The 142,916-nt window shown below is 35.9% G+C and overlaps 11 protein-coding genes, 3 long non-coding RNA genes and 3 other non-coding genes across 20 annotated transcripts; 13 read left to right on the forward strand and 4 right to left on the reverse strand.

Annotated features, from left to right (window-relative positions):
- The first annotated feature begins 12,806 nt into the window (after positions 1–12,806).
- Positions 12,807–13,523, forward strand: LOC113724178 (uncharacterized). Its single transcript, XM_072076861.1, has one exon. The coding sequence runs from the start codon at positions 12,807–12,809 to the stop codon at positions 13,521–13,523; it is 717 nt and encodes a 238-aa protein (XP_071932962.1).
- A 3,192-nt stretch (positions 13,524–16,715) lies between these two features.
- LOC113727083 (F-box/LRR-repeat protein At3g59190-like) lies at positions 16,716–21,558 on the forward strand. 3 transcript variants are annotated; one of them, XM_027251061.2, is made up of 5 exons: positions 16,716–17,082; positions 17,795–18,634; positions 18,732–18,896; positions 20,978–21,007; positions 21,134–21,558. In XM_027251061.2, exons 1-5 carry the CDS (start codon positions 17,002–17,004, stop codon positions 21,446–21,448), a joined length of 1,431 nt encoding a protein of 476 aa, XP_027106862.1. In that variant the 5' UTR covers positions 16,716–17,001; the 3' UTR covers positions 21,449–21,558. The 3 variants fall into 3 exon arrangements, with proteins under 3 accessions (XP_027106862.1, XP_071931678.1, XP_071931679.1); XM_072075577.1 differs by having other exon boundaries at positions 16,737–17,142; XM_072075578.1 differs by lacking the exon at positions 16,716–17,082 and adding an exon at positions 17,187–17,738.
- Positions 21,559–27,707: 6,149 nt separating this feature from the next.
- On the reverse strand, positions 27,708–28,880 carry LOC140035887 (uncharacterized). The gene is made up of 2 exons (XR_011839792.1): positions 28,516–28,880; positions 27,708–28,423 (listed from the first exon to the last, which is right to left on the reverse strand). It is a non-coding gene; the product is annotated as an uncharacterized lncRNA (long non-coding RNA).
- A 368-nt stretch (positions 28,881–29,248) lies between these two features.
- On the forward strand, positions 29,249–34,062 carry LOC140004273 (F-box/LRR-repeat protein At3g59200-like). The gene is made up of 5 exons (XM_072075579.1): positions 29,249–29,531; positions 30,236–31,075; positions 31,173–31,337; positions 33,420–33,449; positions 33,576–34,062. Exons 1-5 carry the CDS (start codon positions 29,457–29,459, stop codon positions 33,906–33,908), a joined length of 1,443 nt encoding a protein of 480 aa, XP_071931680.1. The 5' UTR covers positions 29,249–29,456; the 3' UTR covers positions 33,909–34,062.
- Positions 34,063–37,487: 3,425 nt separating this feature from the next.
- On the forward strand, positions 37,488–38,938 carry LOC140035581 (uncharacterized). The gene is made up of 2 exons (XM_072076862.1): positions 37,488–37,633; positions 37,729–38,938. Exons 1-2 carry the CDS (start codon positions 37,488–37,490, stop codon positions 38,936–38,938), a joined length of 1,356 nt encoding a protein of 451 aa, XP_071932963.1.
- A 765-nt stretch (positions 38,939–39,703) lies between these two features.
- Positions 39,704–41,115, forward strand: LOC140035582 (uncharacterized). Its single transcript, XM_072076863.1, has 4 exons — positions 39,704–40,061; positions 40,186–40,424; positions 40,477–40,848; positions 40,930–41,115. The coding sequence occupies exons 1-4, from the start codon at positions 39,704–39,706 to the stop codon at positions 41,113–41,115; spliced, it is 1,155 nt and encodes a 384-aa protein (XP_071932964.1).
- Positions 41,116–46,648: 5,533 nt separating this feature from the next.
- Positions 46,649–58,680, forward strand: LOC140003715 (telomerase reverse transcriptase-like). 2 transcript variants are annotated; one of them, XM_072075580.1, is made up of 12 exons: positions 46,649–47,112; positions 48,222–48,299; positions 49,698–49,763; positions 49,848–50,016; positions 50,994–51,436; positions 52,039–52,159; positions 52,600–52,744; positions 53,657–53,795; positions 55,192–56,466; positions 56,962–57,608; positions 57,838–58,110; positions 58,253–58,680. In XM_072075580.1, exons 1-12 carry the CDS (start codon positions 46,801–46,803, stop codon positions 58,518–58,520), a joined length of 3,936 nt encoding a protein of 1,311 aa, XP_071931681.1. In that variant the 5' UTR covers positions 46,649–46,800; the 3' UTR covers positions 58,521–58,680. The 2 variants fall into 2 exon arrangements, with proteins under 2 accessions (XP_071931681.1, XP_071931682.1); XM_072075581.1 differs by having other exon boundaries at positions 46,650–47,112; positions 57,040–57,608.
- Positions 58,681–60,012: 1,332 nt separating this feature from the next.
- On the forward strand, positions 60,013–64,712 carry LOC140035276 (ATP synthase subunit O, mitochondrial-like). The gene is made up of 6 exons (XM_072075582.1): positions 60,013–60,233; positions 60,810–60,860; positions 60,964–61,207; positions 62,465–62,577; positions 64,190–64,276; positions 64,375–64,712. The coding sequence occupies exons 1-6, from the start codon at positions 60,129–60,131 to the stop codon at positions 64,495–64,497; spliced, it is 723 nt and encodes a 240-aa protein (XP_071931683.1). The 5' UTR covers positions 60,013–60,128; the 3' UTR covers positions 64,498–64,712.
- A 5,126-nt stretch (positions 64,713–69,838) lies between these two features.
- Positions 69,839–73,135, forward strand: LOC140035277 (transcription factor MYB83-like). Its single transcript, XM_072075583.1, has 2 exons — positions 69,839–70,199; positions 71,812–73,135. Exons 1-2 carry the CDS (start codon positions 69,913–69,915, stop codon positions 72,527–72,529), a joined length of 1,005 nt encoding a protein of 334 aa, XP_071931684.1. The 5' UTR covers positions 69,839–69,912; the 3' UTR covers positions 72,530–73,135.
- Positions 73,136–75,700: 2,565 nt separating this feature from the next.
- TRNAS-GCU (transfer RNA serine (anticodon GCU)) lies at positions 75,701–75,782 on the reverse strand. The gene has a single exon. It is a non-coding gene; the product is annotated as a tRNA-Ser (tRNA).
- A 3,742-nt stretch (positions 75,783–79,524) lies between these two features.
- On the forward strand, positions 79,525–84,998 carry LOC140035888 (uncharacterized). The gene is made up of 3 exons (XM_072077263.1): positions 79,525–80,142; positions 83,826–84,011; positions 84,618–84,998. Exons 1-3 carry the CDS (start codon positions 79,570–79,572, stop codon positions 84,906–84,908), a joined length of 1,050 nt encoding a protein of 349 aa, XP_071933364.1. The 5' UTR covers positions 79,525–79,569; the 3' UTR covers positions 84,909–84,998.
- A 7,509-nt stretch (positions 84,999–92,507) lies between these two features.
- On the forward strand, positions 92,508–102,280 carry LOC140035890 (uncharacterized). Its single transcript, XR_011839793.1, has 3 exons — positions 92,508–92,605; positions 93,170–93,304; positions 102,085–102,280. It is a non-coding gene; the product is annotated as an uncharacterized lncRNA (long non-coding RNA).
- Positions 102,281–102,464: 184 nt separating this feature from the next.
- On the reverse strand, positions 102,465–102,546 carry TRNAS-GCU (transfer RNA serine (anticodon GCU)). Its single transcript has one exon. It is a non-coding gene; the product is annotated as a tRNA-Ser (tRNA).
- A 3,742-nt stretch (positions 102,547–106,288) lies between these two features.
- LOC140035891 (uncharacterized) lies at positions 106,289–111,762 on the forward strand. Its single transcript, XM_072077264.1, has 3 exons — positions 106,289–106,906; positions 110,590–110,775; positions 111,382–111,762. Exons 1-3 carry the CDS (start codon positions 106,334–106,336, stop codon positions 111,670–111,672), a joined length of 1,050 nt encoding a protein of 349 aa, XP_071933365.1. The 5' UTR covers positions 106,289–106,333; the 3' UTR covers positions 111,673–111,762.
- Positions 111,763–119,271: 7,509 nt separating this feature from the next.
- Positions 119,272–129,044, forward strand: LOC140035892 (uncharacterized). The gene is made up of 3 exons (XR_011839794.1): positions 119,272–119,369; positions 119,934–120,068; positions 128,849–129,044. It is a non-coding gene; the product is annotated as an uncharacterized lncRNA (long non-coding RNA).
- Positions 129,045–129,228: 184 nt separating this feature from the next.
- On the reverse strand, positions 129,229–129,310 carry TRNAS-GCU (transfer RNA serine (anticodon GCU)). Its single transcript has one exon. It is a non-coding gene; the product is annotated as a tRNA-Ser (tRNA).
- A 3,742-nt stretch (positions 129,311–133,052) lies between these two features.
- On the forward strand, positions 133,053–138,526 carry LOC140035893 (uncharacterized). The gene is made up of 3 exons (XM_072077265.1): positions 133,053–133,670; positions 137,354–137,539; positions 138,146–138,526. Exons 1-3 carry the CDS (start codon positions 133,098–133,100, stop codon positions 138,434–138,436), a joined length of 1,050 nt encoding a protein of 349 aa, XP_071933366.1. The 5' UTR covers positions 133,053–133,097; the 3' UTR covers positions 138,437–138,526.
- Positions 138,527–142,916: the final 4,390 nt, after the last annotated feature.

A 142,916-nucleotide genomic window follows, 5' to 3' on the forward strand; every position in this document is an offset into this window, starting at 1 on the left:
GTTCTTTCTCATATAACAATCACTTTTCATGTGATATTTTTGACAACAAAAATTACACATAACCAAAGAGTTATTTACATAAACAATTTAATAAATCTTACTTGTCTTCTCTTATAAATAGCAAATTCATTTGCACCAAAATTCAACTTCTTCTCATGAGTGATTAAATGAGTCTTTGATTTGTTACCTTGAAAATAATCATATTTGTTTATGTTAGAGTAACTCATTTAAATTATTCATTCTTATTTTCAAATCACCTTGTTCCTTTTTGAACATTTCACAAAGTCTTGTTTTTCTATCAAGCTCAAAGTGTAAAACAGTCTCACTCTTTTTTAAGAAATTACTTTCAGTTTTCAATTTTTTGTTTTCTTGAAAAGGACGTGCATTATCCTGAAGAAGAAAGCCAATTTTATGTTTTCATTCCTTGTTTCTAGCATAAAATTCTTTCAAACTATCATGCAATTTTATAGTGAAGGATTCAAGATTATCATCAATTTCATCATCACTTTTAAATTAAGAGTTAGAAGATATTATCTCATCATCTCCAAAAGCCATAAAAGCTAATTGAGCGGATTCTTCTTCCACTTCAATTTCACCATCGGAGTTGCACTCATTCTATGTGAATTGAAAGTTATTGAATTTTGATTTTTTTCTTTCTTTCTTCTTAATCATTGGACACTCACCCACGTAGTGCCCAGGTTGGTCGCATTCAAAGCATTTATCAGTTTACTTTTTATTGTACTCTTGCTTCCATTTGTTTCTTGTGTTGCTGAACTGATTTGGGAATGAGTTGATGTTTCCTCCTTTTCTGATCTTTCGTTTGTTGAGGATTCTCTTGAAACTTTTTGCGATGAGAGCTAAATCACTATCATCAGCTTCCACATTTTCTTCATCTAGGGAGGCAGAATCATCCTTATCTTGAGATGCCTTTAGAGCAATGCTCCTTCTTACTTTCGCATCCTCTTTCTCTTGCACTTTGGACTTAAGTTTCAACTCATAAGAGGTTAGAGAATTAATAAGAGATTCAATAGGTAAGAAATTTAGATCTCTAGCTTCTTCAATGGCAGTCACTTTACTCTCCCAATCCTTTGATAAAGTTTTCAGAATTTTTCTATTTTTCTCATCTAGAAAGTAGTCTTTTTCCAGCACCTCTAAATCCTTAATGAAGTCATTGAACTTACAGTACATCTCATCAATATTTTCATGAGGTTCCATCTTGAACGATTCATATTTGGTAACCAAAATAGATTTCTTTTGTTCTCTCACATTCTCACTTGCTTCATGAATTTTTCTAAGTTTGTCCCAGATTTCTTTAGCGGACTTACAACTCTTGACTCTAATAGATTCATATGAGTCTAAAGCACAATATAACACATTCATGACTTTTACATTTAAGGTGAGATCAATTCCATCCACAGTAGTCAGTTCACTTTTTATTTTTGGTCTAGATATATGAGTATTTTCATTTATAAGAGATGCATCATATGGACCTTTACTAATAATAAATCATAATTTAATATCAATTGATTGCAAAAAAATAATCATTCTTTATTTCCAACTCACATAATTTGATCCATTAAATATAGGTGGTCTAATGACAGAATCTTCTTTAAAAAATATGGTATTATTGGTTGTCATTATTACTCCTAAGCCGATTGAGCTTAATCTCAAGGAGACCAAGTTCTGACACCAATTATAAGGATCGAAAACAACCTAAGAGGGGGTGAATTATGTTGATTAAAAACCTAATTAAGTTATGGGCATCTTTTGTTCAATATGAAATTTACATTCTTTTCTAAGTGATCACACAATGAATCAATTAATGAATGAACAAGATCACTTGAGAGAAATAGAAGAGATAAGTAATGTAAAGATCACAAACGTAACAATAAGTAAATAAAAAGGAAAGAATTGCAAACCAATTAACTACCCAACTCCTCTTGAGTTTGTAGATTAATTCAAACAAGTTTCTTCAAATTGATGAATTACAATCACTCTTGTGTACAAAGGAAGGTTCACCTCCTCCTTGCCCCGAACTCCACTCAGTCAAGTTAGGAAGTTTTACTATCCCTCAGGACAACTCTCGCAGAGCTACACTCATAAAGTATTCACTCACAAATGAAAAGGTTACAATGAATCTCACACCATTAAGACTACAAATCTTCCTTAGAGAGTATTTTCTCACTAAAATCACTCTAGATCTTTTGTATGTGCAAAAGTTGTTTGAAGATTCTGACCATACTCTATTTATAGAAGACCAACAAAGTGCATCATTAATGCTTCCAACGGATAGAAAGTAGCTGAACAGTTAACTAACCGTTGGAGTATCGGACGTCTGGTACTCCTGTTTTTTGCGTCCGACAGCAGGCAGTAAGTTTGAGAAATTTTCTTCAATTCTATCGGACGTCCGGTGCAAGATCTTTGTGCGTCCGATAGCAAACAAAGAGATTTGAGAAATTTTTTTGTTTCTATCGGATGTCCGATGGAGATATATTCAGCGTCCAATGGTTTCGTCGATTTTGAAGGATCCTATCAGACGTCCGATGCTTGCGTCCGATCGAGGTCAATGATCCAGGGGAAATGTCTTATTTCCTTCGGACGTCCGGTGGTGGAGTTCTTCATGCGTCCTAAGTTACGCAATAATTATCGGACGTCCGATCCAAGCGTCTGACAACTTTCAGTAGCCTTTGTTCCTTTCAATTGCATTTGATCTTTGAATCTAATTTGCTTCACAACTGAAAATATTTCTTGAAGAGAATTAGTATTATCCATTGTTTTGTAAACATCAAGAGTTAGGGACCAAGGTCAATACAAAATACATAAACATTTGAAAAGGAGAAAACCAAATTTAAACATAATAACAAGAAAAAAAAAGAAAACAAAGAGGGACACGTGTCGATTTTCTCCGAGCACTATTACTCACATACATTGATAGAGGCAATTTCAAAGTTTCATGAACACGTGGGTTAATTTGCTAGTTACCCGAAAATATGGGAGCCATGAAAAAAATCTAGGTACGTACGATTATCCGCAGTTAATGAATTTTTGCCATTTTTGGTTGAACAAAAGTCAAATTGAATTTGATTCCGGTAAAAAAAATTAGAGAAATTTGTCAATTCCATGGTTGGGACCATTTAAAAGGAAAACTTGTGTTCAAACTACCTATTAACCGACCTCACCTACGTGAGACTTAACTTCTATATTTATTGACCCAGAAAACGGATAAACACAACCAAGACACGGGTGCATTGGGAGCAACATACAAAATAGGAAAGGATGCTGATCAGATATTTGAGAAACGTGAATACCAGCTTGCCTTGCCTGTGTATATGATGTAACTATAGATGATAACCTGCCACCTTGAAAAGGAGCAAGAACGGTTACTAGTGCAGCACTATTTGAACAAAATGTACTTTTTTCTAAATAATTTGTATAGTGATTTAATAGAGATGTTGTGAATTCGTACTTTTTGCTATGTCAAGATTACGTGGTGTCTAAATTTTACATTTTGAATTTGTACTCTCATTAGCACAATATGAACTGTGAACAAATTAGGAAGGTTGTCACTAACAACCGTTCGTGCTCTTAATCCAGCTAGAAGCACGGCTCTTTATTCTTTTTTTCCCTTTATTGTTAATTTCTATAGATATAAATTAAGTGCCAAAAGCTAGGATCGTGATTTTTTTTTTTGCAATACTAGTTTTAGCGGTTCGGGTCTTTGGACTGCACATCATGGACCGGGTTTACACATTTACATGTTGAGAACAAGCCCAAGCCAGTTCAAATCTCAATATCTAAAGTCCAATCCAAGGGTATCATCTCTTGGCCCAATGGAACAATTATCTATCGCCTACTCTTTATTCATTTTGATGCAAAGCATTTCACAGTCTACTCTCGGTACAGAGAGAAACCCGGTTCGTACGTTGCTATCAAATCCACGCCTTCACAGCCTTCATTTTCTCCAAAATCATCAAACTTCTTAGTGGGGTGACCCTTTCTTGGTCGCTCTATAATCAACTGGAGGAATGCATGCGTGGGGATATAAAATGCGAGTAAATGACGAGAATGGTTACTAAATAATTTAAAATGTTAACTAAAAAGTCGCTCAACCTTTTAAAATAGGCTTTTTGAGTCATTCTCTACTAAATCAATTGAAAATTACCTCAATTTCATGACATTTTTGCGCTTAAAAATCAACAATAGCAAGTCAAATGTGCTTTTTTTCCGATTGGGTTATTAGTTAAATTAGATGATATGACCTAAAAGGTTCGCTTTGAAGAGTTGAGTGATCTTTCTAACAAAAAAAAAAAGGTTTGATGATTAGATCGTGCTATTTTAGATAGTTTAGTAATCATTTTTTCTATTTACTCTAAAAAATTTGTGATTTTCATATATGAGCTCACTTGGGTTCCACTTGGAAACTCGTTCCTCCGAGTCGTTTTTTTTTTTTTGAATAATATGAAATTCCTAGTTTTTTCCCAGTGGTTCAACGGTTGTGTATAATAGTGATTTTCTGAGAAAACTTGAATGTTTGGACTAATTCAATGAAAACCATGAGTTTGGGTTGTGATTTTTTGTAAAAAAAATTTATATTTTTCATGAATATATTTTGCAATTAACTTTTTATTTCATACTCATTAAATCATTACGTACATTTTTATATAAAAACTCTTAAAAATAGTAATCCAAACAAGATTTAAGCTTTATGTCAATCTAAACCATAAAGTGCTGGTCACAGTTCTTCCTTTTTTTTAATATATAACTATTAAAATATTGGGATTGGGGGTTTTTCAAAAAAAAAAAATGGGATTGGGGGTGATCATTGGAAAGAGAGTCTAGGGGACTACCGCCGAAGGAGGGCAATGTTAGAAATGTAAGCCTGAACCGTCATGACTTTCCGCTTTCTATCTCAGTAATAATTCACTTGAAAGCGGAATGAAGACACATGCGGAAGCGATTGGGAAAGAGTGAAGACTTGTCGTAATTCGGAATGGACAGCGGGGAATTGAGAGAGCCAGCATTAATATTCGTCGATTACTAATCCACACACAAAACCCAAGATATGCTTTGATCACTCAGCCCCTCTGAATGTTCATTTGCATTAACTCCTCTCTTATCATATAAATTTTCTCAATCAAAAACACCCACTCTTTCGTTTCTTTATATGACATGAACATACCATCAAAGAATTACCTAAATAACCTCTAAAGTTTAATGCCTAATTTTGGGCCTGTTTGGAACCTGAATTTTTTGGGAGTTTGTCTAAAACTTTACTGTAGTATATTGTAGAAGTTTTTGAAAAAATTTTGTAGAAGCTTTTGTAAGGTGAAAAACTTTTTTTTCTTTTTTTTTTCTCTTTCCCTTTCTTTTTCTTTTTCTTTTTCTTTTTCTTTTTCTTTCTTTCCTTTTTCTTTTCTTTCCTCTCTTTTTCTTCTTCTTCTTCTTCTTCCCCGTCACCTCCGCACCCCCAGCAGCAACTCCACCTCCCGGCTGCCCCACCTTCCCCCTCCCCCCACCACCCCCCTCTGCCCCGCCTTCCCCCTCTCCCCCGCCGCCCCCCTCTGCCCCTTCCCCCTTCCCCCTCGGCCACCCTCTGCCCCTTCCCCCTCCCCCCTTGGCCACCCTCTGCCCCTTCCGCCGCCCCCCTCTGCCCCCCTCGCCACCCCCGTATGCCCCTTCCCCCTCTGCCCCGCCTTCCCCCTTTCCCCTGCCGCCCCCCTCTGTGCCACCCCCTCTGCCCCTTCCCCCTTCTCTCGCCTTCCCTCTCTCCCCCGCCGTCCCCCTCTGCGCCGCCCCTTCTGCCCCTTCCCCCTCCCCCCGCTGCCCCCCTCTCCCCTCCTCACCGCCTCCCTCTGCGCCACCCCCCTCTGCGCCGAACGTAGAGAGAAAAAAAAAAAAGACAAGAGAGGATGATGGCAGGGGAGGAAGGGGGGAGAGGGAAAAAAAGGGGGAAAAAATTTCTTGTCCAGCACCGGCACCGGCACTGGAAATTGGTGACGGAGCCGGCAATGAAGGTGGTGGTGGGGGAGGAAGAAGAAGAAAAGGGGAAGGGAATTTTTTTTTTTTGTTGTGTTTTGGATATTTTAAGTGTGTAGGTTAACAACTTTTGAAAAGTTGTTAAAAAACTAGTTTTATACAAATTTGGTAAAAAACCAAGCTTCCAAACAGGGCCTTGTTGAAGGACTTCTAGTGGTTTTTTTTTCCCCTGTGTGACGTATACAAGAATTGTGTGTATAAACTCTAGGGATAATTTCAGAAACCTCCCTTGAGGTTTTTGACAATTTCACCTAGTACCCTTAAAGTTTTTAATATTACGCATGCCTCCCTTGATCCTACAAAATGACCATAATATCCTTAACATATTAATATTTTTTCATGCAATTAAACAATTCTCTCCTAATCTTGTTCATATGAATGCATTACATAATTAGACATTTAATGGAAACAAAAAAAAATCCGCTCATCGAATAAACTAATCATGTTCTAAACACAATAATAACATATTAAAAATTAATTTTAGCTTTGTTTGGAGAATCTAGAGATGAATAGAAAAAGATGTAAATTGGGTTTAAAAAGAATAGGATTAGTATTGATACTCCAATATTTGAGGGATAGGATGTTATATTGATGTGGTTATTAAAATTTTTTGAGTTTAACAGTGCAAATTTTTTAAATTTTGATTGAGGTTTTAGAATTTAGGAATTGATGGTAGTAATAGTCATGGTGATAATGGTATTAGTTTGAAATATGGTAATATGAAAGGTTGAAAATAATAGAGATGAGGGTTGAAAATGAGTTTGAGATTTTTTGCATGTTCCATAGTTTTTGAATCATTTTATAAAAAAGTAAAATGAATTTCATAATTGTATGAGGGCATTTTGGGTTATTCATTCAAAATTTTGACCATTAAATAGTTTTTGTTACAAAAACTATAAACTCGGGGGAGGCATATGTAATTTTTTAAAATCTTAAGAGAATTAAGTGAAATTGCTAAAGACCTTAAGGGAGGTTTCTGAAATTATCCCTAAACTCTATACCAAACAGATAGGTTTTGAAACGAAATCTTTTATGTGTAACTTTACCTTGAGCATTGATTACACTTTGTCCCCTTGAGTTAGGGCATTGTCTCATTTTATTCCCATCAACCAAAATAGATTCACTTTCCTTTAATTAGTATTATTTTTTGAATATGCATAAATTGGCTATAAAATTATAATGTATAATGCTTAAAATTATTATACTTTATTTCCAAATATTATTGACAAAAAAAATCTCATATAGTTTTTTAGAAGAAACTCTATAAGTTCACTTTGATTTCGATAGTTCTTTGAATTTAATTCTCTGATTTTTTTGAGATAAAATTAGCGGCTTCAATAAATTATTTTGCCTCATATCAAGTATAGGTAACTTCATTTGCTCTAATATCTTTTGAAATATTTATATTAACATTACAATATTTGACCCTAAAAAACTAAAAAAATGATTTATGTAAGAAATCAATAAATTTGGTATGAATAAAATGGTCATGGCAAAATTTTATTGATAAATATTTTGGAAGCACTTTGTCAAAATTTATGTAAACAAGAGATAATGATGAATGGAAGTTAAACATAAACTAACAATTATGTGGTTTTGATTATATTAAATGAACACGTTTTAATACTTAAAAATATTTGCTTCTAACTAAGAAAGGATGTATCTGTTAAAGCAAAACACTTAAACAAATTTGAAAACTTATTATGACACAAGTCACACAACTAGCAATACGAGTCCAAATATAAACTAGTACTAGTTTACCTATTATTGAAGTCAGTGATTATATTTAAAAAAAATGTATATCTTTCCTACAATGAATTATATTTTTTATTTAACCACTTTAGAGTTTTAAATTAAAATGTATTATGAGGTTAAATAATTATAGTACCTCAATACATAATGTGCTATTAAAACTGAAAAGGGGAGAAAATGTTATTTGACTCTAAAAGGGGTATTGACTAAACAACCGAAGTTTTTTTTTGCTCATTGATAGGTGCAAAATGGACAATTTACTCATTATATTAATTTTTTTTATGACACAAACTCAACCTTTAACTAGTCTTGCAGGAACAAAATGTATAATCTTTAGGATGAGAGCGCAAAGTGAGACTACCTCCAAGTCTTTGGGGGCAAAGTGTGATTAACCCTATACAAATTTGATTAACTGCAAATTAGTTAAATGACTCCAACCCGGTGTTCTTTTTTTTATCTGTCCTTTTATTATATCAAGAAAGCATTTATGAATTTTTGTTTTCAAATTTACCCTTATTTATCGTCTCAACTTTCTTGAGTTGGGATTACAAAAAATTAAATGCAGTATTTGTAGCATTAAACGCAAAAGTAGCTAATTACGAAGAATTAAATTGTGAAATATGCCTATAAATAGGACCCGAGGGAGTATTATCTGTTCTAGTCCTTGCAAATTAGTTCGAATAGTGCCTTCAAGTTAAAGATTTCTCTCCCTCTCTTTTTTTTTTTTAAAAAAAAAATCTTCCTAGCTTTGGTTTCTGCATGCTAAAGACTTGCTATTCCAAATGTCTCAAGATGTTGTTTCCTGCGTAAGTGCTAAATCTACTAGCTTTACATTATGAAAATCTTGCTCACGCCTTTTCGTCTTCCCCTGTTTTGGTAGAAAATCATGGTTAATGCCTTTTTATGATGAATGGTTTTCCAAGCGTAGTAACTTTTCTAATCCATCCAGGATAATCCAGCAAATGGTCCACTTGAACTTGCATGTATTCAACAGTTTGCAACTGCTGGGCTGATTCTAAATTTGGTAATTATTTTGTTCCACCATGAGGTTCGACAAAGTGACAACTAAGGATGCAAACAAGTCGAGTCGAATTGAATTTTGATTTAATCGAACTAAGTCTCAACTTAATTTTATGAGACTCGACTCGAACTCGAGCTCGACCTCGACGAGTTCAAAATCAAGTTTGAGCTTAAAAAAATAAAAAAAATAAATATTTTAATTTTTTAAAAATAAAATATATTTATTTTATTTTTTAAAATGAATAAAATAATAATTTTTCTTAATAAATAATAAAATATTAGGAATATATATATATATATATATATAATTTTACTATTTTAATAAAAATAATATATATAATCGAAACGAACTTAATATTTTTAAATTCGAATTCAAACTTGAGTTCAAGTTTATCTCGAGCTCGATAATAGTCGAGTTCGACTTGAGCTCATACTCGAGTCGCTCGCGATCGGTTTATGAATGATTCGATTTGTTTACAACCCTAGTGACAGTATTCTATTCGAATTAGATATCATAGATAGGTATTTTAATAAGCGACATAAACAATTACAATGGCATGCGATTGCGTTCATGTTAATATTCAATTTACTCCCATTATTGCTGGTGTCAAGTGTACTAGCTAGGCTCTGTTTGGCGCACTTATTTTTTGGGTGTTCTTTAAAGACAAATTTTATTTACAACTTCATCTATACGAACCCTCTAAAAATATCCACAAAATTTTTTTAAAAAACTCCAACACAAACAATACACTAATAAAACACCCACTGGGCACTGACCACACCATTCTTGATTCTATCACCACTACTTCCTTCTACCACCATCACCACTTTCCTACCAATCACTGTTATCATCTCCTTTCTCCTCTTCCTCTCAATTCTTCCTTACCGTTACCCTTTCCTTCCTCCTCATCTTTTTCTCATCCCTTCTCTCTTCAACTTTGCTTCCTACCTTTCTTGTGACCCCCCCATCCCCCCTGCAAAATTGGGACAAGATCCAATAAGGGATGGGGGAAGGGGTCACGGAAAAGGCGGGAGAGAATGAGGGAGAAGGGAAAGGGAAAAGGAGGAACGAGAGAAGGAAAAAAATAGGACAAAGGAAGGGGCTGACGGTTGTGGACAATAAGTAAGAGGAGTCTAGGGTGTTGGGGGAGGATGATGAGAAAGTAGGGGGTGGCTGTGTGAGTATGGCAAAGGTGGTAATGGTGGAGGTGGTGGCCAGCGGTGAAAAGGGGTAGTAATAATGGAAAGAAGGAGAGAAAGGAAAGGGATTGGTGGCGGGGAAAGGGTGGGGGAGGCTGTTGGTCAGCGTGCTAGCCCGCGTGAGTGGCGCAATAAGGGTGGCAGAATTTTTCTACTGTCCTTCAAATACACAAAAAAGTTTTATAAAGATTGGATATTAAATTACAATAAAATTTTAAACAAACTCCCAAAATACATCTCATCCGGATTCCGGACCCTAAATTTCCGTGCAACTGAACTTCTTAGCATTACTATTGTTGTTGTTCTAGTGAAACTGGGAAACCAAGTCACAAAACGCAATTAACTTGACAATTGTTTTTCATTAGGATTAATTATCCTGTGCGACTTGTGAGGGATGGTGTCCAAATCCAATTAGCAGAAGTAATGAAATGATAAAAGTGCCCTTTAAAAATTATATTTACCTCCCTTAAGATTTATTCAAATTATAAAAAGACGCTATAATTTGACTAAAAAGCAATTTATCCCTTTGAATAGCCAACTATTCATAAAAAATTTCCTAATGTGATCCAAAAAAGAATGAAACCCAAATTAAAAGAAAACAGTTGCTAACTACTAAGAAATAAAACAATAAAACAATAAAATTGATAAATCCTCTCCCTCTTCTTCCTATGACTTGTTTCAAAAACTACCACGTTCTTTGAACCTTTTTTTTCCATAAAACAAGTATCTATAACATTGAAATACACAATTTGGTACAAGAATGTATAACTTAGCTATACTTTTATGATCTTTTATGCATAATATATTAACATTTTATTTTTTTTTCATATAAGTGTCTTTGTTGAATTTTTAATTCTGATTTCCAAAAGGGGGCCTATCCAAGAAATTAAAAATTCAATGATTAGAGGTGAATTTAGAATCAATATTTTCTTTAATAAAAAAGGGGTTTAACTATTTGCACACTAAGATAGGAAAAAGTTGTCTAAAATAGCAATTGTATAACAATTAAGACTAAAGAAACTACATCTTTGATCGAAACATCAGTACTATAGTTGGTGATGCCGTATGATGAAAGTTTTGATTACACTAAGCAGTAACCTACAGAGAAAATGAAAGAATGGTTGGAAAAAGGATTAGTAATTAATGTGTTTTTTGAGAATTACATGAACAATTTGGTTGCAATTGACTAGTAAAAAGTACTTAATTAATTAAAAATGTTGGCTATTTAAAGCAATGTACCGATTTATGTATGCTACAGGGTTAGTTTTAATATAGGGATAATTTCACAAACCTCCCCTGAGGTTTCTGACACTTGCACTGAGACCCCTCTAGATTTTAAAAATTACACCTAGCTCCCCTGGCAGATTATTGAGGCCCAAATCTGACATGCAGAGCACTGAAATGACCTATTTGTCCTCAGAGAATACATTTGCATTGACATTAACTGCCTACACAAATGCATTTGGAGGTTTCTAATTATGTTTAACTAGAATAACAGAAATTTAATGTCTAATGAAGGTGATTAAAAAATGATTACTCCTAGGCACCAATAGAAGATGTAATTGGCGCCAACTTCTGATAATGAGTGATGTGACGAGGCTGATTGAACAGATGTATCTTGCATTGTAGATACAAACCTCAGATAACATGTCTTATATCTAAATGCTAAGAAACGGGATAATGAAGAAGGCAATGGAACTGGTGTGAAGCTGTCTTCATTTGGTGGAAGTTAAGCTTCTTAGAAGCAGAAATTGAGGTACCAATTTTCATTTTCAGATATGCAGTACTATAATCTCGTCTGTTGTAATGAATCAGTTTGTTAAAAAAGTGCATGTTATCTATTAAGGTACTAATCTTGATCAGTAGATGTGTCAAGAAACTAAAGATGTTTGTTGCTTCATGCAGTACTGTAACTAAAGATGTTTCTTGAAATTTCATGCACGATGGATGCATGGAAGATGTTTTCTGGAAATTTCATTAACTTCTATTAAAAATGTGCATGAATGTATTAGCAAATATTGACTGTTTTGCTTGATCAGTAGTTTCCGTTGATATGTAGTGAGATGTATGCTGATGTGTTTTTGAAAATTATATGTGTTTCTGTAAGAATGTATAGGTAGGAAGCATGCACTTTTATGTAATCACTATTTTGCATCCAAATCTGAAAATGTAGGATGGGGACTATTGCTGCTGCATATGACATTGCTGTTCACTGTAATGCAAACAAAATCAGGATTCCAAATGTTGATCCAAGTGGCTACTCATACATTAACTTGTTGTTTGATGTAACTGAAAAGGCACTGAGCAAGATAAGTGGGAATGTTAACATGATTATGCAGATGAGATGTGAAATTCCTAGAAAAAAACTGCATGATGGATGTTAATGATGATTATTCTGTTAGTGAAATGTTCAAAATACATCAATCTAAGCTAGTGATAAACTTGCATGTCTCTGATATAGAAATTATCCCTGCTAATGAAGAGAATAACTTAGTAAATCCGACTACTGTGAACATGCAAGATACTCTGGTTATTAGTTAACAGAATAAGAGGATTGTAGCTATAGATGTTGATATCTCAGATGATCAGTATGGAGATTCTAACTCTGATTCTTCATGGAGACACAATCCATATAGTGACAATGAGGATGAATTAGTTCTTAATAGGGTCTCAAATGATGATAGTGAGGAAAGTGATACTAATTTTTCTGATTTTGAAGACAATGAAATGGAAATTGTGGTGCCTGATTCTGAAAGTGAGGAAGGGGATAATTCTAGGAAACAGTTATAAGATCAAAGATGTGGATTTACAATCCTAAACATGACATTGAATTTGAGAAGGGTGAATTATTCACCAATGTGGATGCATTCAGAGCTGTCTTAAAAGATTATGTTATTCAAAAAGGTTTTCCACTTCTGAGATTGAAAAATGAGAGATCGAGAGTGACTGCTATATGCAATGCTAAGGGATGTCAGTGGAGAATACATGCATCACCAATGGCTGATAATATAACTTTTCAGATTAAAAGTTACCAACCACAGCACACTTGTGTAATGGATAAACACTGTGCTGAAGCCACTTGTGATTGGATGGCCAAGAAGCTGGTTGGTGTCATGAGAGATCATCCTATTATGACCAGTAAAGGTGTAGAGGCAAAGTTGAGAAAGTATGGTGTGAAGCCAAGTAAAATGCAGATTTTCAGAGCTAAGAACAAAGCACTTAATGAAATAGAAGGCACACATGCTGAATCTTATTCTAAACTCCCCTCATATGCTGAACTGTTAAGGAACAATAATCCCAATAGTATTTATAAAATACATTATGATAGGCCAAATCTATTAATTGAGCCTAAATTTCTGAGAATATTCATTAGCTTTAAAGCTCAAAAGCCGGGATTTCTAGAAGGTTGTAGACCTTTTGTGGGATTTGATGGATGTTTCTTGAATGGTCCATTTGGAGGTGTGCCTCTTACAGCAGTTGCTTTGGATGCAAACAACAGCATTTGCTGTAACTGAATGCGAGAACAAGGATACTTGGAGGTGGTTCTTCTACTACTTTCAAGAGTTCTTTGGACCATTAGACAACAACATCCCTTTAACTTTCATGAGTGATAGGCAGGAGGGACTGAATCTTGCTTATGAGGAGATATTTCCTGATGCAACTGGTAGGCATTGTTGTAGGCATATATGTAGCAATTTCAAGTCTCAGTTTCCAGGAATATTACTTAGAAGTTTCTTTTGGAAGACAGCAAAAAGTTATGATGTTGTTGACTATAATAAAGCAATGGCAAGTATTAAAGATATTAACATTGCTGCTTGGAGATATCTGGACAAAATTCCAAGAAGTTCCTGGTGTAGGCATGTCTTCTCATCTGAACTTAAGTGTGATCATGTAACAAATAATTTCACTGAATCCTTTAATAATTGGGTTGGTGATCTTAGAGGAAAGCCTATATTGACATTAGTTGATGGTTTGAGGAGAAAGTTCATGAAAAAGTTGCATAAGAGGTACCAAAAATGTTGCACTTTGACTGCTAATATCACTCCCAAGATTGCTGAGAAACTCACACAGATTAGCCAAGCATCAAGAAAATGTGAGATACATATGGCTAGTGAAGATACATTCGAGATTGGTGATGTTGATAGAAGCTACATAGTTAATCTCAGCAAAAGAATCTGTGATTGTGGTGCTTTTCAAATATCTGGAATTCCATGTAAACATGCGGCATTGGAAATTATTTACAGGAGGAAAAAATTGAAACATTACTGTGAAGCCTGGTTCACAAGGGACATGTATTTGAAGGCATACTCTGAAATGATTCATCCTATTCCTGATGTGAAAAGGTGGCCTGCGATGCCTAATTTACTCCCAAAAACTGTGTTGTCACCTCCTTTGCGAAGAGCTCCTGGTAGACCAAGAGTAAATCGAAGAAGGGAAGCTGATGAGAGAGCTTCCTCTTCACAACCAAAAAGGAGCAGCACTCTCAAGTGTGGCCATTGTGGAGCTTTTGATCATAATAAGAGGACCTGCAAAGGACAACCTGTGCACAGAACGACTGCAAACAAAACCATAGCTGAACTGGTAGTTTCTCATTTTATCACTGAACTGCATCATCTTACATTGATTTTTGTTATGTGCTACTCATTTGAAGTTGTTATCACAGATGACAAATAGGAGAGGTAGACCAGGCAGAGGAATGGCCAGCACAGGCTTATCAGGAGCTGTACTTTGGGTATTCTACTGCCAGTTTTATGTTTCATTCCTTATCTATTACAATTATATATGTGAAAAGGTTTCCAGGGACTCACAAGTACTTTCATTTCACAGGATTATGCAGAAGGAGCAGTACCTATAGTTCACTCCAGTCAAGGGAGCAATCCTAGTCCTACTGGTCATAATGGAGGTGTTAACGTGCAGAATAATTGTCAAACTACTGCGGCAGGCTCTAACAGAAAGGTAATAACTTGTATATTATAGCTTGTGTAAAAGAATAACAAGTTCTGTGATCTAATTTTTGCTTATTTGAACTTGACTTTCATCCTATTATGTTTATAGAGAGGAAGACCTGCTTCAAACAATCCTTCTACTTCAACAGTCAGAGGTACTGGTAGGACCAAAAGTACTAGAATATACTCCAATCCTCAGGTTCCAGTTCATTCGACTTCTGACATAGCTGAAAATGCTACACTTGTCAACATGAATGCACCACCAAATGTGAACTCTAATAGCATTAGCAGTACTAGCACTTTCAGTAACTGGTTTTGAGTTGCCAATTCAGACTAGTTAGCATGTAATGATTAGTTTAGTTTCTTTTGAATTTGGTGCTGCTATTTGGAAATGTACTAGAAGTTAGGACTGCTGAAATATTTTGTTAATGGGAGCTCACACTCTTTCACACTATTAGTGGTGCAATTCTCACCATCTATTCTAGAAACTATCCTGGTAGATGGTGTTTTGTAATTCTGGATTGCATTGATGAAAATGTTATATGTTCTGTTGGCCAGAAAAGTTGCATTTTAACATGTGTAATGTAACTATTGCTATTGTTCAGTTGCTATTGATCAAATTAGCATACTGGTGCTATTCCCTTTCACATACAATGACTGTAAACTACTGCATACATGGATTTTACATTAGTTTATGTAGCATTCTAACTGACATAGCTGGATAACTTTCATTTGGCTTTCACCACCAAAGGCATACTACAACTGCTATATTGTTGCAGCAGATTTACATGAATTCAGGAGCTGATTGATTTTACTATTTGAATGAAAATATATATAGCTAACAGTAGCATATTAGTAATGAGCAGCACGTTTCCTAAGACACTTTGAGCTGGAAATTGTCTTTGCAGTTCCACATTAGGTTCAGATTGCCTTTCTGAAATGCCAAGCACTCTAGCTCTGCTAATATCCCTTTCCCTGTTTGTGTTTTGGTTACTTCTTCTGCTATTAACTTCTTCTTCTCCTCCTCCATCATACCATTTGAAATAACTGCATTTTGAGCAGCAGAAATATAATTTGTCTGGATTCTTTTCGCTCTCTGATATCTTCACTGTGGCCTTGCAATTGCAGTAGCAATATCTATTCTTAATACTGAAAGTTGTTGGTGAATTCCAGAATTCTGTTGGTTGGCTTGAAGAGGCCATGAATCTGCTAAACGTTTTCAGCTTAGCCTTCTGTGAATGCTCCTCATAGTCTTTTGGCTCTTGAGGATAAAATGTGCTTTCCAAATTTGCATGAAAAAATTTGCCTTAAAGAGGCCACGGAATCTGCTATTGAGGATGTTTATATGCACAATCTTTTCCAAATTTTTGGCCGTTGGAAGATTGCATCAGACCGTTGCCTATTCCTGTGCATTATACCGTTGCCTACTGAAGAGTGCTTGGTGTAATAGAAGAACTTTTCCTAAATTACATTTATACCCCTTCAACTTTGATAATCATGTCTACCTTGTTATTAACTACCAATCTTGTACTAATATAGTTCCATTGAGGGCATTCATGGAATATCATTATCAACTCTGTCATGACAGGAATATTGGATTGCTAATTGGACTGAATTGTTACCAAAATGTGAAAAGTAAGGGAGTTAGGTGTAATTTTTAAAATCTGGAGGGGTCTCAATGCAAGTGTCAGAAACCTCGGGGGAGGTTTGTGAAATTATCCCTTTAATATATACACAAGCCACATGGGAGAAACATTTATCGCCAGTCAACAGGGTATAACTGTACTTTGCTCACAAACCACAACATTATATGCATAGAAATGCCGTTAAACAAAAAGTAGACGGTCCCAGATTGTATGATTCCTCGCCCATGGGCAGAGAAAATCATCCAGATCGAAATTTCTCTTGCACGTTGAAGTTCCAATTTGGTTCCGGAGTTCAGCTCAATCCAATTTGGTTCCGGAGTTCCGCTTAATATATTACTTTTTAGTGTTTTACGATATTCAGGTTTTAAATTCTTCAGCTGACTCCTTAGACCGCACAAATCATGATGACTTCTCCTCCTCCTCCTCCTCCTCTGTCTAGATGCAATGCCCTTGAGCTTTCCACCGTCACCAAAAGAGGAAAGGTTAGGAATCTATCCATCTATCTGCTGTTAAAAGTTGTTCTCCTTAGCAAAAGAGGAAAGGTTAGAAGCATGTAAAATATATATAAATTGAGCACCGAATGTGTTTTTTTCCTATTCCCCTGGTTCTTTGGTAGGGGTATTTCTGATAAATTTTGAGAAATCCGTATTCATCCAGGGTAGATTTGTTATCTTTGTTTGGTTGTTAGAAGTTTTAGTCATCGAGTATAACTAGCCCCTACACTCCATCTCTTGATTGTTTTTGAATCATCTGGATTACGATCACCGGCAATTTATACAACCTTCCATTGATCTCTTCTTCCATATTTGCTCTTTATATTTACTGTGTTTTTATTTTTTGGTAATGCGATATATCTTTTGTCATTATTTGTTCTATTTGCTATTCAAAAGGCCACCAAAATTTTTTTTTTAAAAATCCGACTGAAAATAAAAAATTTTCCGACTAAAGGCTTAGTTAAGCATTCAAAGTTAGCATTCTGAAGATAGCTTAATTGTTTTAGGATGGCTGGATTGAAGTTAGGAACTTTCTCGTCTCAGAATGAAAAACTCGGGCTGAAGTAGAGGCGTTAGCATTAGCTTATCATGTTTTTGTTTGAAATAGGGCAGAAGCGTTCTGTTTGTTGCAGTCTGAATATCAAGTAAAGTTTTGATTTTTACTCATCTGAATTTGCTGTTGTATGATTTTCATGTGAAGAAACACGGTTTGGTGGCATACGGGATGGATAGATTGCCGGATGAGATCCTGATTGTCATTCTGTCCTGTTTGAATCTCAAGGAAGCAGTGAGGACCAGCATCATTTCACGCAGGTGGAGATATTTATGGCGGTTTACTTCTTGCAGTCTCGAACTTCTTAACCAATGGAATGGAAACCCGGGTACCTGGGTAGAACCAACTGTTTTTCTAAGCTGGGTGGATCAAGTTGTCAAATTGCATCAGGGGCCATCTGTAGATAAGTTTATTGTACACTGCCATGGAATAACTGATGAGAGTCCTAACCGTATTTGTGATTGGATTCGTTTTGCAATGGAAAAGGAAGTAAAGGTTTTTGAATTGGGCATATCATGTCATGATTTTCCTGACCTCAACAAGTTTTTGTCGATTTCAAGGGAAGTGAAGCCTAGCATGGATCGAATTGGTCTCACCTCGTTGACATCCTTGAGACTGGTCCATGTGAACATCAAGGATGAGATGATTGAGTATCTTTTATCCAGTTGTCGACATCTTGAACATCTCTGTATAAAGTTTGATAATTATATGAAGAAACTGAATGTTCTTAGTCCATCTTTAAAGTCCTTGAGTATAGTCTATTGCAGAAAATTGAAAAGTTTGACAATTTCTGCTGCAAATCTCCTGTCTTTTGTGTACGGGGAAGCATCTATAACACCTGTATTGAAACTTCAACTTCAGAATGTTCCTCTCCTATCAGAGCTTCAGTTGAGGGGACCGCATTGTGGATCATTTTTATTTCAGCATTCGGAGCATTCAAAATACAGTCAGCAGTTGCAGAGGCTTGTCTTGAATGTGCCCATGCTGGTTAGGAAATGACTAGCCTTTTCCATTGTTTACTTATCTTATCTATTGCTGCTCATGATAATTGTTGTTAACTGTTCAATGTAAAACATCTTACTAGGACGTTGTTTCTGCACCGAGGTATGATCATTCTTTATTTGGACTTCCTCAATTGCGATGTCTCAAACAGCTGGATTTGATCCTTCATGCAAGGGCTGGTGAAAGCTTTCTCTTCTTTGTCTTGTTGACAACGGCATGCCCTTTCTTGTCTAGTTTGGGTGTCATGGTTAGTATTTCATTTGCAGCTTGAATCATCTCAAACATATGAGCTCTAGCTAAGATCATTTGTTCTTTCAATTTTCACATCCAGTTCTTAAACTTCTTTGCGCTTGTTTTGTAGTTATTAATTAATTTTTTGTCAGGGCAAATTAAAATTTTTAGTGGACAGGTTTCTGTTGTGTGTATGCAAAGCATGTGTTCTGTTCTTTTTTTCATTTGCTCTTATTGAAGAGAATTACTTCTCTTGGGGTGCAACAGTTGACACAAAATTTCGTACAATTATTGAGCTAAATTAGTTGATGTGATTGTTTTACATTTGTGCGCGTGTGCGTGTGCGTGTGGAATAACTAGAGGAGGGAAAGTAAAGTTCTTAGTTTTAATTAAATGCTAACACTTTCCTGCCAACCTAAAGTTGAAGGAAAAAAAGATGAACCTCAGGCAAGGGTAACGTTATTTATTGTTTTTGTAAATGCCAAACAATAGGCGTGAATATTTAAGCCATCATCTGCATAACCCCTTGGTTGGAATGTATAGGTAATGGCGTCCCTTGTAATAGTTAAAAAATTGTTATGGCCTTTGGGTTCCCAAAGCCTGACCTTGTATCAAAAAGTATTATTTGATGGGATTTATCAAAATACCAAATAGGATATGTTTACCTAACTGTTTTGCCATCTCAATGTTATTACCCAGCCTGAATTTTTTTGCAGCTTTACCTCACATACATAGGCCGGTTGTAGGGAAACTTATCTGTCTTACCACTGTTATTCTTTTAGTTGCATGTGATTTTGTACATACTTTTAAGTTGAACAGATAGTGTGAAAACTTTCCAGAACAAATGCTGAAAACATAGAGTAAGTAATTGTTTATTACAGCAGGCAATATTCTCTTGGAGATTAAAGAGAATAGCTAAGATAAGAGCTGTTTGCTTTCTCGTAGATTGGACTCTTGTTTGATGGGTGTTTGGTGGGCTATCTGTTATAGCATGGTTTCGTTTTTCTTTCTGGATAGGTTTGAGGGGCTTTGCACATATTATTCTACCTACTAGTTGCAAGTTTGCTGCCCCTACATTGTCAAGAAATGTTCAATCTTTTGAGACTATCATGTGCAGTAGTCCAAATGTCTAAAACATTTTTCTGCTTTCCGCCTGAATTGACAGAAACCTGTGAATGAGTTAAGCGGATATCTTTGAACTCGATCAATAATCCTCCAATGCTTGTTTTACAGGCTCCACTAGTTCTGTTAGATATTTTGAGCTGTGATAATGCCCCCAAGGGATCTCAGTTGCAACTTTAGAATTTGACTCCAGTATGAGCTGTTGTGTACCATACTGTTTGGAGTAAGTTTGATGCCCAAAAGAGTGGCTATCAAACTGTTGGAAGTTCTTACTTTCTCTAGATAACCTAGTTATTGATTTGAGTGACGCCTTTTACTGTAACTATAGCTAGTATGATTAATGGGGATAATCTTTGTGATTGCTGTAATTATTACCAATGTGGCTTTACATTTTTTATGTAGTTACAGATTCCAATGATGCTTAGATTTTTTGCCGCATTAGTCATATAGAGAATTGTAACCTTAAGATGACATGTATAGGAAGTTTTTTGGTCTAGGATTTCTTTTGGCTACAGTCAGTATCCAGTTTTATGCTGCTTGCTGGTGGAGATTTCATTTAATTATGACTTATTTTTGTCCATGAAACTAGTATATAGAATTCGAAATGCAGCATAAGTCTCTTGTTGACTGAAATTTGTTTAGCAATCATTTGGCATTTGCTTGATGCTTGCAAAGCATACTTGTCCCTCTTCTTCCAAATATAACAAAAGGTGGTGATAAATGTCAGATGTACCAAGGAGTTAGAGTTGGTGGTTCTGTTTATCTTTCTGATAGATTATAAACAATCCATGACTTGCCAATGTAAAATATGGTCTTGTCAGACGTAACTTCCAATTACGTTTAGCGCGAGCACAAAGTATAAAACAGATAATAAAATGATCACCTTCCTTCCTGGTTTTGCGTTTGTTATTTACTTTATTTCATTCTTATTGTTTATCTTCTCTGGTCTACTAAATGGTTCCTTGTTTGTGGCAGATGTTCTATGACTGGCTGGCTTCCAAAGAGGTACCAGAATTTGTAACATGCGCATCTTGGGGATAAAAACTACCGGAGGCAGCCTATATTAATCTCCAATTACAATTCCTTTTTTGATCAAGTCATGCTTCCTAATTATCGTTTCCCTTCTCTCAGGCGATTGCCACTGGTCTTCGTCGCTACAATCGTGCAAAGGCAGATCTTACTGCTCATGGCCATCCATGTCTTAAAGTGATCAAGTTGATTAATTTTGCTGGTTACAGGAGCGATTTTAGGTTTGCATTGGCATTACTGCAAATTGCTAAGTCACTCGAGAAGATAATTATCAAGCCTGGCCCTGGATTTCTTGGAGCTGAGAGGATTGCAACAGTAAGAGAACGGGCAAAACAGCTCGAAGCAAACTTACCACAAGGAGCTGAACTGCTGATAGTTTCAGATCTGCAAATAGGTTCAGGTCTGCGAGGACTATGAGTAGCAAACTTATAGTCGGTTGTAATTTATACGATTGCAAAAGTAGTCACTAAAATTTGGACCAGTAACCAGGAATTTCTTTTTATCATGAGAAGGGTTTGGTTTCGAAATCTTTTTCTCACACTTCTTCCTGTGCTCTTCATCAGTGCATCCAAAATCATACATCATACATCATGATGACAAGGCATGCACATGCGGACCCTGCTCCTGTTCTTTCTGGGTACACCCCAGAGAATTGTGGTCATTATTTTTCTGCACCTGCCCTGAAGAAATCGGTCTCCATCACCATTCGTAATTTTTTTTTACTTTTTATTTTTTGGAATTCATCACCATCAGTTTCTGTTTTTTTTTTTTGGTTCCCCCTCTTTTTAAAGCTACCATCACCATCAGTTAGAAACGAGGAATTATCCACCTTTGTTTAATTGCTGATCGAGTCTGGCTTTGACAAAGAGAAAATAAAGAAAAACACTTGCAGCGACAAGCACTATTCCTTTATGGAAGCAATGCAATATCATTATTCATTAGGGAACGAATGATTATTTGAGCATACCTTGCTTGATCATTGAAGCAGGCAAAATTAATTAGCTTTCTTTTACCTTTCTTTTTTATTTGAGCAAATTGCGCGAAATGTCACTAATCTATTGCAATATGCTGCTTTTGGGCAGTAAACTTTTTTATTAGTCAAAAAATGCTACTGAACTAGTAAATTTATATTGTTTAGATCACTCGGTTTATTTATGCTGTTAGGAGAAACGGCATAAATAGAATCTCCCGAGTCAACTCATAGCCTACAACCCAATTCGAAAACATGTTGGTCCCCAATTCAAAAACATGTTGGTCTTGAGTCAACTCATAGCCTACAACCCAATTCGAAAACATGTTGGTCCCCAATTCGAAAACATGTTGGTCTTGAAAGCCATCGATGCTTCCAAATCTGAATAGAATCTTCCAAGCCAATTCATAGCCTACAAGGCTACAACCCAATTCAAGAACCTTCTTTCCTTCAATGAGCTGCTGATCTTGTCTGCTCCAACATTTGGCTAAAGCTTAGTGCGCTCTAGAATAATTTGCTTGAACTTCTTTATTCTTGAAGTCCTCTCTGTTCTGTTATTTTGTGGTATTTTCTTCAAAACCAAATGTAGTTCTCTGATTCCTTTATTCAATCCTTTTTCCTTTTCTTCTCTTCAAAATAGAAATGGTTCCCTTACTAGTTCTTTATACGTCAGTAAACAGCCAATTATTGTGCACTTAAACTTTGATGCAAAACTAGCTGTGGCTTTTGCAACATTTTGAAATGCATCTATCATCGGAGTTTGCTTTCACAAAACTAGAAAAGATGGTTTTGTCCAATTTCAACTGTTAAATCTAATGAAACTTCCCAGAAGACGACATAAATTTGATGCTATTCTAGTTAGGTCAGTTAGGTGGTTTAATGCCTCGAATGCACGAAAGAGCCGTTTGAGGTGTTCACTTCTGTCGATTCATCCATTTTCCAGTGCAATTCAAAGTGCAAGGAGATCACTGAGCATATTTTAACCACAAGGAGTAGTATCACTTTTACGTAAAAAGCGTAGGGGTTTACTAGATTTTACCCTTTTCTGTACAGTTGTTCTTGTCTTATAAATGACAAGCTATGGAAAATGATGCGTGTCAAATCATAATTTGCGTGCATAATCTAAAATCCATCAAGCTTTGTATGCATATCCTAAAATCCACTAAATTCACAGTTACTAATTAATCAGTATGCTATTCCTAAAATCCACAGTAACTAATCAGTGTGCTATTATTACTTCGCCCGTTAACATGATGTGTAAATGAAATTTTTTGATGATTGCCTCCCCTGATTCAATTAGTTTGATTCCCTGATCCAATCACTCTACATCCTAACAATTTTCTTCTCATTGTCGTCTACTGTAGCCAATTTGATTCACAAGAGTTAACCTCACACCATGGTTCAATTCGACAAATACTTGCTCTCTGATTGACTATAGCAACTATCACACTCGTCAACCAAGCGAGTTTGGTCTAGTAGTGGTTCAGTTCATTTCAAATTCTTCCTTGGCCCATCTAGGCCTACCTACTACCCTTTAGTATAAGGTAAGAATAGGAATAGAATAGAAAAACTCAAACAGGTTTAAACATGAAACTTAACCCTGTACTCTATCAATCCAGGATTACATAAACATTAGGATGGAAGTTACTTTTGAGTGGATGGTAATTATTTTTTTCCACCATGAGGTTCGACCATAGTTATTAAACCCAACCCGGGAAGGAACCCGGCGAAGGGGGTGGGTCAACGGGTTACTGGTTCGACCGGTGGGTGAGTGGTTGAACCGGTGGGTCACTAAATATATTTAAATATTATATTTCATAATTTTTTATATAAGATATATGATATAAATTGTAATAAATAATGCCATAGTAAAAGCTCATTTAATTTAATTTACTATAAAATAATTAATTCATATAAGAATCAATTAAATATAAAGTTATTTAGTAATACACCAAACTTCAAGTGTAAAATTTTATCTATATTTAGTGTAATAATGTAGCTTATTTATGAATTTTAAGTGTAAAAAATTATTAAATTAATATTTATCTTTGAAATGAATTATGTAATGTGTTATTTTTGAAATTCATTTTATAAATTATAGAGTTTGGAGGGTACTAATTTTTATTAAAAGATTTCAAATAAATTTATTTTAGAGAAAGAAAGATAGAATTGAAAAAACATATATATATTATAATAAAGACCTTTTATTAACAAATTTCGGAGTAGTCTAGTGGTAAGCATGCATTATTGATTGGTGAAGGTTCAAGGTTCGAGCTTTGACAAAGGCAATAAAATTTTTTCACCAAAAACGGGCCGGGAACGGTCCGTGGACAAACCCGGCCGGGTTTCCCGGTTAGCCCGGTCCGATCGCGGGCCGTTGACTAGTCAACGGTTCCGTAGCCCAAACGATCTAATTTAAGACTCGGCCCGGCCCAATGGCCGGTTCATCGGTTTGACCGGTTCGACCGCCGGGCCGGGCCGGTTTTAATAACAATGGGTTCGACAAAGTGACAACTAAGGGTGCAAACAAGTCGAGTCGAATTGAATTTTGATTTAATCGAGCTAAGTTTCAACTTAATTTTAGGAGACTCGACTCGAGCTCGATGAGTTCAAAATCTCAAGTTTGAGCTTAAAAAATAAAAAAATAATTATTTTAATTTTTTAAAAAATAAAAAATATATTTATTTTATTTTTTAAAATAAATGAAATAATAATTTTTCTTAACAAATAATAAAATATTAGAAATATATATATATAATTTTATTATTTTAATAAAAATAATATATATAATCGATTTTTAAATTCGAATTCAAACTTGAGTTCAACTTGTTTATCTCGAACTTGATATTAGTGGAGTTCGACTCGAGTTCATACTCGAGCCGCTCGCGATCGGTTCATGAACGATTCGATTTGTTTACAACCCTAGTGACAATACTTTATTCGAATTAGATATCATAGATAGGTATTTTAATAAGCGACATAAACAATTACAATGGCATGCGATTCCGTTCATGTTAATATTCAATTTACTCCCATTGTTGCTGGTGTCAAGTGTACTAGCTAGGCTCTGTTTGGCGCACTTATTTTTTGGGTGCTCTTTAAAGACAAATTTTATTTACAACTTCATCTACACGAACCCTCTAAAAATATCCACAAATTTTTTTTAAAAAAACTCCGACACAAACCATACACTAATAAAACACCCACTGACCAAACCATTCTTGATTCTATCACCACTACTACCTTCTACCACCATCACCACTTTCCTACCAATCACTGTTATCATCTCCTTTCTCCTCTTCCTCTCAATTCTTCCTTACCGTTACCCTTTCCTTCCTCCTCATCTTTTTCTCATCCCCTCTCTCTTCAACTTTGCTTCCTACCTTTCTTGTGACCCCCACCATCCCCCCTGCAAAATTGGGACAAGATCCAATAAGGGATGGGGGAAGGGGTCACGGAAAAGACGGGAGAGAATGAGGGAGAAGGGAAAGGGAAAAGGAGGAACGAGAGAAGGAAAAAAATAGGAAAAAGGAAGGGGCTGACGGTTGTGGACAATAAGTAAGAGGAGTCTAGGGTGCTGGGGGAGGTTGATGAGAAAGTAGGGGGAGGGGTGGCTGTGTGAGTATGGCAAAGGTGGTAATGGTGGAGGTGGTGGCCAGCGGTGAAAAGGGGTAGCAATAATGGAAAGAAGGAGAGAAAGGAAAGGGATTGGTGGCGGGGAAAGGGTGGGGGAGGCTGTTGGTCAGTGTGCTAGCCCGCGTGAGTGGCGCAATGAGGGTGGCAGAATTTTTGTACCGTCCTTCAAATACACAAAAAAGTTTTATAAAGATTGGATATTAAATTACAATAAAATTTTAAACAAACTCCCGAAATACATCTCATCCGGATTCTGGACCCTAAATTTCCGTGCAACTGAACTTCTTAGCATTACTATTGTTGTTGTTCCAGTGAGACTGGGAAACCAAGTCACAAAACGTAATTAACTTGACAATTGTTTTTCATTAGGATTAATTATCCTGTGCGACTTGTGAGGGATGGTGTCCAAATCCAATTAGCAGAAGTAATGAAATGACAAAAGTGCCCTTTAAAAAATTATATTTACCTCCCTTAAGATTTATTCAAATTATAAAAAGACGCTATAATTTGACTAAAAAGCAATTTATCCCTTTGAATAGCCAACTATTCATAAAAAATTTCCTAATGTGATCCAAAAAAGAATGAAACCCAAATTAAAAGAAAACAGTTGCTAACTACTAAGAAATAAAAAAATAAAATAATAAAATTGATAAATCCTCTCTCTCTTCTTCCTATGACTTGTTTCAAAAACTACCACGTTCTTTGAACTTTTTTTTTTTCCATAAAACAAGTATCTATAACATTGAAATACACAATTTGGTACAAGAATGTATAACTTACCTATACTTTTATGATCTTTTATGCATAATATATTAACATTTTATTTTTTTTTCATATAAGTGTCTTTGTTGAATTTTTAATTCTGATTTCCAAAAGGGGGCCTATCCACGAAATTAAAAATTCAAAGATTAGAGGTGAATTTAGAATCAATATTTTTTTTAATAAAAAAGGAGTTTAACTATTTGCACACTAAGATAGGAAAAAGTTTTCTAAAATAGCAAATAGTATAACAGTTATGACTAAAGAAACTACATCTTTGATCGAAACATCAGTACTATAGTTGGTGATGCCATATGATTAAAGTTTTGATTACACTAAACAGTAACCTACAGAGAAAATGAAAGAATGGTTGGAAAAAGGATTAGTAACTAATGTGTTTTTTGAGAATTACATGAACAATTTGGTTGCAATTGACTAGTAAAAAGTACTTAATTAATTAAAAAAAGGGAAAATGCCAGTTTTCATCCCTAAACTTTGGGGTAAGGACACATTTCGTCCCTCAACTTTTGGGCTCAACACATTTGATGTCTGAATTAATAATTTTTGACCAATGTTATCCTTAAACGGCTATTTTGCCAATTTTTAAACGGACCGTTATGTATTCTTTTTTTCTTTGTCTGAACAAAAACAAAATCAGGTAAGTATCCAGCTGTCTCCACTTTCCCTTGTACGAAACCAACCTGAACTTCATTTGCTCTCTTCTAACCCTTTTCTTTCACTTCGGCAACAACCAAATCGCATTCCTCCAAGACTATAAATGTTCATAGTAGATGCCTTGCATGGATCTTTTATTTTGATGTAGATTATGGACTGAAGTTGACAGTAGGAATTGTCCTTTTTTGATGCTGTTATCTTATTTTGGTGGTGGTCACCTTTTTGTTTATGGTGGTGGTCACCTTTTTGTTTATGGTGGTGATCCTTTCTCTCGTTTAAGGATCAGATATTGCCATTTTTACTTTTTCATCAGCTGAAAAAACAATGGGAAAATGTTGAGAGTATATTTTGAGTATTTGCTCACTTTAATTATGTGTTTGGAGTATTTTGAATATTTTGAGGATCAGATATTGCCATTTTTGTCATGTTTGGTTTTGCGTATATATTGATATAAATTAATGGTCTATAACTTAATTACACATTTTCTTAATAGTAATTTTTCTCCCTTTTGAGATATGAGATTCATGTTTTCTTGCTTTCTCTTGTTCAAGGGCTTTTAATCAAGAGCCCTTGATTTAGTGATGACAAATTCTACAGGTCAAATGTATTGAACTTGAGAAACTAAGTAATATAATATGGAAGAAAAGAAAAACTCTAGTACCCCAAGTAAATGACAAAACGTTAACTCATTACATATAGTGGTTAAGTTTAAGACTAAATGTACATAATGATACACAGATAATAAATAACCTTCACATTCTAGTGTCATAATTATTGGCTGTTGAAACCAACAACATTCACTCTTGAGCTTGGATGCTTTTCTTTGGCTTTATCTCTTCGCACACACACACACAAGGAACAAGCAGTCCTACAGGATCATCTTCATCTGGTCGTGCCATCATTCTGCTCAGGATTATCTTCGTCAAGAAATCTACAAAAAAACTACAAAAGCCTCATCATAATCATCTCATTCTGTTTTATCATCCTTGTTTCTCTGATCATAAGCACCATAATCTTATTACATCCAATGCTAGTTCTACTGCTGCTAATCCAATCAAAAACAGTACAAAAACCAAAATGAACAGATTTAGCAGCTCCAATTCAATAACTCACTCCAAGCTTAGCACTAACTTTCGCTCCATTGCATGTCCAGTCTTTTTCATAATAATAGACATAATCAGCAGCATAGCCAATAGTATGATGATGCCAATCAATATTTTTTCTCTTCTACGGCTTTTTGCAATTGTTTCTTCCATCCGATTCACCCTTCTTAACAAACCCGGTATAATCATCCTTCCTCTTGTACAAATTGGTTCATCATGCCATTCAAAATATTTACACCTATCAGGTCTCTACAAATATAAACCCATTCAGAAACATCAGCAAAGCACAATTAATTTGGGCCAAAAGAGTAATAAAAATAAAAAAATAAAAATTTTCTTACAGGCCATCTTGAACAACCATAGAACCGTCTCCCAGGATTATCATCCCGCCATGATGTTGCCATTTTTACCCGCAATCCACAGCCACAAAGTCGGGTGTTGCTGTTTGATGCTGATGATGATGAAGACTCAAGACTTCTCGATCTCATTTTATGGAAATGCAGCCACAACGTTGGCTGTTGCCTTATGCTAGTTTCTTCTCGATTTGGAAGAGGGGGTTTACTCTCGGAGAAATTTGCAAACAAAGCTTAGTCTTGGAGGAATGCGATTTGGTTGTTGTCGAAGTGAAAGAAAAGGGTTAGAAGAGAGCAAATGAAGTTCAGGTTGGTTTCGTACAAGGGAAAGTGGAGACAGCTGGATACTTACCTGATTTTGTTTTTGTTCAGACAAAGAAAAAAAGAATGCATAACGGTCCGTTTAAAAATTGGCAAAATAGCCGTTTAAGGATAACATTGGTCAAAAATTATTAATTCAGACATCAAATGTGTTGAGCCCAAAAGTTGAGGGACGAAATGTGTCCTTACCCCAAAGTTTAGGGATGAAAACTGGCATTTTCCCATTAAAAAAATGTTGGCTATTTAGAGCAATGTACCGATTTATGTATGCTACAGGGTTAGTTTTAATATGTACACAAACCACATGGGAGAAACATTTATCGCCAGTCAAAAGGGTATAACTGTACTTTGGTCACAAACCACAACATTATATGCATAGAAATCCCGTTAAACAAAAAGTAGACGGTCCCAGATTGTATGATTCCTCGCCCATGGGCAGAGAAAATCATCCAGATCGAAATTTCTCTTGCACGTTGAAGTTCCAATTTGGTTCCGGAGTTCAGCTCAATCCAATTTGGTTCCGGAGTTCTGCTTAATATATTACTTTTTAGTGTTTCACGATATTCAGGTTTTAAATTCTTCAGCTGACTCCTTAGACCGCACAAATCATGATGACTTCTCCTCCTCCTCCTCTGTCTAGATGCAATGCCCTTGAGCTTTCCACCGTCACCAAAAGAGGAAAGGTTTGGAATCTATCCGTCTATCTGCTGTTAAAAGTTGTTCTCCTAAGCCTGTTAGAAGCATGTAAAATATATATAAATTGAGCACCGAATGTGTTTTTTTCCTATTCCCCTGGTTCTTTGGTAGGGGTATTTCTGATAAATTTTGAGAAATCCGTGTTCACCCAAGATAGATTTGTTATCTTTGTTTCGTTGTTAGAAGTTTTAGTCATCGAGTATAACTAGCCCCTACACTCCATCTCTTGATTATTTTTGAATCATCTGGATTACGATCACCGGCAATTTATACAACCTTCCATTGATCTCTTCTTCCATATTTGCTCTTTATATTTACTGTTTTTTTTATTTTTTGGTAATGCGATATATGTTTTTTCATTATTTGTTCTATTTGCTATTCAAAAGGCCACCAAATTTTATTTTTTTTTAAATCCGACTGAAAATGAAAAATTTTCCGACTAAAGGCTTAGTTAAGCATTCAAAATTAGCATTCTGAAGATAGCTTAATTGTTTTACGATGGCTGGATTGAAGTTAGGAACTTTCTCGTCTCAGAATGAAAAACTCGGGCTGAAGTAGAGGCCTTAGCATTAGCTTATCATGTTTTTGTTTGAAATAGGGCAGAAGCGTTCTGTTTGTTGCAGTCTGAATATCAAGTAAAGTTTTGATTTTTACTCATCTGAATTTGCTGTTGTATGATTTTCATGTGAAGAAACATGGTTTGGTGGCATACGGGATGGATAGATTGCCGGATGAGATCCTGATTGTCATTCTGTCCTGTTTGAATCTCAAGGAAGCAGTGAGGACCAGCATCATTTCACGCAGGTGGAGATATTTATGGCGGTTTACTTCTTGCAGTCTCGAATTTCTTAACCAATGGGATGGAAACCCGGGTACCTGGGTAGAACCAACTGTTTTTCTAAGCTGGGTGGATCAAGTTGTCAAATTGCATCAGGGGCCATCTGTAGATAAGTTTATTGTACACTGCCAAGGAATAACTGATGAGAGTCCTAACCGTATTTGTGATTGGATTCGTTTTGCAATGGAAAAGGAAGTAAAGGTTTTTGAATTGGACATATCATGTCATGATTTTCCTGACCTCAACAAGTTTTTGTCGATTTCAAGGGAAGTGAAGCCTAGTGTGGATCGAATTGGTCTCACCTCGTTGACATCCTTGAGACTGGTCGATGTGAACGTCAAGGATGAGATGATTGAGTATCTTTTATCCAGTTGTCGACATCTTGAACATCTCTGTATAAAGTTTGATAATTATATGAAGAAACTGAATGTTCTTAGTTCATCTTTAAAGTCCTTGAGTATATTCTATTGCACAAAATTGAAAAGTTTGACAATTTCTGCTGCAAATCTTCTGTCTTTTGTGTACGGGGAAGCATCTATGTCACCTGTATTGAAACTTCAACTTCAGAATGTTCCTCTCCTATCAGAGCTTCAGTTGAAGGGACCGCATTGTGGATCATTTTTATTTGAGCCTTCGGAGCATTCAAAATACAGTCATCAGTTGCAGAGGCTTGTCTTGAATGTGCCCATGCTGGTTAGGAAATGACTAGCCTTTTCCATTGTTTACTTATCTTGTCTATTGCTGCTCATGATAATTGTTGTTAACTGTTCAATGTAAAACATCTTACTAGGACGTTGTTTCTGCACCGAGGCATGATCATTCTTTATTTGGACTTCCTCAATTGCAATGTCTCAAACAGCTGGATTTGATCCTTCATGCAAGGGCTGGTGAAAGCTTTCTCTTCTTTGTCTTGTTGACAACAGCATGCCCTTTCTTGTCTAGTTTGGGTGTCATGGTTAGTATTTCATTTGCAGCTTGAATCATCTCAAACATATGAGCTCTAGCTAAGATCATTTGTTCTTTCAATTGTCACATCCGCTTCTTAAACTTCTTTGCGCTTGTTTTGTAGTTATTAATTAATTTTTCGTCAGGGCAAATTAAAATTTTTAGTGGACAGGTTTCTGTTGTGTGTATGCAAAGCGTGTGTTCTTTTTTTCATTTTCTCTTATTGAAGAGAATTACTTCTCTCGAGGTGCAACAGTTGACACAAAATTTGGTACAATTATTGAGCTAAATTAGTTGATGTGATTGTTTTACATTTGTGCGCGCGTGCGTGTGGAACAACAAGAGGAGGAAAAGTAAAGTTCTTAGTTTTAATTTAATGCTAACACTTTCCTGCCAACCTAAAGTTGAAGGAAAAAAAGGACGAACCTCAGGCAAGGGTAACGTAATTTATTGTTTTTATAAATGCCAAACAATAGGCGTGAATATTTAAGCCATCATCTGCATAACCCCTTGGTTGGAATATATAGGTAATGGCGTCCCTTGTAATAGTTAAAAATTGTTATGGCCTTTGGGTTCCCAAAGCCTGACCTAGTATCGAAAAGTATTATTTGATGGGATTTATCAAAATACCAAATAGGATATGTTTACCTAACTGTTTTGCCATCTCAATGTTATTACCCAGCCTGAATTTTTTTGGAGCTTTATCTCACATACATAGGCCGGTTGTAGGGAAACTGATCTGTCTTACCACTGTTATTCTTTTAGTTGCATGTGATTTTGTACATACTTTTAAGTTGAACAGATAGTGTGAAAAACTTTCCAGAACAAATGCTGAAAACATGGAGAAAGTAATTGTTTATTACAGCAGGCAATATTCTCTTGGAGATTAAAGAGAATAGCTAAGATAAGAGCTGTTTGCTTTCTTGTAGATTGGACTCTTGTTTGATGGGTGTTTGGTGGGCTATCTGTTATAGCATGGTTTCGTTTTTCTTTCTGGATAGGTTTGAGGGGCTTTGCACATATTATTCTACCTACTAGTTGCAAGTTTGCCTTTCACATGTTGCCCCTACAATGTCAAGAAATGTTCAATCTTTTGAGACTATCATGTGCAGTAGTCCAAATGTCTAAAACATATTTCTCCTTTCCACCTGAATTGACAGAAACCTGTGAATGAGTTAAGCAGATATCTTTGAACTCGATCAATAATCCCCCAATGCTTGTTTTACTGGCTCCACTAGTTCTATTAGATATTTTGAGCTGTGATAATGCCCCTAAGGGATCTCAGTTGCAACTTTAGAATTTGACTCCAGTATGAGCTGTTGCGTATCATACTGATTGGAGTAAGTTTGATGCCCAAAAGGGGGGCTATCAAACTGTTGGAAGTTCTTACTTTCTCTAGATAACCGAGTTATTGATTTGAGTGACGCTTTTTACTGTAACTATAGCTAGTATGATTGATGGGAATAATCTTTGTGATTGCTGTAACTATTACCAAGGTGGCTTTACATTTTTTATGTAGTTACGGATTCAGACGAGGCTTAGATTTTTTGCCGCATTAGTCATATAGAGCATTGTAACTTTAAGATGACATGCATAGGAAGTTTTTTGGTCTAGGATTTCTTTTGGCTACAGTCAGTATCCAGTTTTATGCTACTTGCAGGTGGAGATTTCATTTAATTATGACTTATTTTTGTCCATGAAACTAGTATATAGAATTCGAAATGCAGCATAAGTCTCTTGTTGCCAGAAATTTGTTTAGCAATCATTTGGCATTTGCTTGATGCTTGCAAAGCATACTTGTCCCTCGTCTACCAAATATAGCAAAAGGTGGTGATAAATGTCAGATGTACCAAGGAGTTAGAGTTGGTGGTTCTGTTTATCTTTCTGATAGATTATAAACAATCCATGACTTGCCAATGTAAAATATGGTCTTGTCAGACGTAACTTCCAATTACGTTTAGCGCGAGCACAAAGTATAAAACAGATAATAAAATGATCACCTTCCTTCCTGGTTTTGCGTTTGTTATTTACTTTATTTCATTCTTATTGTTTATCTTCTCTGGTCTACTAAATGGTTCCTTGTTTGTGGCAGATGTTCTATGACTCGCTGGCTTCTAAAGAGGTACCAGAGCTTCCACCATGTGCATCCTGGGGATAAAAACTACCAGAAGCAGCCTATATTACTCTCCAATTACAATTCCTTTTTTGATCAAGTCATGCTTCCTAATTATCGTTTCCCTTCTCTCAGGCGATTGCCACTGGTCTTCGTCGCTACAATCGTGCAAAGGCAGATCTTACTGCTCATGGCCATCCATGTCTTAAAGTGATCAAGTTGATTAATTTTGCTGGTTACAGGAGCGATTTTAGGTTTGCATTGGCATTACTGCAAATTGCTAAGTCACTCGAGAAGATAATTATCAAGTCTGGCCCTGGATTTCTTGGAGCTGAGAGGATTACAACAGTAAGAGAACGGGCAAAACAGCTCGAAGCAAACTTACCACGAGGAGCTGAACTGCTGATAGTTTCAGATCTGCAAATAGGTTCAGATCTGCGAACTTACCACGAGGAGCTGAACTGCTGATAGTTTCAGATCTGCAAATAGGTTCAGATCTGCGAACACTATGAGTCGCAAATTTATAGTCGGTTGTAATTTATACGATTGAGAAAGTAGTCACTAAAATTTGGACCAGTAACCAGGAATTTCTTTTTATCATGAGAAGGGTTTGGTTTCGAAATCTTTTTCTCACACTTCTTCCTGTGCTCTTCATCAGTGCATCCAAAATCATACATCATGATGAAAAAGTATGCACATGCGAACCCTGCTCCTGTTCTTTTTGGGTACACCCCAGAGAATTGTGGTCATTATTTTTCTGCACCAGCCCTGAAGAAATCGGTCTCTATCACCATTCGTAATTTTTTTTTACTTTTTATATTTTGGAATTCATCACCATCAGTTTCTGCTTTTTTTGTTCCCCCTCTTTTTAAAGCTACCATCACCATCAGTTAGAAACGAGGAATTATCCACCTTTGTTTAATTGCTGATCGAGTCTGGCTTTGACAAAGAGAAAATAAAGAAAAACACTTGCAGCGACAAGCACTAATCCTTTATGGAAGCAATGCAATATCATTATTCATTAGGAAACGAATGATTATTTGAGCATACCTTGCTTGATCATTGAAGCAGGCAAAATTAATTAGCTTTCTTTTACCTTTCTTTTTTATTTGAGCAAATTGCGCGAAATGTGACTAATCTATTGCAATATGCCGCTTTTGGTCACTAAACTTTTTTATTAGTCAAAAAATGCTACTGAACTAGTAAATTTATACCGTTTAGATCACTCCGTTTATTTATGCTGTTAGGAGAGACGGCATAAATAGAATCTTCCGAATCAACTCATAGTCTACAACCCAATTCGAAAACATGTTGGTCTTGAAAGCCATCGATCCTTTCAAATCTGAATAGAATCTCCCAAGCCAACTCATAGCCTACAACCCAATTCAAGAACCTTCTTTCCTTCAATGAGCTGCTGATCTTGTCTGCTCCAACATTTGGCCAAAGCTTAGTGCGCTCTAGAATAATTTGCTTGAACTTCTTTATTCTTGAAGTCCTTATCCCTAATTAATTAATTAATGGACGACAAAATAGAATCTCTGTTCTGTGATTTTGTGGTATTTTCTTCAAAACCAAATGTAGTTCTCTGATTCCTTTATTTAATCCTTTTTCCTTTTGTTCTCTTCAAAATAGAAATGGTTCCCTTGCTAGTTCTTTATACGTCAGTAAACAGTCAATTATTGTGCACTTACACTTTGATGCAAAACTAGCCGTGGCTTTTGCAACATTTTGAAATGGATCTATCATCGGAGTTTGCTTTCACAAAACTAGAAAAGATGGTTTTGTCCAATTTCAACTGTTAAATCTAATGAAACTTCCCTGAAGACGACATAAATTTGATGCTATTCTAGTTAGGTCAGTTAGGTTTAATGCCTCGAATGCACGAAAGAGCCGTTTGAGGTGTTCAATTCTGTCGATTCGATTCATACATTTTCCAATTCAAATCAAGGTGCAAGGAGATCACTGAACATATTTTAACCACAGGGAGTAGTATAACTTTTACGTAAAACATAGGGGTTTACAAGATTTTACCTTTTTCTATACAGTTATTCTTGCCTTACAAATGATAAGCTATGTAAAATGATGCGTTTAAATCATAATTTGCATGCATAATCTAAAATCCATCAAGTTTTGTATGTGCAGAGGCCCCGTCCCGGGCCCAGACACGTGGCAGTCCGGAAAGGCCAGAGTTGAGCTTGGACCCCAAACCCATGGGAACCATCTTGGGCCACACCGTCGCTAGGGCTTCGAAGGGCTTCAGAGAACAATCCCATAGAGGGCGGGGAGAATCCCCCTCAGCGCGGGATTGATACTATTCCGGGCAGATCCCGAAACGTACGGAGGTCGGACTCTCGGGTAGGTATAAATGGTAACGCACACCAACTGTACAAGGTACGCTCACTATTGACAAATTACTCTCGACTGTTTTACTTCTCGTGAATTCCACTCAACGGAAGACTGACTTGACCGTCGGAGTGCCCCCGGGGATAACCTAGGGGCTCCCCTGTTAGTCACCTTAGAGACATTTTCTTGTTTGTTTTGCAAGATTTGGACATGCTCTTCTCATCAGCACGCTGAGCTCAATAGGTCAGTTCGGTCCGGAAAAACTCAGCGCTTCGTCAGTTGGCGCCGTCTGTGGGAACGAAAGGTAAGTGTAGTTGTGTTGATGGCGAGAACGCGTTCCAAGCAAACCATAGAGAACACCGATCCCGGAGCCGGTGAGGGGTCCCGGCGAAGGGAGACCGAAGCGGCTCGGGACGCTGGGGGCTCAGCCCTTTCGGGGAAACGAAAACAGCAGATTCTCCAATTCGTGACGGAGAACCTCCCCATGTTGGAAGACATGATCCGCCAGGCGAAGGAGGGGGTGGAGCTGGGGGCGCACAAACCTCCAAGACGAAGGAGAAGGAGAAGGAATCACCCCTCATTCCCTCAGAGGATGAGTCACGGGACCAGCCCCCAAGAATGAAACGGCCACGGACTCCCCCTCGGCCACGAGCGTCGGTGGTCGGAGATAATTAGAGGTATTCCCGCGACCGATCCGCTGGGAGCCGACGGAGAAATCCTTCCCAGTGGAAGCCCACGCGGAACGAGCCTGAACGCTCCGCTGACCGATCTGTCAAGAGCCGACCGCGTAACCTTTCCCAGTAGAAGCCTGTCCGAGATAAACTCGAGCAGATCTTGCGGTCGCAATTGTACAAGGACAATTACACAGTCTCGCCCTTTACCCGAGAGATAGAGGACTACCCGCTACCCCGGAGATTCAAGATCCCGAACATTGAGCTGTATGACGTTTTGGCCGATCCGGAAGACCATCTCTCGATCTTCCTGATGCACATGCGTCTGCAAATAGTTGCGGATGAAATCCGTTGCAAGACCTTCCCAATGTTTCTGAAGGGGAGGGCCCGGTTTTGGTTCCAGGGCCTGGCACCAGGGTCCATCCGAAGTTTTCCCAAACTGGCTAGGCAGTTCGTCTCCCAGTTCGTCTTTTCGAGGACTTATTCGAAGAATACGGCTCACTGATGGCAATCAGGCAGAAGCCGGACGAATCACTGAGATGTTTCATGGCCCGCTTCAACACGGAGAGCCTGCAGATCAGGGACAATGATAAAAAGGTGGTAATGGCCGCCTTCATGAACGGGTTCAGGGCAGAAGAGCTCTTCTGCAAGCTGGTCGAGAAGCCTCCCAGAGACCTGGAGGAGCTCTTGACTAGGGCGCACGCAGCCGCTAACGCAGAGGAGGCGGCACGCCTGAAGAACGAGTCGGATCGGGAGTTCGGAGATCGGAGAGGACGGGGAAACCACCCCCAAAGTAAGGATGGCCCTGCCAAGAAAAACGTTTTTGACCGACTCTCAAAGGAGAAAGCTCCCGCTCAACCGCCGTTTTCGGAAAAAGGGTACACCCTCCTGACTCGCCCAGAGCCTAGATCCTGACCGTTATGGAGGCGGAGGGTCTGGGGGAACGACAGCCTAAGATGGGGATACCCCGAAACAAGAGAAATCAGGACCGGTATTGTGCCTTCCACCGTGACGTCGGGCATGACACGGAGGGATGCTAGTCCTGCTGAAAAAGATCGAGGATCTGATCCAGCGCGACTTCTTGGGACGATTTGTGCGGCAAGACCGACCAGGCCACGAGCCAGGAAGGACCTACCGCGGAGATAGGGGCGAGGGCCAGCGTCGCGACTGTCCTGAGCGGTGTGACATTCCTCGAGGCCGCTCCCCCGACCAGGACACCCGGAACTTGGCAGGGGTGATTAACACCATCGCTGGGGGTCCTACGGGGGGAACAGCAATACGGCTCAGAAGAACAGGCGACCTCCCCCCGAGGGGGATGATTCCTTGAAGTGCCTGCGCGTGGACGAAGAAATTACCTTCGGACCGAGGGATGCGGTTCCCCTGACATCAGGGAATCATGAGGCCATTGTGATAGACGTCGTAACCAATAACTATCGGGTGAAGAAAGTGTACGACGACCAAGGAAATGCAGTGGACATCCTGTTCTATCGGGTATTCAAGGAGCTTGGTTTGGAAGATGGACAGTTGATCCCGGTTCGGACACCTCTGGTGGGTTTCACCGGGCCACCTATCAACCCGGAGGGGATGATCACCCTGACGGTTATGGTAGGGCAGGCGCCCAAATGCCGGACCATCCCCGTCAACTTCGTGGTGGTCAAACAACAATCCCCGTACAATATATTCCTAGGTCGGCCCGGTTTGAACGCCCTCCGAGCTATTCCTTCTTCGCTCTACCTCAGCGTCAAATTCTCCACACCGGGAGAAATAGCTGAGGTACACGGAGATCCAAAAGTGGCCCGAGCTTGCTACTTGGCCATGCTCCGGGGGCAAGAGAAGGTGGTCGCTCAGACAACCAGCTTGGAGCCCTACATCCCGGGGGAGGAGGCCAGACAGTTGGACACCCACGAGGAGTTCCCCTTGAGAGAGGACAGGCCCGACCGGGTCCTCCGCATCGGTGTGTCGGTACCTTCCGAGGAGAAGGAGGGTTTGAAGGCCCTGCTAAGGGAGTATTTCCGGGTCTTTGCGTGGACGGTTGAGAACATGCCCGGAATTTCGACTGACCTGGCCGTTCACCACCTCAACGTAGATCCCCGTTTCAAGTCGGTGAAACAGAAGAAGAGGAGTTTCGTCCCAAAGAGGAATGGGGTGATCAAGAAGGAGGTCGGCCAGCTGCTGGAATCCAAGATCATCCTGGAGGTATATTACTCGACCTGGCTAGCCAACCCGGTCCTGGTGAAGAAGGAGGACAAATTTTGGAGGATGTGCGTGGATTTCACAGACCTCAATAAATCCTGTCCAAAGAACTGCTTTCCTTTGCCGAGAATTGACAGGTTAGTAGACTTTGTTGTGGGTTTTGACGTTTTGTATTTCCTGGATGCTTTCAAGAGATACCACCAAATAGAGATGGCTGAAAAAGATCGGGAAAAGACTCTTTCATCACTGAGAAGGGGACTTACTGCTATCGGACAATGCCGTTTGGGCTAAAAAATACTGGAGCTACCTACCAGCGCCTGGTCAACAAATTGTTCCAAAATTAGATCGGCAGGAATATGGAGGTCTATGTGGACGATATGCTCGTCAGGAGCCGAACTGACCGACAGCTCGTTCCCGACTTGAGCGAAATCTTGAACATCCTGAGGGAGAGTCGGATGCGGCTGAACCCGAAAAAATGCACATTCGGGGTTAGGTCGGGAAGGTTCTTAGGTTTCTTGGTCTTCCGAGAGGGGATCCGGACCAACCCGGATAAGCTCTAGGCCATCATGGGTATGGCCCTTTCGAGGAACATAAAGGAGGTCCAGCAGCTCACAGGAAGGATAGCCGCCCTGAATAGATTCCTCTCGCGTTCCGCGGTGAGGGGGCTACCCTTCTTTCGAATCTTGAAAGCCCTAAAAACTTTCAATGGATTGAGAAATGCCAGAAAGCCTTCACCGATCTGAAAGCATATCTGGTTGAGCTGCCCACTTTGACCGCCCTGGAGTAGGGAGAAACCATGTTCCTATACTTGTCCGCTTGCAACGAGGTCGTTAGCGCGGTTTTGGTGTGAGAAGACCGGGGGCTCAGAGACAAATATATTATGTCAGCCGTGCTTTACAAGGGCCGGAAACGCGATACACACCGGCAGAAAAATTGGTCCTTGCCCTGGTGCACGCAGCCCGAAAATTCCAACCTTACTTCCAGACCCACAGCATTGTTGTCATGATTGATCAGCCCTTACGACAGATACTCACAAAACCCGAGGTCTCGGGCAGGATGACCAAATGGGCCGTCGAACTGGCCGAGCATGACATCGGCTATCAGTCTCGCACCGCCATCAAAGCTCAGGCCCTGGCGGACTTCCTTGCTGAAGGGGCCAGTTTGTCCGTGGCCGAGTCAAGCTCTTTGCCTGAGGAGGTACGGTCGGAAGAGCCGTGGGTACTGTTTGTGGACGGGGCCTCGAACAAGGAAGGGAGCGGAGCCGGCCTGCTGCTTACCTCGCCCACCGGGGAAGAGTTGACCTACGGGCTCAAATTTGACTTCGCGGCATCCAACAATGAGGCGGAGTACGAGACCCTATTGACTGGATTGCGGATAGTCCATCAGATGAGTATAACTGCGATCAAAGTCCGGAGTGACTCCCAACTCGTAGTCCACCAAGTTCGCGGGGAGTACGAGACCAAGGAGGACATCATGAAAAAATACTTGCTAAGGCGCGAGAGGCGATAACGTTGTTTGATGTTTTTGAAATTGAGCAGGTGCCGAGATCACAGAACAAGCGCACGGACGCTCTGTCAAAACTGGCATCCTCCTCGTTTGCTCACCTGAACAAGGAGGTATTGGTGGAGGTAGTCAAGCAAAAAAGCATCGACCAGGTCCAAATCTTGGCTATAGACAGCCCGGCCTCTTGGATGACTCCCCTCGTGGATTTCCTCAACTCGGGTGTCCTCCCCGAGGACAAAATCGAGACCCGCCGACTCCAACTCAGAGCTGCCAAGTACGCCTACTATGGGGGGACCCTCTACAGGAGGTCGTATCTGTCTCCCTAGCTAAAGTGCGTAACTTTCGAGGAAGGCGACTATGTCCTTCGAGAAGTTCATGAAAGTTTATACACGACGCATGTGGGATTTCGGGTGTTGGCCAAAAAGTGCCTGTTCCTGGGCTACTATTGGCCCTCAGTGTTTCGGGATGCTGCGGCGCTAGTTCAGCAATGCCGAGCTTGTCAGGGTGCACGCCCCGCTGCGTCACCAACCAACTCAGGAGATGGTCCCCATCCACAGTTCTTGGCCTTTTCTCCAGTGGAAAATAGACCTTCTGGGGCCTTTTCTCAAGTTTTCGGGAGATACGAACATCTCGTGGTGGCCATCGACTACTTCACAAAGTGGATGGAAGCGGAACCTCTGGCCACTATCTCTGGAAAAGTAGTTCAGAAATTCTTCTGGAAAAATATAGTTTGCCGCTTCGAGATTCTGCTTGTCTTGATATCTGACAATGGGTAACAGTTCGCTGAAAACCCCTTCAAGGACTGGTGCGCGGAGCTCGGGATCAACCAACACTTCACTTCGGTCGGTCATCCCCAGGCCAACGGCCAAGTGGAGAACGTTAATCGAATCATTCTGCAAGGACTGAAGACTAGGTTGGAACTGGCCCAGTCTAACTGGCTAGAGGAACTTCCTAGTGTCCTCTGAGCTTACCGAACTACGCCGAGAACAGCCACTCATGAGACCCCTTTCTCCCTGACTTATGGGGCAGAAACGGTGGTACCAGCAGAGATCGGCCTCCCATCGCATCGGATACAGAATTTCATTGCGGCAACCAATGAAGAAGAACTGAGGTGTAACTTGGACATGTTGGAAGCCAAGCGCGAGGAAACGGCGATACGGATGGCTAAGTACAAAAGTCAACTTGCCCGCTATCATAACGCGAAGATGAGGAATACGCAGTACCAGTCGGGAGACCTCGTTTTAAGAAAGAACTCAGTCAGTCGAACTCATAGTTCCAACAAGCTTGATCCAAACTGGGAGGGGCCGTACAAAGTCCTGGAGACGAGTTGAGTTGGGTACTGCAAGTTTCCGAAATCAGATGGAGTAGAGGTACCCCGCACTTGGCACTTTTCGAACTTGCGATTGTTCATAGGTTAGATTAGTCCAAGATATCTTACTGTCTGTTCTTCGGAATCCACTTTCGAGTCAAACTAAATAAATGTTCGATTTCGAACCTTCATTACAAAGTTTATCAATACCGTTTACCTTGAACTGTCGCGCTATTTGCTTGTTAATTCTACACTAGCACACTTGGGCATGCTAAGTGTCCTAGTGGGAAGTGGGGGCAATGAATGGATGAAATGCCTTTAAAGTTTGAGAGTTTGACGTTCGACCCAGGAGGTCGGCATAGTTTAAAGCTTTAAAGTCTGATGTTCGGCCCAGGAGGTCGGCACACCGCTTCGGTTGTTAGAATTCGGTTGGTGAATTAGTTTAATAGTTTGTTAGTGCCCTAGTTTGTTGCCCTTGACAATTTGGCTGTTAGTTTAAAGTTTGATAGGTGCTCGACCCGAGAGGTCGACACGCCGCTTTGGTGGATCAGTTTGATGTTTGACCCAGGAGGTCGGCATGCCGCTTCGATTGTTAGAGTTCGGCGCAAGGAAAAATTGGAAGCCAGAATTAGATAGTTTCATTCAGTATCATTTCATATATACATTCAAAACCTACCTATTGCAAAGCCTACCGAGCTATCAAAAAAAAACAAAAAAAAGAAAAGCACAGCTTAACCCCTAAGCCATTGGCTCCTTCCCGGAAGCCCTGCCGGGAGCCTCGCCCTTTTCCAAGGGAATCTCCGTGAGCTCGGCTCCTACGTCACTTCTGCCAACCAGATCTTTTAGGGCATGCCCCTTGCAATACCCGTCGAAAAGCCAGTCTAACTTCTTCTCGGCGGTAGGATTGTAGTCCTTGAATGTGGCCAAATCGAAGCCAAACAGATTGAGTTCCTTCACCTGGTCCAGGGCTCGCGTGAAATCGACCTGAAGGATGGGTTGGTTGAGGAGGGCGACGTTTTCGGCAAACTGTTCGGAGGAGATGAACTCCCGAATAGCCTTCCTGCGCTCCCGGTTGACGGTGCCGGATAGCTCGATGGCGTGGTTCGCCCTCAACTTCTCTACGCTCGCTCTCTCCTGGTCCAACTCTGACCTGATGGAGGTGAGCTGGACTTGAACCGCTTCCAACTCCTTCTCGGCTTTACCCAACTTGGCTTTTAGGGAGTTTGTCTCCTTAAGGACGCGGGCAAGCCTTTACTCAGTCTCCCGAGTCTTTTTCTGTAATTTCTCCAAGTCGGGAGACAGTTCGGAGAAGCGGGTCGCCAGGGCAGCCCCAGTGGCATTGGCCTGAAGAACGAAAAGGGAAATTAGCGTACTACGGGATCGAACCGGAAAGCAGAGACACAATTGGCCTAAGGGGTAGGGAGCTTACTTGAACCTGGGCGATGTAGTACATGTCTTGGAGCTCGAACGGATTGGCCAGCTCCATCCACCTCTTGTCACGCGGGAGGACCGAGCCCACTACCAACCCGCGAGCCACCTCAGGAAACTGGGCTCGGTCGTTGATGGAGAGTCCCCACGACGGGCAGAAGCGCCGGGGATCGTGCATGGAGGGGGCCGGACCCGGCTTCACGGGGACCACATGGCGGAAGTGTCACAGACTGGGGGGTGGCGTCTCCCGTGCGTGCTCTTCCGCGGAGCCAACCCCCAGATAAACCGGACTTGCATGGGGGCACCCCCCGACGTTAGCAGGAGAGGAGGTTGTGCTGAAGTTGGCGCGAGCCTCTTCTCAAACTGGGGGGGCTCATCCCCTCGGCCCCTCTTCTGTCCGGTCGTTTTCTTCTTGTTAGCGACCTGCTTGGTGGGGGACGAAGAGTGGGAGGCTTCCTTCGGGGGAGCCGAGCTGCCCCCAGGAGTCAGAGATGCCTCAGAGGCCTTCTTGGCAGCCTCTGGCTGCGGAGTGGGGGCGGCCACGTCGAAGGGCATGCCCAATAGCTTGGAGAGCCTCTTCACTGCAGCAAATACCACCAGGTTAGTAAAAAAAAAAAGAGCAACAGACAACAGGAGCACAGAGGCGGCATTACAGGTGTCGTAGTTGGTGGGGGAGGGCACCACTCCTCCAGGGGACCCGGACAACGTCCCCATCAGCCCGACCACAGATATCTGCTCGGTGGAAAACCTGGCCGCGTGGAGTTTCACTGCAGAGCTCACCAGTTGACTGAGGGCCTCGATGTCCAAGTCCCCCGGATAGGGGTCGGAGTCGACCTCCCCGACCTTCCACACATTAGAAGGAAAATGTGTAAATTTAACAACGAAGTCCGCCTTCCAGTTCTTTATGGAAGAGGGGACCCCGAAGAAAAGATCTTGGGTGCTCTTCCCACCCCGAACTTTGTTAGTAGTTCGGCGGGAGAAATAGTACCACCCGGGAAGGGAGAGCTTAAGGGTGTAAGAGGCTCGGAAGAGAGAAAGAGAATAGGGGATGGGGCAGATGTGGCAGTAGATCAGGAATCCAATGATGATCCTGATAGGGTTGGGATGGACCTGGGTGATTCTGAATCCCCAATAGCTCAGGATCTCGGATAGGGCTGGAGGAATGGGGAGTCGGAACCCTGCGACCAGCTGCTCCCTGTAGATGGCTACGAAGCCGGAGAGAGGTCGGCTGGCTCGATCGTTGGGCCCGGCAGCCCTCGGCTCAAAGGCCAGAGGAATGGAAAAAGACCTTATCAGCTCGGCGACCTCCTCGGGCGAGAGGGTGGCCTCTTGCTGGTCAGGTTGGCCGTAGTCGAGTTTAGGATCATCCCCCTGTTCAGGAGCAGGGGTCCCATCGGAGGAATCCCTATCCTCACCTGCCCCTCTCTGGGTTCCGTCAGGGGAGTCATGTGGGGACTTGGGGGAAGGAACGGAAGTGGCCTGCTGCTCGATGGGAGCATTGTGCTCGGCCACCTCCTCCAGGGTACGGGTAGGAGGAGAATGGACAGATGGAGAACTCATAATGATTATGGGCTCGAGCAGGTTGGATGTGGAAGTTGGGGTTAAAAGATGAAGAAGATAAAAGAGGAGGAGGCGAGGATGAAGATGAAGATGAAGGAGAGAGAGGAGGAGGCGAGAATGAAAATGAAGATGAAGAAGAAAGAGGAGGAGGGGAAGATGAAGATGAAGACGAAGAAGAGATAAGAATCCTAAGGGATCTACGATGGGTAGGGACCCGAGATGCGGTGGAAGTGACGCCGGACTGATCCGACATAAAAGGCAAAGGGTGGCAAGGGGAAAAAGAGAGGAAAAGAGAAAAGAAAAGAACTTACTGGTGAATGGAATGGGAAAAGATGAAGGAACCGCCGGAATCTGGACACTGTGAGTCGGAAGTCTTGCCACTGGAACTTTCAGAAGTAAGAAAATACGCGAAATAAGGAAAATGGCAAATAGAGTCGGAAGAAATCTGATAACCCCTATTCATAGGGAGTAAAATGGGGGGGGGGGAGAAACGGCTGCTTGAAATTGAACCGCCTTCATGTGAACGCATTTAAAAGCAGTACGGAAACCAAAGAGACGCGACAATTGAAAGGACGCGAGCGCGACTTTTCAGGAGACAGCACTGTGCCGGAGGTGACCATGGCAGAGCAGGGTGACGCCAGTCTCCCACGTGGCAGGGGGTGTAGATTAGGTCTGTCTGGAAGCCCTACCTATTCTAGGGGATTAGTACAGAGGTCCCGTCCCGGGTCCAGACACGTGGCAGCTCGGGAAGGCCAGAGCTGGGCTTGGACCCCAAGCCCATGGGAACCATCCTGAGCCACACTGCCGCTAGGGCTCCGAAGGGCTCCAGAAAACAATCCCGCAGAGGGCAGGGAGAATCTCTCTTAGCGCGGGATTGATACTATTCCGAGCAAATCTCGAAACGTACGGAGGTCGGACTCTCGGGTAGGTATAAATGGTAACGCATACCAACTGTACAAGGTACGCTCATTATTGACAAATTACTCCCGACTGTTTTACTTCCCGTGAATTCCACTCAACGGAAGACTGACTTGACCGTCGGAGTGCCCCCGGGGACAACCTCGGGGCTCCCCTGTTAGTCACCCTAGAGACCTTTTTCTTGTTTGTTTTGCAAGGTTTGGACACGCTCTTTTCATCAGCATGCCGAGCTCAGTAGGTCAGCTCGGTCCGGGGAAACTCAGCGCTTCGTCAGTATACATATCCTAAAATCCACTAAATTCACAGTAACTAATTAATCAGTATGCTATTCCTAAAATCCACAGTAACTAATCAGTATGCTATTATTACTTCGCCCGTTAACATGATGTGTAAATGAATTTTTTGATGATTGACATAATCAAAATAAACCGAAAGGCCAAATCATGTACTTTGACATTTGCTTCAGTTCTACCATTCCACACCTAATGCAGACAACGAGGCGTTCTAGCCTCAAGCCTCCTATAGAGCTTCAAAGTTTGGATCCAGAATTTATCGATCATTGGTGAAGTGTCGTAGCAACTAAAATTGACTTTGCAGTCTTAATTCAATGATTATTATCAATCGCCTGTATGTATGACTGTTAAACAAAATAGTTGAAAATATAAAAGTTGGTTGAAAAATACATCTATGATGCAAGTTAGGATAAAAAAAAATACAAATCAAAACAAACCTATCACATTTGCACTTTATTTCAATCAAAAAAATATTTTTTTTATTAGAGGAAAAGTTTAGTTTGGGATATTTTAATCTTGAATTGTTACTGTGGATAAATTTTTATTTTATTTTATTTATTTTGAGGAAAATGTTGGACAATTTGCTTGAACGGGTCTTTACAATAAAATGTCAAGTTCACAAATGAAAACAAACTGCTAACCACTAAGATCGGCAATCACTCATAAAAGTTTATCAAATTTTCTCTTTTATTATGATTTTTCTTTTTGGGGACATACTTTACCAAGTTCCATTAAAACACGCTAAGGACACCAAATTCAGTGATTAAGGTTGAGATTTTAGAATGTAGAGTTCTTGAGTTCAAATCTCCTCCTCCGTTCTCTTTTCTTAAATCCCATAGTTTCCTGCTTAAAAAAATTTTAAAAAAAGTTCAACTAAAACAAAAATGTTATTTCTTGTTAGTATTTCAAAACCACTATTGGAAAATGAAGCTCCACAAAAGCTGATTGACTTTGACCCGAGCAAAAACTACGGCTAAAAAGCGTAAAAAATCCCAATCCCAAGGGCACGAGTAAATGAAGAAGCGTGTCATTTTAGAAACTTTTTACTTCCCGACGAACCAACATCGGCGACTTTTACCATTCTCTTCTTCTTCTATTAAATCCATTTCCCCGTTATCAGTTACTATCACTCTTCTCCATCAATGGCGAAGATGATGAAGAAGAGGAGAAGGCGGGTTCCCGAGGTCTTATGGAGACTTTTCCACAATAAGGCACGTACGCTTGCTGACACGATTTTATCTTTGCTTCCGTCACCGCCGACGCCGGTGGCCAATTGCCTGTGTAAGGGCCGGCGGTGCCTTGGCTGCATTGGTGATGAAGCAATGTCGTATCTGCTCAGACCTAAAGATCCCGCCGATTATCGGAAACTTCTTACTCAGTGCTTTGTTGTTGTGCCGGAAAATGCTCCGACTTTCTCAGGCTTCGATCCTCATAATCGCTGGTCTCAACTGGAGGTTCTTTCTACAAATATCGCTGTTTGTGCTTCCGTAAACGTTTTTAGTTGTGGATTTATGCAATTAGGGGAATTTATCAGTGTCTTGATTTTGGCGGGAAAAATTATGGTGATGCTGGTGTTTTAGAAATTTTGGCGGGAAAATCAGGAATACTGCCAGTTTGAATTTTGTTTTTGTTTTTTTGTTTTAAAATAGTAGTACGTTTTAATCATGATCTTTTTATCTTTGCACTCCAGCTTTGACGCCTCTATTTGGTTAAAGAGTGTAGTTTTTATCAGAAAAAATGGGGTAAATATGTGACGTTTCCTGCCACTGAGCTTATTGAAAACTTTTTGCATATGAAGCACCAGTGACTGCAAGGTTGTTTAAAGTAATTGAATCTTTTGAGAGGCAAATTTAGCTAAAAAAGTGAAATGGAAAGAAGGAAAGTATGTGAACGAAAATTTTTAATGTGGTCACGTTTCCTGTGCTCTTCATGGACAAAGGAAAGATGTATGCTTGAGATGTTTCTCTTGTTTGATTTGCATGTACCAGTGATGTATCAATCCAAATTATAAAAATCATAAAATGATAAAATCACTTGAACACATAGGGTCAAGGGAGATGATCCTATCAACATATTTGACTTTGAAATCTTTTCTGAAATATTTCAAGTTTTGCTACCAATTAGTCAATCTGAATGCTTGTGATTCAAACTTTTATATTTCTTTCTAAGATGTACAAACAAATTTGCTTGCACTTGTGCATGTTTGATTTAAGAAATAAGGAATCATACTTTTGACGATTCATGGGACAAAAGGCGGAGAACTGATAGTGTTTGATTAGATAATTCCCTTGTGAACCAGCAGCTTTTGGATTTGCAAATTATTAGGTCTTCATGTATTTGTTCTTCAGAAATACATTATAGGGACTTATGAATTACTGGTTAAATTTTCATGGGATGATTGTTGTATAAACACCAGTAGTTGCTGCTTCAAAAAGAACGCATGAAGTGCACTGTTGACCAGAATGTGATTTTATTTTATTCGGAAAAAGTATAGCAACTTGGTGTTAAGTAAGGGTTCATAATTTTTGTTCATATGCTTGAATGCAATCATTTCTGGTTTCAGACTGTTAGAAGAAGTATTGAAATGATTATGCGTGAGCAACCCACATTTGCTAATGTGATATGCAATGCCTACGATAAGGTCAGCAAATATGAAGAATATTATTATGCCCGTCTTTCTGCCTTTCAGTATTCATGCAACATCAGATTTCATTTCCTTGTTATGTAATCTAACTATACTTTTTCTGGACATGTTGCATGGTTTATAGCTGTTAAGCTACCAATAATGGTTTCAGCAGAAAATGGTATTCTCTTATAATTTGGAGATAAAGCTTTGCTTATCTCTTTTGTGATGATTTACCAAATGGTCCACAAAACATTTTCATAATCTCAGTTAGTGGCTAAACTTTATATGCTAATTCGCATTCTGTAGGCCTGTTTGTTCCTACAACTTAGCCTGATGACCAGATAGTTGTCTGCCACATTCACTTGACCATGTCAAAGGGGTAGGATTGCAAACAAAACATAAATAAATGATAAATAATCTTCTCTCTACTCCAGTCAAATCATTTTCTGTGCAGAATAGGAAGTATCTTTTTTGGGATTCTAAAGTTGATACGTTGGGCTAATGTCCCCCAATCCATTATCAACAAAGTGCACCTGGATGGAGGGAAAATTTCTTGCATTTCAGTCCTAACCCTCTCACTGGTCAGATACTTGATGCAGAAAGCTAAAATTTGGCCGTTGGTCATTGGAAAAATCTCAGAAAATTCTGGAATTATGGATTTTCCAGGTGTTTCCACTGACATATTTGTGTTTGTGTTGGTATTTTGGTGCTTTAGAGCTTAAGGTTTGAAAGTTGTTTTCTTTGTGATTCATTGCTGAACTAGGCCAGTACCATAGAGCATGAAGTCATTCTATGGCTCCTCTGAAAGATGAGAAAATAGGTGTTGTAAGAGTTGGGCTCTGTAAAGTCAAAATTGGTGGCTGTCTCCAGTAATGGAGTTGAATCCAACTTGGCTTCCTACCTTTATAAGACTTGTTAAGTTTCTTAGCTGCTGAGTTAGCTTAACCTTTAAAAACTATCAGCGTTAAGTATTGTGTCCTATGTAGATGTAACAGGTGTAACATCTTCAGGTTAAGCTGGAATCAAATAGAACGGAATTTTGTTTTATTGTGAGTTTTCATGGCAGCCTCACCATGTGCTCAATCCTAAGCAAATATAAGCGCAATTTGTAAAATTTGCTGTTCTCATTGCCAATCTTACACTTATCCTGAAATAACATTCTGAAACAAATATTATCTTCACGTGCTTCTTTGGTGCTTCATCAATTCTGGAGTCTGGGATGTGCCCATCAAAGAGAGTGAAAAGATCTAAATTTTTAAAAACAACAAAACCTTCATGGCCCAAAAAAGTTTAACGGCAAAGCTGAGTTATGAAAACACTTGAGGGACCATTACGACAATTTACAGTGTCCTTTTATTTTCGCGCTTCTAGACTGTTGAACTCTTTATAATTTGTTTTGTTGATATCTCACAGACCAATCGCCGGAGTTCTATAGTAGAAGCTTTAACATCCTCAGCGTGGTGCCTTCTTTTGAGAAGGGTTCGTAGACAAAACACTAGCGCAAATTACTGACATATTGTCTTATGGATGCAAAAAATTGACAACAGATTAAATGATTCATAGGTTGGTGACATTCTTATGGTGTATTTGTTAAGGACTACCTTCGTATTCTTGCCCCTCCCTCGAAGGAAACATCATCAAGTTGCAGGATTTCCAATCAGTGCTATGTGCAAAGCATTCTCGAAGCATTCATCTGTCTTCAATTATAAATATCCTTCAAATGCTCGTCAAGGTAAATTATTCTGAGACTATCCCATTTCAGTCTTCAGATTTTATGTTACATAGGTTGGTGCATTTTTAGATTTTGTTTGACAAACATTTTGGGTGGGCGCGTATAATATCTTTGTCCTATATTTTTATCCTTTATTTGAAATTACTACACGTTTTGTGAGGTTTGTATGTGGAAGTGGAAGTAGTCGTTAGTGGCACGGAAGCTTGTTAAGTTTGATTCAAAAGCTTGAGTGCTTGACTGCTGGATCTTTTTGGGTATGGAAAATTATTTACTTGCTTGCATCAACAATAAATCTTGAGTAATTCATAATTGAACGATACGTTGCTGAAGCGCAAATTCATCCACAAATATAAATTGTTTCAAATACAGGATGAAGCTTTCTGTCCGCTAATTCATGGATGAAATCCAATATTGTCCAGCAAGATTACACCTTCATGATTGAGGTGCTTTAAAATGCTAAGTTAAAGCCTTTTTTTTCTTAATTTTTCTGACTGTCCTAAAACCTAAAGGAAATTCTATGTGAGGCTAACCTTTTAAAATGTCATATTGGATCCTTTTTTTCACCTTGGCGCACATAAAGTTTTAAGTGAATCTATTGTACATGAAAACTTATGTGGCGCCACAAAGATTGTATGAGTACTATTATTTGGTGAATGTGCAATTTATCTGATGGAGAGATGCAAAAGCAGAGTGGAAGCCTTCCAGTAGACAATTGGGTGGTATCGGATGCTTACTTGTTTCAATCATTATTTTAATCATGAATCTGAATGATCTGCTGCTGAAGGTGTTGCTTTGGTGCATCTGGTCTCTCATAAGTTTTTCTCAACTGTTGGGTCCTGGTTGCTTAATGTCCTCTTCCAGTATAACTTAGTTCTCATTGATTGCATTCTATGGATATATAATGTGAAATTTTTATAGTTCTTTTTAAAAGTCTCTCAAGATCTGACAAAAAACTTACCCCCTTGTACTTTTGTTAGGATCTGGTAAAAAAAGGAAACAGGTTCATCGGGTTGATGACATCATTGTGAAACAGCAGAGCACTAGCTTTTCTGATGTTGATTTTTCTTCACGTAGCGGCAGTTGCACTGGTTGTTGTGGTAGTACTAAATCCACTCCATCTAGCAGCTGCAGCAGGCTAACAATATCTCAAAAGAGTGTGTCCAAGGAAACTGTGAAAGCAGTGAGAACTAAAGAATCTTCAACTGAAGTTTGTTCTATTCAGGAGAGCCAGGATAGCTCAATTGAGGCTTTTAGATTGCCAAGGAAGCGTGCAAGAAAGTATAATTGGCAGCGTGCCAGAAAGCGCAGGCAGTTAAGCTGTCAGGGATCCAGTTCTTTGATCCCTTGCACTAGAAGTCTCAGTGATGAAGATAACTTTTCTGGAGTGCTTCACCCAGATTCTCGTCTTTCGTCTGAAAAGGTGATCTTATGAAAATCTTGGAAGGAAAATCCATTTTGTATCACTCTGAAGCTTTAGATAATTAGGCTTTTACCTGTGGATCCTGAAACCATCTGTTCACTGATACTTTGTTTATGGTTAACGTTGAAAAATCCTGATGAAGTGATTCAAGTTTTATAGTTGTCATGATTTTTTTCTTGACTTAATGTAGTTGAGAGGTTAGAATTTATCATGGGTACTTTCTGAGCCAGTTTGAAATTAGACAGTGGATAGACAACCATAGGAGAGGATTAACTTGTTTATGAAATTTTAAACCCCAGGAGCTTTTCAGTTTAGATGGGTTACCTTCTTGTTCTGCCAGTGTTTTTTTCTAAGTGGATAAAAGTGGTTTTTCATAAACTTCAAGCACTAAAAAAATTTAATTATTTTTCACAGTTACTCGCATAATCCTTTTTATGGGAATGAAATAGAAGCCTTATAATCAAAGACAGAAATTCAACCAGCATCCCTGCGTGTGTGCATGCATGTGCATGAATGTATGTGTCTCTGTCTACATGTGCATAGAGTGTCAGGAGTTTTTGCAACTTCAATATGATGTGTACTTGGATTTTATGTATCTGCAGACATGCTGCTCTTGTTGTTTGGTGTTTCGAACTCTCCCTGAAGTCATTAAGAAAACTCAGATTGACAGGCAAAGCATATTCTATAAGTTGGAGAATTCTTCATCCATTTTCCCAAGGAAGCGTATCCTCTTTTATGAGTTAGAAAACTTCTTCCTTGTTTGCTTTCCTGGTGTACTTTGCTGGACTGTTTTCATATTCTTAAATTGTTACTTCATTTTTTAATTTATTTTATTATGTTAGGTGAACTACTAATCTTGTCTGCTATGCTTCAGGGCACAAATATTGTCCACATTATGTTGTACCATCAAATGTGTCTGCAATATTACCATATCTGTGCTGTCCAACAGCAAATTTGATTAGCTTTCATACTGGAACTTGAACACTTTTGGTGGTTAACTCCCAAGTTTCGTGCACTATTTACCTGCCCTGTATAAGGAGAACCTTTCCGTCTGTCCAACTTTTTCACCCCCAAGACCCCACCCCTCGTTAAAGAAATTGATGTTAGTTCTCATTTGTGCTTGTTTTGTGATGAGACTTTTCTTACGACCAGAGCAACATAAGATATATTGAATTCTCTGAAGCCCAATTCTTCTGGGGCAAATTTCCTATTTAGGGATATTTTTGGATTGTCTGGTGCTCATTTCACTGTCTCTCTCACCCCATGTGCTCACACCAATGATTCCTGTTTCACCAAATCTACATGCCTGTGAGTATCACTTTTACAGATTGCTACTTTGGTGTGATTTCCAGTCTATAATGGTGAAATTTTTGTCGTGAATAGCCTAAAGGTTGAAATTCTGGTTCTGAAGCTTTGAAGCAATAAGATTTACTGGGCAATACCATTTTGTAGTGTGTTGATTTGACCCAGTGTTAGCGTAAGCAATAGTGGGTGGTTCTAAATAGTACTTGCTCTTTCCAAAAGTTGTAACATCTGGTTTGCGTTATGCTTGAATTTTAGTTATGTGTGTTTTTTGTGGTTAAATAAACTTGAATAAGCTGCATGTAAGATGAAAATGAAGTGTCCAAAAGTATTTCACTGCGTTTGTGGCCCTCTCAGCTGATATTCTGCCTTATACCTATATATATATATATATATATATATATATATATATATATATATATAAGAATGTACTTACAATAACTTCTTGAAGCAGTTCTTTTTCGTTCTGGATTGAAATGGAAGAATTGTGGGTGGTTCTCAAACATCTGCATCAGGGATTTTAATCCAATATAAGACACATTTGAATAACGTATAAAATACAATTAATTTCAGTGACTGATGTTGCAATTTTGAGAGCAAGTTGATTGCCAACTGAGGAAAGTTACTAGAAAGGTGGGATGATAAAGCATGTGTTCATTTCAAAAGTGTTCATTTAATGTTTGAAGGAGTCGTCCTCTTATTATCTTCTGGGATTTTGGCAGAATGGATCAAACTCCCTCCTGAATTGTTTTATGATGAATGACTTAATCTATCTGATCATATTGTTTGTGATTTCTTGAAAATGTTATCTTGTTGATAATGCTTAATGAATAAGTGATTCTCTTGATGTTCATCTTCGTGTTTAATGGAGGCTCCTTCTGGTTTAACTGGTTTTTGATAAATTTCTTCACTATCCAGATATCACTCACTCATGAAGCAGCTCAAAATTCTTATACGCAAGGCCAGATGTTGCCAGCATTTAAGGTTGCTGGATAAACACTGTGCCGTTTTATCCTTGGATCACCATAATGACGAAACTGCTGCCTCCAAGTACCAGGTTAGAATTACTTGGAGGATAGTTTTCATTTCATTGTTGAGATGCAGCAGCATGTTCAGTACAGTGGAACCTTTTTTCTTTCAGCAGTTGTACAATGTCTTAAGTGTCAGGATAATAACAAAAGTGCTGCTTTCTGGTTTGAGGTTAAAATTAATTGGAGGAATATGTTTCGGTTTCATGCAACTTCATATGAAATAGGATAGAACCTTGTTCTCTTTAGCCATTGTAAAATGTTTAAAGCCACCAATTAATTAGGTCTCTTTTTTTTCTCAATTAACAAGAGCTGCTAATTTTTTTCTTTGACACTTTCACTTGAAAGACACCAGAAAAGTGACCAGAGTTTCTTATTTTTCATTTTGGCCATCCCTGCTTTTGTTGTTTGTGCTTAATGGTGTAGGCCTGTTTGAAAATTTATTGTTGCTATCAATAATCATGTTCTAGATGCAATTGAAACCCAATGCTAACACCTTCCTTACATATCAAATGTGCAGAGTCCTGCATTGTGAGAATGCAGCTGAATCGTGTTTGTAATACTATTGGAGTGCATGCATCATTTCTGTGGTTCTGCACTCTGCTCAGGAAAGATTTGTCAACTAGGTAGTTGAGTTGGCTAAGCGGATTACATGTGCACACGATGGGCTATGAAAACCAAACTATCAATTTAGTAGTTTATTCTAGTTTGGAGAAAGAAACTGATCCAGGACTTCCCCTCGTGTGAGCTCATGGTATGAGGTGGCAATTGGATTGACATCACCTTCCTACCTTGTTCAAGGACAAAGTACAAACCTTGAACTCTAATTTGAACCCATTTCCTTGCAATATTCACATGCTTTTCACAATAATTAACAATATAGTAGAATTTCTTTAGGCACTTTTGTCTGAAATGATGTCAAGCAGGCTGCTATTTCCAATTGGTGAGTCTTGCAGTAACAATTGGAGTACACCTTATGGATGCATAATGAGTAAAACATGCACAAAAATTTGAGAAACAAATGGAAAAAGAAGGGAAAGAATGGACAAAGCAAACATTTGAATATCTTTTTTGAGATTGAAAGTGGTCTATTAACCTTCTGTCAGCCTAAGCACTATAAAACGATATTCTGCAGTTTGGTCACTTGGGGACAAATTTGTCCAGTGGCTTCTTCAATATGAGTTGCACATCAGTTTCCTGCACGAGAATTTCCTCTCTTTACTGTTTTATCAATCTCTCCTTACTGCTTGTCGGGTTTGCTGTAAATAATAAGATAAGCAAGACTGGCCAAATATACAAGTAATCCTCTTTAATGGAACCGCAATGCCATATATGTGACTTATCCTCTGTTAAGTTTTCTATTAAGCTTGAAATAAGAGGTAATGTAATTGTCTCATTTGGATTGTGTAAAATCTGTGAAATCAGGGAAACGAATCTGAGAGAAACATACATGGAAAAGAACATTTGGAGGATCTTCTTGCTCATGGTTTTCATCCACAGAATCTTAACTCATCAGATTTCAAGAGTTGCATGAATATTTCAAAAGCTCATGAATATCAGTTTCATCCAAGCAAGGATTACTGTCTTAAAAAGCAGGTTGTTTCATTTGTATGGGCTGTCTGTAGGAGTATAGTTCCTCCAGATCTGCTAGGAAGTCCTCATAATTGGAGAATTTTGAGAAAGAATATCTCCAAGTTTGTTTGTCTTCGAAGGTTTGAGAAATTCTCTTTGAAGCAGTGCATTCACAAATTGAAGATATCCAAATTTTCTTTATTATCAAATAAGCACTCATGTTGTTGCTTGAATGGTGAAGACTTGAAGTGTGGAAAGAGGCAAGGGGCAAATAAGCATAAGGAACGTAGTAAGCTTGATGGCACTGATTTTGTGAAACATAAAATACTGGAAAGCTGGATTTTGTGGTTCTTCTCTTGGTTAGTAGTTCCCTTGTTGCAAACGCACTTTTATGTAACTGAAAGCGAACATGGAAAACAAGAGTTGTTTTACTATCGGAAATCTGTTTGGAAGAAGCTGATGGAACGAGCTTTAGATAACCTGAAAGATCGAAGCTATTGTGAGTTAACTGATGCATCTGTAAACAAAATTATAAGAAGCAGAGAATTTGGTTTCTCAAGGATAAGATTTCGTCCAAGGGAAACAGGTTTCAGGATATTGGCAAACCTTAAAGCGCCATCAAGAATTCCTGTAAAGTCCTCTTTCAAGCAATTGTCTTGTAATTCAACTAGAGGGTCCTCAAATCGCAGAAACATAAAATGCAATTATTTTAAGTCTGTGAACCATGTTCTCCGTGGTGTTCATGTTGTACTTAAAGGTATACAACTGAAAGAACCAGGGAAATTAGGTTCATCAGTTTTTGACTATACTGGTATTTATAAAAGGTTTGTTCCTTTTCTACATCTCTTGAAAAGTGGATCTTCAATCCTTCCTGGTGTTTTTATTGTCGTATGTGATGTGGCAAAGGCTTTTGATTCTATTGACCAGAATAAATTGCTTACTGTGATGGAAGATATTATATCAAATGATGAATATACTGTAAACAAGTCTCTTCAAGTTGTCTGCACAAGGAAATCTACCCTGGTTTGCGAGCAGCTGGCACTAGCACCTCAAGATATCATCTATGGATCTTCAGAAGTTGCAATTTCTGTACCCACCAGCATGCTGCATAGCATTTTTGTCAAAGAGGTAATATCCATTTATCACATTTTAAGTTATTTAGTGGTGCTTAAATGCATTTGCTGATAACTTGTTTTATACTGGTGCCACCATGATTAGTGCAATAATCCTTCCACTCTGTTTATTAGTATCTTACTGGTTCAGCAGGGTCATAAGTTTTGTTTTTGATTTGCACTAGCCTTATCTTTATGACTTGCTTTAGTTGAGGACATTTTCTTTATTAAAAGTTTAATAACAGGCATGGTTACTAAAGGAAAATTTGTCATTTGTTCTTTGTTAGTTTGAGCCTGTAAGTGAAAGAGTGGGTCACATTGTCTTTGTTTTACTTAACATCCTCTTGGGCATACATCCATAGTAAATGAAAGCATGAAGCAAGGGTCATGTCTAGAATTTTAGTGAAAACAGTATGCTGGAGGGGTAGAGATTAGGGACCATATGGAACCTCACTTGAGGTACCAGCTCGGTTCTTGTTCTGAAAGTCTGCTTCATCTTTTACCATTGCAGAAGCCAATATGTGTTTTAATGATCTTTAACAATGCTTCAAGTGGAGTATCTAGTGTTCTACCATTTTTCATGTGGCAGGAATGCAGCAGAAAGATTAAGAAAGCAGAGATTTTCTCTCATTTGAATGAGCACATTAAGCGCAATGTGCTCAAGTTAGGTGACAGATTTTACTTGCAGAGTCTTGGTATTTCGCAAGGGAGTGTTTTATCGTCTCTCCTCTGCTCATTTTACTATGGACATCTAGAAAATAATATAATTTTCCCTTTTCTTGAGAAAGTTTGTGAGCTTCCCAGACATTCATTTGGCAACCAAGATACACGTGATGCTTCATCTGCAGCAATCCACCATGAGAATGAAGCTGTCATGTACCACTGCAAATATCTGCTTTTAAGGTTTATTGATGACTTCATTTTCATGTCAACGTCGAAGAAACAGGCCTCTTTGTTCTTCTCCCGGTTGCAAAGAGGATTTCATGGATACAACTGCTATATGAATGAAGGGAAATTTGGTGTAAATTTTGATATGGATCATGTATCAGGATTCAGGTCAAATAGACTCTATGTGGGTGAAGATGGGATCTCGTTTCTTAGATGGAGTGGATTGCTTGTCAATTGCTCTACTTTAGAAATTCTGGCAGACTACACAAGGCTAGTTCTTCCTTTCTCTCTCATTAAATGTGTCGTTCTTGTTACTGCAACAATCTTGAATTAATATTTGTTCATACAAGTAAGAGTCAGACCTACAGTATTATTAGTTAGACTAGCACTGAGGCAGAACTTGCACTACTAATTACTGCACTGGACCTTGTTAAATTTCCTGCATAAATGCAATTTGTGATTTTCCAATTTAAATTCTAAAAAAAAATTTTGTGAACAGATACCTGAATACTCATCTCAGTTCATCTCTCACCATCAGCTGGCATGATCATCCAGCTCGCCTACTGAAGTCCAAGTTATGTGATTACTTGCGACCTAAATGCCATCCCATTTTCTACGACACCAACATAAATTCAGCGGCTGTTGTCAGACTAAACATATATCAGGCTTTCCTGCTATGTGCAATGAAGTTCAATTGTTATATTTGCAGTTTTTCTAGCATATCTACTTTCAGCACTGATTGCTGCATGGATGCTATTGAAGCATCTTTGAGGTACAAAACAAGATGCTAATTTGATTTTTAATACTTTAAAGCTCGGCAATCGCGTTTACCTCTCTCCTTAAAAAGTTTTCATACCGTTCTAATATGTTTCTCAAGTTGGCATCTATGACTCGTACTCTTGCTTTTTACTTAGGTACATGCATAAGCTCATTAGGAGAAGGATGAACTCTTTGCATCTCAATTGTGGTTTTCGTCCCATTTTCGAAGTGGGGAAAGAGGAAATCAAATGGCTGGGATTAACTGCTTTCGATCGAGTTCTGACAAGAAAACAAACCCGTTATAGGGAGTTGTTATTGTTATTAAGATCTAAGTTGAATATGGAGGCCAACAGCAGATCATCTCCACTGCAATATGCTGTTGATGATGCACATTCCTCTCTACTTTGGAAAATTAAGTACTGATTCTTTATTTTCGAGTTTGAAACCATGAACGAGTAAGTTGCCTCATATATTATTCAGTTTCAGTGAAAGCAACTTCGACCTTAGGCGTCTTCTTTGGTTGTACATGCATATTATGCTCTCTCTCTCAATCTATTTTGTTGTCATAAGGAGTTCTCGAGCATGCCAAGCATTAGACATGTAAATCAGATCTTTAAGTGATTGCCAGGGCTAAAATTCACTGCAAATTAGTCTGACATGTATCTTCGCTCAGATGCATTGAATCACATTCCCTTTGATGGTTTCCATTTTTGGTGGATTTATGTTTCTTCAGACCAAGCAAATGTTCTTCGTTTAGCACACATTTTTGTGGATTGGAAAATTGAGCAATGGGGTTTAATCCCTATTCTCAACTACACTACGCTTAATGGTTGCGAGACAAAAGAATTGCTCAACTTGGATCTGAAACTTTTCACTTGTTACATGACCAGATTCGTAACTCGATTATGGATGATTCACCAAGATCTAAAGAAGTAGTACAAAACAGTGCAGCAGTTAGTGAATTTTTGTTTTGGGTATACACAATATTATATAAAGCTATCCTCGTCTACGCATCATGGCTATTACATATATAATAGATTAGTTGTGAGTCTCTTTTGATAAATTTAAAATTTTTAAATTTTTTGATATATGTATTGTGAATAACTAAAATAAATATGAAATTTGATTATAGGTTGATACTATTATACTCTATAGAGTAGAATGTAATGTATAGCGAGAGATAGTGTAATGAAATAGGGAGTGATAATGTGGCATAATAAAAAAGATGATAATAAAATGATGATATGTGGTTGCCCTAACAAAAAACTTATTCTTCAAATTTTCCTCATTCCATGACATATTTTTATTGCTAATTAATGCAAGTTTTTTTTGGCTTAATAAGACCAAAGAAAAATTGCAGTTTTTAATTAAAATAAGAAACAAACAAGTTAGCTTTAAATAATTTACACTACAACTTATAATCGTCCACGAATTATGGTTAATTTCCACTATATATATGTCTACGCATGCACGCACACTTATCTCTCCCATTTTATTTTTTTTATTATAATATTTGAAAGATCGTGACTTATGTTAGTAACTAACAATTATAATCATAAGTAATTATTGAATAGCTTAGACTTATATATATATATATATATTTTTATTCCATTAAATTCTCCTCATATTTTGTGTAAAATTTAAAATTTTTTTATTATGAACATAATTATATACATGGGTAGGTGATTCGTAGAGAGCGAGTATAAATGATAAATCTCGAATTTGAATTCTTCTACTTATACTAAAAGTGTAAAAAAAAAAGAGAGAGAGAGAGTGTGTACCTTACTAAAAGAAAAAGAAAACAAAACCCAAATTCCCAAAATACAAGAGCAACAAGGGTTCTTTAGCGGACACGTGTCTCAACCAAAAGCAGTAGTACTCTAATTCCATCCCTCCACAGGTTACAGACTACACTCCCCATTTCCACAAGCTGAATAGTGAAAACCCCAACCCGAAACATTCTCAACTGAAAACAAATTTCGTCATTTACTTCCCCGCTCGAGGCTTCCGGTAACCGGCGAACAAAAAAATATGGCGGCTGGACGATTGCGATTTACCTCTCTCCTCCGTACCCTTTCTTCTCCCGCCTCCGCCTCCTCCGCTGCCCGGAGATCTAGTTCTTTCATCAGTCCCCAGGTACCAAGTCCTTTGTTCTACACACATTTTGTTTTCTATGCATCACTTATTTTTTATTGTTGTGATTTTGTTTTCATGTATCCTATTCTTGTAAAACTATTTCGTTATTAGTTGTACTTTTTGTATCTTAGATGATGAAGAAATGCTGCAAATTTAATAGATTTGAGAGTTGGCTTCTATGCGAGATTTAGTCAAGAAAACAAAACCCTAGGTTTGTTTAAGTTTTTTTTTTAAATTTAATTTCTTTAATCGTAGAAATTGAACTGTTGCCACTGGTAGTTTTCCTTTTTCTTTTTTTTTTTTTTAAAAAAAGCAAATATTTAATTTTTTGTGGCAAAGTCATTTTCTGTTTCTCTTGATGTAGAGTCGTAGATTGCTTATGCAATATTTGTTGATCTGCCTGCTGAGTCCCAAATACTAGAAAAGAATGAAATAAGTAAGAAAGTAATGTTTGATCGTATCATTCTGATTTTAGAATCTATTGGAGGGTATTTTTGAGTTGATTTCAGAAGTGAGATGTTTGTGACATGTGGATGTGGGATTCTTCTTACCCAACCATTGTCTTTGTTCTTGCAGCACTCGAGGAGTTACGCGGCTGCCGCTGCTCCAAAGGAGCAGAAAGTGAAGGTAAGCAAATTTTATTGCACTAGGCTGGTAATTTTTTTTGGTTCTTCGACATCTTGATTTAGTTTCGTCTTAATGGCTTGTTGCTCTGTCAATGATCTGTTAGGTACCTGTGACGATGTTTGGGCTTTCTGGAAATTATGCCTCAGCTTTGTACATTGCAGCTGTGAAAGCAAATGCCTTGGATAAAGTTGAATCTGAGATTTCTGACCTTATTGAGGCAACAACGAAGAGTCCGACATTTTCTCAGTTTATGAAGGATTTGTCAGTACCAGCGGACAAAAGAACAAGGGCTATACATGTTATTTGTGAGGAAGCAAAATTTTCTGATGTTACCAAGAACTTCTTATGTAAGATGCACGGCCTGTAACTCAATCTGAAAATGCTGTGGGTTTTTTTCTTTGTGTGTGTGTGTGTGTGTGTGTGTGTGTGGCTGGTAAAGGAAAGGAAGCAGTCAAGATCAGGAGAGTAAATGAATTAGAGTGTTCTGGGGAAGAATTTATGTTGTCTTCTCTAAGATTTGGTCAATTCACTATTTATCTTGTTCAAATTTGCATTGGCTTTTTCATGCAACTGTTAGAACAACTTGGATTATTCATGTCTTTCCTCTTTTTCCAATTAACAACAAAAGGCAGGCCTGTGGAGGCTGCTAATGGCACTTTCTTTACCATTCCTATTTCCTCACCAGCCAAATGAGGTATTTGAACCGTCTCTGGCCTTCTTTATTAACTTCACTGTTTCCTCTTGGTCTTCCTTTCCCAAATTCATGGCCCTTGTTGATGTTCCTGAGTCTCTGCTTGCTTAGAAGCAGGAGCCTTGATGCATAGTTTCTTGGTGAGAATTTGTAGGTTGAATAGTGCTTGAATTTTTGGATTAGGGAAATTTTCGGAGTTTTGAACTTACTGCTGGACCATGTTGATGAATGTCACTTGACATCATTAGTTGAGCCTTTCTCTGCTTTTTAGAAGATCTGTTTTGACTTTGATATCTTATTGTACTGATGCTAGTATTCATCTCTGATAGAATAGACACTGCTTTATCTCCTTGCTTTTCATCATATGGAATTTACATGCTTGGTTGTGCTTTTTTCTCCCATTTATGAGATCACCATCATATATTTTCTTGGATGAACCCACCTATCTTCTTGTGTTCTTCCTGATACTTATATGTTGATTGAACTAGTTATGTAACTTTAGGTGTTTGTGTTATAAAACTCAATTTAATGGTTTAGAAGAATAGAAGTGTTCCTCTGGAAAAAAAACTTGTCTGCTCATGTTTCTCTCCTTGATTTACTATTTTTCTGATGTTTGAATTATACCTTTAATTCATCAAAAGGGTCTATCGTGATTCTTGCTTTCTGAAAGAGCCTACAGCAATTTCGTGCTGAAAGACTTCAATTTTATGTCAACTACCTATGCAGTGGAAAATTTGTGCTTGAATACTACCATAATTGGTAGATTACAAGCCTGTTAAATAACTAAATATTTATTTTCAGTTCAAAAATTTTCTATTTTTGCAGCTGGATGCTTGATTTGTGCCTAAACTGATTCCTGCAATTGGTATAAAGCTGTTGATCTTGTACTTATCCTTGGTTTCATTTATAACAGTTGTTTTAGCTGAAAATGGGAGGCTGCAACAACTAGAAAACATAGCAAAGAGGTTTACAGAGGTGACCATGGCTCATAGGGGAGAAGTCAAAGCCATTGTAACATCAGTCATTGTAAGTTCTTTGTCATGGGAGTCTAATTCATATAACAAACATATAATCTGGCATATGCATATTTGTGGTATCTGTATAAGAAGGATGTGGTTTCCTTTTCAAACCAAAGTACTTATGTACTGACCACTAGTTAATGAAAATTCTCAGGCTAATATGTATGTTTTTGCATTTTTAACCCTTTCTTTTATGTTTTTAGTTTTGCTTCCTTTTGGGATTTGTAATCGCAAGTATTTTCCTGAAATGGGGTTTCAAACTTACAAGGCATTGCCTTCCTTGGAGGTTTAGATTATAGAATATCTAAATGTGGTCCGAGAACATTTTGCCTTTCTGCCGGAATATTGTTGTCAACTGTCTAATAAATATAGTACTCCTGGTGATGAAACTACTACAGTTTTTTCCTGATTTTACCATAGTTTTGAAGGCTATTTGCATCGGTGGTTCATATTGAATGGAACCTATGATTGCTAAAGTTTTAAATGTCTTAATTTTCTAGACATGATGAAGTGCTTTGTGACTTTGAAAAGTAGAATATTTTTCTTAGTGAAGTTGGGGCCATAACAGGGAACATATTGAGCAATAAGTTTAAGTTTTTTTTTTCCTTGTAGCATTTCTATTTTATTGAAGGAAGATCATTGTACTTCGGCTTTTTATGATTTGTTTAAGAGATTAATGTATGCTATAGAACAGTGAGAGTTGCATTGGAACACTCTAAAAGGCTATTCAGCATTTGAGTTGCATTATGTGGGTTGCATTGACCAGAGTGCATCGCCGTAAGGATATCCAGAAAGTTGTTGCATACTTGGGATAGCAATTGGTTTCTGTATATTATCTATTGAAGTTTACCCTTCTGAAATTCTTCTTTCCCACTTATGTCTTGAAGAAGCCAAGTTGGTGCTTATGTACTAATGTTCTTCAAATATCTTGTTTCCCTAATGTTGGTGCCGCAAATACGGCATGCATTGAGTGCTTGCTGCTAACAAGAGATAGATGCTACTTATCGTTGGTGTTTTGCAATCATTTTTGATATCTCTAGATAACTGATATAGTTAATATCTAATTTTGTTTTTTGCATTTGGATAAATGAGTAGATTTCTGCAGAATAAAGTTGTATGCAGCTTTTAAGGTGCAATTGCTGGTATTTCTTCATTACACAAGGAATTGTCCAGCATAATTCTACCAATTTTACCTTATGAAACTTGAGATCATACTGATAATTCACGAGCCAACATGAATTTTTCTCACAAAAATATGAATTTGTCTTTCAATTTCTGTATGTTTCTAGTGTCCTGCCAAACTTTACTCTTGATGAGCTAAAGCCAGCTAGAAATTTTCTGTCTTCAATTCTTATAAGGATTCTGAATTATTAGTTATTCTTATTCTGCGACTCCATTTAGTTTGAAATTTTCGCTGTCAAATTATGTCAATTTCTGCTTGGGTTCTTTGATCAAGCTGCCATAATAACCTTACCCGTTCGATAAAAAGAAAGCTAAAAAGAGCAAATGGATATCCTGTTTGATGTTGTCTGTTCTTCACTATGGTCAATTGGTCCAGAAATTAGTAAAAGACCATTTGATATTGCTGTTCATGTTTATAAGCTCTTGTCTTGTGCCAGCCCCTTCCACCAGAAGAGGAGAAAGAACTGAAAGAAACACTTCAGGATGTTATTGGACAGGGGAAGAAGGTGAAGCTTGAACAGAAGGCAAGTTTGTCTTTCCAAACTTTCCGATATTGTGGAACTGATGACTCCTCCTGTTCTTTCCTTGGGTAATATTTTGAATATTTTGTGGTCCATGCCAGATTGATCCCAGCATTCTTGGTGGCCTTGTGGTGGAATTTAGTCAAAAGGTTTTTGACATGTCTATAAAGACAAGGGCTCGTCAGATGGAGAGATTCCTGCGTACTCCCATCGACAGGATCTGAAGCTGCTGCAACTTCTCAGGGCCCTTAAACTCCTCATTTCTCTGCTATTTCCTTAATTGACTTGAAGAAAATTTCAAATACCTCATCCTCTTGCTTTGGCCGATGTATTTTCTTTGTTTCGGAAGTGCCTGATTGCAAATAAATGGTACCATATACGCGGAATATTTTGTATGCACCGCTTTTTGAGATTATAAATTGCAGGTTAGCAGGTCCAACTGTGTATGATTGTTCTCTTTTAAAAGGATTTGTTGCATTCTTTCTACTTCTTGTTTGGCTTTCTGAACGTTTTGCTGTATGAGACAGTTGATGAGGTTTTATCATGCTATTAGTAGCTTGCTTTTCATTGGGGGTAGCCAGATGGTACCATCTATGTTGGACAAATTGTGGTGGCAAGCTCTGTTTCTTGAAATGAATGGCCAGCGCTGCTCCTTTTATTACATTGGGAGTGAAGTTGGCACTAAGCCTGTATGTAGATCATGGCCCATGCCATCCATAGTCATGGCCTTCCACCCTAGGATCGAAATCAACCACATGAAGCAGCTTGTTATGGCCTTATTGTTGCTAGTACTACTTGGTCCTTAGTACAGAAGGGGCCAGTGTTTCTTTCATGGAAATTTACTGGATTTGGTGGTTCTGCAGTAGATAGACACTAATGGCTATTTCACCATGCAATGCAAACTCTCGTATAACAAAATGTAAATATTAGCATAGAATAGCATGCAAGAAAATAACAGTTTTTATCTCTTGTTGAAATTTGTGTCCAAAATTGAGTCCCAGTGATCCAAATTCAAAGTTATCAATAACACACGATGATGAATCTGGATCCAGTCTATTCAAATTATCTCATTCGTACAAGAACATCTTATTTGTTCTTTGCATCTCTATCGGAAGTGAGAAGAAGCAAGAAATGGAATTATATCATGATCGACGTCTGACATGCAATGTTTTCGTTGAGAATTAAGCTGCCCTGATGGCAGCAAGCACAACACAACTCGTCTGGTGGGGTACCTGAAAAGGAATGGGCTCATTATTATTATTATTATTATTCTGTTTAAGAAATGCTCATAAAATTTACTAAACCAAAGTTGCTAATTGTTTGAGGATGAAGTGTTTTGCATTTTTTATAATTTTAATTCGAAATTTTCGGCCCTTTTCTTTTTATAATTTGTCGAATAAAATAAGGTGCTTTTGTCAGTACTATTTAGTAATTGGTAAGGGCTATGTTTGTCTAATTTTAAGAAATTTGAGGGTCTATATATTAATTTTTACTTTAAACCGAGCCCGATTGCCTCTGAATCTTTTTGAACCAGATTTCCCTTTGCACTTGTTCAAACACAAACAAAGTTTTCACCAGATTTATAACAGGGCTTAATGTCAAATACCGGAAAGTCATCAAATACCTTGACATTTCCCTCGATTTGGACCCATGAAAAGCAATATTCTTTAACTATCATCCACATTATTGGTTGAGGACGTGCGTTTTTCCAAGAATTCACTGTGTATACTCTTAGATATATCACCAATAACTATTTGCTTTTCTTTTTTTTGTTGAGAGTTGTACATCAAGATCATCAAATTCACTTAATCTCGCTTCTTTAAAAAGTAATTAACTCTTGTAGTTGCTTTCCAAGTGATGAAGCCTACTTTACTAGTGACATGGCCTTTTCCACTCAATTTCTTCCAAGTAGAAAACATGTAGTGATAATTTTACTCTTCATCATGATACGAGAAAAAAAAGCTCTCTGTTTGCTTCAACTTTAACATCAAGTGCCAATAAATAATTTTGGTCCTCAGAATCCATTAGCCAGGAGGTGTTCGTGAGTTTCTTGATTTGACTCTTGAGCCCCACCCCTTTCTCTTTTCCCGTCTTCCCCCTTTTGTAGCGCTTAGAGTTTTCCTTAAATCAAAGCAAGAAAGTTATTATCTCTTTAGAGTGATTGAGAGATTGATAATTAACTTGGAAACAAGCTCTGCTGTAACCTCCCCAATACTTTTTTTGAAGGGTTCTGATGGGAGAAAATTGTATACATCCTCCTATTCATTTTCAGTTCTTACCCAAAAAAAAAAAAAATCCAAAATATACGATATCTATCTGTTTGTATTTGCAATCATTGGGTTGCACGAGACTTCTAAGCATAATTATGTTCATGGCATTTCCCATTTATCAAATTGTAAATGCCACTCATTGTCCAGGGCATAATCCAACGCATTGCTTTTTGTCTATTTTTGGGAAGTGGCATTATGTAATTTCCTCTCTTTTGGGATAGAAATTAGAAAGGCATAATCTAACTAATGATGTGCCGAATGTATATTCTCCCCCCTCTTTTACCACTTTTCATATAATGGCGGGGTTGACATGAACATCCACTCGTTTATTTGACCTAATAAATCTACTTGTTTGGAATCAAAACGTAATTATCTCTTGAACATGTGTCTCTTTCTCCTTCGTTCCCTTTTACCACTTCCTACACAAAATCAAATGCCAAATATATACTAGGTCTTGCTCGAGTCCCCGTTTTGATGGTAACTCTTATTCAAGACACCTAGAAAAATGAGAAAATATGATATTAACAATAAGACGGAGGAGGAAGTCAATGTATAAATAAGTGCACTCGCTGCATTTCAAAGGTGATGGAATATCGGGGCCGCTCGGACGGCTGGAGAATATTAAGGAGGTTGGTTGTCCAAATCAAAACGTCAATTGATTTTGAAATATTGCAGCTTTTATTAGCTGAACGCCCATGGTTTCCAACATGGCTCGATAATGGTTAGTTTCAATTGCACGTTTTAGTTGCATGTGTTTTTTTTTTACATGTATTATGCAAAATTAAATCTATTTGCGTAAAATTGTTCCAACAACCATTTCAACCCTCATTCTAGAATCTGTATACAGGCGAGTGCCGATTTCTATCAGCATGATGGATCGATCGTCAATCGCTATTTCCGATTCCATGAAGATTTTTTTCAAGAATTGACTAGATTGACAGTGAGGTAAATATCATTTGTTCAACACCATGAAAGAGAAATCCTGACGTGTTATCCCTTCCATGGCAATGCAAATCTGCATTTTCCGATGGAGGATTAGGTAAGGAATGGAAATTCAGAAAAAGAAGATCAGCCTTAACGGCCGGAGAAAGGACCGTGATGTTTGTGATTTGTGAGATATATGCAGCGTAGCAAAAATGTCCTGTCACTATCCAAGCTGAGTAGATATTCGTAAATTGCAAGTAAAACAATTTAACTGCAACCCAAAAAAAATCAGAAATTATAAGCAGGAAAGAAAATGTCACTTGTGAATAATTAAAATATCCAACGGTAGTTCTTGGAATTAGATCGAGTATTGATAAATTAAACATCATCAGTTAAATAACTACACACTTGGGATATTTCTTGTTTTTCAAATGCAAACGTGAATCACAATTAGGACCGAGGGATACAATAATCAAATAGCTAGAAGGATGAATTGTCAACTCTAATTTGAATGCATCACCTCTTTTTTTTTTTTTTTTAAATTTCAATACATCACATGAATTTGCCGAATAGTTGTTGGCTGCAACCATCATTTAAGCCCTTCAATCTTGAATATAAAAACACCATTGAAATTGTCATTCTCAAGTCTTTGTCTGCCATTTTATGTTTATTTCTGTTTTTTTTTTAAACAAAAAAAAAATTTGCTTTCGTTTGTCTCTTGTTATATTATTCTCAATCTATTCATGCACTGAACACATTTGTAACTACTGTTAATTCTAACGTAAAGTCATGATTACACATAAGGAAACACATTTGTATTCCTTCATCAGAACTCATAAGTTCGTTATGATGTCTTCTTTTTGAAGGATTAGAGTTGGTGCCAAAAGGGGTCAATATTTAACAGCTATTCAATATATGAATTAAATTCTTGCTGAAAACACTGATAAAATATCCATCTGTCGACAGGTGTTTTGCTTAAGAATTGTGTAATCTCTAACGAGAGAGAGAGACATGCCTTGAATGTTTCTTTCATTCTTCATGTAATAAACAAAGACATTTATAGTCTAGATGTTGCCCACGCGTGGCCATGCTATTTGTACTTTTACAAAAAAAAAAAAAAAAAAACCCTAGTTCTAGTAGTAGTAGTATTTTGCAATAGAAGTACTTCTTGTACTATAGCTTTCTTTCCCTCTCTTGCCAGAATCTACACTTGAGACACAAGTGTGTAAAAGGAGAGGGAAGAAGTCTTCATGAAGTGGTAATGGTGATGATGACAGTGATAGTTGTGGGGTTTGCTTAAATTATGAACGTGTGTTAAGACATGAGGGAAATGAGATTATACACTTAGCAGGCATCCCATTATGCAACACACACATTTACCATTTGTGATTGAAATTTGTCAAAAAAGATGGCAGGATAATTGATAGGGGGGGTTGAATATGTACTCAAACTTTAATTTTTTTTTTGTACCAATTAATTCTCCATTACCAAAATAAATAGCTACCTAGAAAATAAATGGAAACATGGAAGGACACGTATAGATCAAAAAAGATGGAACCTAAGCTTTCCGTTTTGTAAGTAAGTGGTGGGAAAATACAGCTAGCGGATTCATTTGAGTAGTGAATTTTCGTTAATAAAGCTTCTTGTGTATTAGGAACACATTTTTCTAATCAAAATATTTTTTTTTATCACGTCTTTGCTTTACATATATCATTTTACAAAAAGCGCTCCGGTATTATTCTAATAAAATGTTACAAATAATCCGCTCAAACGTTTAAGTCATATTTTTATCAGTTATTGTACTTCTGAATTGTTACTTTACACTAGATAAATGTCATGAACATGCCTCGATGGCAAAAGATCGATGCCTAGACATAAAATTTTGTGCTAAAGATCGCAGAGGGGCCAAATGCTCAGAATTGCCTTCGAAATAAATATTTCAATAAGAGAGCTCGGATTCAGTTGATATTATTACGAAAAAAGTAGAGTTCTAATATAGAACCTAATAATTGTACATACTTACTTTTGAAACAAAAAGAACTTGAAACAGCAAAAGAAGGATAATTAAAGAAGTATTGTTGGTAAACATACTATACACTTAGTTAACTCATAGGTGGAGTGGAAAACGGATTGGAGGGGGACCTTAGCAGAATAGAAAGGGACAGTTGGTCTTCTTGTCTTTGACTCTATCCAAGTCTTTTTCGTTTCATTTTTCTTCACTCACAAGGCAATCATCAAATGTGTATGAGAAATGAGCATATTTTGCTTCCACTTCACATAATCATCTTCATCTCTACCTCTCTCTCTTGTTCTTTCTGTATCTTTCTCATCATGTTAGCTATATAACTTCCTCCCATCTCCGTCAAGCAAGTTGGAAGAAGAAAAATATACTAACTTTTGTTTTGCATTGTTTTGGAGTTTAGCGAAAAAAAGGAGCTCTGTGGAATGAGAAAGCCAGATCCAATAATGGGGAAGGACAAAGGGAATAATAACAAAATCAAACTTAGAAAAGGGTTGTGGTCACCAGAAGAGGATGAGAAGCTCATGAATTATATGTTAACAAACGGCCAAGGATGCTGGAGTGACATTGCAAGAAATGCAGGTCTCCAGAGGTGTGGCAAGAGTTGTCGGCTTCGGTGGATCAATTACTTGAGACCAGACCTCAAACGAGGTGCATTTTCACCTCAAGAAGAAGAACTCATTGTTCATTTGCATTCCATTCTTGGAAACAGGTTTCAATCTATCTTTTTCTCTGTGTGTGTGTTTAGTTCTGCCCGATAGATTGCTGCCCCTAATTGTAGTATTGTATCAAATTATTGACTTTTAAACAAGTTAAATGTAACTTTGTTAATCTTGAATCCTAACTCATACTATTGGCAATTTTGTCCTTTCTCATGTTGTTTAAATGAACCACCATTAATTCTTTTTCTCATAGAAGTTTGATCAGCAAATAAAACTTAGCCACTTCCTCATGTACACCACAAAATTTTCTGATCAATCACTACTTGGTGGTACGTCAAATGCTGCTGCTTATCATAGTAGCCTCTACATTTGTCATTTTAGTTTCATTGAATGTTTATAATTCTGTGACCTCCACACATGAGGAAGAATGACACTGAGGGCTAAATTTGTCAGAAGTGCTTAGAACTGTTTGTTACATAAAGTGTGTTGATAGTCATAGAAAATCTTGATCCAAGAGCACTTTGCTCCTTATGTAGAAGATGAGAATTGTTAATTCATGCAGAATATGCAAGGCAATGGTGTTCCATGCATTTGCGGACTTTCTGACTGCAATGTGATCAATGAATTTTTTAGATTAAGGTTTAAAAAGCCTTGAAAAGCTAAAAATTTTTTTTGAAAGTGTTGGTAAGTTTAACGATTGTACACTAATGTAGATACTTCAAAACTTATCAACAAGAAAGCTGATTATACCTTATAAATGTTTCAGAAAGGGAGAAATTAATGGCCTAATGGACCATAAGTGCTAAGTTTTAGTATACTATCAGGATTGGAAACAATATAAACACAATCAAGGGTTCTCTTTTCTTTATACTCTCACTCCTCTCATGTGTTATTCCCACATGAAGTCTTCGACAAGAGACGGCCAAGCATCTCAAGAGAATGTACTATATGAAATTACTAATAGAAATAACTTACCATACAACCTTAAAAAACAAAATTACCATATATCTCGAAAGCACACAATATTGCAGTTAGCAAATTTATTTAGTCTTGAGCTTCTATGGTCAGACGATATTTAAGGACAGGTGGAAAGTACTTGAGTATTTCCTTTGAATATCCTTCACATAAGCTAGCTATTTACTCAAATGAACTGTATTACTCTTTCCTTTTCCTCTTTGTTTTTGTGGCTAAAGAAAACTAAAACAAGAATCTAATTAAAAAAAAAAAGAAGAAAGTTTGAAGGAAATTTTTGCTTTTCACAGGAGTATTAGAAGTTTCAATATTGTTGTATGTGGGATTTTAACTAGTCTCCCTCTCTTTTTTTTTTTTTTTCGGTGAAGGAAATTTTTGCTTTTCACAGGAGTATTAGAAGTTTCAATATTTTTGTATGTGGGATTTTAACTAGTCTCCCCCTCTTTTTTTTTTTTCGGTCGGCCATATACCCAAAATTAGCTTCACAGATTGGTACAGTTTGTCGAAGCACATTAGTGGAGTAGTACATAAGTTTTCTGTTAGTTAGGTATTCATTTTGCGTATGAATAGGCCACGCATTTAGGAGATCACATATATGACATAGTAACAAATAGAGACAATACCACCACAAAGCTGCATGATTTTGAGCATGGCAAAGATCTTAATTTCAACTCCCATGTCAATCATCAGATGGTCACAGATTGCGGCACGTCTACCAGGGAGGACAGACAATGAAATCAAGAACTTTTGGAATTCCACAATAAAAAAAAGGTTGAAGAACAACAATGCCATTACTTCTACATCATCACCTAACACCAGTGATTCCTCAGACCCCAGAGCTATCATGTTAGGAGGGCTAATGCAGCCCATGCAAGCAGAACAAGACGTATTCTCCATTTGCGTGGACTCATCTTCATCATCTCCACCATGCATGCAAGCCATGCTCAGTATAACACAAGGCAACCCTTTCAACCCCTTTCCTCCACTTCATGATAGCGCTGCTTATCTGGACATCAACGGCTCCGCGTCGGCCACTGGAGCTGCTGGCTTATATAATTTGTCAGCGGCCCATGTTGGTGGCGGAGGCGGTGGCAGTGCCGGAAGTTTAGGAGACTATGGTTTGGTAGAGCCGTTTGTGATGGGGTTGGAAAGTGACCTTTCTCTTCCTGCATTGGAGGGTAGGGCCTTTGATAATATTAATGCTGCAAATGATCAGAGTGTTCTTGACAAAAGACTGGTCCATAATAACCACCACTTCAACGGTAATGAAAGCATCAAAGTAGTAGATGATTTTGTGGGAATTGGAAATCATTGGAATGGAGAAAACTTGAGAATGGGTGAACTGGATTGGGAGGGTTTGTTGGCTAATGTCTCTTCTTTACCTTACCTTGATTTTCAAGTTGAATAACTCTTTGTTTTCCTTGGCTTTTTCAAAATCTTAAATCCTATTTTCCTGATAATATTTTTTTTGGCCCACGATATACTTCTTTTGCAATTCTTGCAACACTTTTGAATTTTCTTTCCTTTTGTTTTCTTATTTTTTGGTTGTATCAATATCACCCGTTTCCCTTTTTTTTCCTTTATACGTTATCTCTTTAATCTTTGTTTTTAAAATAACCATTTAGACCAATAGAAAATAATTTCCTAGCATGGAAGTACATTTGTAGAGGAGATCTTTGGAATTTCTGCAAAAAACTAAAGAGGAAGGCTCAATCATTTTCCGGGAGAATCAGAGTTGGCAAAGCAAGAAAATATGGTGTTGATAAAGTGTGAATATGACTGTGTGAGGAGAAAGAAAGGGTAGTAGGTGAAATGTATCTAGCCCATGTACAGCACAGAGAAAATAATGTGTGAGGATGGAAGTTGCTTTTGGGGGAACAATTAGAAGACAAGGTGAATATGGGATCAATCTTTTGATGTAAAAAGAAAAAAAAATAGAAAGCTTTAGTTGTAATTAGTTGGAAATACTTTCACACAATAATGGAATACAAGTTGCTTCTCAGTTCCTTTTTTTTTTTTTTTTTGTGGATTTGCTAATTTTTCCTCATGAGCATCAACCTTTTGATGTAAAAAGAGAACAATAAGGAAGCTTTAGTTGTATTTTAGTTGAAAATACTTTAGAAATTTTTCACAATGATAGAGTTCAAGTTCGGTACTAGTTTTCTTTTTAATTTGGACTTGCTAAATCTTCAAATGTAAGGCAAATCATCCCATGCTAATTAATTGGGCTAATTATTCATGCAAGTCATCCCATGCAAATGACACCAAAAATGGAAGTGGTTAATAATCCTAGAAACATTATAAGAATTGCCTGAGGTTGATTATGATCTTTTAAAAAAAAACTAAATAAGAATACTAAATGCAAATAGTCCAGAAGTTAGATGTAAAATGACTGAATATTAAAGGGGTTCTTAGGATGGTTTTTGTCTGGCCATTTTAAGAAGAACGTACCACAAGGTTCTTTTCTTACTTTGTTTTCTAAAATTGGGAGATGAGAATAAAATCAAGGATACATACAAAGGAGGCAATTTAAAGACTGCATGAAGCAATGAACAAGTTTGTGAGCTAAGGAATTTCCTATTATCTTGAAAATGCATCCTATACCCCCTAAAAAAAATAAATAAAATCCAATGATGCATGCCGTACAAAAAACTGTTGCCTCTTATTTAATCTGGGGACGAATGGATTGGATGGTACACGAGAAGGGAGGAGTGTAATTGAAATATTTCGGATTTGAGAAAAATATATATAATTTAACTGAATTTACCCTTAAGGCAATATACTTTGAATTCTTTTTATTACAATCGTCTTTGATTTAATTTTTAGCATAGCCAAGTATGATGGCACAAATATTATTACTATTTTTTTGGTTCAATATGACGACTCAAATCTGGATGGGTTGACTGATCTAAATTCAAATACTATTTTGCTTTTATATCTTGAAATACAAATTGAAAATTATTGCTTAATTACAAAAAGGAATCTTTTTTGGTTTAAGGGAACAAAATCCGAAGTTTAAACATTGAGCATCCAAAAAGATACGGCTATGTTGCGGAAAGATCTCTCTCTCTCTCTCTCTCTCTCTCTCTCTCTCTCTCTCTATATATATATATCCTTATACTATATAAGAATGAGATTGGATTAAAGAATGGCTTTGAATTTCAACCGCAAGAGTAGGGGTATTTTGGGATTGTGAGTGTGAGGCGGTTTTAAATGTAGTTATAGTATTGGGTACTACTTTAGATAGCATGTGCATTATTGTATTTACTAAAATGTCCGTGTATTCTAAAGAATGAGTTTGGATTAAAGAATGGCTTTGAATTTCAACCGCAAGAGTAGGGGTATTTTGGGATTGTGAGGCGGTTTTAAATGTAGTTATAGTATTGGGTACTACTTTAGATAGCATGTGCATTATTGTATTTACTAAAATGTCCTTGTATTCTAAAAGATGCAGTAATGGTTTGTTCAAAGGTTTGGGTAATTTGGGAATGTGAGATTATTTGGTCATCTTTACTACAATGGATACAACCATAATTGCTTCTTTATTGGTGTAATTACTTAAATGTCCTTGCAGAGACATTCATTTTGGTTTGAATCAATTATTACTATTACTTTGCTATTATAACTTAAAGAACTTCAAACGTCATTTTCATTTCAATTAAAGCAAGGACAATGTGATTTATTAAGGAATTTATGATTGAGCATTAGTTTCAACTTCAATTCTTCAAATGTTTGTCCCTTCACATTCTTCCGTTACGTTCCTTTCATCTTCCGATAAATACTTATTTGTATTGCTATTGTACTTTAGATTTCAATATGGTTCTCTAATGAAGTTATTCTTGGTAGTTCAACTTGAGGTGAGGTTTCATTCTTTTTTTTTAAAGGTATGATTTACTTTATAAAATCGTAATTTTTATTGTTAGCTAAATGCTTTCATTCCAAAATTGGATACTCTGTTAGCGCAATTTAATGTTGATATTATTGTTTCCCTACAAAGTTGGTTGTTATATACAATTTAAATGGTGTGGTTTTGTTGGAATAGGTTTCGATCAAAAAGAATGTTGGCTACTTTGATCAAAAAGCCTCCTCCATAGTTGGTTACTTTCATCAACAAGAATATTATGTAGATGCATCTTTAAGTAGATAATCACTTTGTTTGTTTGTCATTCTCTGAATCGTTTGGGTATCTGTTTAAAGTTCATTTAGTCTTGTTAATAAAAAAACTCATATACAAGTGTTTGTTTCAAAATATATGAACTGAGCAAGATAGCATGCATAATTTCCTTCTTCATCTCCCAGTATACATTAGATATTTTGTTACTTCATTTTGTTACTCAATGTGCGTGAGTTTTTTGATATTCGCTTGAACTACCATAAAATCTTTTTTAACCATAAGCACCAAACATCCGCGCGATGCGCCGGCATTTCCCTCCTAGTAATATATACAAATATACATATACACATGTTTGGATGGTGACATTGAGATTGATGGCAAAAAGTGTAAAAATATGCAGAGAAAACGAAAAGCCTGGAGAAGGGAAGTGTATATGCGGTCCAGGATGCAATTAACAAAACTAACCGTCGCCTGAGAGATTCGAACTCTCGCGGGGAAACCCCATGTACTTAGCAGGCACACGCCTTAACCACTCGGCCAACGCGACTGGTTCGAGGTGGGGGGAACTATTTTCTATCTTATGGAATATTCCACAAGTTGGAACAGATGATGAATGAGATTAGTATTTACTTTAGAAATTAGATGTTTCTGAATTTTTGAATCTTTTCCAAATGGTTATTGTAGATCAAGTTGAAGTTCGAATCATATAATATGCCCTGAATATCACGTTAAAGGGCTCTTGAATTTCAGGCCCAAGTCATGATGACTTTTTCCATGGATTTGTATGTGAAGGGACTTGCAGGAGTAGAAACTTTTGGTTTTAAGTGCATTACCAAATTTCTATGGAATTGTCATTTGTTGACATTGATAGCACTATTTGGGAAAACCATCTAAAAGTTGGTAGCCCAACCCATAAGAAATAGTATATTATTCAATGCAATTTTTCCATAGTTAATTGCAGGGATATTCAGTAGTTAAGTTCAGTGTGACACATGCTATTGGATATGGATGGTAATTGGAACGAGTGCCTGCGAAAGTTCAATGAGGTTGGGGGCAAATGCAGGCCCCATCCCATCATCCGCCTTAATTTAATATATATATATAATATAAAATACATAATATAATATAGTTATATATGTGTGTGTGTGTGTGTGTGTAATATGAAATGAATATTATGATATTTTCTTGTGATAATATAATAAAATTTTGAAAAATGTTATTTGTACTCCCATTTTTGTTAATTACACTTCCATTATTATTTTAATTATATGATTTTTATTTATTTATTAGACTATATGATAAAATGAATGGTAGGAGTGCAAATTCCAAAACAATGAAATGCAAATAACATTTTTCTATAATTTTTTGTGGTAAAATGATAATTTTGTTATGTTAGTTTACCTTTTTTCTTTTGCTATGTCATGTTGTTTATAAAAATAATGATAATTCATTTAGAATTCATGTAACATCAGACATAGAGAAGCGGATTCACATCACATGGTCAAAAATAATTTTTATACTTTATCTCATGTTAAATTTTTTGATGTGAAATTTGAAAAAATGATTAGTAAATCTATTATTAGTGTTATACATATATTAAAAAAAATGACATGAAAAATAAAAATAGTAGCAAGACAATTCGGGGCATCCACGGGGATAGCGGGGCAGGACGGGGGCAGGGAGTGCCCAAACCCGCCCTATTGCCAACCATACTATTGGGCGGTTTTCTTCGCATCTCTTGAATTCTGTATGGCATGCCCCATATGACATTTTCTACATATCATCAATTCATCATTTTTATTTATCTGGTTTATTAATCGTGAATTTTGTCATTCACATTCATTTTTAGAGCAGGAAGTTTAATTCCTCAACCGTTGATTAATAATTCAAAGAGCATGTCTTGTCTACCTTGGACAAAATGCATGATGCCATATAATTTGTACGGTGTAATGGAAAAACCACGTAGATATTTGTGGGGTTAAATGTTTTATTGTCAAGAGGATTTCTTCACAAAATTTTGAATTATTAATCGATAGAAATAAATTACCCAAAGTTTGCCCTCTAATTTGAAGAATATGAGTGTCTGTAGTGATGTATATGCACCCATGTAGAGAGGATGCTATACTATGCAGTGCTCCAATCGCGTTGCAGTCTGATCATGTAGAAGTTCCAATGCTTGATTTTCGACTGATTTAATTGAAGAAGAACTTAAAGATAGACTGCAAAAAACCAGAGACCACCAGAAAATACTAATTACACCCTCTTGAGGTAAATTAAAATCTTTTTTTTTAAATAAAGAAAAAAAAAAGTTAGACTATTGTGCTCAAATGTATAGACGAAATAAGAAAATTTACTTCTAGAGATGAATGTTAACACCCTCAGTTTGGGATATCAAGCCATCGCATGGGCCTTGGTCATATATATATATATATATATATAAATTTTTATGAGTGAAAAAAAACTATATTGCTAACAAATATTTTTTAAAAAAATTTTTAATTTTCTATAGGAGTAAATACATTTGTTTTCAATAGAGCATGGGGTACGTATCTCAATTTATGAAGACATTCCAAAGTATCTAAATCTATTGCGTATTATCAAGCTGCCACAAAATAAGTGAATGAGGTGAGACCTTGATTGACGATTGATTTCATTATGCACACCACCTTTTGAACCAAATAAATCTTCCATTCAATTGGCCCACGTGAGAAAACACACAGGGCAAGTTATTTTTGGGGAATCATTGATACAATTTTAATTTTGGCTTCATTTGTTCCTTTTTTGGTTTGTTTTCACCTAATAATGAAGAAAAGCATGAAAAAGAAGTGGAGTATACTATTCTTGATTCAATTCCTTTTTCTTTTTTCTTTTTTCTTTTACTGTTAAGCAAATTTATAAACATTCCATTTATAAATCATATTATATATGCAATAATACATAAGCTCTCTTGCACTATCATATAAATATGACTCGTTTATTAATAATATTGATTTCTGTTTTATATATAAAAAAAAAAATCATGTAGACGTGACTCGTGATCACTTTTCTTACATCACGTGACTATAAAATATACTACATGATTTACAAGCGACATTTTAGACAACCTCTGCATAAGCATTTAACTGGTGGAAAACAAGCCCTGTAAAAATACAGCAACATGTAAAATTAGCACATTCTTTGTCTGGGCTGTGCTCCAGATTTTGAACGTTCCTGGCTCCTAGTTGACAAAAAAAAAAAAAAAGATGAAATATTGAATTTAATTCAAAATTCATCCTACTCTCCGAAATCCCTAATACATAGATTTACCTAATGTGTTCGGTGCTAAAACATGGTACTCAACATGTTCAACAATAGGAATCTAGGTCTATAGATTGGTACTCCAAATTTGAACTCATTATGTCTTCCTATAAAAGCAAAAGCAGTGCCCCTTAAATTATTTTCAATCATGACCCCTTATGCTTTATCTTGCATATCAATCCACCGCTCTATCTCTTCAAAAGCAAGAAATATCAGCAAAATTCATAGTTGAGTAATGGGAATCATCAAGTGTATCTTCTTTCCTATGCACGCCTAAAACATGCATTATGTCTTTGCCACTTGATGATCAACGAAGTCAAAATATGTTGTAATACGAGATCTCAATCCGACCTGTTAATTTTTCTACGTTTGATTCTAACAGTTGAATTGAAACATCGACAAGGCTTCAGACCTGATGAATAGCAGCAGCTCAGTGGGATGAGCGGATTTTGGATATGGGGGAAACAGTGCAAAGAACCAATTAATTTTGCTTTGATTTTTGAGCATTATGGGTTTTGGTTGGGGAAAATCTCCAATTAATTCTAGTCCGATCAATGTGCAAATGTTATTGAAACAAATTATGCAACAATAAAATTCTAGGTACTTCATAATTAATTTATACTTACATGCACCTTTTAAAATAAAAAAGATTTAAGACGGATGCCTTGCAAATTGTGGCCGCAGAGAAGGTTTCATTGTCTAAAATCAACCGTCACATGTCCCAATCATAGACCTTTTGCAACCAGAGAAAAAGATTTTATCTGGGGATGAAAATTGAAATTCATGAAAGGATTTCACATTAATTTTCAAGTTGATGGACCAATGGATATGATCGATTTTCACCTGAATGGCTTTGGGAACATTGTATTCTAAGGTCATTTTCAGAATTGGTCATGATGGCCTCCATCTATCAAAAGCAAACCTCTCCTTTTCGCTGTTTAAAAACCCTCCAAAAACCCTTTCCCATGTCAAGCAAATCATTCTTCCCAGCCCATCTTTCTGATCACTCACACACACACACTTTCACTGCACTAGCGATGACTATCTACAGAACAGATCCAGAAGAGGAAGCTTTATTCCGCTCCTATCCTTGCGCAGTTTACTACGTACAGAGTCCATCATCAGTTTCCCATGCATACAGTGCTGAAATTCGTAACATCAACAATGAATCTGCATTAGAAACTTTTGCCAACAATCCCAACAACGCAAGCCAAGAAGCAGCCAATCGGCTTGCTCTATCGCGTTACTCGTCCTCTCATGGATCAACCAACCTTTTCCTGCATGAGAAGAAAATCCCTTATGATCATGATGTTCAAAGCCATGGAACAGGAGTTACGTACAATGAAGAGATTAATCGTCACGAAGGCAATATGGTTGTTGTTGATAGACTCAGAAATGGCTATCACATTGAAGAAGATCATGAGTATGAAGAGGATGAGGAATATTTTGAGGAGAAGGCCGAATGGTGGAGAATGTTTTCTTTCGGTGGTTCTATTTCTGGAGGGTGGAAGTTTCTGCAGATGACTTGGAGGTTTATACTGAGTGTGGTGATTGCACTAGTTGTGTTCTACATTCTCACCAAGCCACCAGCTCCTAAGATGTCTATTAAGGTAAAATCTCTAGCCCTTTTTCCCCTTTTAGATATTTGATTCGGCCCATTCTCAACTGATTTTCTTCACTTGCTTTTAGTTTCTGATTTTGACTGTTGTCAGTGCGTGCTTCTAGTTTCTGATTTTAACGGTTATCAGTGCGGCGTGCAGTAGATGCATCTCCTTTTTTTTGGTAATTGAACGTAGGACCTCCTATTTATAATTGCTCGTATCTTACTATTTAACCCAACCCTTCCCGCAGTAGATGCATCTTAACCGTCAGTGGAAAAGTTAATTAGAATTAAAATAAAAAGAGTTTCATGACAATTTTGGCATTCCTTTCTTCGTAACATTTTTTGCCATATGACATTATGGTTGTGCATAATCCGACAACTAGGGCAATGCCAATATGTAAAATCTCCCAAACCATGTTGAAAACAGAAAGCAAAAGAAACAAATGCAATGACCCCAAGATTTGTGTAAAACTGTGGAGTGACTCAATATGGAAATCTTCACAGGAGTCAAAGAATTGTGTTTCTGACAAATGTATAGAATTTTATGTAAATAAATGTTATTTACACTCCTCTTTTGTTATTTGCGCTTCCACTACTATTTTTATTATATAGTTTTCGTTTATTAGACTATATGATATAACAAAAGGTGAGAGTGCAAATAACAAAATATGAAGTGCAAATAACATTTCCCTTTCATAAATAGCTAATTCACCTGGTTATATGTTTACGTGATGTAAAAAAGTTACATTGGAAGAAGATTAGAAAGAAAAGTTAAAGAGCCTTTTGAAAATCTTGCACGCTAATACTAAATGTATGAATGATTACTATTAGCCATCATTTTCTTAGCCATATATAGCTAATGCAAAGGAAATCATCTTTTTCATAGGAGTGTAAACTAGCCTAAATAAGCTGAATATCTTAGTGTTCAGATTTATTTGATTATTTTAATGATATTGAATTTTGTTCAAATTTGACTTGTTTTCTTCTCGAATTGAGGTTGAATAAACTTTTGTCGAGGCGAAATCGAGTCGAGATCGAATAGTTTGAACTTTTTATATGTAAATTTCACTTATATGCTAATTAAACCAAACTTGAGCTGAATTTGAAAATTTATCAAGTACAAAATGTTGTTCAAGTTTGGTTTGATTAGTTGACGAACCAAATTTGCTTGAACTCTTATCGAGCTGAGTTTAATTCAAATATCGAATAGTTTAGTTTATCTTTCACCTTCACTTTTCATAATTCTCTAAATATGAAAACGGGGAAGTTTATTCTGGAATTATTCTTTTTTTTTTTTTTTACATAACGGCACATCTAACTTAGTCTAACGGTGGCCTAACTAGGTCGAGAAAATCGAATGAGACTGAACCACTATCTGACCAAACGGATGCACCACGTACACGCATATGAACTTAGAAAAAAATCACATATAGTGGCACATTGACGGGTACCCTACAATCCATGTAGTAGCCAACTCCTTTAGAGAAAGTTGGTTCTTGAAAGAAGGCAATTTTGCTTTTGGGCTGTAGTTGGGCTTTGTCTGCTACACCTTCCCATCATTGTTCAAAAAAAAAAAAAAACAATTGTTTCCTATTGGGCTTAAAAGGCCCAATCCTATCACTGGAAAAGATTAAAACGTCCGATAGGAATTCAACAATAATTCATGCCTCATGGAAATTGAACTATTAACACTTTTAGGGACCTTATTTTAGTCATTTTGAGCAATAAAGCAGATCCACTTCAAGAAATTGTGACCCTTGGTTATCAAAGCAGACATGCTTTTACCTTAACCATTTGTAGGCCCTTTCTAGCCTTTACTTGCTTTTGTTTAAAGAAAGAGATTTGTCTCATTCTAAAGGCTGAAAGGTATCATTGAAGTTGGAAGAGAAAAACGTCAAGTAAGAAATTAAGAGTAGAAAAATCAAATGTTGCTATCTTAACTATTTGTTTGTAGGGCCATTATCCTGACTATCTTAAATGGTTCTCAGAACACATGAAAACTTTTTTTTTAATAAAAAAAACTAGAAAATTTTATTAAATTGAAGATAGATCTGCAGTAATTGCGGAGGAAAGAAAAGATGGTGAAGAAAATCTCCAAGTACGAATGTCTGAAATAGAACTAACATTCCTAGCTGATAAATGAGCAATCACATCTAGATTCTTAAGAACCCAATTGGCCACCCAAATGACGAAAATTACACAGTTAGATGTTTATTCTCCTCGGATAAGTGCAAATTAATTTCACAAGTTGGTATAGCCATTATTAGCTCATGAAATAGTAATCAACTCAAGATGAAACATAAATGGAAGAAAACTTTGTAAATTAATATACCTAATTTACATTGCACCATCTATTTTAAGTATTTTTAATTTTTTATTCCTTATAAGTGTATTGTTTCAATTAGCTTGCTACAGGTTGCTGTTCCTAGTATAAAATATATTGCTAGTACCTTTGAATATTTTTGTGTACGTACAAGATCCTTCTAGATGGATTAAGAGTCCTTGATTTTTTTCCGGGATTGGAAGTATAGTGGCATGTTCAAAGGGACAAATGTTTGTGATCGAAATGGAAGCTCCACCTCTCATGGGATCTGTTATCCATCAAATCCACAATATACAAAGGCTCAGGCAAATCCACCACTAAGAATTGTTTACTTCTATCTTGTCTCTCTTTGTGGCTCACCTGTTCTTGACCATTTAATTAATTTCAATGACATGAACAATTTCCTTGTTTTCAACTTGATATTAAACCACATAAACTCTATATATATTGCATGAGAAGGTTGGTATCAATGATAGGAAATTAATTCGTACGCTTAATAATTTGCTTGTTCGTTTGTTGCTAATAACACCAGACCAGAATTTTGTTGTTTTCCATTCTTTGGATGAACAAATCAGGAGCATTTAGTCGTATTTTTGGCTTCAAGCTCATTTTGCCATTCTGAATTATTTACAAATCATTCCATCACATCAATACGTTCATATATGAGAGGAGAAGAGCAAGAGCACGAGTGTGTCATCCCACCTTATAATGCACGCATGATTGTGGTTTCATCCTCAACCATTGCTTCTGTGTCTGTTATCCTCTTCTTGATTGTCATGATTGCCTTGTTATCTTCGTCAAACGGTACTCTCCTGTCATTTAGCAATATCATTTTTGAGAGATGATACAGTTCCTTTTGGATATCATGCCCTCGAATTAAAATTACCATAAGTGATTTTAACCCTTAAATTGTCATTATTCAAAAAAATATAAATAATTATCATTCTTGAGAGATACAAATTGAGGGAATTGTTCTTAAAAGCGACATAAAATCTTCCATCATTTTTTACCCTGGATTATTGATGTTAGGCAAAAATATGCAATAGTACCTCAATATTTTGGATAAACTACAATGGACCGCTCTAATCTGGGACACTCAAAGAATCATAAATGTTAAAAATCTACACATCAAACATGTAAATTAACCAATGTCTTTTCAACTTTAATTCAAGTTCTATGTAACACGATGTATAGCAAACTCAGATTCCACAGTTCCTTCCATCAGCCAAAAAGTTACAGTATCAGATTTCCAATATGCATCAAAATTCAACATGAAATGACATAGTTGTGTAGGTCAGAATCGATCTCCAACTCACGTATCCGTTCCTTAATATTGTACCTCTTGTAACAAGTCGATATTTGCAAAGATGGCAGGAATTCCCCAGTTTGAATTGGTTGAAGGAGTTGATGCATCTGGTGTCACCACCAAGCTGCTCACTTGCAATTGTACCGTGGACTTAGTGGTGGACAACAAGTCGAAGCTATTTGGGCTACACATTCATCCACCCTTCCTGGCAATGTCATTTGGCAATCTCCCTTTTGCATTGACTGAAGTAAGCATTTGTGTGGTATACATTTTTCAACCTTTAATCATTACAGTCACTTGTACCGTCAAGGACAGAAGGAAGCATGCATGCTTTATCCAATTGCCAGCAAGGATTCTATTGTCTCTCTCTGTTTTAGTCTTGTCAGTATTCTATTTTGGCCAAAAGTAAACAATCTGGGACTTAAACTTCATCTGATCTCAGTTTGCAGCCTTAATTCGGCCTCGTAAAAGAGCAGCTCATATTCTCTCCATTTGAAGCAAAGTGGCGGACTTAATATTTTTTAAATGTCCGCAAGATTTTAGCTGCATGAAAATACTATGTAGCTGCATGAAATTACTATAAGGTAGAAGATTTGATTTACAAGTTTAAAAACAAAAACAAATTTGAGGTGCACAATAGAACTTTACAACCAATTGTTGAAGTTGTATTTTTGTCGTTCGTCAGGACATACGTACATACATACATATACCTACCATAATTGCTCTTTCTTTGGTACTGATCATGATTAGATTTTTCTTGTCCCAAAAAAAGGGGAAAAGTAAAACATCTTAAAATTTTTGGGTTATCTTTTGCACACTTGAACTAATACTCAAGATTTAAAAAATGTTGCAGGCTCCAGAGTTTCATACAGGGATTGATGATACAGAAATGTTCAAGTTGTTTGTGGGCACTAGAAATAAACCAATGTATGCTGCAGGAAGAAGCATGCAAGATTTGCTTGAATCAAACAAGGGATTGCCTCTCGTCATTCGCGTGCACCTAAGATCAAGTTTTAAAGTAGTTTGGGGACTCATCAAGCCTAAATTTCATCACGAAGCTCAGTGCCTAATTATTCTTCGAAAAGCATATGACAAGAAACATAGAACTCAAGAATTTATTGGCAAGTGTGCCATTTCTTCATAGCCCAAACATTTATTCAGTCGAATTGAACTCAATTGGGGTTTTCACCTCAATGAAATAGTAATCAAAGTTCCAATCGAAGAACATGCCATTTTGAAGTCTATTGAAAAGATCTAGTCTTCTTTGGTTATATTTTCAAGAACGAGAGGATAACAAATTTAACAAAACGTGAGAGAGAACTTCAATCCAGAATTCAACAACCTTTGCGTAATTAAAGTTCTACATTCACCATCTAAAACATTTCAGATTTGAACGTCCTTTACTTTTCGCAGAACAAATGAGAAGGAAGATCATTCTTCAATTCTTTTCCTATACCATTGCCCCACCAAATTTAAGACTCAAATGGGACCAAAAGTTGGAAAAGGCAATGAAACGAGGCAACCATACTATAATATTTCTAGTCTTCTTCACCTTTTTGAGTCAGGCACTATCATTTGGTATTCTTCGACTATAGAACACCTGTTACAAGAAGGCATCTTCCAATTGATGCATCATTTTCAAAAAAGCTATTTTAGTTGATGTACCATTACTGTTCTAGGATTAGATAAAATAATAATGTCTAGTGCAGGAACTTTTTATTTCTATACAAATTGTGAACAGTGGTGCTTGTGTTTGGCACACGCAAAAAGACTTTCCATACCACGAAATTGATATGACAAAAAGTTATGTTAACATCAACCCTTTAAACAAACAAATCTCACAAGAAAGTGGCCAAAGTGGCGAACCCAAATGGAACATAATGCTGACATAAAAAAAGATCGACACAACTTGTGCATAGAATTTTATCAATATTTTTTGGGACCCTTTAAGCTTGTCACCAGTAAGATCATCCTATCAAGGTGTTAGCAAACAAGAAAAATGTAGTTTTACGTACTAAGTAAAAGTATGCCCTATTAGAATAAGTAGGGTTTATCTTATGTTGCTGTTATCTCCTTTAGCTAGAATAAAGAAATATTAAAAGATGGTTTGAATACATTATCACCTTAAAGGAGTACCTAATTGGTTTTTACATTACCTTGTAATTGGTCCCCAGCCGATATTTTTTGTGATCTTTTTATAGGCCATAATTCTGCTAATTAATTGGTCTCCAATTTCCTTGTAATTGGTTTGAATACATTTTTTCTGATCATGTTAAACTTAGCTTTAGATTGAGATTTTAAATGATAACTAGTAATATGTCATGTGCTTTGCCCATGGATATATTTTTGAAGATATAGTATTTTTTATATACTAAATTTCTTTGCTAAATGTTGATTGTTGATATAATATATTCTAAGAAACTATGACTAACAAAATTTAGTAATTGCTAGTCATACAAAATGTATATTGCATATAAAAAATTAAAATTTTGTGATACATTCTACCATATAAAAACTTTGAAGATGAAAGTTAGTTGAGTTATTGTCTATTTTACTGGAATTGCAATAGAAAAAAGATGAAATTTTTTATAATTTATAAAACCAGTGCATAAATGAAAGTTAGAAAAATATTTGCTAAAGCGTGCTCATTTTTAGCGATTGCAGAATAGATCTTGGGCTAACTCCTTCCAACTCTAAATAGAATCAATTGGAATACTTGCCTCCAAAATCAATGCAAAAGTTTAAGAATATCTTAGGGCTAAACTTGTATATTTCTATAGAAAATTGAGCCACAGTCAAAATAATACCTTAAAATCTCTAGAAACATTCTCAAGTATGTCCAAGTTAAAGTTCTGTATCCAAAAGTCCTTTTGCTTTAAGAACCAATTTCCAATTCCAATCTAGCAATATTTTTCCTCTTTGTAATTAAGCTTTCTTTCTCATGCAACTTGAAAAAAAAATCTTTTTTGTAACTTTAGTCTTCACCAAATCTTGATTTATTCCATTTTATTGGGCATTAATGGATCAATTAATGATTAATAACATCAATTTATTGCCCCATTTTCACATTGTAGAGCTCTAGCAATAGTGAAAATTAATTAACGGTTTCAGGTTGGATCATTATATTAGATTGATTATGGGGATTGATTTTTTATTTCTGTAATGACAGTTGCCTTTGAAATGTGTTTGGATAATAGATTATTTGGGATAATTTTTTGAAAAAAAATATTATAGCACTTTTTTGATGTGATATATATGGGATAAAAAGATGATTGAAAAATCTATTGATGATACAAGCAAATAAATTTTGCATGTTTTTTACATAAATATACAAGCTTTCATGCCTCACAGCAATAAAGTTTCATTAACAAAAATTAAGTAATGATCCCTCTTTTCCCACCAACATATTCCTTAAAAAACTAATTTTCAAATCACAATTTTGGACAATTTTGAGAAGAACTTTTCCGAGCAATGTTTTGGTATTTTTCTAATAATTTAAGACATTAAAAAGTGAGGATAATGGGAGAAAATGTGTGTTAATATAAGCACAATTTTGAAAAGTTAACTGTAGTTAAAAATTTGAATATAATCAATATTTATCAGTTTCACTACCTATAGAATTTTTGTCTTAAGAGTTTTTGAATTATTCTCGCCATTCTTTTTTTTTCTTAATCAATATATTAATAATATAGTAATCTTAGTTGTCAATTTAACATTTTATCTTCTCATTAACTGTTTTAAACCAGCACATATGATATAATGAGTTAATGACTTTAATCATCATTAAACAATAAGGGCACAATATGAACTTTCAATCGTCAATTACTAATGGTATAATAGGGATAAGAAAAACTAAGACAACAACAATTGCCCTCAAAACGCCAAAACGCATGGTTACGGTAATAATAGATAGATAATAATGTGGAAGCGAGCCCATAGATTTTGGGTGCATGCCTTTGAATTACTTGACTTATGTCACCAGATTGTGATAAGCATGTCATCATGGACCTCGTTGCTGATTAGATCAGACCACAATTCTAATTGGTAATATTGTATCATATTTTAATCAAATTTAGATCAAATTTGACGTTTAGTGAGAGTAGCTCACTAATTTAATCTTAATTTGTCCAAACAGATCAGGCTAGCACATTCATTCGCAATCCCAATTCATTGGCAATCCGATAAAAAAACAATATATTCGATTAATGATAAATTGGTTAAACACTCTTCTCACTTCCACTAATTTCAAGTTATAAACATATCTGATTTGACGTTTCTACGCGTAATTATCATGGACTTGTCGCTTTCTTTCTTGGGTTATTTTTATTGGTGATAATTTGACTCTGTCTCGAAATTTCTACCATTTCAATTGGCCCTCAAATTAATATTAAACTTGCCTTCCCTAATTTGAGAATGACTTTATTCTGAAACAATGTATAGTTCTACTGAAGAAGGTTTACATGCCCTCCCTGAGTTAGCTTTTCTGGTAACAAGCGCATCTTCAGGCCATGCTTATCAGGTTTCGAGTCTTGCCTGGGGTTATCACGTTCGAGGGGTAGGCTTCCTCTAGGGGGATTAGTTGGATCGAAAGTCCGGATACCCCTTGTGTCTGAAAAAAAAAGAAGAAGAAGAAGAAGAAGGTTGCAAGTTGATCAAAATAAGTTAGAACAAACTTCAAGAAGATCTGATATTAAACATCTTTCAGCTTCAACTTATTTCAAACGTATTCCCAAATAAAGAAAAAGGAAGAGTTCCAAAAATATTTGTTAAAACTGGTTATCATATAACGATGCTGATAAGTTGTCCGAAAAATTGCCACTTTATTTTTGTCTCTGGGAATTGATAAGCTAACTAAATTTGATAAAAGCTTGTCAAGGGATACTAAACAAAATTATCTCCAAACAAAGAAAAGAGAAAAAGGAGAACAATCAAACTCCAATCGATCAGTACAAAGTAGCTTTTAGCTTAATAAACATGATATGCAACTGAGCTTAAGCAACTCATATCCGGGCCATGTACAATTCAAAACTATAGCCTAGAAGCACTTCTTAACACTGAGGAAAAGAAGATGGGAACTAAATGTCTTTATTTGATTCCATTTTGCAAAAAAAAAAAAAAAAAAAAGATTATTTAAGAGAAGATGGAGCAAATGATGACACAACTACGCCACTTAAGCATAATAATAATGATCCAATAGTGGAACTTTCAAATCAATGATGACTCCACTTGTGCTCTTGTCCTAATCCTTGCTAACCACATTTTTCCTTGCTAAGAGCCAAAAAATTTCCTCAATCATGCTAGAATTTTACTTATCTCCATTTGGTAGATAACTCAATTCATAATTATTGTCTCCCAATGTCAATTTTATGTTGGTTTGTCTCAATATTTCTGTTTAAGTGTCAAATGATACATTAAGCAATTCATGATTAAGGCCTTCCACGTAAATTATGGTGTGGACTTCCATGTTGATTGTGCTAAGTGATCACTTGGTAATTGCTTCATTACGTCCACTCAAGTCTTAACTGCTCTTATGTTTTTCTGAGTTTGCGGTAAATTACATTACCAAGCGTTCAATCAATTGACTAAATACACGGTTATATTGGAAGAAGAAGTCATAGAGTCTGAATAATTTGACAACATTGATAAGCGTTCAAGAAGACTGCTGAGATCCCAAAACATGACAAATTGTTGAGTCCCAAAGTATGAAAAAATTGCTAGTTTTAGTCCATTGGTCAAGTCTTCTGCAAAGCTTTTTTTTTTTTTTTTTTTTCCAGCTGATGTAGCTATATTTTTTAGCAAGTACTTGCTGAGATTTTGAGAATTAACTATTACAAACGAGGGCGGAAGAGGGTGTATAAGTGAGATATCTCGAGTTCAAAACTTTCAACTTATACTAAAAACAAATATAATAGATGCTTTTTGCTCCCCATCGATAAATATGCTTTTTTAGCTTAAAAAAAGTTTGAGAAATCAAATTAATGCATCAAGTGCGGCCTATTCTTCAATATAGCTATGAATCATTTAAAACGAAGTTAATTTGGTTCTTTAATCATTTAAAATGAGGGATAAGAACAATGGATGGTCTTACAAATATTTAAGGGATAAATATATTTCTTTACCTAAAAAAAGAAGTTTCTTTACAATCCATTTAGCCAAGGTTATAGTATTGCATTAGTCAAAAAGCTGGCTGCGGCCTCGATAATTGTTAAGCATGTCATAGAACTTGTACAATTTTAACCACTGCACACTTTCTTTCTTTCTTTTTTTTTTTTTTGATAAAAGAAAATTTCGTTAACATATTATTGAGAATCATCCAACATGATTTGATCTATATCGGTACTCTAATGGGCGGGTTAAACGTGCACTAGAAATTACAGATTTACAATTTAATAAATATAATAGATCTGAAAAAATACAAATTTCACAATTGTCTTCTGATATATATGTCTATCACTACTGTTCCTCTTCGTGTATGTTGCAATCTCTAGATTTGCTAATTGATGGTTTTAAATTCTAATAATAATGATGAAATGTGTCGAAATAGATTCAACATCCAAAAGAATTTAGAATCTGACAATCATATCTGAAATAGCCACTGCACACATTGTTCTATGAAAATGTATATCAGTGCATGTCTTATCACAATTCATACAATATGTACGGAAACATACAAATCATTTCTGGTTCAATGCGGACCACGAACTCTACCCCAGTCCAATTAATCAAACGACAATATGAATCTTGTTCTAGATATTTTCACGTACATTTCAAGAAAATTTCATTGTGATACTCAGTTCTCGTAGGCTGCTTGAAGGGAAAGGAGATACAGTACTTTTTCTGAAAATATTTCCTCTTGTTAGCACACAGAAAAATTGCTTTATACATATCAAATACAGAAACACATTTCAAAGAGCTGATCCATTCTTGTGTAATCTTTAGATCTAAATACTAATTATTAAAATGCTAAACGCAAGATCACAAGGCAATTGATAAATCACTTTCTTTACCTTTTCTCACAACTATTTTTTTCCTCTGTAACCAAAATTTCAATGTTGCATGCTTAAAACCAGGAAAAGTTAGGTTACCCAACTATGGGAGTGGCATGCAAGCAAAGGATGATGTTGGGAATCCAACGTGCCCCATATCACTAGAGCCCTCCAATCGTACCAACTTCAAGCACTGACATTTGGACCACTACCATAGAAGAGAGATTACATAGTTTTAAATTTTAATTGCTCTATACAAATTGCTGACATAGGTTATGGATTCCACTTTAGTTTCGATTAGAGTATCCACTGAAATTGTTTGCAAATAACAATTATGGAGAATTTTGATGCTAAGTTGTTGGCATACAGACGAGGAAACACACTTGGAAGAGTGAAAACAGGCACTAGTCCATGACAATTTGTATGCATATAGTTTATAGTAATGCAGGCACAAGTTCCATATTAACGCACACTGGAACGCTTGAGTTTAGGGCTTGTGCCCTTAGCGTGGGTGACAGCACTTTCGGCATGAAAAACACCCTCAAAAGGGAATAGGACCTGTTGTTATTGAAGGGAGTAAACATCCAAACTGAAATTATAAAATGAAATAAATACCTAAAAGATGAATCACTATGAAGATGTGTAAACCTATAATAGGAGCAAAAGCCGCATCTACAAAAGAGGGCATGAAAGATAACCCTCACGGGATGAGGTGATAGCACTTATGGCATGAAAAATAACTCTCACGGCATGAAAAATAACACTCACGGGATGATGTGAAAGCACTTTAAAAAAAAAAAAAAAAAGAAGAAAAGAAAAGGAACGCCCATGATAGGAATCCGAATAATTAACATTGTCAAACTACGGAATACCGATGACCCGTTAAGGGATTAAAAGCTCTAATACCATGTCAGAATGATGATCAAAAAATGAGAAGAAACAGTGTGTATTAATAAAATGGTGTTCTAGCATAAAAGTACCGAAAATCTATATTTATAGGTGTACAAAATATGTAAAAATAGAAAATTGATCTATTGAAAGTCATTTATACAATTTGAAGATATCATTAATCTCCAATCAATTATTTAAAATTAATACAATGAATGTGGACATAACACAGACATTAACACCTTCAATAAAAAAAAATGTTTTGAGAACTTTATGTTTCAGGTGAGCGTTTTAATTCTGGCTTGTTTCAGGCTAAAGAAAAAGGAATGCAAAAAAGAACTTTGAACAATGGGCATTAGGACAATTCTTTTGAAAAAAAAAAAAGAAAAGAAAAAACGGTTGAAACAAACAAGAGGATGCACTTCTTTTTGTTCATGGAATAGGAATTAGGACAATTACGTATGGCGTAGATAAAGTAATAGGCAAAACAGCTTATCAAATGCCTGCACTCATATTTTGTATTTGTCTGAGTATAGTTATAAGATACCTCTTCAGCTCTTCTCCACTGCAGTGCATGAATAATGTAATATTGATATATCCTACTGTTTTTATTACGTAATTTAGAAGATCTTTCACGTAAATTGTTGTCACACTAATACATCCGCTCGACACGTTGCTCTTCTTTCTTTTTTTTTTTTTTTTTTTGGCTCTTTCGTACGTGATGCATCCATTCATGATGTCGAATCGCACTAGATATAACCTTAAAATTAAGAATGGAAAAAATTGCGTGATTGGCTCTGACTTTACGGCCACAGAGTTTTTAACAAGTATAAAGGGTTCAAGAATTTATTCTTATACGCCCAAGTTAGGTTGAGTCCTGCTTTTGTGCATGAAGCTACTGAAAAAGAGAGGAGTTGGTGGTGGAAAGCTTGTAAGCTCTGCTTTGCTCTAGACCAAATTTCCAAAGGTAAGTAACCAACAATTTCTCAGTTATAAGCTCCCTTGATTTCTCTCTTCAAAACCTATTCTTCCCTTTATCCAAGGGTCATTGAAGAATTCATGTATATGAATTGCCTTCCTTTTTTCTTCTTTGCATTGTCTTTCTTACCATTCCCATCATCTAAAGTAAATCTAGCACAATGGCTTCTGTCTTTACTTCTCTACCACTTTTTATTGCAACAGTTTCTAGCTGGATCACATACTTGGTGACTGAATAATGGCTTCATAATTTTACATTTCTCCTAACCAAAACAAAGCAATATGGTTGTATAGCAAACTTTTCATTCATGAAAAACGGAAAAAGTACTAAAAAGATTAGCAGAGTTTTACGTCATTTGTTCACAAGCCAAGCGGTACGTTATGGAATGCCCATGCAGGAAACGTGGCAGAAGCAGCCACACGTAGGCAAAAGGAAGACGAATGCCAAAACTATTTTCTCCAAATTTCTCCATATATTGCATCAATATTTTTGGAGAAAATAACAGTTTATTTTCTGTCTATAAATAACATTTGATCTTTCTTCCTCTCCCAGCCAGAAAAAACAGTCTTAAGTGTTAATTTGGAAGGCGGGAAGAGCCAAGTCTTGAGCCCAAGTCTCCAAGGTCTGCAAGTGAGAAGCCAGGCAGGAGCTCCACTTTAGCACCACCCTCATTTTGCATATTAAAAGGTGAGCATTTTAATTTTAGTATTGTTCTTATTTTTGGCCTTTACAACACATATTTTCTTGTCTTTTAACTTTCTGTCTTACTATAGTATACCCTGTGCAGTTTTTTATTAGTGCAATTCTGTGTACTTTGTAACCTTTACAACTCATCCTAATCTACTACTCGGACCATTATTCATCAGTTTCACTTCTAAAAAGTAAAGTAGATGAAGCTGGCTGAATTGAGTGCTGAAGCCTCTTATCTTGATTGGTTGTTGGATGCTAGTTTATCGTGCACACAAGTTTGTAGCATTGCATGTCTGGCCTGCTTAGTGTTTTACACCTCTACCATACATTAAGGTAGATTTTTTTCATAACATGGTCAAAATAACAATACTATTAAGGTGGATGTAAAACGTTAAAATTTAGAAGAAGGGTTCATGCATTTCCACGATAGTGCATGATAGCTTCTATGATAGTGGGTGCTGAATCTGAGTCGTCTAACTAGTTCGATCAAATAATTCTTGATTCAAGATTGAAAACATGAACTTGAAGTACAAAACTAAAGTTTGTGAGCCATTTTGTGAGCTTGTATCAAGATTATGGAACATCAAAAAACCAATTTCAGTGACATATGAACCAAAGTTTGAACTCGCACAGTCGGATTATTTGATTTGAGCTAACATGAAAAAGATTGTACGGCTTTTTGTTGATAAATTGGAAGCACTTCAGGTGTCTTCTGACTGACATATGTATGGAACATGGCGAGGACAGCGGCATGTCTTATAGAAGGAGATAACGAGTGGACCAGTTCTTTATTTTAGGTCCTTTTATTTTTTTTTTTTCACTTGTTAGGTCCAGTTGGAAGGCCTTCAGATCAATAATTTAGAAAACTAGCTGAATTTTTACCCTCTTTGATTGAAAAAAAAAAAAAAAGGAAATTTTACTTTTCAACTTGTACAAGGTTTCAGTTGAACTTGTATTGTATTTCCAAAAATATTTTTTCCATTTTTTTCTTTTTGAAATTATTAGGATAGATAATTTAGTCCGATTTTGCTTTCATTTTCCCGAATTTTCTCAAAATCTTATCCAACATTTCTTCTTCAAACCTATTTGTGGCATGCTGTCAAATTGAAAAGACTTGAAATGCAATTTTTTTTTTTCTGGTTAGTAAATAAGAATCTTGCAATGCAGTTTTCTATTTGTCATTTTATTTATGGTGCATTTATTTGAAATAGCTTCTAACTTCGTGAAACTTAATAACACACACTTTTCCTTCATGAAAACCGTTTAAAAGTACTTACAAGAATGCGCAGAAACGTGGCATTTTGCTTTTATTGTTATATTATGCAATTTGTGGCCTTTACAACACACGTACACATTTGCTTACTTTTCAACTTCTAGTCTTCCTATGGTATTTTGTGCAATTTTTTATTAGTATTATTTTGTGTACTTTTTAGCCTTTACAACCCACACTAATTTTTCACTTGGACCCTTTGAATGAGTGTTGAAGCCTCTATCTTGTTCGGTTGTTAGATGCATATTTGTCATTTTAACAGGTTTGTAGCATTGTCTCACCAAGAAGAAAAAAAAAAAAAAAAAAAAGTTTGTAGCATTGTCTCATTGTTTTGCACCTACATTACATTGACCACAAAATACAACCAAAGCAATAATAATAACTCCGACAATAACATCAAGGCAACGATGTAAAACGTTAAAATAAGGGGAAGGGTGGATGCAGTTTCATTGTCGTGGTAACGTTGATGAAAATCGGTGCTGATGATGCAGCTGCTGCAAATCAGCTGCCTGAGTCCTCTAGTTCAACCAAGCAATTCCCGCCTGACAAATTGAACTTGAATAAAAATCAAAATCACAATATTCAGTTATGAAATGTGAAAATATATGTATGTAAGCATTCATCAAATTCTTGTTGGGTGAAAGGCTCTACTCATTCTCAAATTCTTTTATATTTATTCTTTAATTTCATACACTGTTTGGGAACGGATTCGAATGCCAGCATGATTTGATTGACCATCCGTCATCCACCAGCCCACTAGATCGGTGCTTATTAGTTTGCATCTACCATCATTCCTTTTTTTTCCCCTTTCTGTTCCATGTCTTCTGTCATTTCCTCTCATTGCTTGTCTAACATGCATATTTGCAGTTTTATTTGTCAAATGTGGTGTTTTATGGGTTTATAATTAATCTACTATAAGATATGGACTGATTAAAATCTTGTAAAATGACCTAACGAAATAATATTGAAGGTAAAACATCAAAAACCGATTTGAGTAACATATGGAACCAAAGTTGGAATTTGAGACAATATTGTCGAAGTATTTGATTAGATTTATGGCATTTGAGGTGTCTTCGAATTAGGGGTGTGCATCGAAATCGATAATTCAGAACTTTAAATTTGAATTTTTTTGAAATTTTGACATAAAAAATTCCGATCGAATTCGATTTCGAATTCACTAATTCCAAATTCGAATTCGTAGCGAATTCAAGAACCCTTTTTCTTTCTTTTGGAGTTTTGTTTTGTATTTCTAATTTTTTATTATAATTATATATAAGTTTTGCTAAACTAAATGCTAACTTTGTATAATATATGTTTATGATTATAACATAATATAAAACTAACTTCATAAGAGTTATTATTGTATTGTTAAACAATATAATTATTAGTTAGATGTATTATTATATAATATAAATTTTATATTACATATATTAATATACATATATATAAATGAATTTGAAATCGAAATTGGTATTCGATTTCCAATTTCACACCGATTTCAAATTGTGAATTCGAAATCGAAATTTCTGATTTGAAAAACCCCATTACCAAAATTATCGAATTAGAACCAAATTTGTATATTTCGAAATTGGAAACCCGAATTCCATTCCAATTTCTGATTTACTGATTTCAAAAATTTTAAATTTGATCAATAAATTAAAATTTTTCGATTTTGCACACTCCTACTTGAAAGTGACATGTGTATGGAAATATATCGACGACCGTCTTCGAAGGACAAAACAGGTGCACCAGCTTCTTGTTAGGTCCACTTGGAAGGAGGCTACCTAAGTTTTACCTCCTTTGATAAAAGGTGAAAGCAACACTTTTCTACTCAAGGAACACAAAGTTTAAGTGAACTTGTGAACCGTGTAAATAGTTTTCAAAGTATTTGTTTAAAACTTCCTACACTGAATTATTTTATAAAAAATATTTAGTATTTTCAAAGCATTTATAGTATTTTTTTTAAATATTTTGGTAAAACTTTCTTTCATCCCACGAAGGAAGGAGCGGGGACGAGTAGGGGTACGGAAATGAAAAGAAAAAGAGAGGGAGGAGGTAGGGGGAAGGAGGGGAAAGGAGGGTGTGACGGGTGGGAGGAAGGAGGACAAGGTGGGAGAAAGGGGAAGAGAGGGGTGGTCGTCAGGGGAAGAGAGGAGGTGGCGATGGTAGGTGTGTATTTTTGTTTTTCTTTTCTTTTGTTTGAGTATTTTTTGGGTATTTTAGTCAAATTAATATATATATATATATATATATATATATGTATATGTGTATATATATATATATATATATTTAAAGCACCCCTAAAAACATGACTGCCAAACACATCCTGTATTCTATCCAAGAATATTACTCCATTTTGCTTGTCAAAATTAACTAGCAAAAGATAGAGTACTCCGTCCGTTTAAACTTTTTTTTTTTTTTTAAGGTAAACCTAAACTTTTGTCAGAAAAACAGACCGAATAAAGTGCTGACAAGGAGTCCAATACTCACAACCAGAAAAATGCAAAACTTTCGTTTTCCTGATTTTTAGAAAATCAATTATTTTTCAGCTTATCTCATGTCCACCAACAATATGTTTATCTCCCAATATCTCATCCGACATTTCTTCATCAACAATAAAGTTGTGGCATGCTGTCACAATGCATTTTTTCATCTGTCGTTTCAGAACTATTTAGGTTCCGTTTCATCTGTTCAACTTCTGAAATGCAGCTTATAAGAAGACTCCAAAATGATTTCTCAAGGCATGCAAATTTAATTCTATACTTGCACCTTTGACTGTATAGTCTCAAATCTCAGAGCCACAACTAGTCCTAGCCCTTTGTAAAATGTCACCTTCCGTTTTCTTTCAATCATTTTCGGTTTCCTCTATATACATATATATATATAAGGAGAAGACGTGTCGAAGTGGGCAAAAGGGAAGCCTCAATCTAGAAAGGTCTGTCTGTCCCTTGATAATTAATCTGCGTTTTCGGGCCAAATTTCTTCCCCTTGTAAAGGGATGAAAAGGGAGTTGCCACCTCCAAGTCCAATATAAACATTAGTCGTGTTCATATCCCAAAATGTCCCAAGTAGATGGTTTTTGAAGCCCCTATTGGACCCTTCTCTAATGTGAATTTATGTACATTTATTCTCTTCATAAATTTAGTAAAATCCTAAAAATACCCTCCCATATATCTACCATTGTAAATTTGATCTCCCACCTCTTAAACTGCATAGGTGTGGTGGTGTCCTCTATTCTCTTCATAACTGGTTTATCTTAGATTATTAAGGACAAGCTTGAGAGAGAGTACATTTCTCCTATTTATGAATCATTTTCCAACCCTAAGGAGAATTTTTCAGATGAATCATTTATGTCATTTGTGTCCGGGGAAGGTGTTTATTAGGACCGGTAACATTAGAATTGCCAACTAAGTTGTAATCATCCTTTGCATGTTCAAATCTAGAAGTATGTGCAGGTGTTGACTGGTAAATTATCATCCAAAAGGTCTAATTTCACTTTCCATCCAATAATCAAAAGGTCTAATTTCACTTTCTAATCCTTAGTGTGATTATAAATTCTCAATCGATCATACCTTTACTTTTGATTTCGGATGCTTCATAGTCCATAATCATCTCAAATTTTATTTCAAAGCCCTTGCATTTGAGACTCCTTTAGCCTAGATTTTCGTCCCTTATCGCCTCAATGCTCATGTACACAACTTACCTTCTTTTCAAAAATATGCACTAACATTAATTAGTCCTTAAGAATCTCAAATTGAAGATCGAGCTGGTTTCTTGGTTTTGTATTTGTTTATTTCATTTACTATATTGGTAAGCAACGGGGGTAAAATTTGGGGCCTTTTGATAACTTGAGGATCAAACATCAACACTAACATGAATGCTGCAAACTTTTCTTTCATTATAAACTTGTCTTTCATTGGCCAATGATCACCTATTTCTTCTACTACATGGCCTTTCCTCGAAACAAAGTACTAGCATTTAATTAGAACGTCTTTGCTGTACAGAAACTTGACCTAATGTCTCTAATTTAATAGTAGCTTTTCGATGTCAAACGATGATTAAGAGAATTATGCAATTCTTGATGATTTAGAATTTTAATCTTGCATGTGCTTTGTCTCCCTTAGTTGCATCTTGTCTTCCGGATTCAATGATTTTTTCATGTGATATGCAGATTTTACAATCCAAAAAAAAAATTTGTGTTGGTAACGTGAACATTTAATGTCTACATATGTATATATTAAACCAGAACATATTTTTCATCTTTGGTGCCTGTCTGCGCATTCACTGTGTGTGAATGTGTCACACTGGATTGAATCAAATGTTAAGCAGAATTTTTTGATGTGCCTATTTAAAAGGAGAAGTCAAAGATGGCATTATACTTGAAGAAGGCGAATGTACGGACTGACCTACAAAATCGTGCCACTATTTCATGATCATTATTTTATTGATCTCTGAAATATTCCCATCTGCATCTCAAACTTTTAAAAGTGCTTAAAAACTTGACAATTAAGCATAGGGTAACCACTCAAATGAGTGAATTACCACCATTTCCTTTGTCTTGTTCTAAAACAGCACACCAAGTGGACTGGGAAAGAGATTGAATGGTTATATATATATGAGAAGGTTTGGTGGAATTGTTGTCGTTTCTCTATAGTTTATTGTGCTGAGAATATGTGTAGTTGATTCTTGTGTCCCTTTTCTTCTTCAAATTGGAAAAGAAAATGACATGCAACAAAATTTTGACGCTAAGAAAACCGTCTGATATCTTCACATTAAAGAAAACAACAAACTACTGCTGATTGTTTTTGCATTTTCCGAATATAGATTGGTTTTCCAAACGAGGTCACTTTCACTAGAAAATTACTCAGTTTTTCTCTCCTTGAAGTTGAGTTTGTACAAGGATCTTTCACAATATAAAGTCAAATTGGAGGTAAAAAAAAGTGACAAGATCTGCCATTGTTAAGATCCAGTTCAGGTGTATCTGTTTTCAATTGTGTGTTATTTTATTTTCTGTCTAAAAAACATAAGTACAGAACTACAGTAGATTTTTGTTTATTCGTTTTACCAATAACTAAAAAAGAGTAGCTCCAAGAAATAGAAGTACAAAGCTTTAGCAGAGTCAAGTATATTTTTGCACAAAGGCTAAGCTAAGAAACATATCACAGTTGCAATGTGCAGACTGTGGATTATTGTAGGCCTCCTAATTTCCTGAAGTGATCAAGGCTTCTAGGTAGGGATGATCATCCCTACTGGCCTAACTCATGAATTTCAAGATTTTGAATTATTCTGGCAACTTTAGCAATTACGTGACAAGCTTTTCTTTTTTTTTTTTTCGTGGTCGGTGGAAATGCAGTGGAATTGGTAATTGTACAATGACTGCTGCCACCAAATTTACAATCATAAGCAAATTTTCCAAGTTTCTAAGAAGCAAAGGCGGTTGCATGAGATCCAAAGCAATGCCTATATCCAGTCCAATGTCGATGGGATGGTGATATAGTTGTTTGTCCATGCACCACTCAGAATTAGTATCTCTAATCATATAGACATCGCATGTAAAATGTAGTCTAACCAAGATATCCTACCACAGATGATAACCGACTAAGTGCATGAATCTTTACCTAATATTTGCACTCATCATGCAAATCAAGATTATAGATTTGGTTTTTGTGTTTCTGTTTTTTTTTCTTGAGAAAAAAAGATCCCAATAAACAAAGTTCTGCATTGGATTCACATTTTTTAGAAGCAAGAGAGAGCAACAACAGTTGAGTAAATGTTAAGTAGATCTGAAGAACAACAATCGCCTGAACGTTAAACCCAAGAAGTACTACGTGTATTCGTGGCGAAAAGGGATTAGGCCACCTCTTAATTTAACTTCAGAAAAGTCTTTGGACCTCTCAATTTGTTTTTCTCTAGTCCTATGATGTCTTCCCCTGGCCACATTCTTTACATTTTTGCAGTAGCTTAACTAGACAGGCATGATCCAGATTCGGTGATATCTCTATAGCTGGAAGAAGGTTCCCTCTATTATTGTCTAATGTTGTGTTTTGACAGCAGTTAAGAACTCTTTGAGTAGATGATTAAGAAAAGATTGTGTGGAGCTGATGGAATTTAAGGTATCTTTTGTTCTTTAATTTGTTTAATGTTTTCTTGGAGACATCACTTTAATGCTGAGTCATAGACTAAAGTCTAAAAAATGGTCAACATTTTTGACTAGGACCTAACATTTGTTGTGGAAAAAGTACGGCTGATTTACGGCTGGTCTTTGAATACAGATTTGCTTGTGTACTGTCGGAAGTTTCCCCGTGATTCCCTTTTATTCTTCATCTTTGTGGCACTGCTCATTCATGCATTTTTTATTGGGGATTTCGTGGCATACCTGTTGATTATGTGAGGGTCCATATGAATTTTATGAAGCATTATTGGTGAAAATGTATGCAATTTTCCAACTTTCCATGAATCGTCGGTTTGTTTTGATAGGGAAAGTGCTTTAAAAATACTGATTTCACAGGATGGATAGATAGGTTTTGTCTATAGCTAGGCAGTAATATCAGGGGATCAGTACCTGAGGAAGGTTTATACATTTCCATGTTCATGTGCTCTGTTAAATTTTAACAAACTGCTGACTACTTCATCTTGCTTCACGCACTAATATAGATCGCTAAATGCAGTATATTTCGGCGCTTGATGCGCCCCTGGTATTGTTCTCTGCATCTTCCCATTTTCTTGGGAGAAAACTGTCCTTAGATGATGCCACGAGTGCCTGCCTATTCCTGCTGGAAAACTGGACTGAAAAATCAGCTGATTTTTGGCCTAACTTTTAGACACATCTGAAAGAAGTGATACTGCTCATCTAACTTTTGTTCATAACTGAAATCTACCGATGACTATCATTGAAACATGTTTAATACGAATCGCACACTTTATAATACTATGATTGATTAGGTTAGCAACCAGCTGATTTCAGTCAAGATTTGGAATGTTATGCTTGAGATGTTGTATATTCTTTCTCATGCTAGCTCTGAATTTGAAGAGACATTTTCTTTTTTTCTTGTTACTGATATCAGTGTTAGTAATTCCAACGTACGTGTAAAATTACATATAGCTTTGGTAAAGCTGCCATGACATTACATGTCTTCCACAACCAGTGGAGGTTCAAACAGTTAGCTCTAGAGCAATAAGCTATAAATTGACACAATTTTGTCACCATCCCAGCGCCTGAATTCCTCCATTTTGTATCAACTAGACTCGCATTCCTTTCGCCATTTGGTAGATTAACTTGCAAGTTCTTGTGGCTGATTGTTAAGCTTGGCGTGTCTGCCAAAAGCTGCAATTTGTTTACCTTACTAGTTCGTGCTTTCTGTTTTCACTCCACTGTGAATTTAGGCAAGTCACTTTAACAAATAGAGTTGATGCTTAACCACTTCTAAAGCTGAAAGATTCAGTAACTGGTTCTACATCGATTCTGCTGTCTAATAATCTAAAACTGTGTATCTATAATTTCTGGCAGCCACATAATAGTTTGGTTGGCACTGTTGCACAGCCTGCAATAGGATTGCTGTCTACTCCCCGGCAAGAATCAGCCAAGTGGTAGATCTATAGCTTTGGCATGGCAGATAATGCTGTTCTGGCTTCCCCTGAGAGAAAATGGAATTTCCCCCTCTTGGTTTTCTTCAAAGATGTTAGGTACATTTTCGGGATGCTATTGCAATCTTTCAACTTGTTAAGATAATCCAAGTGGCTCTTAGTTTCAGCTCTGCCTCCAAACACCATCTGTTAGTAACGAATGGTTCCTGAAAAGTAATCTGGGACCCTAAAAATGAGCCAAAAACGAAAAGCCTGGAGAAGGGAAGTGTATATGCGGTCCAGGATGCAATTAACAAAACTAACCGTCGCCTGAGAGATTCGAACTCTCGCGGGGAAACCCCATGTACTTAGCAGGCACACGCCTTAACCACTCGGCCAAAGCGACTGGTTCGAGGTGGGGGGAACTATTTTCTATCTTATGGAATATTCCACAAGTTGGAACAGATGATGAATGAGATTAGTATTTACTTTAGAAATTAGATGTTTCTGAATTTTTGAATCTTTTCCAAATGGTTATTGTAGATCAAGTTGAAGTTCGAATCATATAATATGCCCTGAATATCACGTTAAAGGGCTCTTGAATTTCAGGCCCAAGTCATGATGACTTTTTCCATGGATTTGTATGTGAAGGGACTTGCAGGAGTAGAAACTTTTGGTTTTAAGTGCATTACCAAATTTCTATGGAATTGTCATTTGTTGACATTGATAGCACTATTTGGGAAAACCATCTAAAAGTTGGTAGCCCAACCCATAAGAAATAGTATATTATTCAATGCAATTTTTCCATAGTTAATTGCAGGGATATTCAGTAGTTAAGTTCAGTGTGACACATGCTATTGGATATGGATGGTAATTGGAACGAGTGCCTGCGAAAGTTCAATGAGGTTGGGGGCAAATGCAGGCCCCATCCCATCATCCGCCTTAATTTAATATATATATATAATATAAAATACATAATATAATATAGTTATATATGTGTGTGTGTGTGTGTGTGTAATATGAAATGAATATTATGATATTTTCTTGTGATAATATAATAAAATTTTGAAAAATGTTATTTGTACTCCCATTTTTGTTAATTACACTTCCATTATTATTTTAATTATATGATTTTTATTTATTTATTAGACTATATGATAAAATGAATGGTAGGAGTGCAAATTCCAAAACAATGAAATGCAAATAACATTTTTCTATAATTTTTTGTGGTAAAATGATAATTTTGTTATGTTAGTTTACCTTTTTTCTTTTGCTATGTCATGTTGTTTATAAAAATAATGATAATTCATTTAGAATTCATGTAACATCAGACATAGAGAAGCGGATTCACATCACATGGTCAAAAATAATTTTTATACTTTATCTCATGTTAAATTTTTTGATGTGAAATTTGAAAAAATGATTAGTAAATCTATTATTAGTGTTATACATATATTAAAAAAAATGACATGAAAAATAAAAATAGTAGCAAGACAATTCGGGGCATCCACGGGGATAGCGGGGCAGGACGGGGGCAGGGAGTGCCCAAACCCGCCCTATTGCCAACCATACTATTGGGCGGTTTTCTTCGCATCTCTTGAATTCTGTATGGCATGCCCCATATGACATTTTCTACATATCATCAATTCATCATTTTTATTTATCTGGTTTATTAATCGTGAATTTTGTCATTCACATTCATTTTTAGAGCAGGAAGTTTAATTCCTCAACCGTTGATTAATAATTCAAAGAGCATGTCTTGTCTACCTTGGACAAAATGCATGATGCCATATAATTTGTACGGTGTAATGGAAAAACCACGTAGATATTTGTGGGGTTAAATGTTTTATTGTCAAGAGGATTTCTTCACAAAATTTTGAATTATTAATCGATAGAAATAAATTACCCAAAGTTTGCCCTCTAATTTGAAGAATATGAGTGTCTGTAGTGATGTATATGCACCCATGTAGAGAGGATGCTATACTATGCAGTGCTCCAATCGCGTTGCAGTCTGATCATGTAGAAGTTCCAATGCTTGATTTTCGACTGATTTAATTGAAGAAGAACTTAAAGATAGACTGCAAAAAACCAGAGACCACCAGAAAATACTAATTACACCCTCTTGAGGTAAATTAAAATCTTTTTTTTTAAATAAAGAAAAAAAAAAGTTAGACTATTGTGCTCAAATGTATAGACGAAATAAGAAAATTTACTTCTAGAGATGAATGTTAACACCCTCAGTTTGGGATATCAAGCCATCGCATGGGCCTTGGTCATATATATATATATATATATATAAATTTTTATGAGTGAAAAAAAACTATATTGCTAACAAATATTTTTTAAAAAAATTTTTAATTTTCTATAGGAGTAAATACATTTGTTTTCAATAGAGCATGGGGTACGTATCTCAATTTATGAAGACATTCCAAAGTATCTAAATCTATTGCGTATTATCAAGCTGCCACAAAATAAGTGAATGAGGTGAGACCTTGATTGACGATTGATTTCATTATGCACACCACCTTTTGAACCAAATAAATCTTCCATTCAATTGGCCCACGTGAGAAAACACACAGGGCAAGTTATTTTTGGGGAATCATTGATACAATTTTAATTTTGGCTTCATTTGTTCCTTTTTTGGTTTGTTTTCACCTAATAATGAAGAAAAGCATGAAAAAGAAGTGGAGTATACTATTCTTGATTCAATTCCTTTTTCTTTTTTCTTTTTTCTTTTACTGTTAAGCAAATTTATAAACATTCCATTTATAAATCATATTATATATGCAATAATACATAAGCTCTCTTGCACTATCATATAAATATGACTCGTTTATTAATAATATTGATTTCTGTTTTATATATAAAAAAAAAAATCATGTAGACGTGACTCGTGATCACTTTTCTTACATCACGTGACTATAAAATATACTACATGATTTACAAGCGACATTTTAGACAACCTCTGCATAAGCATTTAACTGGTGGAAAACAAGCCCTGTAAAAATACAGCAACATGTAAAATTAGCACATTCTTTGTCTGGGCTGTGCTCCAGATTTTGAACGTTCCTGGCTCCTAGTTGACAAAAAAAAAAAAAAAGATGAAATATTGAATTTAATTCAAAATTCATCCTACTCTCCGAAATCCCTAATACATAGATTTACCTAATGTGTTCGGTGCTAAAACATGGTACTCAACATGTTCAACAATAGGAATCTAGGTCTATAGATTGGTACTCCAAATTTGAACTCATTATGTCTTCCTATAAAAGCAAAAGCAGTGCCCCTTAAATTATTTTCAATCATGACCCCTTATGCTTTATCTTGCATATCAATCCACCGCTCTATCTCTTCAAAAGCAAGAAATATCAGCAAAATTCATAGTTGAGTAATGGGAATCATCAAGTGTATCTTCTTTCCTATGCACGCCTAAAACATGCATTATGTCTTTGCCACTTGATGATCAACGAAGTCAAAATATGTTGTAATACGAGATCTCAATCCGACCTGTTAATTTTTCTACGTTTGATTCTAACAGTTGAATTGAAACATCGACAAGGCTTCAGACCTGATGAATAGCAGCAGCTCAGTGGGATGAGCGGATTTTGGATATGGGGGAAACAGTGCAAAGAACCAATTAATTTTGCTTTGATTTTTGAGCATTATGGGTTTTGGTTGGGGAAAATCTCCAATTAATTCTAGTCCGATCAATGTGCAAATGTTATTGAAACAAATTATGCAACAATAAAATTCTAGGTACTTCATAATTAATTTATACTTACATGCACCTTTTAAAATAAAAAAGATTTAAGACGGATGCCTTGCAAATTGTGGCCGCAGAGAAGGTTTCATTGTCTAAAATCAACCGTCACATGTCCCAATCATAGACCTTTTGCAACCAGAGAAAAAGATTTTATCTGGGGATGAAAATTGAAATTCATGAAAGGATTTCACATTAATTTTCAAGTTGATGGACCAATGGATATGATCGATTTTCACCTGAATGGCTTTGGGAACATTGTATTCTAAGGTCATTTTCAGAATTGGTCATGATGGCCTCCATCTATCAAAAGCAAACCTCTCCTTTTCGCTGTTTAAAAACCCTCCAAAAACCCTTTCCCATGTCAAGCAAATCATTCTTCCCAGCCCATCTTTCTGATCACTCACACACACACACTTTCACTGCACTAGCGATGACTATCTACAGAACAGATCCAGAAGAGGAAGCTTTATTCCGCTCCTATCCTTGCGCAGTTTACTACGTACAGAGTCCATCATCAGTTTCCCATGCATACAGTGCTGAAATTCGTAACATCAACAATGAATCTGCATTAGAAACTTTTGCCAACAATCCCAACAACGCAAGCCAAGAAGCAGCCAATCGGCTTGCTCTATCGCGTTACTCGTCCTCTCATGGATCAACCAACCTTTTCCTGCATGAGAAGAAAATCCCTTATGATCATGATGTTCAAAGCCATGGAACAGGAGTTACGTACAATGAAGAGATTAATCGTCACGAAGGCAATATGGTTGTTGTTGATAGACTCAGAAATGGCTATCACATTGAAGAAGATCATGAGTATGAAGAGGATGAGGAATATTTTGAGGAGAAGGCCGAATGGTGGAGAATGTTTTCTTTCGGTGGTTCTATTTCTGGAGGGTGGAAGTTTCTGCAGATGACTTGGAGGTTTATACTGAGTGTGGTGATTGCACTAGTTGTGTTCTACATTCTCACCAAGCCACCAGCTCCTAAGATGTCTATTAAGGTAAAATCTCTAGCCCTTTTTCCCCTTTTAGATATTTGATTCGGCCCATTCTCAACTGATTTTCTTCACTTGCTTTTAGTTTCTGATTTTGACTGTTGTCAGTGCGTGCTTCTAGTTTCTGATTTTAACGGTTATCAGTGCGGCGTGCAGTAGATGCATCTCCTTTTTTTTGGTAATTGAACGTAGGACCTCCTATTTATAATTGCTCGTATCTTACTATTTAACCCAACCCTTCCCGCAGTAGATGCATCTTAACCGTCAGTGGAAAAGTTAATTAGAATTAAAATAAAAAGAGTTTCATGACAATTTTGGCATTCCTTTCTTCGTAACATTTTTTGCCATATGACATTATGGTTGTGCATAATCCGACAACTAGGGCAATGCCAATATGTAAAATCTCCCAAACCATGTTGAAAACAGAAAGCAAAAGAAACAAATGCAATGACCCCAAGATTTGTGTAAAACTGTGGAGTGACTCAATATGGAAATCTTCACAGGAGTCAAAGAATTGTGTTTCTGACAAATGTATAGAATTTTATGTAAATAAATGTTATTTACACTCCTCTTTTGTTATTTGCGCTTCCACTACTATTTTTATTATATAGTTTTCGTTTATTAGACTATATGATATAACAAAAGGTGAGAGTGCAAATAACAAAATATGAAGTGCAAATAACATTTCCCTTTCATAAATAGCTAATTCACCTGGTTATATGTTTACGTGATGTAAAAAAGTTACATTGGAAGAAGATTAGAAAGAAAAGTTAAAGAGCCTTTTGAAAATCTTGCACGCTAATACTAAATGTATGAATGATTACTATTAGCCATCATTTTCTTAGCCATATATAGCTAATGCAAAGGAAATCATCTTTTTCATAGGAGTGTAAACTAGCCTAAATAAGCTGAATATCTTAGTGTTCAGATTTATTTGATTATTTTAATGATATTGAATTTTGTTCAAATTTGACTTGTTTTCTTCTCGAATTGAGGTTGAATAAACTTTTGTCGAGGCGAAATCGAGTCGAGATCGAATAGTTTGAACTTTTTATATGTAAATTTCACTTATATGCTAATTAAACCAAACTTGAGCTGAATTTGAAAATTTATCAAGTACAAAATGTTGTTCAAGTTTGGTTTGATTAGTTGACGAACCAAATTTGCTTGAACTCTTATCGAGCTGAGTTTAATTCAAATATCGAATAGTTTAGTTTATCTTTCACCTTCACTTTTCATAATTCTCTAAATATGAAAACGGGGAAGTTTATTCTGGAATTATTCTTTTTTTTTTTTTTTACATAACGGCACATCTAACTTAGTCTAACGGTGGCCTAACTAGGTCGAGAAAATCGAATGAGACTGAACCACTATCTGACCAAACGGATGCACCACGTACACGCATATGAACTTAGAAAAAAATCACATATAGTGGCACATTGACGGGTACCCTACAATCCATGTAGTAGCCAACTCCTTTAGAGAAAGTTGGTTCTTGAAAGAAGGCAATTTTGCTTTTGGGCTGTAGTTGGGCTTTGTCTGCTACACCTTCCCATCATTGTTCAAAAAAAAAAAAAAACAATTGTTTCCTATTGGGCTTAAAAGGCCCAATCCTATCACTGGAAAAGATTAAAACGTCCGATAGGAATTCAACAATAATTCATGCCTCATGGAAATTGAACTATTAACACTTTTAGGGACCTTATTTTAGTCATTTTGAGCAATAAAGCAGATCCACTTCAAGAAATTGTGACCCTTGGTTATCAAAGCAGACATGCTTTTACCTTAACCATTTGTAGGCCCTTTCTAGCCTTTACTTGCTTTTGTTTAAAGAAAGAGATTTGTCTCATTCTAAAGGCTGAAAGGTATCATTGAAGTTGGAAGAGAAAAACGTCAAGTAAGAAATTAAGAGTAGAAAAATCAAATGTTGCTATCTTAACTATTTGTTTGTAGGGCCATTATCCTGACTATCTTAAATGGTTCTCAGAACACATGAAAACTTTTTTTTTAATAAAAAAAACTAGAAAATTTTATTAAATTGAAGATAGATCTGCAGTAATTGCGGAGGAAAGAAAAGATGGTGAAGAAAATCTCCAAGTACGAATGTCTGAAATAGAACTAACATTCCTAGCTGATAAATGAGCAATCACATCTAGATTCTTAAGAACCCAATTGGCCACCCAAATGACGAAAATTACACAGTTAGATGTTTATTCTCCTCGGATAAGTGCAAATTAATTTCACAAGTTGGTATAGCCATTATTAGCTCATGAAATAGTAATCAACTCAAGATGAAACATAAATGGAAGAAAACTTTGTAAATTAATATACCTAATTTACATTGCACCATCTATTTTAAGTATTTTTAATTTTTTATTCCTTATAAGTGTATTGTTTCAATTAGCTTGCTACAGGTTGCTGTTCCTAGTATAAAATATATTGCTAGTACCTTTGAATATTTTTGTGTACGTACAAGATCCTTCTAGATGGATTAAGAGTCCTTGATTTTTTTCCGGGATTGGAAGTATAGTGGCATGTTCAAAGGGACAAATGTTTGTGATCGAAATGGAAGCTCCACCTCTCATGGGATCTGTTATCCATCAAATCCACAATATACAAAGGCTCAGGCAAATCCACCACTAAGAATTGTTTACTTCTATCTTGTCTCTCTTTGTGGCTCACCTGTTCTTGACCATTTAATTAATTTCAATGACATGAACAATTTCCTTGTTTTCAACTTGATATTAAACCACATAAACTCTATATATATTGCATGAGAAGGTTGGTATCAATGATAGGAAATTAATTCGTACGCTTAATAATTTGCTTGTTCGTTTGTTGCTAATAACACCAGACCAGAATTTTGTTGTTTTCCATTCTTTGGATGAACAAATCAGGAGCATTTAGTCGTATTTTTGGCTTCAAGCTCATTTTGCCATTCTGAATTATTTACAAATCATTCCATCACATCAATACGTTCATATATGAGAGGAGAAGAGCAAGAGCACGAGTGTGTCATCCCACCTTATAATGCACGCATGATTGTGGTTTCATCCTCAACCATTGCTTCTGTGTCTGTTATCCTCTTCTTGATTGTCATGATTGCCTTGTTATCTTCGTCAAACGGTACTCTCCTGTCATTTAGCAATATCATTTTTGAGAGATGATACAGTTCCTTTTGGATATCATGCCCTCGAATTAAAATTACCATAAGTGATTTTAACCCTTAAATTGTCATTATTCAAAAAAATATAAATAATTATCATTCTTGAGAGATACAAATTGAGGGAATTGTTCTTAAAAGCGACATAAAATCTTCCATCATTTTTTACCCTGGATTATTGATGTTAGGCAAAAATATGCAATAGTACCTCAATATTTTGGATAAACTACAATGGACCGCTCTAATCTGGGACACTCAAAGAATCATAAATGTTAAAAATCTACACATCAAACATGTAAATTAACCAATGTCTTTTCAACTTTAATTCAAGTTCTATGTAACACGATGTATAGCAAACTCAGATTCCACAGTTCCTTCCATCAGCCAAAAAGTTACAGTATCAGATTTCCAATATGCATCAAAATTCAACATGAAATGACATAGTTGTGTAGGTCAGAATCGATCTCCAACTCACGTATCCGTTCCTTAATATTGTACCTCTTGTAACAAGTCGATATTTGCAAAGATGGCAGGAATTCCCCAGTTTGAATTGGTTGAAGGAGTTGATGCATCTGGTGTCACCACCAAGCTGCTCACTTGCAATTGTACCGTGGACTTAGTGGTGGACAACAAGTCGAAGCTATTTGGGCTACACATTCATCCACCCTTCCTGGCAATGTCATTTGGCAATCTCCCTTTTGCATTGACTGAAGTAAGCATTTGTGTGGTATACATTTTTCAACCTTTAATCATTACAGTCACTTGTACCGTCAAGGACAGAAGGAAGCATGCATGCTTTATCCAATTGCCAGCAAGGATTCTATTGTCTCTCTCTGTTTTAGTCTTGTCAGTATTCTATTTTGGCCAAAAGTAAACAATCTGGGACTTAAACTTCATCTGATCTCAGTTTGCAGCCTTAATTCGGCCTCGTAAAAGAGCAGCTCATATTCTCTCCATTTGAAGCAAAGTGGCGGACTTAATATTTTTTAAATGTCCGCAAGATTTTAGCTGCATGAAAATACTATGTAGCTGCATGAAATTACTATAAGGTAGAAGATTTGATTTACAAGTTTAAAAACAAAAACAAATTTGAGGTGCACAATAGAACTTTACAACCAATTGTTGAAGTTGTATTTTTGTCGTTCGTCAGGACATACGTACATACATACATATACCTACCATAATTGCTCTTTCTTTGGTACTGATCATGATTAGATTTTTCTTGTCCCAAAAAAAGGGGAAAAGTAAAACATCTTAAAATTTTTGGGTTATCTTTTGCACACTTGAACTAATACTCAAGATTTAAAAAATGTTGCAGGCTCCAGAGTTTCATACAGGGATTGATGATACAGAAATGTTCAAGTTGTTTGTGGGCACTAGAAATAAACCAATGTATGCTGCAGGAAGAAGCATGCAAGATTTGCTTGAATCAAACAAGGGATTGCCTCTCGTCATTCGCGTGCACCTAAGATCAAGTTTTAAAGTAGTTTGGGGACTCATCAAGCCTAAATTTCATCACGAAGCTCAGTGCCTAATTATTCTTCGAAAAGCATATGACAAGAAACATAGAACTCAAGAATTTATTGGCAAGTGTGCCATTTCTTCATAGCCCAAACATTTATTCAGTCGAATTGAACTCAATTGGGGTTTTCACCTCAATGAAATAGTAATCAAAGTTCCAATCGAAGAACATGCCATTTTGAAGTCTATTGAAAAGATCTAGTCTTCTTTGGTTATATTTTCAAGAACGAGAGGATAACAAATTTAACAAAACGTGAGAGAGAACTTCAATCCAGAATTCAACAACCTTTGCGTAATTAAAGTTCTACATTCACCATCTAAAACATTTCAGATTTGAACGTCCTTTACTTTTCGCAGAACAAATGAGAAGGAAGATCATTCTTCAATTCTTTTCCTATACCATTGCCCCACCAAATTTAAGACTCAAATGGGACCAAAAGTTGGAAAAGGCAATGAAACGAGGCAACCATACTATAATATTTCTAGTCTTCTTCACCTTTTTGAGTCAGGCACTATCATTTGGTATTCTTCGACTATAGAACACCTGTTACAAGAAGGCATCTTCCAATTGATGCATCATTTTCAAAAAAGCTATTTTAGTTGATGTACCATTACTGTTCTAGGATTAGATAAAATAATAATGTCTAGTGCAGGAACTTTTTATTTCTATACAAATTGTGAACAGTGGTGCTTGTGTTTGGCACACGCAAAAAGACTTTCCATACCACGAAATTGATATGACAAAAAGTTATGTTAACATCAACCCTTTAAACAAACAAATCTCACAAGAAAGTGGCCAAAGTGGCGAACCCAAATGGAACATAATGCTGACATAAAAAAAGATCGACACAACTTGTGCATAGAATTTTATCAATATTTTTTGGGACCCTTTAAGCTTGTCACCAGTAAGATCATCCTATCAAGGTGTTAGCAAACAAGAAAAATGTAGTTTTACGTACTAAGTAAAAGTATGCCCTATTAGAATAAGTAGGGTTTATCTTATGTTGCTGTTATCTCCTTTAGCTAGAATAAAGAAATATTAAAAGATGGTTTGAATACATTATCACCTTAAAGGAGTACCTAATTGGTTTTTACATTACCTTGTAATTGGTCCCCAGCCGATATTTTTTGTGATCTTTTTATAGGCCATAATTCTGCTAATTAATTGGTCTCCAATTTCCTTGTAATTGGTTTGAATACATTTTTTCTGATCATGTTAAACTTAGCTTTAGATTGAGATTTTAAATGATAACTAGTAATATGTCATGTGCTTTGCCCATGGATATATTTTTGAAGATATAGTATTTTTTATATACTAAATTTCTTTGCTAAATGTTGATTGTTGATATAATATATTCTAAGAAACTATGACTAACAAAATTTAGTAATTGCTAGTCATACAAAATGTATATTGCATATAAAAAATTAAAATTTTGTGATACATTCTACCATATAAAAACTTTGAAGATGAAAGTTAGTTGAGTTATTGTCTATTTTACTGGAATTGCAATAGAAAAAAGATGAAATTTTTTATAATTTATAAAACCAGTGCATAAATGAAAGTTAGAAAAATATTTGCTAAAGCGTGCTCATTTTTAGCGATTGCAGAATAGATCTTGGGCTAACTCCTTCCAACTCTAAATAGAATCAATTGGAATACTTGCCTCCAAAATCAATGCAAAAGTTTAAGAATATCTTAGGGCTAAACTTGTATATTTCTATAGAAAATTGAGCCACAGTCAAAATAATACCTTAAAATCTCTAGAAACATTCTCAAGTATGTCCAAGTTAAAGTTCTGTATCCAAAAGTCCTTTTGCTTTAAGAACCAATTTCCAATTCCAATCTAGCAATATTTTTCCTCTTTGTAATTAAGCTTTCTTTCTCATGCAACTTGAAAAAAAAATCTTTTTTGTAACTTTAGTCTTCACCAAATCTTGATTTATTCCATTTTATTGGGCATTAATGGATCAATTAATGATTAATAACATCAATTTATTGCCCCATTTTCACATTGTAGAGCTCTAGCAATAGTGAAAATTAATTAACGGTTTCAGGTTGGATCATTATATTAGATTGATTATGGGGATTGATTTTTTATTTCTGTAATGACAGTTGCCTTTGAAATGTGTTTGGATAATAGATTATTTGGGATAATTTTTTGAAAAAAAATATTATAGCACTTTTTTGATGTGATATATATGGGATAAAAAGATGATTGAAAAATCTATTGATGATACAAGCAAATAAATTTTGCATGTTTTTTACATAAATATACAAGCTTTCATGCCTCACAGCAATAAAGTTTCATTAACAAAAATTAAGTAATGATCCCTCTTTTCCCACCAACATATTCCTTAAAAAACTAATTTTCAAATCACAATTTTGGACAATTTTGAGAAGAACTTTTCCGAGCAATGTTTTGGTATTTTTCTAATAATTTAAGACATTAAAAAGTGAGGATAATGGGAGAAAATGTGTGTTAATATAAGCACAATTTTGAAAAGTTAACTGTAGTTAAAAATTTGAATATAATCAATATTTATCAGTTTCACTACCTATAGAATTTTTGTCTTAAGAGTTTTTGAATTATTCTCGCCATTCTTTTTTTTTCTTAATCAATATATTAATAATATAGTAATCTTAGTTGTCAATTTAACATTTTATCTTCTCATTAACTGTTTTAAACCAGCACATATGATATAATGAGTTAATGACTTTAATCATCATTAAACAATAAGGGCACAATATGAACTTTCAATCGTCAATTACTAATGGTATAATAGGGATAAGAAAAACTAAGACAACAACAATTGCCCTCAAAACGCCAAAACGCATGGTTACGGTAATAATAGATAGATAATAATGTGGAAGCGAGCCCATAGATTTTGGGTGCATGCCTTTGAATTACTTGACTTATGTCACCAGATTGTGATAAGCATGTCATCATGGACCTCGTTGCTGATTAGATCAGACCACAATTCTAATTGGTAATATTGTATCATATTTTAATCAAATTTAGATCAAATTTGACGTTTAGTGAGAGTAGCTCACTAATTTAATCTTAATTTGTCCAAACAGATCAGGCTAGCACATTCATTCGCAATCCCAATTCATTGGCAATCCGATAAAAAAACAATATATTCGATTAATGATAAATTGGTTAAACACTCTTCTCACTTCCACTAATTTCAAGTTATAAACATATCTGATTTGACGTTTCTACGCGTAATTATCATGGACTTGTCGCTTTCTTTCTTGGGTTATTTTTATTGGTGATAATTTGACTCTGTCTCGAAATTTCTACCATTTCAATTGGCCCTCAAATTAATATTAAACTTGCCTTCCCTAATTTGAGAATGACTTTATTCTGAAACAATGTATAGTTCTACTGAAGAAGGTTTACATGCCCTCCCTGAGTTAGCTTTTCTGGTAACAAGCGCATCTTCAGGCCATGCTTATCAGGTTTCGAGTCTTGCCTGGGGTTATCACGTTCGAGGGGTAGGCTTCCTCTAGGGGGATTAGTTGGATCGAAAGTCCGGATACCCCTTGTGTCTGAAAAAAAAAGAAGAAGAAGAAGAAGAAGGTTGCAAGTTGATCAAAATAAGTTAGAACAAACTTCAAGAAGATCTGATATTAAACATCTTTCAGCTTCAACTTATTTCAAACGTATTCCCAAATAAAGAAAAAGGAAGAGTTCCAAAAATATTTGTTAAAACTGGTTATCATATAACGATGCTGATAAGTTGTCCGAAAAATTGCCACTTTATTTTTGTCTCTGGGAATTGATAAGCTAACTAAATTTGATAAAAGCTTGTCAAGGGATACTAAACAAAATTATCTCCAAACAAAGAAAAGAGAAAAAGGAGAACAATCAAACTCCAATCGATCAGTACAAAGTAGCTTTTAGCTTAATAAACATGATATGCAACTGAGCTTAAGCAACTCATATCCGGGCCATGTACAATTCAAAACTATAGCCTAGAAGCACTTCTTAACACTGAGGAAAAGAAGATGGGAACTAAATGTCTTTATTTGATTCCATTTTGCAAAAAAAAAAAAAAAAAAAAGATTATTTAAGAGAAGATGGAGCAAATGATGACACAACTACGCCACTTAAGCATAATAATAATGATCCAATAGTGGAACTTTCAAATCAATGATGACTCCACTTGTGCTCTTGTCCTAATCCTTGCTAACCACATTTTTCCTTGCTAAGAGCCAAAAAATTTCCTCAATCATGCTAGAATTTTACTTATCTCCATTTGGTAGATAACTCAATTCATAATTATTGTCTCCCAATGTCAATTTTATGTTGGTTTGTCTCAATATTTCTGTTTAAGTGTCAAATGATACATTAAGCAATTCATGATTAAGGCCTTCCACGTAAATTATGGTGTGGACTTCCATGTTGATTGTGCTAAGTGATCACTTGGTAATTGCTTCATTACGTCCACTCAAGTCTTAACTGCTCTTATGTTTTTCTGAGTTTGCGGTAAATTACATTACCAAGCGTTCAATCAATTGACTAAATACACGGTTATATTGGAAGAAGAAGTCATAGAGTCTGAATAATTTGACAACATTGATAAGCGTTCAAGAAGACTGCTGAGATCCCAAAACATGACAAATTGTTGAGTCCCAAAGTATGAAAAAATTGCTAGTTTTAGTCCATTGGTCAAGTCTTCTGCAAAGCTTTTTTTTTTTTTTTTTTTTCCAGCTGATGTAGCTATATTTTTTAGCAAGTACTTGCTGAGATTTTGAGAATTAACTATTACAAACGAGGGCGGAAGAGGGTGTATAAGTGAGATATCTCGAGTTCAAAACTTTCAACTTATACTAAAAACAAATATAATAGATGCTTTTTGCTCCCCATCGATAAATATGCTTTTTTAGCTTAAAAAAAGTTTGAGAAATCAAATTAATGCATCAAGTGCGGCCTATTCTTCAATATAGCTATGAATCATTTAAAACGAAGTTAATTTGGTTCTTTAATCATTTAAAATGAGGGATAAGAACAATGGATGGTCTTACAAATATTTAAGGGATAAATATATTTCTTTACCTAAAAAAAGAAGTTTCTTTACAATCCATTTAGCCAAGGTTATAGTATTGCATTAGTCAAAAAGCTGGCTGCGGCCTCGATAATTGTTAAGCATGTCATAGAACTTGTACAATTTTAACCACTGCACACTTTCTTTCTTTCTTTTTTTTTTTTTTGATAAAAGAAAATTTCGTTAACATATTATTGAGAATCATCCAACATGATTTGATCTATATCGGTACTCTAATGGGCGGGTTAAACGTGCACTAGAAATTACAGATTTACAATTTAATAAATATAATAGATCTGAAAAAATACAAATTTCACAATTGTCTTCTGATATATATGTCTATCACTACTGTTCCTCTTCGTGTATGTTGCAATCTCTAGATTTGCTAATTGATGGTTTTAAATTCTAATAATAATGATGAAATGTGTCGAAATAGATTCAACATCCAAAAGAATTTAGAATCTGACAATCATATCTGAAATAGCCACTGCACACATTGTTCTATGAAAATGTATATCAGTGCATGTCTTATCACAATTCATACAATATGTACGGAAACATACAAATCATTTCTGGTTCAATGCGGACCACGAACTCTACCCCAGTCCAATTAATCAAACGACAATATGAATCTTGTTCTAGATATTTTCACGTACATTTCAAGAAAATTTCATTGTGATACTCAGTTCTCGTAGGCTGCTTGAAGGGAAAGGAGATACAGTACTTTTTCTGAAAATATTTCCTCTTGTTAGCACACAGAAAAATTGCTTTATACATATCAAATACAGAAACACATTTCAAAGAGCTGATCCATTCTTGTGTAATCTTTAGATCTAAATACTAATTATTAAAATGCTAAACGCAAGATCACAAGGCAATTGATAAATCACTTTCTTTACCTTTTCTCACAACTATTTTTTTCCTCTGTAACCAAAATTTCAATGTTGCATGCTTAAAACCAGGAAAAGTTAGGTTACCCAACTATGGGAGTGGCATGCAAGCAAAGGATGATGTTGGGAATCCAACGTGCCCCATATCACTAGAGCCCTCCAATCGTACCAACTTCAAGCACTGACATTTGGACCACTACCATAGAAGAGAGATTACATAGTTTTAAATTTTAATTGCTCTATACAAATTGCTGACATAGGTTATGGATTCCACTTTAGTTTCGATTAGAGTATCCACTGAAATTGTTTGCAAATAACAATTATGGAGAATTTTGATGCTAAGTTGTTGGCATACAGACGAGGAAACACACTTGGAAGAGTGAAAACAGGCACTAGTCCATGACAATTTGTATGCATATAGTTTATAGTAATGCAGGCACAAGTTCCATATTAACGCACACTGGAACGCTTGAGTTTAGGGCTTGTGCCCTTAGCGTGGGTGACAGCACTTTCGGCATGAAAAACACCCTCAAAAGGGAATAGGACCTGTTGTTATTGAAGGGAGTAAACATCCAAACTGAAATTATAAAATGAAATAAATACCTAAAAGATGAATCACTATGAAGATGTGTAAACCTATAATAGGAGCAAAAGCCGCATCTACAAAAGAGGGCATGAAAGATAACCCTCACGGGATGAGGTGATAGCACTTATGGCATGAAAAATAACTCTCACGGCATGAAAAATAACACTCACGGGATGATGTGAAAGCACTTTAAAAAAAAAAAAAAAAAGAAGAAAAGAAAAGGAACGCCCATGATAGGAATCCGAATAATTAACATTGTCAAACTACGGAATACCGATGACCCGTTAAGGGATTAAAAGCTCTAATACCATGTCAGAATGATGATCAAAAAATGAGAAGAAACAGTGTGTATTAATAAAATGGTGTTCTAGCATAAAAGTACCGAAAATCTATATTTATAGGTGTACAAAATATGTAAAAATAGAAAATTGATCTATTGAAAGTCATTTATACAATTTGAAGATATCATTAATCTCCAATCAATTATTTAAAATTAATACAATGAATGTGGACATAACACAGACATTAACACCTTCAATAAAAAAAAATGTTTTGAGAACTTTATGTTTCAGGTGAGCGTTTTAATTCTGGCTTGTTTCAGGCTAAAGAAAAAGGAATGCAAAAAAGAACTTTGAACAATGGGCATTAGGACAATTCTTTTGAAAAAAAAAAAAGAAAAGAAAAAACGGTTGAAACAAACAAGAGGATGCACTTCTTTTTGTTCATGGAATAGGAATTAGGACAATTACGTATGGCGTAGATAAAGTAATAGGCAAAACAGCTTATCAAATGCCTGCACTCATATTTTGTATTTGTCTGAGTATAGTTATAAGATACCTCTTCAGCTCTTCTCCACTGCAGTGCATGAATAATGTAATATTGATATATCCTACTGTTTTTATTACGTAATTTAGAAGATCTTTCACGTAAATTGTTGTCACACTAATACATCCGCTCGACACGTTGCTCTTCTTTCTTTTTTTTTTTTTTTTTTTGGCTCTTTCGTACGTGATGCATCCATTCATGATGTCGAATCGCACTAGATATAACCTTAAAATTAAGAATGGAAAAAATTGCGTGATTGGCTCTGACTTTACGGCCACAGAGTTTTTAACAAGTATAAAGGGTTCAAGAATTTATTCTTATACGCCCAAGTTAGGTTGAGTCCTGCTTTTGTGCATGAAGCTACTGAAAAAGAGAGGAGTTGGTGGTGGAAAGCTTGTAAGCTCTGCTTTGCTCTAGACCAAATTTCCAAAGGTAAGTAACCAACAATTTCTCAGTTATAAGCTCCCTTGATTTCTCTCTTCAAAACCTATTCTTCCCTTTATCCAAGGGTCATTGAAGAATTCATGTATATGAATTGCCTTCCTTTTTTCTTCTTTGCATTGTCTTTCTTACCATTCCCATCATCTAAAGTAAATCTAGCACAATGGCTTCTGTCTTTACTTCTCTACCACTTTTTATTGCAACAGTTTCTAGCTGGATCACATACTTGGTGACTGAATAATGGCTTCATAATTTTACATTTCTCCTAACCAAAACAAAGCAATATGGTTGTATAGCAAACTTTTCATTCATGAAAAACGGAAAAAGTACTAAAAAGATTAGCAGAGTTTTACGTCATTTGTTCACAAGCCAAGCGGTACGTTATGGAATGCCCATGCAGGAAACGTGGCAGAAGCAGCCACACGTAGGCAAAAGGAAGACGAATGCCAAAACTATTTTCTCCAAATTTCTCCATATATTGCATCAATATTTTTGGAGAAAATAACAGTTTATTTTCTGTCTATAAATAACATTTGATCTTTCTTCCTCTCCCAGCCAGAAAAAACAGTCTTAAGTGTTAATTTGGAAGGCGGGAAGAGCCAAGTCTTGAGCCCAAGTCTCCAAGGTCTGCAAGTGAGAAGCCAGGCAGGAGCTCCACTTTAGCACCACCCTCATTTTGCATATTAAAAGGTGAGCATTTTAATTTTAGTATTGTTCTTATTTTTGGCCTTTACAACACATATTTTCTTGTCTTTTAACTTTCTGTCTTACTATAGTATACCCTGTGCAGTTTTTTATTAGTGCAATTCTGTGTACTTTGTAACCTTTACAACTCATCCTAATCTACTACTCGGACCATTATTCATCAGTTTCACTTCTAAAAAGTAAAGTAGATGAAGCTGGCTGAATTGAGTGCTGAAGCCTCTTATCTTGATTGGTTGTTGGATGCTAGTTTATCGTGCACACAAGTTTGTAGCATTGCATGTCTGGCCTGCTTAGTGTTTTACACCTCTACCATACATTAAGGTAGATTTTTTTCATAACATGGTCAAAATAACAATACTATTAAGGTGGATGTAAAACGTTAAAATTTAGAAGAAGGGTTCATGCATTTCCACGATAGTGCATGATAGCTTCTATGATAGTGGGTGCTGAATCTGAGTCGTCTAACTAGTTCGATCAAATAATTCTTGATTCAAGATTGAAAACATGAACTTGAAGTACAAAACTAAAGTTTGTGAGCCATTTTGTGAGCTTGTATCAAGATTATGGAACATCAAAAAACCAATTTCAGTGACATATGAACCAAAGTTTGAACTCGCACAGTCGGATTATTTGATTTGAGCTAACATGAAAAAGATTGTACGGCTTTTTGTTGATAAATTGGAAGCACTTCAGGTGTCTTCTGACTGACATATGTATGGAACATGGCGAGGACAGCGGCATGTCTTATAGAAGGAGATAACGAGTGGACCAGTTCTTTATTTTAGGTCCTTTTATTTTTTTTTTTTCACTTGTTAGGTCCAGTTGGAAGGCCTTCAGATCAATAATTTAGAAAACTAGCTGAATTTTTACCCTCTTTGATTGAAAAAAAAAAAAAAAGGAAATTTTACTTTTCAACTTGTACAAGGTTTCAGTTGAACTTGTATTGTATTTCCAAAAATATTTTTTCCATTTTTTTCTTTTTGAAATTATTAGGATAGATAATTTAGTCCGATTTTGCTTTCATTTTCCCGAATTTTCTCAAAATCTTATCCAACATTTCTTCTTCAAACCTATTTGTGGCATGCTGTCAAATTGAAAAGACTTGAAATGCAATTTTTTTTTTTCTGGTTAGTAAATAAGAATCTTGCAATGCAGTTTTCTATTTGTCATTTTATTTATGGTGCATTTATTTGAAATAGCTTCTAACTTCGTGAAACTTAATAACACACACTTTTCCTTCATGAAAACCGTTTAAAAGTACTTACAAGAATGCGCAGAAACGTGGCATTTTGCTTTTATTGTTATATTATGCAATTTGTGGCCTTTACAACACACGTACACATTTGCTTACTTTTCAACTTCTAGTCTTCCTATGGTATTTTGTGCAATTTTTTATTAGTATTATTTTGTGTACTTTTTAGCCTTTACAACCCACACTAATTTTTCACTTGGACCCTTTGAATGAGTGTTGAAGCCTCTATCTTGTTCGGTTGTTAGATGCATATTTGTCATTTTAACAGGTTTGTAGCATTGTCTCACCAAGAAGAAAAAAAAAAAAAAAAAAAAGTTTGTAGCATTGTCTCATTGTTTTGCACCTACATTACATTGACCACAAAATACAACCAAAGCAATAATAATAACTCCGACAATAACATCAAGGCAACGATGTAAAACGTTAAAATAAGGGGAAGGGTGGATGCAGTTTCATTGTCGTGGTAACGTTGATGAAAATCGGTGCTGATGATGCAGCTGCTGCAAATCAGCTGCCTGAGTCCTCTAGTTCAACCAAGCAATTCCCGCCTGACAAATTGAACTTGAATAAAAATCAAAATCACAATATTCAGTTATGAAATGTGAAAATATATGTATGTAAGCATTCATCAAATTCTTGTTGGGTGAAAGGCTCTACTCATTCTCAAATTCTTTTATATTTATTCTTTAATTTCATACACTGTTTGGGAACGGATTCGAATGCCAGCATGATTTGATTGACCATCCGTCATCCACCAGCCCACTAGATCGGTGCTTATTAGTTTGCATCTACCATCATTCCTTTTTTTTCCCCTTTCTGTTCCATGTCTTCTGTCATTTCCTCTCATTGCTTGTCTAACATGCATATTTGCAGTTTTATTTGTCAAATGTGGTGTTTTATGGGTTTATAATTAATCTACTATAAGATATGGACTGATTAAAATCTTGTAAAATGACCTAACGAAATAATATTGAAGGTAAAACATCAAAAACCGATTTGAGTAACATATGGAACCAAAGTTGGAATTTGAGACAATATTGTCGAAGTATTTGATTAGATTTATGGCATTTGAGGTGTCTTCGAATTAGGGGTGTGCATCGAAATCGATAATTCAGAACTTTAAATTTGAATTTTTTTGAAATTTTGACATAAAAAATTCCGATCGAATTCGATTTCGAATTCACTAATTCCAAATTCGAATTCGTAGCGAATTCAAGAACCCTTTTTCTTTCTTTTGGAGTTTTGTTTTGTATTTCTAATTTTTTATTATAATTATATATAAGTTTTGCTAAACTAAATGCTAACTTTGTATAATATATGTTTATGATTATAACATAATATAAAACTAACTTCATAAGAGTTATTATTGTATTGTTAAACAATATAATTATTAGTTAGATGTATTATTATATAATATAAATTTTATATTACATATATTAATATACATATATATAAATGAATTTGAAATCGAAATTGGTATTCGATTTCCAATTTCACACCGATTTCAAATTGTGAATTCGAAATCGAAATTTCTGATTTGAAAAACCCCATTACCAAAATTATCGAATTAGAACCAAATTTGTATATTTCGAAATTGGAAACCCGAATTCCATTCCAATTTCTGATTTACTGATTTCAAAAATTTTAAATTTGATCAATAAATTAAAATTTTTCGATTTTGCACACTCCTACTTGAAAGTGACATGTGTATGGAAATATATCGACGACCGTCTTCGAAGGACAAAACAGGTGCACCAGCTTCTTGTTAGGTCCACTTGGAAGGAGGCTACCTAAGTTTTACCTCCTTTGATAAAAGGTGAAAGCAACACTTTTCTACTCAAGGAACACAAAGTTTAAGTGAACTTGTGAACCGTGTAAATAGTTTTCAAAGTATTTGTTTAAAACTTCCTACACTGAATTATTTTATAAAAAATATTTAGTATTTTCAAAGCATTTATAGTATTTTTTTTAAATATTTTGGTAAAACTTTCTTTCATCCCACGAAGGAAGGAGCGGGGACGAGTAGGGGTACGGAAATGAAAAGAAAAAGAGAGGGAGGAGGTAGGGGGAAGGAGGGGAAAGGAGGGTGTGACGGGTGGGAGGAAGGAGGACAAGGTGGGAGAAAGGGGAAGAGAGGGGTGGTCGTCAGGGGAAGAGAGGAGGTGGCGATGGTAGGTGTGTATTTTTGTTTTTCTTTTCTTTTGTTTGAGTATTTTTTGGGTATTTTAGTCAAATTAATATATATATATATATATATATATATATGTATATGTGTATATATATATATATATATATTTAAAGCACCCCTAAAAACATGACTGCCAAACACATCCTGTATTCTATCCAAGAATATTACTCCATTTTGCTTGTCAAAATTAACTAGCAAAAGATAGAGTACTCCGTCCGTTTAAACTTTTTTTTTTTTTTTAAGGTAAACCTAAACTTTTGTCAGAAAAACAGACCGAATAAAGTGCTGACAAGGAGTCCAATACTCACAACCAGAAAAATGCAAAACTTTCGTTTTCCTGATTTTTAGAAAATCAATTATTTTTCAGCTTATCTCATGTCCACCAACAATATGTTTATCTCCCAATATCTCATCCGACATTTCTTCATCAACAATAAAGTTGTGGCATGCTGTCACAATGCATTTTTTCATCTGTCGTTTCAGAACTATTTAGGTTCCGTTTCATCTGTTCAACTTCTGAAATGCAGCTTATAAGAAGACTCCAAAATGATTTCTCAAGGCATGCAAATTTAATTCTATACTTGCACCTTTGACTGTATAGTCTCAAATCTCAGAGCCACAACTAGTCCTAGCCCTTTGTAAAATGTCACCTTCCGTTTTCTTTCAATCATTTTCGGTTTCCTCTATATACATATATATATATAAGGAGAAGACGTGTCGAAGTGGGCAAAAGGGAAGCCTCAATCTAGAAAGGTCTGTCTGTCCCTTGATAATTAATCTGCGTTTTCGGGCCAAATTTCTTCCCCTTGTAAAGGGATGAAAAGGGAGTTGCCACCTCCAAGTCCAATATAAACATTAGTCGTGTTCATATCCCAAAATGTCCCAAGTAGATGGTTTTTGAAGCCCCTATTGGACCCTTCTCTAATGTGAATTTATGTACATTTATTCTCTTCATAAATTTAGTAAAATCCTAAAAATACCCTCCCATATATCTACCATTGTAAATTTGATCTCCCACCTCTTAAACTGCATAGGTGTGGTGGTGTCCTCTATTCTCTTCATAACTGGTTTATCTTAGATTATTAAGGACAAGCTTGAGAGAGAGTACATTTCTCCTATTTATGAATCATTTTCCAACCCTAAGGAGAATTTTTCAGATGAATCATTTATGTCATTTGTGTCCGGGGAAGGTGTTTATTAGGACCGGTAACATTAGAATTGCCAACTAAGTTGTAATCATCCTTTGCATGTTCAAATCTAGAAGTATGTGCAGGTGTTGACTGGTAAATTATCATCCAAAAGGTCTAATTTCACTTTCCATCCAATAATCAAAAGGTCTAATTTCACTTTCTAATCCTTAGTGTGATTATAAATTCTCAATCGATCATACCTTTACTTTTGATTTCGGATGCTTCATAGTCCATAATCATCTCAAATTTTATTTCAAAGCCCTTGCATTTGAGACTCCTTTAGCCTAGATTTTCGTCCCTTATCGCCTCAATGCTCATGTACACAACTTACCTTCTTTTCAAAAATATGCACTAACATTAATTAGTCCTTAAGAATCTCAAATTGAAGATCGAGCTGGTTTCTTGGTTTTGTATTTGTTTATTTCATTTACTATATTGGTAAGCAACGGGGGTAAAATTTGGGGCCTTTTGATAACTTGAGGATCAAACATCAACACTAACATGAATGCTGCAAACTTTTCTTTCATTATAAACTTGTCTTTCATTGGCCAATGATCACCTATTTCTTCTACTACATGGCCTTTCCTCGAAACAAAGTACTAGCATTTAATTAGAACGTCTTTGCTGTACAGAAACTTGACCTAATGTCTCTAATTTAATAGTAGCTTTTCGATGTCAAACGATGATTAAGAGAATTATGCAATTCTTGATGATTTAGAATTTTAATCTTGCATGTGCTTTGTCTCCCTTAGTTGCATCTTGTCTTCCGGATTCAATGATTTTTTCATGTGATATGCAGATTTTACAATCCAAAAAAAAAATTTGTGTTGGTAACGTGAACATTTAATGTCTACATATGTATATATTAAACCAGAACATATTTTTCATCTTTGGTGCCTGTCTGCGCATTCACTGTGTGTGAATGTGTCACACTGGATTGAATCAAATGTTAAGCAGAATTTTTTGATGTGCCTATTTAAAAGGAGAAGTCAAAGATGGCATTATACTTGAAGAAGGCGAATGTACGGACTGACCTACAAAATCGTGCCACTATTTCATGATCATTATTTTATTGATCTCTGAAATATTCCCATCTGCATCTCAAACTTTTAAAAGTGCTTAAAAACTTGACAATTAAGCATAGGGTAACCACTCAAATGAGTGAATTACCACCATTTCCTTTGTCTTGTTCTAAAACAGCACACCAAGTGGACTGGGAAAGAGATTGAATGGTTATATATATATGAGAAGGTTTGGTGGAATTGTTGTCGTTTCTCTATAGTTTATTGTGCTGAGAATATGTGTAGTTGATTCTTGTGTCCCTTTTCTTCTTCAAATTGGAAAAGAAAATGACATGCAACAAAATTTTGACGCTAAGAAAACCGTCTGATATCTTCACATTAAAGAAAACAACAAACTACTGCTGATTGTTTTTGCATTTTCCGAATATAGATTGGTTTTCCAAACGAGGTCACTTTCACTAGAAAATTACTCAGTTTTTCTCTCCTTGAAGTTGAGTTTGTACAAGGATCTTTCACAATATAAAGTCAAATTGGAGGTAAAAAAAAGTGACAAGATCTGCCATTGTTAAGATCCAGTTCAGGTGTATCTGTTTTCAATTGTGTGTTATTTTATTTTCTGTCTAAAAAACATAAGTACAGAACTACAGTAGATTTTTGTTTATTCGTTTTACCAATAACTAAAAAAGAGTAGCTCCAAGAAATAGAAGTACAAAGCTTTAGCAGAGTCAAGTATATTTTTGCACAAAGGCTAAGCTAAGAAACATATCACAGTTGCAATGTGCAGACTGTGGATTATTGTAGGCCTCCTAATTTCCTGAAGTGATCAAGGCTTCTAGGTAGGGATGATCATCCCTACTGGCCTAACTCATGAATTTCAAGATTTTGAATTATTCTGGCAACTTTAGCAATTACGTGACAAGCTTTTCTTTTTTTTTTTTTCGTGGTCGGTGGAAATGCAGTGGAATTGGTAATTGTACAATGACTGCTGCCACCAAATTTACAATCATAAGCAAATTTTCCAAGTTTCTAAGAAGCAAAGGCGGTTGCATGAGATCCAAAGCAATGCCTATATCCAGTCCAATGTCGATGGGATGGTGATATAGTTGTTTGTCCATGCACCACTCAGAATTAGTATCTCTAATCATATAGACATCGCATGTAAAATGTAGTCTAACCAAGATATCCTACCACAGATGATAACCGACTAAGTGCATGAATCTTTACCTAATATTTGCACTCATCATGCAAATCAAGATTATAGATTTGGTTTTTGTGTTTCTGTTTTTTTTTCTTGAGAAAAAAAGATCCCAATAAACAAAGTTCTGCATTGGATTCACATTTTTTAGAAGCAAGAGAGAGCAACAACAGTTGAGTAAATGTTAAGTAGATCTGAAGAACAACAATCGCCTGAACGTTAAACCCAAGAAGTACTACGTGTATTCGTGGCGAAAAGGGATTAGGCCACCTCTTAATTTAACTTCAGAAAAGTCTTTGGACCTCTCAATTTGTTTTTCTCTAGTCCTATGATGTCTTCCCCTGGCCACATTCTTTACATTTTTGCAGTAGCTTAACTAGACAGGCATGATCCAGATTCGGTGATATCTCTATAGCTGGAAGAAGGTTCCCTCTATTATTGTCTAATGTTGTGTTTTGACAGCAGTTAAGAACTCTTTGAGTAGATGATTAAGAAAAGATTGTGTGGAGCTGATGGAATTTAAGGTATCTTTTGTTCTTTAATTTGTTTAATGTTTTCTTGGAGACATCACTTTAATGCTGAGTCATAGACTAAAGTCTAAAAAATGGTCAACATTTTTGACTAGGACCTAACATTTGTTGTGGAAAAAGTACGGCTGATTTACGGCTGGTCTTTGAATACAGATTTGCTTGTGTACTGTCGGAAGTTTCCCCGTGATTCCCTTTTATTCTTCATCTTTGTGGCACTGCTCATTCATGCATTTTTTATTGGGGATTTCGTGGCATACCTGTTGATTATGTGAGGGTCCATATGAATTTTATGAAGCATTATTGGTGAAAATGTATGCAATTTTCCAACTTTCCATGAATCGTCGGTTTGTTTTGATAGGGAAAGTGCTTTAAAAATACTGATTTCACAGGATGGATAGATAGGTTTTGTCTATAGCTAGGCAGTAATATCAGGGGATCAGTACCTGAGGAAGGTTTATACATTTCCATGTTCATGTGCTCTGTTAAATTTTAACAAACTGCTGACTACTTCATCTTGCTTCACGCACTAATATAGATCGCTAAATGCAGTATATTTCGGCGCTTGATGCGCCCCTGGTATTGTTCTCTGCATCTTCCCATTTTCTTGGGAGAAAACTGTCCTTAGATGATGCCACGAGTGCCTGCCTATTCCTGCTGGAAAACTGGACTGAAAAATCAGCTGATTTTTGGCCTAACTTTTAGACACATCTGAAAGAAGTGATACTGCTCATCTAACTTTTGTTCATAACTGAAATCTACCGATGACTATCATTGAAACATGTTTAATACGAATCGCACACTTTATAATACTATGATTGATTAGGTTAGCAACCAGCTGATTTCAGTCAAGATTTGGAATGTTATGCTTGAGATGTTGTATATTCTTTCTCATGCTAGCTCTGAATTTGAAGAGACATTTTCTTTTTTTCTTGTTACTGATATCAGTGTTAGTAATTCCAACGTACGTGTAAAATTACATATAGCTTTGGTAAAGCTGCCATGACATTACATGTCTTCCACAACCAGTGGAGGTTCAAACAGTTAGCTCTAGAGCAATAAGCTATAAATTGACACAATTTTGTCACCATCCCAGCGCCTGAATTCCTCCATTTTGTATCAACTAGACTCGCATTCCTTTCGCCATTTGGTAGATTAACTTGCAAGTTCTTGTGGCTGATTGTTAAGCTTGGCGTGTCTGCCAAAAGCTGCAATTTGTTTACCTTACTAGTTCGTGCTTTCTGTTTTCACTCCACTGTGAATTTAGGCAAGTCACTTTAACAAATAGAGTTGATGCTTAACCACTTCTAAAGCTGAAAGATTCAGTAACTGGTTCTACATCGATTCTGCTGTCTAATAATCTAAAACTGTGTATCTATAATTTCTGGCAGCCACATAATAGTTTGGTTGGCACTGTTGCACAGCCTGCAATAGGATTGCTGTCTACTCCCCGGCAAGAATCAGCCAAGTGGTAGATCTATAGCTTTGGCATGGCAGATAATGCTGTTCTGGCTTCCCCTGAGAGAAAATGGAATTTCCCCCTCTTGGTTTTCTTCAAAGATGTTAGGTACATTTTCGGGATGCTATTGCAATCTTTCAACTTGTTAAGATAATCCAAGTGGCTCTTAGTTTCAGCTCTGCCTCCAAACACCATCTGTTAGTAACGAATGGTTCCTGAAAAGTAATCTGGGACCCTAAAAATGAGCCAAAAACGAAAAGCCTGGAGAAGGGAAGTGTATATGCGGTCCAGGATGCAATTAACAAAACTAACCGTCGCCTGAGAGATTCGAACTCTCGCGGGGAAACCCCATGTACTTAGCAGGCACACGCCTTAACCACTCGGCCAAAGCGACTGGTTCGAGGTGGGGGGAACTATTTTCTATCTTATGGAATATTCCACAAGTTGGAACAGATGATGAATGAGATTAGTATTTACTTTAGAAATTAGATGTTTCTGAATTTTTGAATCTTTTCCAAATGGTTATTGTAGATCAAGTTGAAGTTCGAATCATATAATATGCCCTGAATATCACGTTAAAGGGCTCTTGAATTTCAGGCCCAAGTCATGATGACTTTTTCCATGGATTTGTATGTGAAGGGACTTGCAGGAGTAGAAACTTTTGGTTTTAAGTGCATTACCAAATTTCTATGGAATTGTCATTTGTTGACATTGATAGCACTATTTGGGAAAACCATCTAAAAGTTGGTAGCCCAACCCATAAGAAATAGTATATTATTCAATGCAATTTTTCCATAGTTAATTGCAGGGATATTCAGTAGTTAAGTTCAGTGTGACACATGCTATTGGATATGGATGGTAATTGGAACGAGTGCCTGCGAAAGTTCAATGAGGTTGGGGGCAAATGCAGGCCCCATCCCATCATCCGCCTTAATTTAATATATATATATAATATAAAATACATAATATAATATAGTTATATATGTGTGTGTGTGTGTGTGTGTAATATGAAATGAATATTATGATATTTTCTTGTGATAATATAATAAAATTTTGAAAAATGTTATTTGTACTCCCATTTTTGTTAATTACACTTCCATTATTATTTTAATTATATGATTTTTATTTATTTATTAGACTATATGATAAAATGAATGGTAGGAGTGCAAATTCCAAAACAATGAAATGCAAATAACATTTTTCTATAATTTTTTGTGGTAAAATGATAATTTTGTTATGTTAGTTTACCTTTTTTCTTTTGCTATGTCATGTTGTTTATAAAAATAATGATAATTCATTTAGAATTCATGTAACATCAGACATAGAGAAGCGGATTCACATCACATGGTCAAAAATAATTTTTATACTTTATCTCATGTTAAATTTTTTGATGTGAAATTTGAAAAAATGATTAGTAAATCTATTATTAGTGTTATACATATATTAAAAAAAATGACATGAAAAATAAAAATAGTAGCAAGACAATTCGGGGCATCCACGGGGATAGCGGGGCAGGACGGGGGCAGGGAGTGCCCAAACCCGCCCTATTGCCAACCATACTATTGGGCGGTTTTCTTCGCATCTCTTGAATTCTGTATGGCATGCCCCATATGACATTTTCTACATATCATCAATTCATCATTTTTATTTATCTGGTTTATTAATCGTGAATTTTGTCATTCACATTCATTTTTAGAGCAGGAAGTTTAATTCCTCAACCGTTGATTAATAATTCAAAGAGCATGTCTTGTCTACCTTGGACAAAATGCATGATGCCATATAATTTGTACGGTGTAATGGAAAAACCACGTAGATATTTGTGGGGTTAAATGTTTTATTGTCAAGAGGATTTCTTCACAAAATTTTGAATTATTAATCGATAGAAATAAATTACCCAAAGTTTGCCCTCTAATTTGAAGAATATGAGTGTCTGTAGTGATGTATATGCACCCATGTAGAGAGGATGCTATACTATGCAGTGCTCCAATCGCGTTGCAGTCTGATCATGTAGAAGTTCCAATGCTTGATTTTCGACTGATTTAATTGAAGAAGAACTTAAAGATAGACTGCAAAAAACCAGAGACCACCAGAAAATACTAATTACACCCTCTTGAGGTAAATTAAAATCTTTTTTTTTAAATAAAGAAAAAAAAAAGTTAGACTATTGTGCTCAAATGTATAGACGAAATAAGAAAATTTACTTCTAGAGATGAATGTTAACACCCTCAGTTTGGGATATCAAGCCATCGCATGGGCCTTGGTCATATATATATATATATATATATAAATTTTTATGAGTGAAAAAAAACTATATTGCTAACAAATATTTTTTAAAAAAATTTTTAATTTTCTATAGGAGTAAATACATTTGTTTTCAATAGAGCATGGGGTACGTATCTCAATTTATGAAGACATTCCAAAGTATCTAAATCTATTGCGTATTATCAAGCTGCCACAAAATAAGTGAATGAGGTGAGACCTTGATTGACGATTGATTTCATTATGCACACCACCTTTTGAACCAAATAAATCTTCCATTCAATTGGCCCACGTGAGAAAACACACAGGGCAAGTTATTTTTGGGGAATCATTGATACAATTTTAATTTTGGCTTCATTTGTTCCTTTTTTGGTTTGTTTTCACCTAATAATGAAGAAAAGCATGAAAAAGAAGTGGAGTATACTATTCTTGATTCAATTCCTTTTTCTTTTTTCTTTTTTCTTTTACTGTTAAGCAAATTTATAAACATTCCATTTATAAATCATATTATATATGCAATAATACATAAGCTCTCTTGCACTATCATATAAATATGACTCGTTTATTAATAATATTGATTTCTGTTTTATATATAAAAAAAAAAATCATGTAGACGTGACTCGTGATCACTTTTCTTACATCACGTGACTATAAAATATACTACATGATTTACAAGCGACATTTTAGACAACCTCTGCATAAGCATTTAACTGGTGGAAAACAAGCCCTGTAAAAATACAGCAACATGTAAAATTAGCACATTCTTTGTCTGGGCTGTGCTCCAGATTTTGAACGTTCCTGGCTCCTAGTTGACAAAAAAAAAAAAAAAGATGAAATATTGAATTTAATTCAAAATTCATCCTACTCTCCGAAATCCCTAATACATAGATTTACCTAATGTGTTCGGTGCTAAAACATGGTACTCAACATGTTCAACAATAGGAATCTAGGTCTATAGATTGGTACTCCAAATTTGAACTCATTATGTCTTCCTATAAAAGCAAAAGCAGTGCCCCTTAAATTATTTTCAATCATGACCCCTTATGCTTTATCTTGCATATCAATCCACCGCTCTATCTCTTCAAAAGCAAGAAATATCAGCAAAATTCATAGTTGAGTAATGGGAATCATCAAGTGTATCTTCTTTCCTATGCACGCCTAAAACATGCATTATGTCTTTGCCACTTGATGATCAACGAAGTCAAAATATGTTGTAATACGAGATCTCAATCCGACCTGTTAATTTTTCTACGTTTGATTCTAACAGTTGAATTGAAACATCGACAAGGCTTCAGACCTGATGAATAGCAGCAGCTCAGTGGGATGAGCGGATTTTGGATATGGGGGAAACAGTGCAAAGAACCAATTAATTTTGCTTTGATTTTTGAGCATTATGGGTTTTGGTTGGGGAAAATCTCCAATTAATTCTAGTCCGATCAATGTGCAAATGTTATTGAAACAAATTATGCAACAATAAAATTCTAGGTACTTCATAATTAATTTATACTTACATGCACCTTTTAAAATAAAAAAGATTTAAGACGGATGCCTTGCAAATTGTGGCCGCAGAGAAGGTTTCATTGTCTAAAATCAACCGTCACATGTCCCAATCATAGACCTTTTGCAACCAGAGAAAAAGATTTTATCTGGGGATGAAAATTGAAATTCATGAAAGGATTTCACATTAATTTTCAAGTTGATGGACCAATGGATATGATCGATTTTCACCTGAATGGCTTTGGGAACATTGTATTCTAAGGTCATTTTCAGAATTGGTCATGATGGCCTCCATCTATCAAAAGCAAACCTCTCCTTTTCGCTGTTTAAAAACCCTCCAAAAACCCTTTCCCATGTCAAGCAAATCATTCTTCCCAGCCCATCTTTCTGATCACTCACACACACACACTTTCACTGCACTAGCGATGACTATCTACAGAACAGATCCAGAAGAGGAAGCTTTATTCCGCTCCTATCCTTGCGCAGTTTACTACGTACAGAGTCCATCATCAGTTTCCCATGCATACAGTGCTGAAATTCGTAACATCAACAATGAATCTGCATTAGAAACTTTTGCCAACAATCCCAACAACGCAAGCCAAGAAGCAGCCAATCGGCTTGCTCTATCGCGTTACTCGTCCTCTCATGGATCAACCAACCTTTTCCTGCATGAGAAGAAAATCCCTTATGATCATGATGTTCAAAGCCATGGAACAGGAGTTACGTACAATGAAGAGATTAATCGTCACGAAGGCAATATGGTTGTTGTTGATAGACTCAGAAATGGCTATCACATTGAAGAAGATCATGAGTATGAAGAGGATGAGGAATATTTTGAGGAGAAGGCCGAATGGTGGAGAATGTTTTCTTTCGGTGGTTCTATTTCTGGAGGGTGGAAGTTTCTGCAGATGACTTGGAGGTTTATACTGAGTGTGGTGATTGCACTAGTTGTGTTCTACATTCTCACCAAGCCACCAGCTCCTAAGATGTCTATTAAGGTAAAATCTCTAGCCCTTTTTCCCCTTTTAGATATTTGATTCGGCCCATTCTCAACTGATTTTCTTCACTTGCTTTTAGTTTCTGATTTTGACTGTTGTCAGTGCGTGCTTCTAGTTTCTGATTTTAACGGTTATCAGTGCGGCGTGCAGTAGATGCATCTCCTTTTTTTTGGTAATTGAACGTAGGACCTCCTATTTATAATTGCTCGTATCTTACTATTTAACCCAACCCTTCCCGCAGTAGATGCATCTTAACCGTCAGTGGAAAAGTTAATTAGAATTAAAATAAAAAGAGTTTCATGACAATTTTGGCATTCCTTTCTTCGTAACATTTTTTGCCATATGACATTATGGTTGTGCATAATCCGACAACTAGGGCAATGCCAATATGTAAAATCTCCCAAACCATGTTGAAAACAGAAAGCAAAAGAAACAAATGCAATGACCCCAAGATTTGTGTAAAACTGTGGAGTGACTCAATATGGAAATCTTCACAGGAGTCAAAGAATTGTGTTTCTGACAAATGTATAGAATTTTATGTAAATAAATGTTATTTACACTCCTCTTTTGTTATTTGCGCTTCCACTACTATTTTTATTATATAGTTTTCGTTTATTAGACTATATGATATAACAAAAGGTGAGAGTGCAAATAACAAAATATGAAGTGCAAATAACATTTCCCTTTCATAAATAGCTAATTCACCTGGTTATATGTTTACGTGATGTAAAAAAGTTACATTGGAAGAAGATTAGAAAGAAAAGTTAAAGAGCCTTTTGAAAATCTTGCACGCTAATACTAAATGTATGAATGATTACTATTAGCCATCATTTTCTTAGCCATATATAGCTAATGCAAAGGAAATCATCTTTTTCATAGGAGTGTAAACTAGCCTAAATAAGCTGAATATCTTAGTGTTCAGATTTATTTGATTATTTTAATGATATTGAATTTTGTTCAAATTTGACTTGTTTTCTTCTCGAATTGAGGTTGAATAAACTTTTGTCGAGGCGAAATCGAGTCGAGATCGAATAGTTTGAACTTTTTATATGTAAATTTCACTTATATGCTAATTAAACCAAACTTGAGCTGAATTTGAAAATTTATCAAGTACAAAATGTTGTTCAAGTTTGGTTTGATTAGTTGACGAACCAAATTTGCTTGAACTCTTATCGAGCTGAGTTTAATTCAAATATCGAATAGTTTAGTTTATCTTTCACCTTCACTTTTCATAATTCTCTAAATATGAAAACGGGGAAGTTTATTCTGGAATTATTCTTTTTTTTTTTTTTTACATAACGGCACATCTAACTTAGTCTAACGGTGGCCTAACTAGGTCGAGAAAATCGAATGAGACTGAACCACTATCTGACCAAACGGATGCACCACGTACACGCATATGAACTTAGAAAAAAATCACATATAGTGGCACATTGACGGGTACCCTACAATCCATGTAGTAGCCAACTCCTTTAGAGAAAGTTGGTTCTTGAAAGAAGGCAATTTTGCTTTTGGGCTGTAGTTGGGCTTTGTCTGCTACACCTTCCCATCATTGTTCAAAAAAAAAAAAAAACAATTGTTTCCTATTGGGCTTAAAAGGCCCAATCCTATCACTGGAAAAGATTAAAACGTCCGATAGGAATTCAACAATAATTCATGCCTCATGGAAATTGAACTATTAACACTTTTAGGGACCTTATTTTAGTCATTTTGAGCAATAAAGCAGATCCACTTCAAGAAATTGTGACCCTTGGTTATCAAAGCAGACATGCTTTTACCTTAACCATTTGTAGGCCCTTTCTAGCCTTTACTTGCTTTTGTTTAAAGAAAGAGATTTGTCTCATTCTAAAGGCTGAAAGGTATCATTGAAGTTGGAAGAGAAAAACGTCAAGTAAGAAATTAAGAGTAGAAAAATCAAATGTTGCTATCTTAACTATTTGTTTGTAGGGCCATTATCCTGACTATCTTAAATGGTTCTCAGAACACATGAAAACTTTTTTTTTAATAAAAAAAACTAGAAAATTTTATTAAATTGAAGATAGATCTGCAGTAATTGCGGAGGAAAGAAAAGATGGTGAAGAAAATCTCCAAGTACGAATGTCTGAAATAGAACTAACATTCCTAGCTGATAAATGAGCAATCACATCTAGATTCTTAAGAACCCAATTGGCCACCCAAATGACGAAAATTACACAGTTAGATGTTTATTCTCCTCGGATAAGTGCAAATTAATTTCACAAGTTGGTATAGCCATTATTAGCTCATGAAATAGTAATCAACTCAAGATGAAACATAAATGGAAGAAAACTTTGTAAATTAATATACCTAATTTACATTGCACCATCTATTTTAAGTATTTTTAATTTTTTATTCCTTATAAGTGTATTGTTTCAATTAGCTTGCTACAGGTTGCTGTTCCTAGTATAAAATATATTGCTAGTACCTTTGAATATTTTTGTGTACGTACAAGATCCTTCTAGATGGATTAAGAGTCCTTGATTTTTTTCCGGGATTGGAAGTATAGTGGCATGTTCAAAGGGACAAATGTTTGTGATCGAAATGGAAGCTCCACCTCTCATGGGATCTGTTATCCATCAAATCCACAATATACAAAGGCTCAGGCAAATCCACCACTAAGAATTGTTTACTTCTATCTTGTCTCTCTTTGTGGCTCACCTGTTCTTGACCATTTAATTAATTTCAATGACATGAACAATTTCCTTGTTTTCAACTTGATATTAAACCACATAAACTCTATATATATTGCATGAGAAGGTTGGTATCAATGATAGGAAATTAATTCGTACGCTTAATAATTTGCTTGTTCGTTTGTTGCTAATAACACCAGACCAGAATTTTGTTGTTTTCCATTCTTTGGATGAACAAATCAGGAGCATTTAGTCGTATTTTTGGCTTCAAGCTCATTTTGCCATTCTGAATTATTTACAAATCATTCCATCACATCAATACGTTCATATATGAGAGGAGAAGAGCAAGAGCACGAGTGTGTCATCCCACCTTATAATGCACGCATGATTGTGGTTTCATCCTCAACCATTGCTTCTGTGTCTGTTATCCTCTTCTTGATTGTCATGATTGCCTTGTTATCTTCGTCAAACGGTACTCTCCTGTCATTTAGCAATATCATTTTTGAGAGATGATACAGTTCCTTTTGGATATCATGCCCTCGAATTAAAATTACCATAAGTGATTTTAACCCTTAAATTGTCATTATTCAAAAAAATATAAATAATTATCATTCTTGAGAGATACAAATTGAGGGAATTGTTCTTAAAAGCGACATAAAATCTTCCATCATTTTTTACCCTGGATTATTGATGTTAGGCAAAAATATGCAATAGTACCTCAATATTTTGGATAAACTACAATGGACCGCTCTAATCTGGGACACTCAAAGAATCATAAATGTTAAAAATCTACACATCAAACATGTAAATTAACCAATGTCTTTTCAACTTTAATTCAAGTTCTATGTAACACGATGTATAGCAAACTCAGATTCCACAGTTCCTTCCATCAGCCAAAAAGTTACAGTATCAGATTTCCAATATGCATCAAAATTCAACATGAAATGACATAGTTGTGTAGGTCAGAATCGATCTCCAACTCACGTATCCGTTCCTTAATATTGTACCTCTTGTAACAAGTCGATATTTGCAAAGATGGCAGGAATTCCCCAGTTTGAATTGGTTGAAGGAGTTGATGCATCTGGTGTCACCACCAAGCTGCTCACTTGCAATTGTACCGTGGACTTAGTGGTGGACAACAAGTCGAAGCTATTTGGGCTACACATTCATCCACCCTTCCTGGCAATGTCATTTGGCAATCTCCCTTTTGCATTGACTGAAGTAAGCATTTGTGTGGTATACATTTTTCAACCTTTAATCATTACAGTCACTTGTACCGTCAAGGACAGAAGGAAGCATGCATGCTTTATCCAATTGCCAGCAAGGATTCTATTGTCTCTCTCTGTTTTAGTCTTGTCAGTATTCTATTTTGGCCAAAAGTAAACAATCTGGGACTTAAACTTCATCTGATCTCAGTTTGCAGCCTTAATTCGGCCTCGTAAAAGAGCAGCTCATATTCTCTCCATTTGAAGCAAAGTGGCGGACTTAATATTTTTTAAATGTCCGCAAGATTTTAGCTGCATGAAAATACTATGTAGCTGCATGAAATTACTATAAGGTAGAAGATTTGATTTACAAGTTTAAAAACAAAAACAAATTTGAGGTGCACAATAGAACTTTACAACCAATTGTTGAAGTTGTATTTTTGTCGTTCGTCAGGACATACGTACATACATACATATACCTACCATAATTGCTCTTTCTTTGGTACTGATCATGATTAGATTTTTCTTGTCCCAAAAAAAGGGGAAAAGTAAAACATCTTAAAATTTTTGGGTTATCTTTTGCACACTTGAACTAATACTCAAGATTTAAAAAATGTTGCAGGCTCCAGAGTTTCATACAGGGATTGATGATACAGAAATGTTCAAGTTGTTTGTGGGCACTAGAAATAAACCAATGTATGCTGCAGGAAGAAGCATGCAAGATTTGCTTGAATCAAACAAGGGATTGCCTCTCGTCATTCGCGTGCACCTAAGATCAAGTTTTAAAGTAGTTTGGGGACTCATCAAGCCTAAATTTCATCACGAAGCTCAGTGCCTAATTATTCTTCGAAAAGCATATGACAAGAAACATAGAACTCAAGAATTTATTGGCAAGTGTGCCATTTCTTCATAGCCCAAACATTTATTCAGTCGAATTGAACTCAATTGGGGTTTTCACCTCAATGAAATAGTAATCAAAGTTCCAATCGAAGAACATGCCATTTTGAAGTCTATTGAAAAGATCTAGTCTTCTTTGGTTATATTTTCAAGAACGAGAGGATAACAAATTTAACAAAACGTGAGAGAGAACTTCAATCCAGAATTCAACAACCTTTGCGTAATTAAAGTTCTACATTCACCATCTAAAACATTTCAGATTTGAACGTCCTTTACTTTTCGCAGAACAAATGAGAAGGAAGATCATTCTTCAATTCTTTTCCTATACCATTGCCCCACCAAATTTAAGACTCAAATGGGACCAAAAGTTGGAAAAGGCAATGAAACGAGGCAACCATACTATAATATTTCTAGTCTTCTTCACCTTTTTGAGTCAGGCACTATCATTTGGTATTCTTCGACTATAGAACACCTGTTACAAGAAGGCATCTTCCAATTGATGCATCATTTTCAAAAAAGCTATTTTAGTTGATGTACCATTACTGTTCTAGGATTAGATAAAATAATAATGTCTAGTGCAGGAACTTTTTATTTCTATACAAATTGTGAACAGTGGTGCTTGTGTTTGGCACACGCAAAAAGACTTTCCATACCACGAAATTGATATGACAAAAAGTTATGTTAACATCAACCCTTTAAACAAACAAATCTCACAAGAAAGTGGCCAAAGTGGCGAACCCAAATGGAACATAATGCTGACATAAAAAAAGATCGACACAACTTGTGCATAGAATTTTATCAATATTTTTTGGGACCCTTTAAGCTTGTCACCAGTAAGATCATCCTATCAAGGTGTTAGCAAACAAGAAAAATGTAGTTTTACGTACTAAGTAAAAGTATGCCCTATTAGAATAAGTAGGGTTTATCTTATGTTGCTGTTATCTCCTTTAGCTAGAATAAAGAAATATTAAAAGATGGTTTGAATACATTATCACCTTAAAGGAGTACCTAATTGGTTTTTACATTACCTTGTAATTGGTCCCCAGCCGATATTTTTTGTGATCTTTTTATAGGCCATAATTCTGCTAATTAATTGGTCTCCAATTTCCTTGTAATTGGTTTGAATACATTTTTTCTGATCATGTTAAACTTAGCTTTAGATTGAGATTTTAAATGATAACTAGTAATATGTCATGTGCTTTGCCCATGGATATATTTTTGAAGATATAGTATTTTTTATATACTAAATTTCTTTGCTAAATGTTGATTGTTGATATAATATATTCTAAGAAACTATGACTAACAAAATTTAGTAATTGCTAGTCATACAAAATGTATATTGCATATAAAAAATTAAAATTTTGTGATACATTCTACCATATAAAAACTTTGAAGATGAAAGTTAGTTGAGTTATTGTCTATTTTACTGGAATTGCAATAGAAAAAAGATGAAATTTTTTATAATTTATAAAACCAGTGCATAAATGAAAGTTAGAAAAATATTTGCTAAAGCGTGCTCATTTTTAGCGATTGCAGAATAGATCTTGGGCTAACTCCTTCCAACTCTAAATAGAATCAATTGGAATACTTGCCTCCAAAATCAATGCAAAAGTTTAAGAATATCTTAGGGCTAAACTTGTATATTTCTATAGAAAATTGAGCCACAGTCAAAATAATACCTTAAAATCTCTAGAAACATTCTCAAGTATGTCCAAGTTAAAGTTCTGTATCCAAAAGTCCTTTTGCTTTAAGAACCAATTTCCAATTCCAATCTAGCAATATTTTTCCTCTTTGTAATTAAGCTTTCTTTCTCATGCAACTTGAAAAAAAAATCTTTTTTGTAACTTTAGTCTTCACCAAATCTTGATTTATTCCATTTTATTGGGCATTAATGGATCAATTAATGATTAATAACATCAATTTATTGCCCCATTTTCACATTGTAGAGCTCTAGCAATAGTGAAAATTAATTAACGGTTTCAGGTTGGATCATTATATTAGATTGATTATGGGGATTGATTTTTTATTTCTGTAATGACAGTTGCCTTTGAAATGTGTTTGGATAATAGATTATTTGGGATAATTTTTTGAAAAAAAATATTATAGCACTTTTTTGATGTGATATATATGGGATAAAAAGATGATTGAAAAATCTATTGATGATACAAGCAAATAAATTTTGCATGTTTTTTACATAAATATACAAGCTTTCATGCCTCACAGCAATAAAGTTTCATTAACAAAAATTAAGTAATGATCCCTCTTTTCCCACCAACATATTCCTTAAAAAACTAATTTTCAAATCACAATTTTGGACAATTTTGAGAAGAACTTTTCCGAGCAATGTTTTGGTATTTTTCTAATAATTTAAGACATTAAAAAGTGAGGATAATGGGAGAAAATGTGTGTTAATATAAGCACAATTTTGAAAAGTTAACTGTAGTTAAAAATTTGAATATAATCAATATTTATCAGTTTCACTACCTATAGAATTTTTGTCTTAAGAGTTTTTGAATTATTCTCGCCATTCTTTTTTTTTCTTAATCAATATATTAATAATATAGTAATCTTAGTTGTCAATTTAACATTTTATCTTCTCATTAACTGTTTTAAACCAGCACATATGATATAATGAGTTAATGACTTTAATCATCATTAAACAATAAGGGCACAATATGAACTTTCAATCGTCAATTACTAATGGTATAATAGGGATAAGAAAAACTAAGACAACAACAATTGCCCTCAAAACGCCAAAACGCATGGTTACGGTAATAATAGATAGATAATAATGTGGAAGCGAGCCCATAGATTTTGGGTGCATGCCTTTGAATTACTTGACTTATGTCACCAGATTGTGATAAGCATGTCATCATGGACCTCGTTGCTGATTAGATCAGACCACAATTCTAATTGGTAATATTGTATCATATTTTAATCAAATTTAGATCAAATTTGACGTTTAGTGAGAGTAGCTCACTAATTTAATCTTAATTTGTCCAAACAGATCAGGCTAGCACATTCATTCGCAATCCCAATTCATTGGCAATCCGATAAAAAAACAATATATTCGATTAATGATAAATTGGTTAAACACTCTTCTCACTTCCACTAATTTCAAGTTATAAACATATCTGATTTGACGTTTCTACGCGTAATTATCATGGACTTGTCGCTTTCTTTCTTGGGTTATTTTTATTGGTGATAATTTGACTCTGTCTCGAAATTTCTACCATTTCAATTGGCCCTCAAATTAATATTAAACTTGCCTTCCCTAATTTGAGAATGACTTTATTCTGAAACAATGTATAGTTCTACTGAAGAAGGTTTACATGCCCTCCCTGAGTTAGCTTTTCTGGTAACAAGCGCATCTTCAGGCCATGCTTATCAGGTTTCGAGTCTTGCCTGGGGTTATCACGTTCGAGGGGTAGGCTTCCTCTAGGGGGATTAGTTGGATCGAAAGTCCGGATACCCCTTGTGTCTGAAAAAAAAAGAAGAAGAAGAAGAAGAAGGTTGCAAGTTGATCAAAATAAGTTAGAACAAACTTCAAGAAGATCTGATATTAAACATCTTTCAGCTTCAACTTATTTCAAACGTATTCCCAAATAAAGAAAAAGGAAGAGTTCCAAAAATATTTGTTAAAACTGGTTATCATATAACGATGCTGATAAGTTGTCCGAAAAATTGCCACTTTATTTTTGTCTCTGGGAATTGATAAGCTAACTAAATTTGATAAAAGCTTGTCAAGGGATACTAAACAAAATTATCTCCAAACAAAGAAAAGAGAAAAAGGAGAACAATCAAACTCCAATCGATCAGTACAAAGTAGCTTTTAGCTTAATAAACATGATATGCAACTGAGCTTAAGCAACTCATATCCGGGCCATGTACAATTCAAAACTATAGCCTAGAAGCACTTCTTAACACTGAGGAAAAGAAGATGGGAACTAAATGTCTTTATTTGATTCCATTTTGCAAAAAAAAAAAAAAAAAAAAGATTATTTAAGAGAAGATGGAGCAAATGATGACACAACTACGCCACTTAAGCATAATAATAATGATCCAATAGTGGAACTTTCAAATCAATGATGACTCCACTTGTGCTCTTGTCCTAATCCTTGCTAACCACATTTTTCCTTGCTAAGAGCCAAAAAATTTCCTCAATCATGCTAGAATTTTACTTATCTCCATTTGGTAGATAACTCAATTCATAATTATTGTCTCCCAATGTCAATTTTATGTTGGTTTGTCTCAATATTTCTGTTTAAGTGTCAAATGATACATTAAGCAATTCATGATTAAGGCCTTCCACGTAAATTATGGTGTGGACTTCCATGTTGATTGTGCTAAGTGATCACTTGGTAATTGCTTCATTACGTCCACTCAAGTCTTAACTGCTCTTATGTTTTTCTGAGTTTGCGGTAAATTACATTACCAAGCGTTCAATCAATTGACTAAATACACGGTTATATTGGAAGAAGAAGTCATAGAGTCTG

Source organism: Coffea arabica, chromosome 2c (genome assembly GCF_036785885.1).
Source record: "Coffea arabica cultivar ET-39 chromosome 2c, Coffea Arabica ET-39 HiFi, whole genome shotgun sequence".
NCBI classification, from domain to species: Eukaryota; Viridiplantae; Streptophyta; class Magnoliopsida; order Gentianales; family Rubiaceae; genus Coffea; species Coffea arabica.

Coding starts and splice junctions, on each gene's coding strand:
- LOC113724178 (XM_072076861.1), top strand. CDS start 12,807: ATGTGGATTTACAATCCTAAACATGACATTGAATTTGAGAAGGGTGAA.
- LOC113727083 (XM_072075577.1), top strand. CDS start 17,002: ATGATGACTTCTCCTCCTCCTCCTCCTCCTCTGTCTAGATGCAATGCC. Junction 18,635..18,731: donor TCTTGAATGTGCCCATGCTG/GTTAGGAAATGA, acceptor ACATCTTACTAG/GACGTTGTTTCTGCACCGAG. Junction 18,897..20,977: donor TGTCTAGTTTGGGTGTCATG/GTTAGTATTTCA, acceptor TGTTTGTGGCAG/ATGTTCTATGACTGGCTGGC.
- LOC140004273 (XM_072075579.1), top strand. CDS start 29,457: ATGATGACTTCTCCTCCTCCTCCTCTGTCTAGATGCAATGCCCTTGAG. Junction 31,338..33,419: donor TGTCTAGTTTGGGTGTCATG/GTTAGTATTTCA, acceptor TGTTTGTGGCAG/ATGTTCTATGACTCGCTGGC. Junction 33,450..33,575: donor ACTCGCTGGCTTCTAAAGAG/GTACCAGAGCTT, acceptor CCCTTCTCTCAG/GCGATTGCCACTGGTCTTCG.
- LOC140035581 (XM_072076862.1), top strand. CDS start 37,488: ATGCTAGTCCTGCTGAAAAAGATCGAGGATCTGATCCAGCGCGACTTC. Junction 37,634..37,728: donor CGTCGCGACTGTCCTGAGCG/GTGTGACATTCC, acceptor CGGGGGGAACAG/CAATACGGCTCAGAAGAACA.
- LOC140035582 (XM_072076863.1), top strand. CDS start 39,704: ATGACCAAATGGGCCGTCGAACTGGCCGAGCATGACATCGGCTATCAG. Junction 40,425..40,476: donor CTCCAACTCAGAGCTGCCAA/GTACGCCTACTA, acceptor CTGTCTCCCTAG/CTAAAGTGCGTAACTTTCGA. Junction 40,849..40,929: donor TGGCCACTATCTCTGGAAAA/GTAGTTCAGAAA, acceptor AATGGGTAACAG/TTCGCTGAAAACCCCTTCAA.
- LOC140003715 (XM_072075580.1), top strand. CDS start 46,801: ATGGCGAAGATGATGAAGAAGAGGAGAAGGCGGGTTCCCGAGGTCTTA. Junction 49,764..49,847: donor GGTGCCTTCTTTTGAGAAGG/GTTCGTAGACAA, acceptor AATGATTCATAG/GTTGGTGACATTCTTATGGT. Junction 57,609..57,837: donor ATTCTGGCAGACTACACAAG/GCTAGTTCTTCC, acceptor TTTTGTGAACAG/ATACCTGAATACTCATCTCA.
- LOC140035276 (XM_072075582.1), top strand. CDS start 60,129: ATGGCGGCTGGACGATTGCGATTTACCTCTCTCCTCCGTACCCTTTCT. Junction 62,578..64,189: donor CCATTGTAACATCAGTCATT/GTAAGTTCTTTG, acceptor GTCTTGTGCCAG/CCCCTTCCACCAGAAGAGGA. Junction 64,277..64,374: donor AGGTGAAGCTTGAACAGAAG/GCAAGTTTGTCT, acceptor GGTCCATGCCAG/ATTGATCCCAGCATTCTTGG.
- LOC140035277 (XM_072075583.1), top strand. CDS start 69,913: ATGAGAAAGCCAGATCCAATAATGGGGAAGGACAAAGGGAATAATAAC. Junction 70,200..71,811: donor CATTCCATTCTTGGAAACAG/GTTTCAATCTAT, acceptor GTCAATCATCAG/ATGGTCACAGATTGCGGCAC.
- LOC140035888 (XM_072077263.1), top strand. CDS start 79,570: ATGACTATCTACAGAACAGATCCAGAAGAGGAAGCTTTATTCCGCTCC. Junction 80,143..83,825: donor CTCCTAAGATGTCTATTAAG/GTAAAATCTCTA, acceptor ATATTTGCAAAG/ATGGCAGGAATTCCCCAGTT. Junction 84,012..84,617: donor TCCCTTTTGCATTGACTGAA/GTAAGCATTTGT, acceptor AAAATGTTGCAG/GCTCCAGAGTTTCATACAGG.
- LOC140035891 (XM_072077264.1), top strand. CDS start 106,334: ATGACTATCTACAGAACAGATCCAGAAGAGGAAGCTTTATTCCGCTCC. Junction 106,907..110,589: donor CTCCTAAGATGTCTATTAAG/GTAAAATCTCTA, acceptor ATATTTGCAAAG/ATGGCAGGAATTCCCCAGTT. Junction 110,776..111,381: donor TCCCTTTTGCATTGACTGAA/GTAAGCATTTGT, acceptor AAAATGTTGCAG/GCTCCAGAGTTTCATACAGG.
- LOC140035893 (XM_072077265.1), top strand. CDS start 133,098: ATGACTATCTACAGAACAGATCCAGAAGAGGAAGCTTTATTCCGCTCC. Junction 133,671..137,353: donor CTCCTAAGATGTCTATTAAG/GTAAAATCTCTA, acceptor ATATTTGCAAAG/ATGGCAGGAATTCCCCAGTT. Junction 137,540..138,145: donor TCCCTTTTGCATTGACTGAA/GTAAGCATTTGT, acceptor AAAATGTTGCAG/GCTCCAGAGTTTCATACAGG.